The sequence below is a fragment of the Monodelphis domestica genome, chromosome 8, assembly GCF_027887165.1.
Source record: "Monodelphis domestica isolate mMonDom1 chromosome 8, mMonDom1.pri, whole genome shotgun sequence".
Taxonomy (NCBI): Eukaryota; Metazoa; Chordata; class Mammalia; order Didelphimorphia; family Didelphidae; genus Monodelphis; species Monodelphis domestica.
This window is the reverse complement of record NC_077234.1, coordinates 137,428,602-137,572,780: the sequence shown is the minus strand read 5'-3', so window position 1 is coordinate 137,572,780 and position 144,179 is coordinate 137,428,602. Positions and strand designations below refer to the sequence as shown.

Here is a 144,179-nt window from a genome sequence, read left to right as displayed (position 1 = left end):
GGAATGAAGAAAGGAGAGAAAGGCACAGAAAGGAGATTTGGCAGAGAGAAGTGTGTTGGACCTGACCGCATGCTCTGGAATGGCAGGGATTGAATTCTGGAAGGTGGGGAATGGATAAAGATAGACACCAAGAGTGATGGGGGTCTCTTTGACTTCCTGCTGCTGTGATGGTTTGGAGCTGATACTTCTGCAACTCTCGACCTCTATGAGCTGAGGAGAGGTTTTGGTTTCCCTTGAACAATTCTGGGGTCCCTGTGTGAAGAAATCCATCATTCCTTGACATCCAGAAGTGTTTCCTGTCTACAGGGAGAGGGTTCCCTGCCAGCAAGCCTGTAAACTGTCTGTTGTAGGAAGGCCTTCACCCTGACATAAAGGGTTAAACCCAAACCTACTCTGACGAGTTTATATTTTACCAGAAGTAATCTGGGAGGATTAATAGTCCCAGGTAGTGAAATAGCTCAGGCGGATCTAGACAGACAGAGTAAGATTTAGGGAGCTTGGAAGACAACAAAGAAATCACCTCTTGGGGGTTGTAGAAGGTGGGGATTCATCTAGAACCTTAGATTTTGGAAAACCCATTTCTTAGTCCTCCCTGCCATTTTACCTTGTCCTGTTTGAAAATCTGTCTGGGCATCTGAGCAGTGAGCAAGCCTTGTGAGGAGGTGCACAGGCCCTTCACTGTGAGCACCTTGGAATCTCACCATCTACAACAACCATCAAGACTATCCACCTCTTTCAGTGTGAATGTGAATGGGATGAAGTCACACACAGAAAGCAAGCTGATAGCAGAGCGGACTAAACATGAGAATTCTAGCATGTGTTGTCTACAGGAAACACACATGAGGCAGATAGAAATACACAGAGTAAAGGTAAGGAGGTAGAGCAGAATTTACTTGGCTGCAATGGAGACAAAGAAGGCAAGAGTAGCAGTCGTGATCTTAGACAAAGCTAAAGGAAAAGCAAATTCAGTTAAAAGAGACAAGGAAGGAAACTACATCTTGATAAAGGGTAACATAAATATAAAGAAATCTCAGTACTCAACTTATATAAACCAAATGGTACAGCTTCCAGATTTTTAAAGGAGAAATTGCAGGAAATGGATTTTTAAAAAACATATTATAGGAGGGGGGGAGATCTCAACCTTCCCCTATCAAAACTAGACAAATAGATTAAAAATAAACAAAAAAGAAACAAGGGAATAGAACATCACTTCTATGCTCCATAGCTTCTAGGTTAAAAAGAAGATGCTACAAGCAACAACAACAAAGAAATAATAGTAGTGTGGAGTTACAATCAGAATAAAGCAAGACCTAGCAACTTTAAAATGTTATGAACAAAGGACATGGAACATAATACTTTGAAGAGCAAAGTAATTAGGGTTAAAAATAAGAACACTATACCCAGCAAAACATTGCATAATTATTCAAGGAAAAGATAGACATTTAACAAACTAGAGTGCTGTCTATTTTCTGGGAAAAACCCAGAATTAATTGGAAAATTTGATCTATAAGAAACTTGAGAAAGTATGAAAGGCCAATAACAAATGACTTAAAAGGACAAATTGTTTACTTTTATTTATCTATAATATTTAAAAATGACATTATTAATTATGTAAGGGACAATAGTGTAAGTTTTCAGTCTCATTCCTATCTAGAGTGATAAAAATTTCATTTACAGGACAAAATTTAAGACTACAAATTATTAAAGAGTTGAGAGTCTCAAATTGATAGACTTAATTTCTTCACTGGGAGTATGTACCCAAATTAAATTTAATTACCAATTGAGTTCAAACAAAACACAACAAAACCATATGGAACCTATTTAAAAAACGCAAATTCCATAGTAGAAGCATAAAAAATAAGAATTATATCATTAACTTGGTTGTTAGGAAAAAGCATATGTAGGAAGAAGACGTGTCGTCAGGATAAATATAAATAAATCATTTAAAATCATAATAACATAGGGCAGTAATGAATGGAAAAAGTGTCATATAGAAGAGGAAGAGAATTTGGAGGGCTAGTATTATTAGAATCATACTCTCATCAGTGCTAGATTATGGAGAGAAAAAAATCATATAAAAATGAAAGGGTAAAAGTCAAAGTACAGAGAAACTGGAGGATGAGCTATTTTAAGGGAGGAACTAAGAATCACTTTAAGGGACTAAGACTAAGAGACAGAAGGTAGATTAAGAGGAAAGAAGGCATGGGGATAAGAAAATTGAAGGATCCAAAGCAAGGAGTACTTATCAAGAAACAGGTGTGTAAGGGGAGGAGATAAGGGAGAGACTCTTAGGAAAAGGAAAGGGAGGGGGGTTTAGCATCAAATCATTTAAAAAAATTAGAAGGGCAATATTGGGAAGATAAGGAAGAGACTTTGGAAAGGGTATATCAAATAATAACTAAAAAATAAGGGGGAAAGGACAACAGAGGGACTTTTAGAAGGGTAGGCAAATTTAGAACTAGGAGGTTAATGGGAGAAGATAAGGGGCAATTTTTAAGGAGTACAAATTGGAGAGATTTGTACAGAAGGAATTTTATGTCTGAGGAAGAAAAAAGTAGGAAGAGAAAGAGAAGACAAACACTGAGGAAAAATAGAATGGATGGAAATATACATCTATTAATTATGACTTTGAATGTGAAAGTGATAAATTCATCCATAAAATGAAAATAGATAGCAGAATGTATCAAAAACCAAATATTACAATATGTTGTTAACAAGAAACACACTTAAAATGAGAGACAAAGTAAAATCAAGGGGCAGAAAATACTTGTCTCAGTTGGTACAAAAAAAGCATGGGTAGAAATCATGATCCCTATCAAAGTTAAAACTAAAACAGATATAATCAAAAGAGGTAAACAGAGAAACTATATTATATTAAAATTATCATAGATAACGAAGCATTATCGATATTAAATTTATTTTCACAAAATGTAATAGCATCAAGACTTTGAAAAGGGGAAATTAAATTATTTACTGATGGAAATAGATAATGAAACATTATAGTGGAGTATTTCACTTTTCCTCTTTCAGATGAATCTAACAAAAAAGATAAGAAAGCTGTTGATGAGATGAATAGAATCTTAGATAAGTTAAATATTATAGATATCTGGACAGACACAAAGGAACAGAAGAGATTATATTTTCTTCTTAGTGGCATATGGTACCATTATATAAATTGACTACATATTATGGCACAAAACCATCATAGTTATATGTACAAAAGGAGCAATATTAAATATGTCCTTTTCAAATGACATTGCAATGCAAATTCTATGTAATAAGGAACCATATACACAAAGAGTAAAACTATATAGAAATGAAATAGCAATCTTAAAGATGAGTGGGTTAAAGAACAAATCATAGAAATAATAAATAATTTAATTATAGAGAAGTATAATAATGGGAAACATACCAACCTATGGGTATAGCAAAAGCAGTAATTAGAAGAAATTCTATATCTCTGAAAGTTTATATTAATATACAAAGAAAAGATCAATGAATTGGGAGTACAATAATAAATAGGAAAAGAACAAATTAAACACACTCAATTAAAAACTACATTTGAAATACTAAAAATTAAAGTTGAGAAGAATAAAATTGAATATAAGGAAACCATTCAATTAATAATAAATCTAAAAGCTGTTTTTGTGAAAAATAAACAATATAGATAAACCATTGGATAATATGATATACCAATAAGTAAACCAAATAATTCAGTATGTGAAGACTTTTTCACTGTACCACAAAATTAACAATAGATGGGAGAAGAAGCTACTGTTATTATGGATGATTTTTTTTTCCTTTAGGAAAAAACAATCTGAAAGGTCAATTACTCAAAACATTTTTCAGTGGTCAAAATGTATAAGTTTCATGTCTTTGACATGCCTATATAATATTAATGTTTATTTTAGTTTAACTTATCTCTTCACTTTTTTGACAGTATTTTTTTTGTTTTATCCTAAATTAGTTTTATTTGAAGAATCAAATTTACTGAGTTCAGAAAAGTGTTTCTCAATAAAGAATTAAAGTCTTTAAAGCAATAAATAAAACCCCTTAAGCAATAAAAAGAAAAAGAAATTGAAGACATTAGAAAAGGCAAAGAGCTAATAAAACTCTCTTTTTTTGCTGAAGATATGATGGTATAGTTTGGAAAATCCTACAGATTCAGGTATGAAGTAGTTGAAAATATAAATAATTTAAGCAAAGTAGCAGATATAAAACAATCCCCCATAAATCTTAAGGGTTTTTTTATATATTACTGACAAAGTCACATAAAAAGTAATAAGAAGAAATACTTCATTAGAAATAGCCATAGATAGAATAAAATACCTGGCAGTATACCTGCCAAATCCATGAACTAAATGAACATAATTATAAAAGTCTTTACACAAATAAAGTCAGTTCTAAGTAATTGGAGAAATATTAATTGTTCATGGAGTGGCTGAGTCAATCCCATTAAAGTGACAATAATAACTAAATAATCTACTTAAACAATATCCTCCCAATTAAACTTCAAAAATATTCTATTCAAAATCCATTTAGAAGATTAAAAATCAAGATTATTAAACTATCGATGAGAAAATGTAAAGGAAGTTGGTCAGCAGTACCAGATATTAAATTGTATCATAAAGCCCTAATACCAAAACTATCTGGAACTGACTAAGAAATAGAAAGGTAGATTAGTGGAACAGGATGGATATATAACAAATAGCAATAATAATTAGTATTAACCTTGTATTTGACAAAATCATAGATCCAGGTTTTTGTTTGAAGAAACCTCTATTTGATAAAAATTTTAGGGATACCTAGACATTAGTTGTGCAGAAACTAGTTTAAACCAACATATTATAATATTCCTGAAGATAAGATCAAAATGGATATATGATCTAGACAAAAAAGGAGATATCATAAATAAATTAGAACAAAAATATTTCCTAATAGATTTGTAAATAGGCGAATTTATGAGTCATCAAGAAGTCTCATATTTAAAATATATTAGAGAACTTTGTCATTTCTATAGGAATTAGAGCCATTTCCCCCATTATTAATGGGTAAAATATATGAATGGGGAATTTTCAAAGAACACAAAGTAATATATAGTAGTATGAAAATAAATGCTCTAAATTACTATTAATTTGAGAAATGCAAACCAAAATATTTCTTAGATGTCAAGTCACATTTATCAGATTTGCTAAAGTGTCAAAAGGTAAAATGATAAGTGTTGGAGGGAATGTGGAAAAATTGAGATACTAATATGATGTTGATGGAGATCTGAACTTATTCAATCATTTTAGAAGATAATTTGTTATTACATACAAAATATTATAAAACTGCACATTCATTTAGACCCAGAAATATCATTGTTAGGTCTGTGTTCCTGGATGATCAGGTAAAAAGTAGAATAAACTATGTATTTCAAAATATTTATACTTGCTCTCTTTTTGGTGGCAAAGAACTAGAAATTGAGAGTATGTTCATCAATTTGGGGATTGCTAAACAAATTATAGGATATGATTGTGATGTTATACTATTGCAATTAAGAAATGATGAGAAAGTCAACTTTTTTTAACTTAGAAAGGACTACATTACATAATGAATAGCAGATTAAAACCAAGGGAATATCATATACATCTATAGATTTAATACTTAAGAACAAATTGTGAGTTTCATCCAGAGAATGAACTGAATATTAGAAACATGAAAGACATAATATATATATATATATATATATATATATATGTCAGATGATGCCTTCTATGATGTGGCACAGTGATATAGCAGCTAAGAAACTTGTAAATAAATCATATTAAAAAAAGAATAACCCACAAAATATCAATGTCATTGTTTCCCTTCTCTTACTGTTTTCATTTCTTAAAATAAGAACTTTTAAGTAGTTCAGCTGAAGTGAGAGAGACCTAGTTCCAAGTCCAGGCTCTGATTTATACTGGCTATATAACCTTATGATTCATAGTTCTTCTGAGTGTAGAGGCAACTTTCTAATATTTCCAATTATGGGACAATTTTCATACCTGTAGTGATGTTGGGGAGAAGATAGGCCCTGTGATTTCACGATATTAGTGAAAACACAGGACTAACCTCCTCATAAAAATGGCAAAATAAATATTTTAGGAAAAATTTTAACAATATGTTATATTATCCCAACTCCTTTGTTTTGCAGAAGGTAAACTAAGCCATAGAGAGACTTACTGGAAATATTGTATTTTGGATCATGTATTCATACTAATTTGTATGGTTATTATCCAATTGTCTACCTCTCCTTTCTAGAATAATTTGAAACTTCATCTTCTTCTGTTAGTAATTAAGTCTGACAACCCTAAAGTTATTTGGTGAACAGAAAGGCAATTTGGAGACAACTTGATATTTATAGAGCAATTTGTAATTTATGTAATATAAAATGAGAGCCAAGTTTAATACCTTTCTGTTTATACATTTGTAAAAAGAAACACAATTATTATTGTGGACAATTTGAATTGGCTTTAAATTGGATCCTATTAAATATTTCTTACAAAACAAAGGGAATCATCTCAAATATGGTTTATTTAGCTAGTTTTATTCAAAACCATATCCCTGAGGTATTTTGATAAGAAAGAAATGTCCAGAAGGAAAGTTGATAGAAAAGCTCTTTAAAAATAGTTGCAATTAATGAAAAAGTGTTCTAAATCCCTCCTGATGAAAGAAATGCAAATAAAAACAACTCTGAGGTACCAGACTGGCCAATATGGCAGCAAAGGAAAGTGATGAATGTTGGAGAGGATGTGGGAAAGTTGGGACACCAATACAGGGCTGATAGAGTTGTGAGTTAATTCTGGTGGGATTTTGGAATTATGTATAAAGGGCTTTGAAAGAATGCCTGCCCTTGGACCCAGCCATACTTAAATATCTTTATCTCTGTTGTTCCTAACTGGAGAAACCCTTCCTTGCTTTAAAATCCTACATGTTCCTGGATGCTGAAAGTACCAACTTGGAAGATTTGTGGCTGGCCAGCCTGTACAAACTATCTGTGTGGTGAAGGCTAGAAGCCAACTCCAGCTTAACCCACTAGGGTTGAACTCTGCTATAAAGGGTTCACCCTGAACATACCAGAAGACCTGGTTCATCCTACAAAGTAATCTGGGGGAATTAAGTAGAGCCAGGTTAGCCAGTCAGCCAGGTCAGGCCTAAGGAGCATGGAAGAAAAAGAAGGAATCTCCATGAGGAGATTTAAGAGGTGGGAGGTCAGTGAGAACTTCATTAGAGCTAGGAAACCCTTTTCCTTAATCCTGTCTCCTTCATACTAACTTGTTTTCAAAATGAATCCCTGTCCTGTTTTTTACAAACCTGTCTGGGATATTGACAAGGCTCACAGTCCCATCCCTCTGAGGGGTACTAAGGACTACAATCAACCTTGGTATTCCAACATCATCAGCACCATCCCTTCTAGGATGAATATTTTAACATCCAGAGAAAAAGATGGTGGGAAGAAGAAAAATATAGGATTGATCACACAGTTCAACGGGGATATGATTAGGGTTTTGATGTTTAAAAATCACTTTATTGTAAATATGAATAACATGGAAATAGATTTTGAACAATGATACAGTATAAGCCCCTGGAATTGCTTTTCAGATCTGGGACAGGAGAGGGAAAAGGGGAGGGAAAAATCATACATATAAAAATATTCTAAATTAAAAAAAGAAAAAAATAAATAGGTGCAATTATTAGAAAGTGCTTTCACCATCACAGAACTCTCCACATTCTCTAAAAACAGGAGTGACTAAGTATTTTTAAAGTGCTTTACTATGTAATATATATAAGTAACAAGATTTAATTGCATGAATGCAAAAACATCATTATAAACTTTTATAAATTAAAATAAAGAATGCCACAATTATAAAAAGAAGAAAAAATCTTATTGGATCATTCATTTAATTCTGGATTTTTCATTTCCAAAGATATATTTGTACTGCAAATAAATTTGGTGCTATGCAGTGTAAAAAATAGACTCAAATACAGGACTACAATCCCCAGAGCCTTTGCTCCACTTCCCCAGAATGCCTTGTAATCTCACCTGGGCCAAGATCGAGAAGGTATTTAAGCTGATTCAAAGGCTTTTGAGGCTCTCTCGGCTCTTTTTGGACTTCCGTTTTGGAGCAGGCAGTCTCTTGCGTGATGTGAGGTTATTTTGTCTAGGCCTCTGGCCTAGGCATATGTTTCTTACTTGTATATTCTTTAAAATTTAACCTTTAATAAACCTCTAAAAAATATTATACTTCTTGCAGAGAGAATCTAATTTCTACCTGCCTCACCTGCCTCAGTCTCCCCGTCTCCCCTAAATTTTAATATTTACAGCAGACATCAGAATTCCATTATATTAGATTTGGAATATATCATATATAGCATATCAGTCTTAAACATATTTCAATTAATTTATCTCTATTAGGACACTGTCAATGATCCTACAAGTATTTTTAAGTGCTTATTATGTGACAGTAATAGTGCCAAACATTGGGAATCCAACTAAAAAAGAAAAAAGAAACTTTATCTCCTTAAAAAGTTTGTATTCAAAAGAGGAAGATAAAACACAAAAAGGGAAATAAAAGGGGAGGACAGAAAGGAAGTCCAGGGGATTACATCCTTGTGAGAAGTGAAGTTTCTGAGGTACAGAGAATAAATTTAGTGGATCACAACATTACAGTGCACAATACTGAAAGTTTGTATCATATTTGTGTTTAACAAGGGGAATTTTCAGAAAGTCATTAAAGAAAATAGCAGCAAATGAATGCACTGAATAGGAAAAAGAAGAAAGGCAATCATCTCAATATTTCCCAGAGATAAGGAATTCTAGAGTATGTTAGAGCCACCATTTGTCAAGAAAGAAAATGGCTTAATTAGTGTTGAGTTACTAGGCCAGCACAATAAAGATGGAAAGTTATATGAATTTGAGAGGTAGAGTGATAAATTATGCAAAAAACAAGATTTCATTAAGTGCCTACTATACACTAGCCACAAAACTATGTTCTCAGAATAAGAGGAAAAAAAAATAAGTGGCCCTCAGTGAATTTATAGTCTGTTACCTAAATGATTAAAGTAGTACTCAGCACTTACTTTGATCACTTTTTTTAAACCCTTACCTTCCTCTTAGAATCAATACTGTATATTGATTCCAAAGCTAAAGATAAGTAAGGGCTAGACAATGAAGGTTAAATGACTTACCTATGGTCACATGCTAAGAAGTGTGTCAAGTCAAATTTGAACTAGAACCTCCAGTCTTTAGGCCTGGTCCTGAATCCACAAAGTCACCTAACTGTTCTCTGACTCATTTCTTATCTTGTCACCCTATATGTAAGGAGAGATTTAGGAGTGCTAGGATCATAGATATAAAATTGGAAGTGACTATAAAGGTATTTTAGGCCAGTTTCCTCTTTTTACAAATTAGAAATATGGAGACCATAGAAGTAAAATGATTGTCCAAGGGACATAGTAAGTGGCAGAATTTTTGTTTGAATTTATATGACTACAAGACCAGCAGTTTTTCCACTACAACTTGATGCCTTCCATGATTATCTTATTTGGTACTTGCTGGTTGATTTATGGGTGTTACTATAAAATTGCAAACTATCAGAAACTATCAGATTCTATCTGTCTGAATCATGACACTGCTTAGCGTGCTTTTGTTCTTCCGTCTAAAGAAGAATTCCTATGGAGCTACCATGGAATTTAACAGTAAAAATCTAGCCAGTTATTTATTTCACATTTGTATTAGTCATATTTCAAATGTCCTTAATGAGAAAAAACAAAATTATATTGTTTTATTATGATTTCTCATTCATTCTGTATTTTCTTCTATTGTATACATGAGTGCATTTCATTAACATTTACATAGTGTATAAATGGAGATTTTGAACCTTAGACTTCATTCCCCAGAAGTCCTTAATATTTCCCAGAATTCCCTATAATCTCTCCTGTGTGTCTCCACATTGGTGAGATAATGTTATTGGTATTTAACTGGCATTAACACCTCCCACAGTCTCTGTCTCTTCTTGTATGAAGTAGCATCAGCAGTGATGGTGGTAAGGTGGGGAAAAACTGAAAATGACTAACCAGCCTTGGGTGCATGGTTTTTATTTTGTATCCTCTTTATTTCTTGATTTCTAATGATCCTTAATAAATATAATATTTTTAGTATTAGAGATATAATTTAATTTTTTGAGTTTTGGCAACCTCTGGTTGGACAAGAACTTCTCAATTTTTTTTAGATAGCCTAGATAATTTTTTTAAGCCACATTTCTCCTGCCAAGGTTTTTTGCCCACCCCACCCACCTACCCTCACAAAGCCACTTCTGATTCAGCTCACTCCTCCTCCTGCCTCCAGCCATCCACTCCTGACCTTCTTGACCCAGATCATTTACCTGGCCCCGTCCCTGGTCCCAGCCTCAGGTCCCAGCACATCTACTCCTGATCTCTGGCCTCTGATCTGGATTTATCATCCAACCCCAGGCACAGCCCCAGGACCCAGGTTGCTGGTAGCTGTCTTCAGAATCACAAACTAACTGGTAAAATCTGGGCTGATCTTTCCTTAGGCAACAATTAGCCTCCACATGACAGGGGACCCAGGGGAGGAAGGGATGAGGAGAAGGAAGAGACTCTTCCAAACAGGAAGTTGATTGCAAGCATATTCTATGAAAGAGCAGTGCATTACTTATTTCAAACAGCTTCCAGCTTTAGGATATTGTTTTATGAGTGCACTTATCCTTTTACTTATCTTATCTGAGATTCAGAGGAGCAATTCATCTCCCTGCAACTCTTTGCCATTTGGGCCTGCCCATTATGAGATTCCTAAAAAACATGTTCTCCTTCGCTATGAGAGATCCCACAGTGCTGACAAAAGGAATCTCAACAAATTAAAATAAAAAGGAACTGGAGGTGAAATTTTTAAGACGTGTCAGACTCCATTGTTTTATAACAGTCTCTGTATTTTATTGTATTTTGCTGATTGTTTTAAGATTTAACTTTGTAGGTTTTAAGTTCATATATTAATGTATTCAATACTATTCTGTTTCACTAAATCATTTTAATATACTAAGTTTTAACAACTGTTATATTCTGTTGCTTTTCCCCTATAACTACACTGAACAAACATTATTGAATAAGCCCATATAAAAACAGGTTTGTTTTTTTTTTCTATTTTGGCTTTGTAACTTGTCACATAGAGGATGGATAGACTGGATAGATAGGATGCATAATGACCTTTGGAAAATTTAACAAGCTAAATATCTCAAATTGATTTTAAGGGGTCTTCAAACATAAAATTTAGATTTTTTTCTCAACTCTGACTCATAATTTTGCCTGCCTCTTAGTGATTTGTAACAAGAGGTAAGGTCCATTTTAGTATATGAAGTGAAGTACAAATATAATCCCCACCTCATGATGGAACATTTACAATAGGAAGGAAAGAAGGAAGACAGTCCAGAGGAAGTCAGGCATATGGAACAACAGAAAGGCAGGTGGGCAGGAAAGAAGAAAGGTTTTATTGTGTCTAATCTATATTATGCCCTGTGCTAAATACTTCACAAATGTGATCTCAGTTGATCCTCTTGACAAGTAGTTACTATTACTGTCCTTATTTAAAAGTTGAGGAAATTGAGATAGAAGCTAAGTTATTTTCCCAGGGTCACATAGTCAATCAAGTTATCTGAGTCAGGATTTGAACTTGTCTTCTTGAATTTACTTAGTTCTACCCCATGTGCCTATTAGCTATCCCTACATAGCTCAGTAAGTCAGTCAACAAACATTTCTTAAGCATTAACTATAGGTCAACACTCTGCTAAACAATGGAGATAAATTTGAAAAAAGAAAAATGGCAGGCCAAGATGGCAAAGTAAGAAACATCCAAAGCCTGCTAACTACCCTCCAAACAACAGCAGAAGAATGAAAATGCCTCAGAATGAACAATGGAGTGGTAGAGACAACATATGAAGCAATGAAGCAGTGCTCCAACACAGAATGATGTGGAGAGATAGCAACAACAATACAACCAAGATTAAAAGACAAACAACAAACTGGGGGAAAAAATCTTATGAAATGTCCCTGACAAAGACTTCATTTTTAAAATATATAGAGGACTGAATCAAATCTCTAGGAATACAAAACATTTCCCAATTAAAAATGGTCAAAGAAAATGAACAGTACATTTTCGGATAAAGAAATTAAAATTATCTTTAGTCCTATGAAAAAATGTGGCTCATTACAATTGTTTAGATGAATGCACATTAAAACAACTCTGAGGTACCATCTCACACCCATAAGACTGACTAACATGATAAAAAAAATGCTCAATGTTGGGGGAGATGTAGAAAAATAAGGACACTAAAAACTGCTTGTGGAGCTGCAAACTGATAGAACCATTCTGAGGAACAATCTGGAAACATGCCCCTAAAATAGGTCATGCCTTTGGACCCTAAGCCTCTTTCACAAAGATATTAAAGGAGCGAGAAAGAAAATAATTAGACAGAAATGACAAATGTTAGAGAGGATGTGAGAAAATAAACATACACTAAAGAACTATTGTTGGAGATATGAACTGGTTCAAGAGTTCTGGACAACAATTTAAAACTATACCCAAAAGATTATAAAACTATGCATACATCTAAGTAAACAATACAATTACTATCCCTGCATCCAAAATAGAATTTTCAAATTCTTAATATATTCCAGATTACATGTCAGTACTGTTTAAAATATTCATTTTCTGACATTTTAAAATCCATATTCATATGAATCCATTGCCCCCATAAAGGCATGTACTATGACATAAGCTGTACATACATTATCATATAATTTATATTTTGATGTTCTACATGTTGTGAAACAAGACATATTGCTTACACTAAAAAAAATTAATGGAGGAAATAATGTGCAGAATGGTATGTTTCAATATGCATTTTTTTCCTTCTAAGGCAGTGGTTAGCCTTTTTTATCATGAGTCCCTAGGAGATGTCCTGTATCCTGGCCTTGTTGTTAATAATTGTTACTAACAGATGATTATCATAAATTTTCATTGGTACAGCATGGTTGAGCTGATTACAGACTGCATGCATTTCAAGGAATTGTTGAAATAACATCATGCAGAAAGTGAATGGAATTCTGATGTAATCAGGGGATGGGGCTAGAACCTCTAGCCAAGAAAAGCAGATCAGCCATTGGAGAGAGGGTTCTTTCTCTTTTGAACAAGAAGAGAGAAGCAGCATCCTGCTGAGCTCAAACTGTCGTGGTCCCTCAGTTATAGGAAAATCAGTTTAGTCAACATCTTTTCAGTAGGGGATAGAGACTTTCCCTGTAGGGAACAGAAGAGACTATGCACCCAAGAAGATTTTCAATTGGCCCTTATATAACTGTACATCCCTCTAGATCAGGAAAATCCAACAGCCTGACTCGACAATCTCTACAGGGACTCAGATCCCCAGACCTGAGCCCTCAACCCCTGAGGGGAATTTAGGATAAAATAGTAATTAGGGATTTCCTAATTTTCCTCTACCCTAAACCCTACCATTCTTAAATACTCCAAAGAATAAACAGATCTTATTGTTCCAAAAAAGACTGATCATCCTTTCTATCTAATGTTCTAGGGGAGATCAGAACAGCCATATATTAGGGAAGGAAACCAGAAACCAGACATTGAAGGGGATTTTTTTCTTCTTACCTTTCAGCTCTGAACCTTGGACAAAACCTCTCCCCTTCCCTTATGTAGTTTTACCTAAGAGAGAAAGTAGTGCTTTCTTTTATCTGTCCCCCCTCTCTCTTTCTCTCTTAGACCTTTCTAACTTTGGTTCCTGATCCCCCACTAGTACAACAGTGCACAATGTTCTCCGTGTTCTGTTCATTTCACTATGCATCACATCATATAAGACTTTCCAGGTTTGTGTGTGTGGTTCTCTAGTTTGCCATTACTTGTGGCATAATAGTATCCATTACAATCATATATAAAAATATTTTCAGTCTTTCCAAAATGGATGGACATCCCTTCCAATCCTTTGCCACCACAAAAAGGTGCTATAAATAATTTTTGTACGTATAGGTTCTTTTCCCCTATCTTTCATCTCTTTGGGATACAGAGCTACTAGTAGTGTTGCTGCGTGAAAGGATATGAAGAGTATGATGGCCTTTTTGTTCCATGTTCCATATTGCTCTTGAGAGAAGTTGCATCAGTTCACAGTCCCAACAACAGAGTATTATTATTATATATTTTTTATGTATATTATCCCATATATACAATATTTCTTCTTTTGTTCTGTTAACCAGTCTGGTGTATATATAAGGTGATATTAGAATTGTTTTAATTTGCAGTTCTTTAATGGTAATTAAGAGCATTTCTTTTATGTAATTAAAGGTAGTTTTAATTTTTTCATCTGGGAATTGCCTGTTCATGTTCTTTGACCATTTGTCGATTGGTGAGTGTTTTGTATTCTAATAAAATTGACTAAGTTCTATATAAATTTGAGAAAGGAAGTCTTTGTCAGAGATATTTATTGTAAATCCCCCCATTTGTTTTTTGCCTTTAATCTTGGTTGCATTGATTTTGTCCTTGCAAAAAAAAAATAGATGTAGTAAATATCTCATATTGTTCTCACTGTTCACTTTTGACTTAAATTCTTCTCTTATCCATAGACCTGAGAGGTAAAAAATTGTGTGTTTCCCTATTTTTTATGATATAATCCTTTTTTTCTAAATCATATAGCCATTTTGACTTTATCTTGGCATGTGGCATGAGATGCTGATCTATGCTTAATTTACACCATACTGTTTTCCTTTTTCCATAGCTGTTTTTTGTCAAATAGTGAATTCTTCCAAAACATTAGATTTATTTATGAAACATTAGGTTACTAGAGTCATTTATTATGGCTAATTGAGTGTCTAATCTCTTCCATTGGGCCATGATTCTATGACTTAGCTGGTACCAGATTTTTTTGAGAGTTGCTGCTTTTTAATATAATTTGAGATCTAGTACAGCTAAGATACCTCACTTCATGTTTTTCTTTTATTAATTCCCTTAATATTCTAGGTCTTTTGTGCTTCAAGATGAATTATGTTATTATTTCTTCTAGTTTTATCAAATATTTTCTCTGTAGTTTTCTTTATATGACACTGAGTCAGTGATTTAATTTATGTATAACTATCATTTTAATTATATTTGCTTAGCCTATACATGATATTTCTTTTTTTCCAAATGCTGGCGGATGTAATATAGTTTAGATAATATATTTATGTAATTAGATAATATAATTTATGCAATTAGATAATATATTTATATAATCAGGGTCCTCTGAACAAAACATATATCTCACCACCAGATACACACATACACACATACGGACATTGACAAAACCTAGGAGACAGCACATCCTATGTTACCCTAAAATAGGAAAAGTTTGGTTGGAAAATTAGGTAAAAGTTTTGAGTGTAAACATTGCAAGACATGGTAGAAAGTAGGACAAGGTTTTTAAACTAAGATTTTATTGTGAATTTCCAATGTGGGGCTCCTCTCATGCATATTGGCAACTTATCTATAATATATATTCTTTGAGATTTTTCTGAAATAATATAAATTTCTCAGTCACAGTTAGTGTGTATGTTGGTTGGTAGTAGTCTCTTGGTAACCTAGGATGACGATTGTCTTTGTGCGTTTTTGTGCACAAAGACACTTGTGCATGAAGATTTAAGTGGAAAAGTCGATGCACAGAGACAGTCCCACTCTCTCGGCTTTGGAAGCCTGGGTCCAGTGGCACGAAAAGTCATTACACCTGGAGACTTCCTCAGCTGCATTGGATGGCCGTGTTGTCTTTTGTGCTCCAACACGCCCTAAGCACTCCACAGTGCTTTTCTGCGTCGCCCTCTCAGCCTTTGAACCTTCTTATCAGTTTCTTCCATCTGTTGGGCTGAAGCAGTCTTCACATGCTGGGTGAGCAAAGCCCTGGTTCACCAGGGGTCCACGACGACCCAATGGCTACCCTCACAAGGTTTGGCTGGCCTGTTGAAGCCATTGCCTGGGGTGTGGCCGCTGCCACATGCTAGCAGCTACTGGGAGCCACAAGTGAGAGCTGGGTGTCAGGTGGGGGTCAGAGGCTGGAGAGCTGCCCTAGGAGGGCATGACAAGCCCTCCATACCAGAGATACTACCCCTCCCTGAGCACCCCATACACCCCAGAGTGTGTATGTATGAGTGGGTATATGAGTATATTTTACTTGTGTGCACATAGGCATATTACAATTGTATGTGTGCATATTATTTGTATTTGCCAAAAATGGAGGTTTTACTTTTTTTAACATTACCTTATAATTTTAAAGCTTTCCCCTTTTTGACTGTGTACTATCAAAGCAAAGGAAATCTAGTCTGAACACCAGTAATGTCAATGTAGGGGTAAGGGTGGGAAGCTACAAGAGAGTTTTTTTTTTTTACTAGATTTATTCTGGCTAAGTAAATAAAGCAATTTTTCATTTGCACTTTAATCACCTCTTGGTTAAATCTAATTTCTGTAGATAAATATATTTATTTTGTTCCATTGTTATCAGTCACTTTCCTCTACATTGATCTTATAAGAAAATTTACAAAATTATTTAACACTACTGAAAAGTTTGTCTTAAGTCCCTGAATTTTCTAAGAAAGAGAGCCTTTTCCTCCTTAAGTTTATTGTTTTCATTTAAAGTCCTCAGAGATAACATTTTGTTACCACTTTCCAAGTCTGTTGGCATTATTGTTCTTGAGCTTATTATTCTATTCATGGAATTTTAAAAGAGGTTGTAAGAAATATGGATTCCCTTTTGCTACATGTAATATCTTGAAATTGTTTCTTTCTACTTCTCAAACTGATTGAAATTCATGATTATAGAGGAAATCATAAAAAAGAACACCTTTAGGACATGAGTTGGTAAACTCATCCTTGAAAAATTTTGGTTACAAAATATTTAAAATTTACTGATGGTCTATGCACCAAGACAAATTTAGTTTAAAAAGCCTTGAGGTATTCAGGCAGGAATATGAAGCAAATCAGAAAAGTGGCTAACTGATCTTCATATGAAAGTCAGAATCCCCTAAGGTTTCAATAAATGAGCTCACATGTAGCGCTTTTCTATATTCTATTGAAAAAGTGACATATGAATTATTTATATTATAAATATGTCCAACAGAAAAGTATTTTCTACATCTACTCTGAAAATCAATGGGGTCAGTTTGGGATTTGCCACCTTCTGAGAGTCAGTCATGAATGAAGCACTTAGTTTTATGTTAATAATTTCTCATCTAGTGATGAGAATGCTCATCTAGTGATATATTTCTTTCCTTTAACTTTCATTGTAAACTCAAGATATAGATATTTAGAAATTACTACATAATTTGTTTTCTTCCAGGAGTGGCCACTTCATTTTCAATATTAAAAATATATACTTCATTATTATATTTGGTTCCTATCAGTCCCAGTTCTGATCTATCTTGGCAGATAAACTATCTTAGAGACATTATATATGTTTTAGTCCATATTTAATAGACTTTATAGAGGAATAATTGTGTTTTATATCTCAAATTTATTATAGCTCAGAGAATTGAATAGATTATTATAGCTAACTCCAGAGAAGAAAAATATGATTTAAAATAGGGCAAGGACAACAGGGAGATGCAAGGAATATAGTAGCAGCAGTTATACCACTTTCTCATCCTCTTCTTTCTCTTCCTTGAAATTCTTTTCTTTCTGTTCCATCTCTTCCTCGTCCTCTTTCACTTCTCCTCTTCTCAGTAGAAAGAAGAAGAGAAAAAATAATAGTACACTGGTAGTGATAGTGATAAAAATATAAACATACAAAGTGTTTTATTTAGAACATGGTGAAGCATGTATTTGAAGAATTATGTCCATTATAAAGATCAGAAAACTGAAGACCTGAGTTGTAACTGGTCAGTGGTCACATAAGGTAATAATATTTTGTGGTTAAGTTTCAATCCAGTTCTTTTTTCTCTAAATCATATAGTCTCATTTAATTTTTATGTGAAAGTCTTATAAAATAATATCAAAATAATTTGATGACATCTTCCATAAAAAGTATAATATTAAGCATAAGAGATGTACTACCCTACAGCCTTTATGAGAACAGTAAATACACAGGTTGTATTTTACTCTTCTTTAAAGAATTTATTTTGTTTGGTGTTAGTTAAAAAAATAATTGACCTAATGCTATAATTGACTGCATCAGAGCATATAATTAATCTAGGCTAGTGGTAGCCATTAGTAGAAAACAAGTAAACTTAGATAAAATACAACAGGTAGGCTTCTGAATGATGTTTAATTAAAGAGAAAAGTTTTGTTAATTTTCATGCAGAAATTCTACTTTCACGGTCCCAATCCATTACATGGTATAACATTCAAACTTCAGCAAAGGAAAAATACATTTGTTTTGAGATATCAGAGTTTAAAAAAGCATTGCTTTCATTATTGTTGGATTTTGTTGGTTTTGATGGGGTGATTGGCTCTTGGGAAGAATTGTGTGATTTCATTAGTTTCATAAAATGTCTATGTGGAAAATCCTTCCACTAGTGAATGCTATTAATCTGTAATTTACAGTCATAGATAATTACTGGGAAACAGAAACACTGATTTGACCCCTAGTCAAAAGACCAATAAATTCAGATAGAAAAATTGAACCCATGTCTTCCTGACTCTATTACTCACCCTTTAACTACTATGTTTTTGTGTTTTTCAAATAATTGCATCAGATGTGCATTTGTGCATATATTGTATGCTTGAGATAATGTGTGGGAAGAGAGAGAAAAAGGGAGAAGGAGAGAGAGAGAGAGAGAGAGAGAGAGAGAGAGAGAGAGAGAGAGAGAGAGAGAGAGAGAGAGAGAGAGAGAGAGAAAAGAAGAAGAAGAAGAAAGAAGAAGAAGAAGAAGAAGAAGAAGAAGAAGAAGAAGAAGAAGAAGAAGAAGAAGAAGAAGAAGAAGAAGAAGAAGAAGAAGAAGAAGAAGAAGAAGAAGAAGAAGAAGAAGAAGAAGAAGAAGAAGAAGAAGAAGAAGAAGAAGAAGAAGAAGAAGAAGAAGAAGAAGAAGAAGAAGAAGAAGAAGAAAAGAGTCAACATGGTAGTTCTTTATATATATGGAAAAAAAACAAATTACATAAGAAACAATTTGCTATGGCATTCCCATTTCAAATAAGATTTCCCATGATCTCAATGATGAGATTGAATGATACATAATTGCATCTTGTTAGGTTTGACTTTTGAAGTGATTAACCTTTCTCTAGCATTACTGGTTTTATGAATATAACATTTTCATATCACAAAAATGATCTTTTAACTTGAGAGATGTTAAAGAAATGTAATACTTTTCTGCCTTGGAAAATTCTTAGAACATATGATTATACTGATGAATAGGCAAATAGAAATGCTCATCATGATACAGTATTAACCATAAGAACTAACCCTACTGATATAACAGATGCTAGACCAACAGGGGTAATAGCCTGCAGTTTCAACTTACTATATTATAATGAAGTCCATTAACCAAAGGACTTCATGCTTATAAACTGAATGCAGAAAGAGAAATTTGAAAATCATGAAGGCAAAGTTCAGAATTGAAAAATTAGCTGTTATAGTAAAAGCTACCTAGATCCTTATCCAATAATATATGCATATCAGATGCTAGAAATTAACTAGTCATGAGCAATTAACATTTTTTCTATTTTTTTAGATCTTATTTTATTTGTGTGAAAAGGGATTTTTTAATTGTATTAATGTAACTCCTTTCCTTGTTTTGGCAAATAAACAGTGGAATTTCTCTTTCTATCTCTTGCTACTGGAGTTTTTTGGTAATATATAGAAATTCTGATTATTTGTATGAGATCATATTGTATCTTTCAAATTTACAATTACTTCAACAAGTTTTTTTTAGTTGATTCTGTAGGATTCTCTAAGGATTCCATCATATTATCTGCAATGAATGATAGTTTAATTTCTTCATTGCCTACTCTCATCCCTTTTACTTTTCTTCTCTTATTACTATAATAGGTAGTATTTCTCATTCAATATTGAATAATACTGGTAATAATGGGAATACTTTTCCCCCCTAGGGATCTTACTTGGAAGGCTTCTACTTTACCCTTATTGTAGAAAATACTTGCTGGTGATTTTAGATAGATACTACATATTATTTAAGGAAAGTGTTATTTATTCCTATGATCACTAGTGTTTTTAATAGGAATATATGTTTGTTAAAATATGTTCTGCATCTCATGAAATAGTAATGTGAATTTTGTTGTCCTTTTATCGATGCAAAGAGTTCTACAAAGTAGAACAAGCTAGTTCAAGTTAATAGATTCCTCCTCATTGAAAACCATCAAGAAAAGACCAAGTATTTGGCATTTTTTCCACAGGAGATCTTCAGTTATGTGTGACAAGTGATGTCTCTTCCAAATTTTATACTCTCTGATTCTATAGACTCACTAGATATAGTCTTTGAGTTAGATATATAGGGGCTCATATTTCGAAACCTAGTCCTATGGGTTTTCTCTACATCATTCATATTTATATGAAATATTATAATTTAAAATTAGTTGTTGCAATTGCACAGAAATATAGACTTATATGGTTAATTGTTCAATTACATAAAGAAAACAGTTGTTAGTAAAACTAGAAAGCAGGAGAGAGGTTAGGGCAGCATTAATAGATATGGAAATCATCAACATAGAGATGATGATTAAAGCCATGGGATGAGATGAGATTAATAAGCAAAATAGCATAAAGTAAGAAGAGAAGAAAAGCTAGGGAGAAAGCCTTAAAGGGCAATCAAAGGTTATCAGTGGCAATTTGCAAAAAGATCAGGAAAATAAGCCTGAAAAGGAGGGATCAGATAGGTAAGAGGACAACCAGGACAGAGTAATATTGTGAAAAGTTAGAGAGCAGAGAATGCAAAGGCTGCAAATTCAGAAAGAATGAAAATTGAGAAAAGATTTGGCAATTGGGAAATTATTGGTAACTTTGTACAAAGTAGTTTCATTTGAAAGATGAGTTTAAAAGTCACTTGGAAGAGAATTATTAGATTCAATGGAAAGGAAGTGGGTATTATGATTGTTTACATATTTGAATGGAAGCAAAATGGATATGTTTAGACAGGAGACCATCATCCAATAGACAGTAAAAATTAATAAAAGTTAATAATAGAATATGAATCATAAAGCAAGTAATCTGATAAAAATAGGATGGAATGAGATTCTTTGTGCACGTAGATAGCCTTGATTTGTAAAGAAGAAGAATCCCTCCCTCGTAAGAGGGGGCGACGAAAATGATGAAAGCCACAAAGATGAGACATACAGTATTATTTGTGAGGAAAAATAAGAAGGCAAAATCATTTGAGTATAGCACATGAGAAGGGAATAATTTGTAACCAGAACGAAAGAAAGATAACATGCTGATATTTCATAAAGAAATCAGAATGCCAATAGCAATATTTTATTTGATGGTATATATAACTGTGAGCCCCTGGAGTTTATGTACTAGGGAAGCAATATTATTGGACCTATAGTTAGAAACATCACAATGGCAACTGTATAAATTATGGTTTAAAATGGAAAGAGGCTTAAGGCTGGAAGACCAACATGGGGGCATTGGTTATGCTTGAATTACAGGGAATGCTAAAAAGGATGTTATGGAGATAATACAACATTATTTAGTGAAACTAAATGTTCCCTGACATCAAAGAGCTTATATTCTGAGAGAAGAAAACATGCATAGTTACATAATTTAAATATATATATATATATACATATATATATATACATATATGTACAAAGCAATTCTCTGTGTGATATGAGAAAGGTTGTACATAAGGAGATAATCAGATTGAAAGGTGGTATATTCATAGGAGTGCTCCTCCAGCTATCAAAAAAAAAGTTCCTTAATAGTTTTATTGTAGATTCCAGGAACACTTACATAACCCTGATAATGATCGTATAAAACAATAATGAAAAGACACAAATGTGCATTTAATAGTACACTTAGGACACTAAAGTGCATCAGTACACTATGCTAAGAGTTCAGAGTTCAGAAAACAATGGATTGTCTTTTAGGGAAACAGTGATTCTCAATTTTAGACTAGTATGTCGATTCCTAAGATTGAAAAAAAAAGTTAAAAATTATCATGTGTATCACTGTATTTGATTAGTCTGTCCATATGACCCAAGTCATCTCAGAGTGACCTCCTAATTTCTAAACCCTAATGGAAAAAAGTAGTTAGAAATATGCATGACCTTGAACTGTTATTTTACCATGATATTACTGTATTTCAAATAACATGAGTAGAGACTTCTTAGAATGTTGGAATACATAGAGGAACATGGTCTTGTAAGAAAGAGAAATCTGGAAACTTTTGGAATAAGCCTGGAAGAGCTGCAAGAATCCTGCAAGCAGTGAAGGGGGGATGGGCAAAGGAACTTGGAACCTTGGACTGAGAGAAAAAAGCTGATCCAGGCAGACTCCTGGAAGAGTGTACCTGGGCAGAGGTTTTTTTGGTTTTTTGTTTTTGTTTTGTTTTTTTTTTTGGGGGGGGGGGCTCGAACTGAATCTCAAAGTCAGTGATCTTTCTCTCCCTGAATTCCTGATCCCAGATCCTCCCAAACCCCAGCCAGTGGACAAGGACTTTAAGAGACAAGCAGTTCACAAAGAAGATCTGTACAACTCCTTTTGAACCTTGAACTTGGGGACACTTACTGTGCCAGACAAGAAACCAGTTTCTCTACTCTGAACTTCTCAGGAGTTCAGGTTATCAGACCTGAGCTACCTAACTTTGGGAGGAAGGGTGTTAATTAGATAGGAACCCCCTCTCCCTCTTTCCCTTCTGAATATCAATCCTTACCATTCATCAGCCCTGTCCCTTTCCTTCTTCCCTTGAATATACTCAGTCATTAGGACCCAGAACTGACCCCAGCTTTATCAGAAAACAGCCTGAATTGAGAGGGGGAGAGAAGGGGTTTCTCTCTCCCTAAAGGTTCAAAGTTCCTAAACCAGGGATTGTGGGTTTGAGTCCCATCTGGGGTGCCATTTGTAATATAATGGAGAAAAGGGGAGAATGGAAATGGAGCCTCTTCCCTTTGGGAAGAGAGAAACCCCTTCTCTTCCCCCCTCAATTCTAATCAATTCATTAATAAAATATAAGGCCCGAAGTCTTATATGTCTCTCCTACTAGAGAATTGATGTAATTAAAATTAAAAAATGAGAAATAAGTTTGGTATGCAGACAAGGTAAACGCTTGTTTAACTGGACTATGTGTATTTGTTATGAAGCTTTGGTTTTTGTTAAAAAATGTTCAATAAGAGGCCATGAGAAATCATAAATGCTTATTAAATGAATGAATTAACTAAGTTTTTAAATAGCTCACAAAAATTTAACTTTACTATTTTCATATAGTTGATTTATTTTTTATCCACAAAGCAATGAGGGGTCAACTAATGTACCACAGAGGTTTTCCTTATGGGTGACTAACCCTATTCATGGAGGATATTTCCAATATCTCCACAACCTAATGAGTTGCCTAACAATATTACATGACTAAAATATTCATATAAATAGAATTAATGCCAGAGAAAGCAATTAAAATCATAATGTTTTAATCACAGGAAATAAAAATATCCCATAGAATATTTCAAAGAAACATGAAATTACTTTGTTTGTAACATAAAGGGATATAATTACAAGAGAATGCTCATGGGCTGTTTAGGAATGATATTCTGAAGAACACAGCTTTGAGAGCCAGATGTGTTTGTTTTCCAACAGACAAAATTGAATAGAATTGAACAAGTTGACAACTTGAGACTAGAAAGGACTTCTATGTAACTCTCTTCTATCTGCTGAATCATAATAACCTGATGTATGGAATTTTGAATTTCGATGAAGCAGAACACACTTGAGTTTTAATTATGCATTTTTAAATGGTGCTCAGCTGTACTTCAAGTAAAAGTCTTCATTTGGAGCCCTTCATCAGGAGTACTACAAGCTTATTGGTGGTAAAATGTGTCAAAGTCAAATGTGCTTATGGAATCTCTGTGAAGTGCTGGCTTTTGAAACACTGAAGATGATATTTGCAACAGCAATCAGTACATTACAACGTTTAACTATAATATTTATGACTGGAAATATTTTTGAATAGTTACATATGGTAGACAAAATATAATCTTTGCTTCACATTATCTTTTGTCTAATCACATTTTCATTTTACTCAAGTGAAGAACTGATTTGGATGCTATTCACTCTTTCTCTAAGGTTTCAATAAAGTATCATTTACTTCCATGAGTAATGCATTTGATGAATTTCCATTAGGAAATCAAAGAAGATCTGAGTGCTGATGCACAGAGAATTGTTGCATTTCTTACCCCAAACCTTTGTTTGTTTGTTTTTCTTTTTTTTTTTATTTTTTATTTAGAATAATTTTCCATGGTTGAATGTTTTATGTTCACCTACTTTACTCATAATTTCCCTCTTTATATTGAAGCCATTTACCCATTTTTAATTTATATTGGTATAGGATGTGAGATGATGAATTAACTCATACTATTTTCTAATTTTCCCAGCAATTTTTGCCAACTAAAGGGTTCTTGTCCCAAAAGCTAGGGTCTTTGGGTTTATTGAACACTAGCTTAATGAGGTCATTTACCCCAAGTCTATTCCATTGATCCACCCTGCTCTCTTTTAGCCAGTACCAAATGGTTTTCATGACCACTGCTTTATAGTACAATTTAAGATCTGGTACTGTAAGACCCCATGCTTCAATTTTTTTCATTATTTTCCTTGATATCGTTAATCTTTTGTTCTTCTAGATGAACTTTATTATAGTTTTATTCTAACTCTATAAAAAGTTTTTCAGTAATTGGATATGTATGACACTGAATAAGTATATTAATTTAGGTAGGATTGTCAATTTTACTATATTAGCTAATCCTACCAATGCACAATTAATGTATTTCCAATTATTTAGATATTATTTTAATTGTGTGAACAGTGTTTTGTAGGTGTGTTCATATAATTCCTGTGTTTATTTGCAAATATATTCCCAGGTATTTTGTCCTGTCTAGAATGATTTTGAATGGAACTTCTCTAATTCCTGCTGCTGAATTTTCTTGGAAATATATAGAAATGATAATGATTCATGTGGGTTTATTTTATATCCTGCAACTTTACTAAAGTTGTTAATTATTTCAGCTAGCCTTTTAATTGATTTTCTGGACTTCTTTAAGTATACCATTATATAATCTGCAAAGACTGATACTTTAGTCTCCTCATTCCCTTCAATTTCATTTTCTCCTTTAATTGTTACAGCTAGTGTTTCTAGTACAATATTGAATTAACAGAGGTGATAATGGGCATCCTCACTTCACTCCTGATTTTATTGGAAAGGCTTCTAACTTCTCCCCATTGCAGATATTACTTGCTGATGGTTTTAAATATATACTGTTTATTATTTTGAGAAATGATCCATCTATTCCTATACTTTCTAGTATTTTCAATAGGAATGACTGTTGTAGTTTGCCAAAGGCTTTTTCTGCATCTGTTGAGATAATCATGTGATTTTTGTTGGTTTGATTATTGATATGGTCATTATGTGGATGATTTTTATAATATTAACCCATCCTTGCATTCCTGGTATAAATCCCACCTGATCATAATAGATAATCCTCATGATCACTTGCTGGAGTCTTTTTGTTAGTATAGTATTACAAGGGTTAAATGTAGGAGTTTGGCAAAGTGAGGAGAGTAGTTTTAATAAACCCCTTGTTTAATTTAGAAAGAGGAACAGATGGAAACATAAAAAGGAGGAAAAGAGAGATTAATAATATTATACCCTATAAATCTACCTAAACTAAGTCTCACGAATAAATAATTTCTAATAACTACCTAAAATTTCATAATACTCCCTCTAACTGTCTTCTCAGGAGAGGTTCTTCTTCCTGGCACATGAGGCCTAATCTACTCTACTCTATCTCTAAATTATTCTCTAACTAACTAATTCCCTAAAAGAATAGGCAGCCAGTTGTCCCCAGCCAACTGTCAGCAGTCCCTTGCTTGAGAGCCAGACATCCTGCTCTCTAGATGTAGCAGCCCACAACTATGTGTGGACAAGGGAAATAATTAAAATGTAAAGCTTAGGAGAGCGCATACTGTCTTGCACATGGCAAGAAAGACATTAAACTTTGATCCTAGGCTCGAAATCAGGTTTCTTTGTTCTTACCAGGCTGAAAAAGGATTCGCCTTTATTTTGTCATGATTTACATCTGTACCAATGACAATCCACTCTGTCTCCTATTAATATGCATTATGTATCTTTGCATATGAATGTTAATAAAAGATTAGCCACACAGGGCCAGCCCTCTCACTTTCCTTTCTTCCTTTCACTCCTTCCACTTATCTCTCTTGGAGCTCAGCCTCAAGCCATGCTTGGCTTTCTTATGTAGTTTCTTTTGTCTCTCTGAGACACCTTTCCTGCTCTACCCCCTAACCACCAGCTGTGCTGCAAGAGTCCATACTTAAAGCGAGGGTTTATGGGACTGTGCTTTGCTCTTTACCGATCTCTGAACACAGTTCTGATTCCCATGGTGTTGTTTTATAGTCACCTCATGGTCTCCTGTTCTTGGGAAATGAGGGGCTGGCTGAGCTAAATCTGTGCAGCTCGATTATCACATATGATTCAGTGTCTGATTTTTTCTTCCATCCCTCCCAACTTCAGATCCTTTCTCCCAAGTGATAAACTCCTATCTTTCCTTTCTTGGGGGGACTGCTGGCAGTCTTCCTCACTAGAGATTCTAGAGGCAAAAAGATTCCTTCCCTCAGCAGCTGCTTCCTTTATCTGTTCACTAACCAACCCCTGTTTTACCACCTTCCTGGCATAAAACCTTTCCTACTTCCTCTCCTCAGTTTCCTGATCTCTTTGGTAACTGCATCTTCAGCTCTGACTCACTGCTCACTGAACCTGCCAGTTCTCTGATTCACTGAGACACCCTGCTCTCTCCCCTCTTAAACTAGATCAGTGGTTCTCAGCCTTTCTAATACCATAACCCCGAAATACAGTTCCTCATGTTGGTGACCCCAAACCAAAAAATTATTTTGGTGGCTACTTCAAAACTGTAATTTTGCTACAGTTATGGTTCGGAATGTAAATACCTGATATGCATTAAGTATTCTCATTGTTACAAATCAAACATAATTTAAACATAGTGATTAATCACAAAAACAATATTTAATTATATTTTGAGAAATATTAATCCAGAAGGAGGCAGCCTGAGCACTGGGGAGGGAGGTAAGTCCTGCCTGGGGAGGGGGTCCGCAGACATTGCCTTCTTCTTCCTGTTGTCTCCCTCCAGCTCGAGCTGAGGCTTCACCTTGCTGGGGTTACTCGGCTCCATTATCCACTCCAGGAGTTATCCATTCCAGGACTCATTCTTAACCCCTACGAAGCCAGCGCCTGAGTGCTTTCTCTGGGTCTCTGTATAAGTCTGGTCTCCAGGCAACAGGGTAAATCCATTGCCCCTCATAGGAGGAGGGCTGCTGATAGGTAACTAATATTAGTACAATGTGTGGGCAGCAGGGTCCCCGTTCTTTCTGAGATCTTGCTGTAAAGTAGCGCGATTTCTCAGCAGCCAAAGCCACCGGAAATATGTATTTTCCAATGGCTTTAGGCGACCCCTGTGTTTTGGTTGTTTGACCCCTGCCAGGGTCACGACCCACAGGTTGAGAACCGCTGGACTAGATATAGCAAGAGATTAAGAAAATCCATTTAAAATTATTTAAGATTTTTACATATAGATTAATTAGGGAGATTGGTCTGTATAGTTCTTTCTCAGTTTTTGGTCTGCCTGACTTTGGAATCAGTACCATATTTGTGTCATGAAAGGAATTTGGTAAAATTTTTTCTTTGCCTATTTTGTCAAATAATTTCTATAATACTGGGATTAATTGTTCTCTAAATATTTGATAGAATTTACTTGTGAATCCATATCCATCTGTTTTGTGGGGATTTTTTCTTAGGAAATTCCTTGATGGCTTGTTCAATTTCTTTTTTGGAAATGGAATTTTTATAAATGGAGATTTTGAGCCTTTGAACTTAATCTCCCAGAAGTCCCGTAGTTTTTTCCAGGGTTCCATTTTCCTGAGTCCCCACGTTTTGCATGATTGTATTTAAGTAGCTGTAACCCCTCCTTGAGCACTTTTTTGCACTTGTGACCATGCTGAATTCAGATAGTTCTTTTACTTTAGATATTATTAATAAAACTTTATAAAATATAATATTTAGTTATTTATTATTAATTTTAGAACCCACAGATTATTGAAGAATTCTATTTCCTCTTTTGTTAATCTAGACAATTTATATTTGTGTAAATATTCACCCATTTCACCTAGATTGTCAAATTTATTGCCATATAATTGAGCAAAGTAGTTTTTAATAATTGCCTTAATTTCCTCTTCATTAGAGGTGAGATTGACCCTTTCATCTTGGATAATATTAATTTAATTTTTTCTTTATTTTTAAATGAGATTGACTAATGTTTTATCTATTTTATTTGTTTTTTTTCAAAGTACCAGATCCTAATCTACTTTATTAGTTCTAAAGTTCTTTTACTTTAAATTTAATTAATTTATTCTTTATTTTTTAGCATTTCCAATTTAGCTTTTATTTGGGGATTTTTCATTTGTTTTTTTCTAATTTTTTAAGTTGCAAGCTAAACTCATTGATCTCCACCTTCTCTATTTTCTTGGTATAGGCACTCAGCGATATACATTTTCTCTTGTGTAATGCTTTGGCTGTATATCATAGGTTTTGGTATAATGTTTCCTCAGTATCATTCTCTTTAATGAATTCTGTAATTATTTCTGTGATTTTTTTTGACCCACCTGTTTTGAAGAATTAGATTATTTAGTTTCTAATTATTTTTAAATTTGCCTTTCCATGGACACTTGTTAATTATAATTTTTACTGCAATGTGATAAAAAGTGACATTTATTATTTCTGCTTTTCTGCATTTGTTTGCAATATTTCTATGCCCTAGAACAAGTTTGATCTTCGTATATGTGCTATGTACAGCTGAGAAGAAGGTATATTCTTTTTTATCCCTGTTCAATTTTCTTCAGATATCTATTAACTCTAATTTTCCTAGCATTTCATTTTCTTCCCTTACTTCTTTCATATTCATTTTTGGTTCAATATATTATCTAGTTCTGAAAGGGGAAAGTTAAGATCCCTCACTAGAATGGTCTTACTATCTATTTCCTCCTTGAGCTCTTTCAATTTTTCCTTTTAGAAATATATACCATTTGCTGCATAAATGTTTAGTGATTATATTACTTCATTGTTTATAGCATATTTTAGCAAAATGTAATTTCCTTCCTTATCTCTTTTAATCAGATCAATTTCTACTTTGGCTTTGTCTAGTATCCTGATTACTACTACTACTTTTTTTTTTTTACTTTAGAAGATTTATAATATATTCTGCTCCAGTCTTTTCCTTGAATCTGTGTGTACCACCTTGCCTCAAATGTATTTCTTGTAAACAACATACAGTAAAATTCTGGTTTTTAATCCACTCTGCTATCTGCTTCCATTTAATGGCTGAGTTTATCTCATTAACATTAAGTGTTATGATTACTAATTTTGTATTCCGTTTTGCTTTTTGTCACCACCCTCAGTTCCCCCTGCCTTCTATTACCTCCCCCTCCACTTCCCTTGTCTTGTTCCCCATGTACTTTTAGGGTAAGATAGAATGTTATACACCACTAAGTATACTTATTTTTCCCTTTCTGAGCCAGTTACAAAGAGAGTAAAGTTAAAGTATTGCCATTCAACATCCTTCCTATCCTCCCCTCTGTACTGACTTTTCTTGCATCTTTACATTATATAACTTACCCTATTTTTTCTCTCCCTTCCTTTTTCTCTCAGTGCAACCCTGTCTTTCAGCCCTTGATTGATTTTTATGTCATTCATATGCACACATATCATATTATACAAACATATCTTTCCATATCATCACATTTACATGTATATAATATCATATATAGCATATATCATGATATACATCATGTTATCATAATCAGCTTACTTTTCCACTATCTTTCTAAGTAAATTCTTTCTATCTTCTCTACTACTGAGAGTAATTTTTGAGCATAGAAATCCTCTTTCCATGTAGACATATAGACATTTTAACCTTAATAAGTCCCTCAAATTTTCTCATTCTTATTTACCTTTCTAGACTTCCCTTGTGTCTCCTATTTGGCCTTCATTTTTTTTTTAAATTAGATCTGGCTTATTCCTCAGAAATGCTTGAAATCTTCTATCTTATTGAATGATCATTTTTTCCCCTGAAAGATTAAGTCAGTTTTTTTTTTCTGAACAGGTGACTCTGGGTTGTAAAACCAAATCTTTTGGCTTTCTAAATATCAGACTCCATGCCTTCCAATCCTTTAAGGTAGTAGCCACTAGGTCCTGAGTGTTCCTCATTGTAGCTCCATGGTATTTTAATACTTTCTTTCTGATTGCTTGAAGTACCTTTTCCTTGACTTGGTGGCTCTTGAATTTGGCTATTACATTCCTGGAAGATATCAATTGAGGAATTCTTTCTGGAGGCAATCTGTTAATTCTTTCAATTTTAATTTTATTTTCTTATTCAAGGATCTCTGTTTCTTATTCAAGGATCTGATAATTTCTTGAAACATTACATCAAATGTTTTTCTTCTTTCTATTTTCTAGGTCTGTTGTTTTTTTTCAATAAGATATTTCATATTTTCCCCTGTTTTTTCATTCCTTTGATTCCATTTTATTGTTTCTTGATTTCTCATTAAATCATTGGTTTATAGGTGGTCATTTCTGACTTTTAGGACATGGTTTTCCTCTGTCAGTTTTTGTTTCTCCTTTTTCAATTGGCCCATTTCTTCTTGCATCACTTTCATTTGTTCTTGCAATTTTCATTTCTCTTCCCCACTTTTCCTCTAACTTTAATAATTGTGTTTTGAAATATTTTTGAGCTCTTACAGAATCTGTGCCCAATCTATATTTTTCTTTGAGTGTGTTTTCTTTGCTTTCACTGTCCCTTTCTGTGTCTGCACCTTGCTATTTGTCTCCATAAAAAGTCTTTAGAGGTAGGTGCCTTTTTGATTGCTCATTTTTCCTATATAATTATAGGTAGGCTTTGTTTTCTGGGGTTTTAGAGTACCCTCCTAAATTTCAGTCCTTCCTTGATGTTATTATTGGCTTATTTTGGGGATTGCTACTAGTTTACCAGATGGTCCAAGGGCTGAGAGCTCTGAGAATCTCCTCTCCCTGTTGATTCAATTGACTTTTGAGATGTTGATATCTTAAAGACTTTCCTCAGGTTTGGGTGTAAGCTTTTCATCTCAGTCTGAACTTGATTAGGTCAGGTGCTGATCATATTCTAGCCCCAGGTTTTAGTTCACAATTTTGGTCTCAAGGTTTTCTTGATTCAATGAGGCACACCCTTGATTGTCCTGTCCTGGAGCTCCATCCTTAGTTTGGGGCAAAAATATCCCCGTGTGGCTCCTTTTATAAACTGTATCCTCACCCCAAACCCAAAGTGGGATTCTTTGCTTCCCTCTGTGTCTACGTGGATTGACCCACATTGCCCTTCTCCACAGGTTTGCAATTTCAAGGGGTATTAGTTGGCTTGGACTTTTTTTTTTTTTTGCAGGGCAGGATCTCAGGGTCTAGATTAGGTTAGGCTTAACTTCTGAAGCTGTGAGATCAGATGTGTGGGGCAGTGGAGGTGTGGTTTACTCTTGGTTTGCTCTTCACTCCTTGCTTTGCCACCTGCTAGCTCTACTCCCCTCTCACCTAAATTCCCCAGATGATCTCTGCCTACCTTTTGGGTTTTTCTTTTTTTGAAGGTTGTTTCCCTCTGTCTCTGTTGGTTCTTTCACTATATTCTTTTTGTGGTGATATTTTACTCTTGCTCAGAGAGGATTTTCCTGGTGAAATGGCCAGCTGCTGCCCTAGTTACTTCTCCATCTTGGCTCCTATCAAACTTTCGTTTTCTATCAAGGACTGGAAAACAATGAACATATGTAGAAAAAAGGCACAAAATTTAGTATTAGGTAAATACAAATAACCACATTTAATGTACCACATGACTCCACCCTGTTTCCCAGAATTTTTCATTTTCTTAAGAGGGATACATGCTTATTAAAGTGCATAGAGGGGTACACTAACATTCCCTCTGATAAAAATGAGATTCTGTTTTCTGTTTAACCTCAATTTAAATACATTTGAAAAAGAAAGAAAATATCTTTATATTTGAGGGTATCATTTTATGCATAGGAAGTCAGATAATTGGGGATAGAGCCAAGATGGCAGAGAGGGAGGAAGTCATTCAGTGAGCTCTCCTACCCATTCCAAATAATCTCTTCAAAAATAGGTCTAAAAATGCCCCAGAATGAATCTTTAAGGGAAACTCCATCAAAAGGCACAAAGAACAATGTTTCCAGGTCAAGACAGCAAAGGGTAATACACAGGAAACACTGGAGACACTGGAGACAAAAAATGTCAGACCAGAAACATCCTACATCTAAAGCATTTCATTGCATCTTGAAAAACTGATCTTCGAACATTATAGGACCCAGGAGATGACTACAAAACAATGCAAGAGAAGATGTCACAATAGCCATGTAAATAGTGGAGCATTGCCAGACTCATAATGAAAGTGCTAACTGGAAATTTTTATTAAAAAACTTTATTTTTTCCAGATTACCTGTAAATACAATTTTTAAAAATATTCAACTTCTCATATTTTGTCAACATTGTAATCTCTCTCTCTCTCCTTAAGGAAGCAGGTAACTTGATATAGTTTGTACATATATTATCATATAATGCACATTGATCTGTTAGTTGTGAAAGAAGACACATATTGTTGACACTATAGAAAATATGAAGGACAAAATAAAGAATAATGTGTTTCCATTTTCATTCAGATCCTGTCTATTCGTTCTATGGTAGCAGATACCTTTTTTTTTTTCATTAGTTTCTTGGAGTTGTCTTGGATCCTTGCCATGTTAATTGATAATAATTTTCATTCTCAATTGATCATCATATATCATCGTTGTTATTATGTACAATGTTATCCTTTTTCTAGTCACTTCACATTGAATAACTTCATATGTCTCCCTGTTATCTTTTTTGTAGTCTTGTTGGCCATTTCTTATGGCACAATAGTATTCTCCAATATAATGACATTTTCTTCCTTGTTAAAATGTATTTAAATTCTGGACAGAACTCTGAATACTTGCCGAAAGGGAAATAAAACTGTTTATCAGTTCATAACTACACCAGCTATATATTAGAGTCCCAATTTTTCCACATTGCCTCCAGCTTTTATAGTTTTCCTTTTTTCTCATGAGTGTGAATTAATACCTAAAAGTTGTTTTGAGTTGCGTTTCTCTAATCATTACTGATTCAGAGTATTTTCTTATATGACTAATGATAGTTTTAATTTCTTCATCTGAGACATGCCTGTTAATATCCTTTGACAATTTGTCAATTGGAAAATGCTTGATATTCTGATAGATCTGACTCAGTTATCTATATATTTGAGAAATACAGCCTTTGTTGAAGAGACTTTTTATACAGATTTTTCCCCAGCTTGTCATTTGCCCAACTAGTAATTTTGTCACACATTTTACAGTGCCTTTGACAAATCCAGGGGATATTAAGGAGTGAACCTGTACTCAGGGAGATATTTCACAGTGTAACAGAGGAAAGCAGATTCAACATGCTGGAAGACCAACTTAAGCAGGGGAAGGGCAGGAAGGACAGAGAATTCCAGAGAAGGAACAGAGGAAGTGAGAAGATCCAAGCAGTTAACTCATTTCTCTTTGGGGAACCCGCCAGAGAGGTTGGGCTGAGAGAACCTCTGAGTCTTGATCATCCTTCTGTGAATCCAGACCCCTGAATCCAGTGAAAGACAAGAAGAGTGGAGAGGACTTTGATATAAAGCTATCCACCCCAGGAAGATTTCCTCTCCATCCCTCCAAAGCAGTCCTTGAACTTCATATCATAACTAGGACAGATAGAAGTCAGGACAGCTCTCACAATTGACCCCAGAGGGACAGGCAGGCAAAGCCTGAGCCTGTAGGATTTGGGGAGAAGGGGGTCAGTTGTTAATCCTTAGGGACTTCCTATTTCCCACTTTCCCATTACCACATCCAGCCATCTCACTTACCCTACTCTTTCTGTGTTCATCAAGAATAAATAGTTGTTTCTATAGATCAAATGCCTGCTCATAATCTTTAGGGAGGGGGACCTGAAGCTTTGGGGAGAAGAACTGTATTTCCTCCCCAAGAAAGAAGAAGCAGTTCAGTCCTGGATTCTACTTCAACCCAGTCTCTGAAGAAATATTATTTGTAACCCTGAAGACAGTTAGTGTGGGTTTACTGAGGAAAGAGAGGGGGGAACTATATATCCCCCCTCTTTACCCTTTAGCTCCATTCCATCTCTACCACACTCTAGTCCTGAATTAAGTGGTGGGGGACTCCATTTCTCCCCCTCCATTACAATGGGTATAGATATCCTGAAGTATATGCTAGAAAAGGAAGAATTTCAGGAAAAAAAGCAGCACCAATGAAACTGAGATTCCAGAAACACACCTTTGGAATCCCTGAAAACACAATTATTAGCTTAATTCCTGAAATCACAAGGTAACAAAATTCTCAGAAATCTTAAGAAAAGCCACCCAAAACTTCCCTTTGGAAGCTGAGCAGAGACTAAATGTAAAATTGAGTCAGAAAGAGTCAACTGGGGGCAGCTGGGTGGCTCAGTGGATTGAGAGCCAGACCTAGAGATGGGAGGCCCTACGTTTAAATCTGACCTCACATACTTCCTAGCTGTATGACCCTGGGCCAGTCACTTGACCTCCATTGCCCTAACCCTTACCACTCTTCTGCCTTGGAACCAATGCACAGTATTGATTCTAAGATGGAAGGTAAGATTTTTTTTAATCCAGTCAGAATTTAGGAGGGAGACTTAAAGAATGAATAAAGAGACCCATTATAAAAAAGTAATGGGATGTCAAAGTTCTGTTTTTGGTCATGGCTTTAAGACACTCTAGAGATTCTTAATTTTTTAAAAATTTTTTTCCAGGTTAGATATTTTGGCTATATCTTTTAAATTCTACTTCGTCAATCTATTGATTTTAAGATTTCATGTTGTCTCATTGATCATTGTCTTTTTGGGAGGACGATTCTAATTTTCAGGAAGTTTATTTGTTAAGCACAGTTTGGTACTTCATGCCAACCTGGAAACTACATTTCTAACTCTACCATAGTTTAGATTTATTTCCCATTTGTCCTTGGGTACTCTAATTTCATCTATTAAATAGAAGAAAACAAAACAAACAAAATAAATCTACCCATATCTCTTAAAACCAGAAGGGAAAATAAACATAGAAAGAATCTGCCAGTCACCTCTTAAAAGAAACTCAATTTTTTTCAAGTCGCAGAATTATCATGGACAAAATTCAGACTTTTGGGTCAAAGAAGTACTTAAAATAGCCAAAAAAATGAGACTCTTAGGGGCAGAGCTGAAATGGTGGAGTAGAGAAGAGAAGCTACAAATGAAGAGAAGATTCCTCTCCAAGCAATATTAAAATATAATTCATGAGCCACCAAGCCAAGAAGAAAAAATACTTTAAACAGCCAGAAAGAAACCATTAAAATACCATAATGGTACAATCAGGGTCACATAGGAGCTAGCTCCTTTTACATTAAAGGATCAAAAGGCATGGAATATGATATTCAGGAAGGCAAAAGATTTGGGTTTATAACCTATAATCGTCTATCCAGCAAAACTGAGTATATTCTTTAAAGGGAAAAAAATGGATAATCAGAAGATAGAAGATTTTTCAAGCATGCCTAAGGAATAAGTCAGACCTAAACAAAAAATCTGAAGTCAAATACAATAAACAAGAGAAGCCCAAAAAGGAAAATAAGAAAGAGGAAATTTAAGAAACTCATTATAGTCAAAATGTTTATATATCTGGCATGGAAAGAGATTTTCTGTAATTTTCAAAAATTACTCTTAGTAGTAGAGAAGATAGAAGGAATCCACTCAGAAAGAAGGTGGAGAAGTAAGCTGATTATGATGGTGTGATGCATATGATGATATGATGTGCATGTAAATGTGATGATATGAAACACTATGTATAATATAATATGTATGTATATGAATGATATATTTAAAAATCAATCAAGGGCTGAAATAGAGGGTTGCACTGAGAGAAAAGAGAAAGGGTAGATAGAATGGGATAAATTATATAACATAAAGAGGTGTGGAAAATCATTATAGAGAGGGGAGGATAAGGGTGGTGACAAGCAATGCTTACACTTTATTTTCATCATGACTGGCTCAGAGAGGGAAAAGCAAGTATACTCAGAGTGGTGAGGTATATAATTCTATCTTACCCTGTTCAGTGGGATATAGAATTCTATCTTACCCTACAGAGAGGTAGAAGAGGAATAAGACAAGGAAAGGGGAAAGTAATTGAATGGAAAATTGGGATGGGTGAAAAAGAGGAAAACACTGGTGAGGAGGAACAGAGAGAAAGGGAATTGAGCAGGACCCAAAAGGGATAAAATGATGGTGGGCTATATACAATTAATAAGCATAACCCTGAATGTGAATGGGATGAACTCATTCATTAAACAGAAGCAGATAGCAGAGTGGATTAAAAACTAGAATCCTACTATATGTTGTTTACAAGAAAAACATTTGAGGCAGGATGAAGCATGCAGATTACAGGTAAAAGGCTGGAACAAACCTTATTATACATCATCTAAAGCAAAAAAAAAAAGCATGAGTTAAAATTATGATACCATGCAAAGCTAAAGTAGAAGTTGATCTGATTAAAAGAGATAAGGAAGGAAATTACTTTTTGCTAAAAAGGTACTATAAATAATGAAGTAACATCATTACTAAACATTTATGCACCAAATGGTATAGCATCTAGATTTTTAAAGGAGAAATTAAAGGAGCTTAGGTAGGAAATAGATAGTAAGACCATAATAGTGAGGGATCATAACTTTCCCTTTTCAGAAGTAGATAAATTGAACTGAAAAATAAGTAAGAAAGAAGTAAGGAAAGTAAATGAAATGTTAGAAAAATTAGAGTTAAAAGATATCTGGAGAAAATTGAATAGGGACAAAAAAGGAATATACCTTCTTCTCAGAGGTACATGGTACATATACAAAAATTGACCATATACTAGAGTCTTACCAAATTCCTTTTATGACACAAATATAGTATTGATTTCAAAGCTAGGCAGACCACAAAAGAGAGAAATAAAACTAGACTAATATCCTTAATAAACATAGATGCAAAAATCTTAAATAAAATACTAGCAAAAAGATTTCAGCAAGTTATCACAAAGATTATCCACTATCATCAGGTGGGATTTATACTAAGAATATGTGGATGGTTTAATATGAGGAAAACCATCCACATAATTGATCATATCAATAATCAAACCAACAAAAATCACATGGTTCTCACAATAGATGCAGAAAAAAGCCTTTGGCAAAATACAATACCTATTCCTATTGAAAACATTAGAAAGAATAGGAGTAGAAGGGCCCTTTATCAAAATAATAAACAGTATATATTTAAAACCATCAGCAAGTATTATCTATAATGGGAAGAAGTTAAAAGTCTTCATAATAATTTCAGGAATGAAGCAAGATAACTTCTATTATTTAATATTGTACTAGAAATGCTAGCTGTAGCAATTATAGAAGAAAAAGAAATTAAAAGGATTAATGTAGGCAGTGAGGAAACTAAACTATCACTCCTTGCAGATGACATAATAGTATACTTAGAGAACGTGAGAAAATCAACTAAAAAGCTAGAGTAAATAATAATTTTAGTAAAGTTGTAGGATAACAAATAGATCCACATAAATCATCAGAATTTTTATTATTTATTTTGAACAACAATCAGCAACAAGAGTTAGAAAGAAAAAACTCCATTTAAAATAATTCTAGGTAATATAAAATATTTGGGAATCTATCTGCCAAGACAAACTCAGGAATTATAGGAAAACAACCTCAAAACATTATTCACACAAATAAAACTAGATCTAAACATTTGGGGAAAAAACCAACATTTATTGTTCATGGGTAAGATGAGCTAATATAATAAAAATGACAATCTTACCCAAACTTATTTACTTATTTAGTGTCATACCTATAAAACTCCCCCCCAAAAAAAAACTTTTTTATAGAATTAGAAAAAAATAACAAAGTTCATTTTGAAGAACAAAAGATCAAGAATTTCAAAGGAAGTAATGATAAAAAAATGTTAAGAATGAGGGACTAATAGTACCAGATCTTAAAATGTACTATAAAGCACTGATCATCAAAACCATTTGGTACTGGCTAAGAGAGAGAAGGGTGGATCAGTGGAATAGACTTGGGGTAAAGGACCTTATCAAGATAGTGTTTGATAAACCCAGCTTTTGGGACAAGATCCCATTATTTGGCAAAAATTGCTGGGAAAATTAGAAAACAGTATGAGAGATATGAGTTAGATCATCATCTCACACCGTATACCAATATAAATTAAAAATTGGTAAGTGGCTTCACTATAAAGAGGAAAATTATAAGTAAATTAAGTGAACATAGAATAGATTACCTATCAGATGTATGGGAAAGGAAAGAATTTAAGACCAAAAAAGATATAGAGAATATTACTAAATGTAAAATAAATAATTTTGATTACATTAAATTAAAAAGGTTTTGTACAAGCAAAACCAATGCAACCAAAATTAGAAGGGAAGCAAAACAAATTGGAGGAAATTTTTTATAGTAAAAACCTCTAACAAAGATCTAATTTCTCAAACTCAGAAAGAGTCAAGTCAATTCTACAAAAAACCAAGCTATTCCTCAATTGACAAATGATCAAGGGGCATGAATAGTCAGTTTTCAGATAAAGAAAGTAAAACTATCAATAAGTGCATGAAAAAGTATTCTAAATCTCTCATAATTAGAGAAATGTAAATAAAAATACAGATTTGCCAATATGACAGTAAAGGAAAATAATAAATATTGAAGGGGTTGTGGCAAAATTGGGACCCTAATTCATTGGTGGTTGAGTTGTGAATTGATCCAACAATTCTGGGAGGCAATTTGGCACTTTGTCCAAAGGGCTTTAAAAGTGTATACCCTTTTATCTAGCAATATTACTATTAGGTTTGAATACTAAAGTGATAATAAGAAAATGTACAAAAATATTAATATGTGAACTTTTTTGTGGCAAAAAAAATTCAAAAATGAGGGGGTGTCCCTTGATTGGAGAATGGCTGAACAAATTATGATATATGAAGGTGATGGAATACTACTGTGCTATAAAGAATGAACTGTAGGTTTTCTATCTGAACTTTTAAAAACCTCCAAGAATTGATGCAGTGAAGTGAGCAGAATCAAGAGAACACTATACACAGAAAGTGAAACATTGTGGAACAATCCAATGTAATGAATTTTGCTAATACCCAATAATCCCAAGGGACTTATGAGGAAGAATGCTATCCACATAGAGAGAAAGAAATGTGGGAGTAGAAACACAGAAGAAAAACAAATTACTTCATATTTGTTCATATGGATATATGATTCCGATTTTGGTTTTAAAAGATTGCTCTATTGCACAAATGAATAATATGTAAATAAGAATAAGTGATAACATGTGTATAGCCAAATGGAAGTGCTGATTGGATCTGGGAGAGGGAAGAGAGGAAGGGAGGGAATGAAAATGAAATATATAAACTTGAGAAAAAAATTTAAAGAAAATAATAGTCAAAATTAAGCACATAGTAAGATCAACCAGGGTCTAACACAATTTATCAACCATCATTCCAATGAAGCTGAGAACTCAAAATATGATGTTCCAAAAGACCCAGGTTATTGGTTTATAGTCAAGAAAAAATCAATGCAAACTCAGCAAAATTTAGTATAATGCTATGGGGGAAAAGGTTGTTTTTTTTAAATGTAATAGAGTGTGTTCACTCATTTCTGATAAAAATTGTTAAAAAGAACTATTCTAACACCGGAGTTCAAATAAACATAAAAGGTAAACATGAAGGAATAATAATAATAATGAACTAAGAGTAAAAATATACCTACATTGTAAGGATAATTTTAGAGTTGTGACCTAATCTAAATTAATTTGGTCACCCAAATAAAATACTCAAGTCAGTTTGGAAATTTATGGTGATTTTAATTAATATAGAGTGAAGGAATTAAGGAGAAGAGAGAGAAAGAGGGTATAGGATTTCCTCCACCTGTCCTGTGCCAGGGGGAGGTTCAAAGACCTCCAACATGAGGTCTTTGAAGAAGATTAGAGGCTTTTCTAAGAGCAAAGTGTTTGGAAGGTAAAGGAGAAAAGAATCAGCCTAAACTCTGAGAGAGCTCAGTGAAGATACCTCACCTGAACTAGGCTACTAAGCTTCTCCTAGTATAGTATCAAGGAAAACTCACCGCCAAACCCGGACAATAACTGCTACCATGCCAAGATGCCGAAATGCTCAGCAAGCTACCACCAGAGCCACCTCTCCAAGGAAAGAGACTGGAGAGAGGAAGTGACCCAAAATATATAGACAGTTTTTACATCACTTTCCTGCATCTCACATGTACCAATGGTAGCTTAAGCTTTTCTTAGGATAGCCCAGGGATCTGTCAGTTGTTTCTGATTTGTCATTTGCTAGCATATGTCTGTCATAGGCCATCCTCCTAAATAAATAATCCTTAAGTATGGGTGTAGATATTGCTGTTTTTATTAGACCATGTAGGGTGGAGTAATCTAAAGTTCACAACATTCAATTATGGGGAAATGATGCATTATTTTTTGAACCCTCATAGATGTATTTTGACAAACAATACCTCAGAGTGAATATATTATATCTTGATATTAAGGGGACTATAGAAAAAGAGCGAAGAAGAATACGTTGGGTAGAGAAAGGAAGAAGGAAAACAAAGCTAGAGAACATTATCTCACATTATCAGGTTATTCAAGTAGTCATCTAAATAAGACAGGGGAAGAAGGGTAGTGAACAGCTGACACTTCTACCTAATTCTTATCTAAATTACTCAAAGGAGAGAATACACACATACAAATTTTTGTACAGAAATAAATATCAATCAAAAGGGAAGTAGGAGAGGAAAGGGAAAATAACAGGAGTAGAATTGGAGGGAAGCTAGTTTAAGGGAAAGATTACTCCTGATAAAAATAAAATCTAAGTATATTTAACAAAAATAGTTATATTTTATTTTGACATAGCAAAAAAAAACTGTAAGTGGTGGAACTCATGAACTGGGGAGTAGATGAACAAGTTATGGGATATAAATGTGATGAAATACTATTGTGTTGGGAAAAATAATCAAGAAAATTGTTAAAGAGAAATCTGGCAAGACTTATGAATTAAGAAAGAGGGAAGTGAACAGAAGAAAAGTAACAATATAGTAAAGACAACAGTTTAAAGGCAAATGATTTCTTAAAACACCATTTGATTCGCCCCCAATTACATTTAAAACTGTTTCCAACCAACAATTTAAAAACAATTTTGAATCTTGAATTCTTTCCCTCCAGCTCTTTTCTCCCTAACCCCTGCTGAGATGATCAGCAATCATATAGATTTTACATGTGTAATCATGTAAAGCATTTTTCCATATTAATTATATTGTGGAAGAAAACTTAACCAAGTAATTAAGAAATAAGGTAAAAAGAAGTTTGCTTTGGTCTCGATTCAGACTACATAAGTTCTTTGTCTGGAAGCAGATTTTCATCATGAGTCTTTTGGGATTGTTTTATATCATTGTATTACTGAGAATAACTAAGTTATTCATATTTGTTTATGGTATAGTATTCCTGTCACTGTGTACAGTGTTCTCTTGTTTCTATTTATTTCACTGTGATTCAGTTTATGTTAGTCTTTCCAGGTTTTTCTGAGCTCCTCCTGCATTTTATTTCTTGCAGTACAATAGTATTCCATTAAAATCATATACTATAATTTAATCAGTCATACTTCAACTGATAGGTATCCCCTCACTTTTCAATTATTTGTGTCTCTAAAAGAGCTTCTTTAAATATGTCTGTTCATATAAATCCTTATCCAAGACAAGTGACTTTTAAACTATTTGGAACTGTTATCAGCATTATTTATAAGATAATGGGAGCATTATTTGAGAGGATTTATCATGAAGATACCTGCCTACCTTTAGTAATATGAAGGACTCAGAGTACAAAATGAGACCAAAAATGTTTAGAACGTAGCCAATGTGTAATGGATTTTACCTTTCTTTTGTTGTCAATTGGCAGGTATTTTGAGGAAGTTAAATGAGAAAGCATATTTCTTCTACAAATAAACATAATTTACAAAAGAAAGTAAATTGTTTTAGATATTGAAAAGGAGTAACAAATTCCTGGTGTGCCTCATACAAAGGGAGAGATCTCATGCAGAAATGATGAAATTATAAATACTATAATTATCTATCTATCTATCTATCTATCTATCTATCTATCTATCTATCTAATGGACATAGCTTTTCACACCATTATCTAGTCATCATAATTAAAGCACTTACATATTTGGCATGTGTTGACAAGCAGTCATCAATTAAAATTAAAATTTAATTTAAAATTTAAAAGATTAGTGATCTCATTTGATTTTAATTTACATTAATTGTGATTCCTTTCCCCTAGCATTCCATCCCTTATAAGGAAATTATTTCTAAAAATTTCTTTTAAATTTCTGCATAATCAAACAAAATAAAATCAAACAGCATGTGACTTTTTATAATGATAGCTTCTGCCTTCTAAAATAGATGGCAATGGCACATCTCACCTATATTCTTGTCATTGTAATTAATAAATATATTTCCTTCTGTTATTCTTTCCATTAACTAAGGAATTTTACTATATAGTCTTAGTTTGTTCTGATTACCTCACTATGCATTAGTTCATATAAGATCTAGGTTTTACTGGGTTTTCTCATTTTTATTATTCAATATATTGCTTTATTATAATTTATTTAGTTATTTCTCAATTTATGGATACTTATTTTCATTTCTTGGCTATCAAACACAGAAGTACTATAATTAATATTTTGGTATACTTAAGAATTTTCATTCCATATTTGATTTCCAAAAATTTCATTATTACCTCTTTAGGATTATCTTTTTATTCTTAGATTCCTAATTTTAAAATACATGTTCAGCTGATTAATCCTATACATTTCTGTTTTGTTAATGTTATGTTTTCAGGAATATAATTTCTTCCTAATAAATATTTTAACTATATTCTATACATTTTGCCATTTTTATCATTATTACTATCTTTCACATAATTACACATCATTTATATTTCTGTCTTAGATCATCAAGTATATAGGGTTTCATTTTAATATCTCCAAAATGTATGTGCTTTTGATTTGTAGTCCTGAATGGCATATACCTATTAATTATATTTTTGAGTTTATGAGTATGGGCATTTTTGTCATTTTTTCCCATATTTTCTACTAGATTTCCAGAATTTTTTGGGGGGGTGTAAGATAAGAGGAGAGAGATTCTACATTGAAGAGAGTCCAGTCTCTGGGGGAGACCAGCTGAAGAAAGAGTGGAGGGGCAAGGAAAAAAGCTGAACATTCTAAGAAAAAATCAGAAGCTTGAAGATCCAACTGGTAACTCACTTCCAGCTAGGAGCCAGAGGAGGGAGGTGGATTCCCTGAAGCTGAGAAGACGCCTATTTCTTTGGAGATCTACTATTCCTTCTGAAACCCTGAATACCTCCACTAAAACTTACAGTTACATTAGTCTAAAATCCTCAAGTGAGATTGTGGATTTGGACTTTGAATGGAGCCATCCACAGATTCCTTTCCTAAGATTTCTCTCCCTTTCTTTCTCTCCCTTATATGTCCCTAGACTCATACTTTCAAGATCTAGCTAGATGAGAATAGGGACAAGAAAGGAGAGATCAGGGCTGAGAAGCCTGTGACCTTGGGGTGCGGAGTGGGGGGTGGCAACCTGCAAAAGGGAAAAATCTCTAGGGCTTCCCTTTTTTACCCACTTAACTGCCTGACATCCTTGCCATCCCCTTCCTGCTTGAACCCCAATAAATTATTTGATATTTAAGATTTAGGTTTGGGCCAGGCTCTAAACCACATAGTTAAGGGGATTTAAGATTTGGGGAGGGTCACACCTCTTCCCAAAACAGGGTTGACTTCTATATCCCAGTGATTCAAAGATTGTCTGACCAAAGGAACTGACATCTTTCTTTGGCAGTTAACCACTCCTAAGACCCTGAAAGGGGTTGACAGTTAATGTCCCTGGTGGAAGCAGAGGCATAAGAGATCATCTTGCCTCTCAAGGACAGATTTGACCTCAGGAGCCCTGGACTCCTCTGAGAAAGGCACCCTGCCATCTCACTGAGGCAATCCCATTTTATTCTCCTGTCCTCCATCTCTCAGAAAATATCCCTGTGGAGACATGCTCCTTTTCTCCAAGGGGACAGGATCTGGCTTATCTATCCCCAGAAGCAAGGGAGAAGGAAAACAATCTTTTCCCTCTCTCTCACCCCTATTCCCTCTATTTCCCCTTCATCTCTTCGCCTTCATTACACTGCTTAACAGCAATAACAATAGTATATTACTATTTTAATCCAAAAGGATTGTATCTGTCCTTTTGGGGTACAAAGTCATTTCTTTGTAATCTTTCAAACACAGAATATAATGTAGAAATGAGAGATGCTAATAGGATACAGATTTAGATTTAGAAATGAACTCAAATATCAATTCTTAATTTAAGTGTGAAAGATTATAACTGAAGAAGAAAAGAATTTCCTAAGATCATAAGATGAGTATTTTACACAGTCATGGTTCAGAACCATTATCCCTTGACCTTGCTTACGTATCTTTCCCATTAACACAATAGAAATGTTACATGGATCCTAAAAATCAATATAATTTTATGAAAGTATTCCTATACTACTGACAGTTTTGACCTAATAGGGAATTAGCTATTGCAATGTTCCTTTTGAACTTCTTAAAACCAATTTCAACTTTTTTGATTAATTGTTCATTTACCAAGGGAGTCTATGATACCTTGTATGGAACCTTTCTGTGTGTTTATGTACATATGTATGTATACAGATAGATATAGATTTGCAGATGCCTACAAACATAATCACATGCACACATGTAGATATGATAAATATAGATATAAATAGATATAGATAAATAGATACATGTCTTTTGGAGGCTAAAAGGAATTACCTAAAATTATCTAAATTTCCATTATCTTAATGCAGCCTTCTTGAAATATGGGAATTAATTTTTTCTTTTAAAGACTAATTTTTCTTCTCAAAATACCACTCAAAATGAATAAAAAATATGACAGAACCTTTTCTTTTAATTTATACATGAGAAATCTGAACAACATTGGAATGTCAGGAGTAGAGAGTTACAAAACCTATATACACCTCTTGAGCTAACAATACCATTGCTGGGTCTATTTCCCAAAGTAGAAAGAATTATGAGACAATGAACAGTGAAATGAGTAGAAGCAGAAGAATATTATATTCAGCCACAGAACTAAATCTGGTAGAATAAACTGAATGTCACCTCTAAAAAGTGAATAGAAATGTAAAACATGAAAGAATTTATATGACATGTTGGCTTCCCTGATTTTTTTGTCATGTGCAGAGAATGGGAATGGGCTAAAACACTTGGAGATAAGTTTTATTATGTAAATGAAAAGAAAAAGAAGTTAATATGGATAATTTGTGATTTAATTTGTGTACTCTCTTGTTTTTCTATCTATATAGACATGTTTGTATTGTTTAATTTTGTAAACATTTGGAATAATAAAACAATGAAAAATTAATTAAAAAATGAAATGTCAATGACTTCAATAATGAAGTCAAATGTTCTTAAAATCTAACTGACTTTTTTTTGAAAATTTTATTTAATGAGTCATTTTAAAATATTATTCCCTGGTTACAAGAATCATATTCCTTCCCTCAACTCCCCCATCCCCTCCAGCAGCCAAAGCATAATTTCACTGGGTCTCACATATGTCCCTGATCAAAACCTATTTCCATGTGGTTGATGTTTGCACTAGGAAGATCACCTAGAGTCTACATCCCCAACCATATCACCCTCAACCCATGTAATCAAGCAGTAACTTTTCCTCTCTGTTTCCATTCCTACAGTTCTTCCCCTGAATGTGGATAGTGTTCTTTCTCATAAATCCCTCCGAGTTGTTCAGGATCACTGCATTGCCACTAATGGAGAAATCCATTACAATGGATTGTACCTCTGTGTACAATGTTTTGCTAGTTCTGCTCCTTTCACTGTGCATTAATTCCTTTGGAGGTCATTCCAGTTCACATGGAGTTCTTCCAGATCATTGTTCCTTTTAGCACAATAGTATTCAATCACCAACATATACCTAAATTCGTTCAGCCATTCCCCAATCGAAGGGCATACCCTCATTTTTCAATTTTTTGCCACCACAAAGAGCACAGCTATAAATATTTTTGTACATGGCTTTTTCCTTATTATCTCTTTGGGGTACAAACTCAGCAGTGCTTTGGCTGGATCAAAGGGCAGGCAGTCTTTTAGCACCCTTTGGGCATAGTTCCAAATTACCCTCCAGAATGGTTGGATCAGTTCACAACTCCACCAGCAATGCATTAATGTCCCTACTTTGCCACATCCCCTCCAGCATTCATTACTTTCCTTTGCTGTCATGTTAGCCAATCTGCTAAGTGTGAGGTGATACCTCAGAGTTGTTTTGATTTGCATCTCTCTGATTATAAGAGATTTAGAACACTTTTTCATGTGTTATGAATAGTTTTGGTTTCTTTAACTGAAAATTGCCTATTCACTTCCCTTGCCCATTTTGTATCATTGATTAAGCTCTTTATAAATTTGAGTAATTTTGTCAGAGATTTTTGTTATGAAGATTTTTCCCCAATTTATTTTTTCCCTTCTAATTTTGGTTACATTGGTTTTGTTTGTACAAAAACTTTTAATTCAATGTAATCAAAATTATTTATTTTATGTATTGTTGTTTTTTCTAACTCTTGCTTGGTCTTAAAATCTTTCCTTTCCCTAAGATATGATATTTATACTATTCTGTGTTTACCTAATTTACTTATAGTTTCCTTCTTTATATTCAGGTCATTCACCCATTCTGATTTTGATCTTTGTGTAGGGTGTGAGATGTTGATACAGCCCCAATCTCTCCCATATTGTCTCCCAATTTTCCCAGCAGTTTTTATCAAATAGTGGATTTTTGTCCCCAAAGCTGGGATCTTTGGGTTTATCTTAGACTGTCTTGCTGAGGTCACTTACCCCAAGTCTAATCCACTGATCCTCCTTTCTGTCTCTTAGCCAGTTTTAGTATTGTTAGTATTGTTTTGAGGACCAGTACTTTATAGTATAGTTTGAGATCTGGTACTGTAAGGCCCCCTTCCTTTGCTTTTTTTTTTCATTATTTCCTTGGATGAACTTGCTCTTTTTTCTTCCAAATCAACTTTTTTATGTTTTTTTTCTAATTCAGTGAAAAAGTTTTTTGGTAGTTCAGTGGGGATGGGTATGGCACAAAAGAAGTAAATAAGTTTGGGTAGGATGGTCATTTTTTTATGTAAGTTTGTCCTAACCATAAGCAGTTAATGTTTTTCCAATTCTTTAGATCTAGTTTTAATTGTGTGGAAAGTGTTTTCTAGTTGTGTTCATATAGTTCCTGTGTTTGTCTTGGAAGATAGTTCCCTAAGTATTTCATATTGTCTGTGATGATTTTAAATGGAATTTCTCTTTCTAATTCTTTCTACTTAAATGTGTTGGGAATATATAGAAATACTGATGACTTATGTGGGTTTATTTTGTATCCTGTAACTTTGCTAAAGATGTTAATTATTTCCACTAACTTTTTAGTTGATTCCCTAGGATTCTTTAAGTAGACGACATATCATACACAGAGAAAGATAGCTTGGGCTCTTCATTGCCAATTTTATTACCTTGAAGTTCTTTTTCTTCTGTAATTACTACTACTAGTGTTACTAGTACAATGTTAAATAATAGAGGTGATAATGGGCATCCTTGTTTCACTCCTGATCTTATTGGGAATGCATCTAGTTTATCCCCATTGAAGATGATGTTGGCTGATGGTTTTACATATATACTATTTATTATTTTGAGGAAAGGACCTTCTATTCCTATAGTTTCTAGTGTTTTCAATAGGAATGAGTGTTGTATTTTTGTCAAAGGCTTTTTCTGCATCTATTGAGATAATCATATGATTTTTGTTGGTTTGCTTGTTGATATGTTCAATTATGTGAATGGTTTTCCTAATATTGAACCAACCTTGCATTCCTGTTTTAAATCCCACCTAATCATAATGAATAAACCTCGTGATCACTTGCTGGAGTCTTTTGGCTAGTATTCTATTTAAGATTTTTGCATTTATATTCATTATGGAGATTGGTCTATAGTTTTCTTTCTGTTTTTGACTTGCCTGGCTTTGGAATCAGTACCGTATTTGTGTCATAAAAGGAATTTTGTAGAGCTCCCTCTTTGCTTATTATGTCAAATAGTTTGTATAGTATTGGGATTATTTGTTCTTTGAATGTTTGATAGAATTCATTGGTGAACCCATCAGGTCTTGGGGATTTTTTCTCGGGAATTTTTTTAATGGCCTGCTCAACTTCTATTTTTGATATGGGATTATATAAGAATTCTATTTCTTCTTCTTTTAATCTAGAAAATGTATATTTTTGTAAATATTCATATTTGTTGCCATCTAATTGGGCAAAATATTTTTTTAATGCTTGCCTTAATTTTCTCTTCATTAGAGGTGAGGTCTCCCTTTTCATCTATGATACTGTTAATTTGGTTTTTGTCTTTCCTTTTTTATTAGATTTAATTGTACTTTGTCTATTTTGTTTGTTTTTCAAAATGTCAGCTTCTAGTCTTATTTATTAATTCAATAGTTCTTTAATTTTTGATTTTATTAATTTCTCCCTTAATTTTAGTATCTCTAATTTAGTTTTCACCTGTGGATTTGTTCACTTTCACTTGATTCACATGTCCAATTCATTGACCTCTGCACTGCCTAATTTGTTAATGAACTCAAGGATATAAATTTCCCCCTGAGTTCTTCTTTGGCTGCATCCCATAGAGTTTGAAAGGATGTCTCATCATTGTCATTTTCTTCAATGAAATTATTAATTGTTTCTATGATTTGTTCTTTAACTAACCGATTTCATAGAATCATATTATTTAATTTCCAATTAATTTTTGATTTGACTCTCCATGTATCCTTACTGATTATTATTTTTATTGGATTATGATCTGAAAAGGTTGCAGTTATTATTTCTGCTTTTCTTTGTTTGCCATGTTTTTATGCTTCAGTACATGGTCAATCTTTGTGAATGTACTATGTGGTGTTGAAAAGAAGGTGTATTCTTGTTTGTCCCTATTTATTTTTCTCCACATATCTATTAACTCTTTTTTTCCCTAAAATTTCATTCACATCTCATCTCTTTCTCATTTATTTTTTGATTTGATTTATCTAGATTTGCTAGTGGTAAGCTCAGGTCACCCACTAGTATTGTTTTACTATCTATTTCCTCCTTCAGCTCCACTTGTTTCTCCTTTAGAAATTTGGATGCTCTACCTTTTGGTGCATACATGTTGATTACTGATATTTCCTCATTGTCTATACTATATTTTATCAGGATGTAGTTACCTTCCATATCCCTTTTAATCAGATCTATTTTTCCTTTGGGTTTGTCAGATATCATGATTGCAACTACTGCCTTCTTTCCTTCAGTTGAAGCCCAATCGATTTTGCTCCAACCTTTAATTCTAACCTTGTGAGTGTCTACCCATCTTATGTGTGTTTCTTGTAGACAACATATGGTACAATTTTGGTTTCTAATACATTCTACTATTTGTTTTTGTTTCATGGGTGAGTTCATCCCTTTCACATTTAAAGTTATGATTGCCACTTGTGTATTTCCAAGAATTTTGATATCCTCTCCTAGTTCTTTTGCTAAATCCTTTTAAATCTGTGGTTTGCTTTTAATCAGTCCTCCTAATCCCCACCCTTAATATGCTTCCCTTGTGGCCTCTCCCTTTTTGTTCCCTTCTTAATTCTTTTTAAGGTCTGTTAAGTTCCTTCTCCCCTCTCTTTCCTTCCCTTTTTGTACTCCCCGGCACCCTGAGCCCTTTAATCTTCCCCTCTCAATTTTCCTATAGGGTAAGATAGAATGCAATACCCCAGTGGATCTAGATGCTCTTCCCTCTAAGAATTGATTTCACTGAGAGTAAGATTTAAGTATTTCTTATTAACACTCTCTTCCTCTCCTTCTTATAATAGTATTCTTCCCCTCCCCTTCCCATGTGTATCCTTGTGTGATAAAGATGATCATATTTATCTTATTTCTTCAAATTTCTCTTTGTGCCCTTTCTCTTTTTTTGCATATCATCTTATACCACTTATTACCCAAATCTCTTCCTGTGAATGATTCTTCTAATTACTATAATAGTGAATATAATTTTTGACAGTTACAAATAACCTTTTTTCTCATATATTAATATAAACAATTCGATCATATTGAAGCCCTTAAAGAAGAAAGTTTAAATAAAAAACATTTTTCTCCTTTTCCCACTCTTTCTTATTTACCTTTTCATGTTTCTCTTGATTTTTGTATTGGGATATCAAACTTTCTACTTAGTTCTGGTCTTTTCTTTACAAATACTTGGAAATATATTTTGTTGAGTGCCCATACTTTCCCCTGGAAGTATATAGTCAGTTTTGATGGGTAGGTGATCCTTGGTTGAAGAACCAATTCTCTTGCCTTTCTGAACATCATATTCCAAGCCTTGCTGTCGTTTAGTGTGGAAGCTACCAGATCTTATGTAATCCTGATTGGTGCTCCTTAGTTTCTGAATTGTCTCTTTTTGGCTTCTTTTAAAATTTTCTCCTTTGCTTGGACACTCTTGAATTTGGCAATTACATTCTTGGGAGTTGCCTTTTGAGGATTTAGTATAAAGGGTGTTCTATGAACTCTTTCAATGTCTATTTTGCCTCCTTGTTCAAGAACATCAGAGCAGTTTTCTTGAATAATTTCTTGTAGTATGATGTCAAGATTTCTGTTTATTTCTGTGTTATCAGGTAGACCAGTGATTCTCAAATTGTCTCTTAATAATCGGATTTCCTGATTTGTCATCTTGTCAGTGAGATTTTTATGTTTTCTTCTATTTTTTTTCAGTATTTTGACTTTGCTTCATTAATTCTTTCTGTTTAGCAAGATCATTGTCTTCCAATTGCTTAATTCTGGTCCTTAAAGACTGATTTTCCTTTTTGGTTTGGTCTATCCTGCTTTTTGTGGCTTCCAACTGTTTCTCCAATTGGCAGTTCTTGTCCTTTAAACTGTTATTTTATTTTTGAACTATTTCCCACTTTTCTTGCCATAAGGCTTCCATCTTTTTGATAAGCTCCACTTTAAATTCTTCAAGAGCTTGTGGCCAATTTCCATTTTTGGGGGGAAGGTTTGATGCATTTATTTGTATTTCCTCTTCTATTTTCTCTGTAGTCTGCATTATTCCTCTATAAAAATTATACAGGGTCAACCCCTTCTTCTTCTTTTTATTGGTGTTGGAAACTTGTTCCTGGCTACTGTTTGCCGTCACTCTGGTCGTTTATCCTTCCCTTTCCAGTCAGAAATCTTAGTGAGGAGGGCAGGCTCTCTGTGTATGGAGCTAAGGAGTAAGGATTTTGCTTGAGGCCACCTCTCGAGTCTCTGCAGCTTCCACTGTTTGCTGCCCTTCTCTGTGCTATCTCCCCATGGGTGCCCATGGTCTGCAGTTAAAATTTTGGAGAATTAGCTAGAACAGAAAATAAGTGACTTGATAAAATCATGGAGTTAGGGTAAATCAGAGTTAAAACTCATTTTGTCTTCCTTTCTCTGAGGTTCCTCTATGCCAGGTACTTAACTATAACTACCTTCCCCCACCCCCCAAAAAAACCCTATAGATTATGCAAAGCAAAAGAGAAATTCTTCATTTGAGTAGCTGAATAATATGTTTTGTGAAGATTAAATTTAATTATTCCCTGATTGTGAAAATGAAATTAATTAATCTCCCATGATTGTGACGATTAAATTGTAAACCCTGCCTATTTTTTAGATTTAATCACCAAAGTATAAATACCCTACTTAAAGCTGAATGGAAAGATCTGCCCATTTTTAGATTTAATCACCAAAGGTGTAAATACTCCATTCACACTTGAGTGGCAGAGGTCTGTGTCCCACGTGTGTGATAGTGGGTGATGAATCAGAATCAACTGACTGCCTCCTGGTCAGTCCTAAAGCAGGGCTTCAACTGTAATTGGTAGATTTGTAATTAGGGAAATGAACAGGAAGTGATGCAAGAGAAAATGTCTTTATAAGGAAGTGACTACTTCCAGAGTAGAGTTTTTACTTGGAGTTCTTTTGTTCTTTGGAGTGGAGGCTTGAGGAGAATCTGCTGACTGAACCAGAGTCATGGTGAGTGAAAGACTGACTCCTTTCATATTGGATTTTCTGAAGAGACTAGCCTCAGGAGAGACTTCCCCAGGTCCTCAGCTTTGCTGAGACCTAAGGACTAATTCTCCCTGCCCAGGTTGATCCAGGGGCCAGAAGTAAATTCCTTAGTGCTTAGGCTAGATAACTTACCCTATTCTCTCTCTGATTTTCTTACTTCACTCTTTCTATATTTTGTAAATAAATTGTAAATAAATCTCTCTTTGAATAAATTAATTTCCTGGCAACTGTATTTTAAATATAATCCATTCCAACATTTAATTTTTTTTAATAAATCCTTACTTTCTTTCTTGGAATCAATACTGTTTATTGGTTCCAAGGCAGAAGAGTGGTAAGGGCTAGACAATGGGGGTTAAGTGAGTTGTCCAGGGTCACACAGCAGGGAAGTATCTGAGGCCAGATTTGAACCCAGGACATCCCATCTCTAGGCATGGCTCTCAATCCACTGAGCTAGCCAGCTGCCCCCCAGTCCAATCTTTTTATATAATAATCCCTTTTTCCCCCTTAAAGTTTTAACTATTGTTCTTAAGAATCACAATATGTCATTTATTTCAGTTAGAGAAATGTACTATTAAAATGATATATATATTAATTTTGAAGTCATTCAAATTTTTCTATTTTCTAACCCCATGAAATTATAGCCAAAAGTATTAGGTATTTTTAAAGAACAACATCTGCATGAATACAACTGCTTTTTTGTAATAACTACTAAGCTGAATTCAACATCAAATTCCATTGAAAATAAATTTTAAGTGACAGTAAATGAAGCCAGGTGATTACTAAATATTGTATGTTATTCAAGTCAAATTTGAATTAGCAGGTGCAGAGTCATTTCATTGCCCTGTTCTATCTACCACCTTTAGTAACAATTAGTATAAGTAAATTACAAAGGTGAGTGTCTTTTAAGTATTTGCTGATAAAATAAGTAGTATCTGAATTTAAAGGAAAACAAACTTTGTGTAAAAGGTAAAATTGCCCTGAGATCTACTGCTGTTACTCATGTAATTTCTACTGATAGCATGATATAATAAACTTGCTTCTCATATATCTGACTTTCAAAAATTATAAATGAAACTATCAATTAATAATTAAGCACTTATGATGATTAAATTTAAATGTAATAATTTAATTTTCTCAATAATTTTATTAATTAGTAAGTACATATATTCTAGTTTTGTGGGGTTATTTATTTTTGTTATATAATTTTAATGAATTTTTCTTAAAATATGAATAAAACATGGGATGAGAAAATACCTCAAATGTTTCATGAAAATTATAGGAGTGTAACATTAACTTCTATAGAAACTGGAGTCTTCATTACCTAAAATTGGACAGTGCTACACTAATATGAATTATAATGTTTTAGAAGTGTTCTGAAGAACATAAAATTTAGGAGCTAAAGAGATAGCCTATGCTTTATGCAATGACAAAAGTATAAAGTTGTCTGACAATTGGAAAGAACAAGTCAGTTAGAAATAACATGAATTTTCTTTTTTGCTAAGATGTTGCCCCAGTAAATGAAATTCCTAGGGTCAGTAGAGAAACTTTCAAAATCATCTAATGAAAACTTTTCCTTTTATAGATGAAGGAACTGGGGCCTGAGAAATTTAATATTGGCCATATATTTTCAGAGCTGGTCTTCAAATCCTCCCCATTTGATTTTAAGATTTTCACATATCGAGTTTTTATTACTAAAATTAAATTTAACTTTATCTCATTAATCCATGCTTTGCTTCTGTCCATATTGCCATGGGAATATTATGGCAATGACAGACCATGAGACATTTTACTTAGAATTCCTAAATTGAATTTATATAGAACTTGAACTTGCATAAAGGAGAGGATAGACAGAGAACAGCAAGAGAAACACAGAAATTGTAGGAGTGAAAATGAAGAAGGTGGGGTCAAAAATCCTTTGTGTAATCTAATCAGTAACTCAAGATCTGGAACTTCTAGACAGCTTGTTTGTCTCTTGGCTTTCTAGAAACCAGCATGAATTCACTGAATATCATCTACTCCTCAGAAAAGTATCACAATCAATTGAAAGAAGTGCCTTCTGCTTGGAGTCAGCTCCAAGTGACTCTTAATCTCTGAAACTCATGAGGTAGCCCCTGAGAATGGCAATATCCATCTCTCAGAATCACTGCTTAGTTATTGCTTAAGGAAAAAAATAGAAACATAAAGTGGAAGCTACTTGAGTTCAATCTCATGCCCATATCATCTCTTATATGAATAACAAAGTTACTACTGAGAAGGAAGAGCAGAGAGAAATTTACTGTTCTTACTAAAGTGAAAAGGAATGATGCTATTGGATAAGCTTTTATAAAAAGTATCTCAAAGAGGCCATAATCTGATTCATGACCCATGGAATAATGGACTCATCAATGACTAATCAATAATGACCTTACACAAGGTCTTTATCTGCCATCTGAACCAAAGCCAAACCCCTCATCATGCAAGCCCTCTAGCAAAAGCCACGAGATATGCCCCTTCCAATGGATCTAAGAAAGCCATGTTGAAATGGGTAGGAGGTTTTCTAATGCATCCATATCTTAAACACACATAATAGATAACTAAGTGAAAACATGCTGGATTGTCTAGAAGGTCTGTGTTTTATTTATTTATTTAGGGTAAAGGAAGTAAAGTAATGATCTATATGGCAACTTATACTGAGAATGTTAAATTAGCTATTGCCTAAATATAAAGGAAAAGACTTTTGTCTCACTTTAAGTCCATTTTTTGCTCCATTTGATGTAGTATCACACAAAACCATTTGACTCCTTTTTGACTCAATTTATTATGCTTACATAAAATTGGAATTAAGTAGAGGAATCTGAGAGGAATAATAATGATATATCATAACAAACCTATCCACTAAATGAAAACGATACTTCAAATTTAATTGAGTATAAACAAAGCAGAGATTTGTAAAATTCATAAAGTAACAATATAAGATATTTGTAAAATGTTTCACAATTAATTTTAAATTATTTTTCTTTATAGCTCCACAGAGAATCAGTTTAGTTAAGGAAACTGGGAAAAGGTAGAAGTTTCTAAGGCTACCTGGCAATTCAATAGTGGGTTTAAGATTAAAGTCCTGATCTGTTGCTTAATTAATTCAGTGAGTCATGCTGCCTTCTTAAGACTACATAATTAGTTTACTGGAAGCCAAGGGAACATTGACATTTTGTTCTTCTGTCAATTACAACAAAACAGGCTGGAATGCATTCAAATATTTACAAGAATATTAACCCCACAGACTTCTATTTCTATATTATACACCAAGGTATGGTTGTTTTCTGGGAGTATATTAAGTAAAGGAAAAAAAACAATGTGGACATGAAATAAAGTTTCAGTGATGAATGAATCAATTAAATTAAATGATTATAGTTCTTTCCTCTTACCTTTTTTCCTTCCTTTTTTTCTTTCTTTCCTTCCTTCCTTCCTTCCTTCCTTCCTTCCTTCCTTCCTTCCTTCCCTTCTCACCTTCTCTTTCTTTCTTTCATCCTTCCTTCCCATTTCTTCTTTCCCTTATCTCCAGCCCATCCTTCCTTTCTTCCTCCCTCTTTCCCATTCTCTCTCTTTCTTCCTCTCTCCATTCCTTTGCGCTTGTTTCCTTGTTTCTTTTTTCCTTTTTTTTCTTTCTTCCTTTCTTCATTCATTCATTCCTTTCTTTCTTTCTCATATTGCAATTGGGGTCATAACATTAATAGCAACAATCTGAATGCAAGATATAGATTATAGAAATGGTAAGAAGTCTAGGTGGAAAAGCACTAGCAATGTCAAAAACAATAAATGCTTCTTGCTGAATATGGGAATTGAATTAAGTTTTGAAAAGAGACTGGAAGCCAGGAGGTTGAGTTGAGGATGAACAGTTCTGACAATAGGTAAAGCTAGAGCAAAAAGCATGGAATCCAGGAAAGGAAGATATCCCAAAATGCCTTTTAGTGGGAGAAACAATAAGAAAAATCAATGTTTCTGGATCAGATAGTATGCAGAGAAGAATAAAAGGGAAGAAGGTTTGTAAGAGATAGAATGGGAAAATTTGTAGAGTGCTTTAAAAGAGAGATTATTTTTATAATTAATTCCTGGATATAATAATGAGCCACTAGAGATTGTTGAATTGTGACAGAAAATTGATGACATGGCCTGATCATAGTTTTGGAAAATAATTTTGGTATCTCAGTGTAGGATGACCTGGAATAGTGAAATTTGTGACAAAGAATCTGCTCAGAAGATTATTGCAATAACCTAGGCATGAGATGATGAGGGAATGTGACTGAGTTATGAAAATTGAAGAAGAGGGAAAGACTTAATGTTTAATGCTTAAGAGATATTATGTAAGAAGCAATGGCAAGACTATTAGCAGATTGAATAGGAAGGGTGAGTGTGGGTAAAAGATTGAGAACAACATTAAATATTTGATATAACAAATAACTGGGAGGATAAGGATGCTCTCGATATTATTAGAGATGTGTGGTAAAATGGAGGATTTGAGGAAAAGGTATTAAATTCTGTTTCATACATACTGAGTTTGAGAAATATAGAAGATATTCAGTTTGAGGTGTTCAAAAGACAGTTAATGATGTGCAATAGGAGAAAGGTTAGCATCAGATGAATAGATCTGAAAATACTATAAAAATTAAAATTTATACATGATAACTCCAAATATTATATTTTATAAGATTTATTAATAATCACTAGAAGTAACAAAATAAAACCATGTGCCCATGGCTAATCTACCTTCTCAAAATGCCTGCTCCATCAAAACTGTGACACAAGGAGAAAAGAGAGCTAACCAGGGAACTCTACCCAATTTATCTTCTGTCTATGTCAGCATGTAAGGACAGGATTTGAGTGGGATCTTAGGTAATGTAATTCAAAGGTACAATATTTCTAATTACACATTCCTCAATATAGAGAAAATAACTGAATACCTTGGAGTTAACGTGTTTGCTAAGTGGGATACCATAGAGCAATTAACAGAGGAATATTGGGGTACACAATTGCTTGTGCATTACTTAGATAATGATCCCACAAAACAGACAGAGGAATGATCAGACAGGTGCATAGAACAAGGAAGGAAGAGTGTCCCAAAAATCAAGAGGGGAGAGTCCAGTAAAAGAGGGCAATCAACAATATTCAAAGCTTTGGAGAATTTAAGAAGGAAAACATTTGATTAAAGATCATTAGAGTTGTGAAGTTAGAAATCATTCAGAATGTGGTAATGAACAATTTCAGTTGAATGGTAAGATAGTGATCCATACTGCATTGAGTTTAGAGTTGAATGAGGGGAGAGTAAATGGAGAAATCTTGTATAGAGAGATTTCTTAGAAAATGTAATCAGAAAATGGAGAAGAGAAAAAACTGTAGAAAATAATCAGATTCAATGAGTTTTGTTGTTTTGCTTATTTTTAGAAAAGAGGAATCACTGATATGTTTATTTGTAGCAGTGAACAGACTGTAGAGAGGAAGAATAAATATTATTGAGAGATTGGTGATCATAGAGAAAGAAATCTGAAGGAGAAACAATGTTGGAAGGAGATCAACTGTTTAGAAATTTAGTTAACTTGACAAAGAAAATAGTGAATTTGTTGTCTATTTTCATTTTTTGCTCTCTATTTTGGGGTTACTTTCTTTTGAAGAAAGTGGTTCTCCAAACCAATTTTTTCTCCAATCATATCTATGGTTTGGGTACATGAAAATGAATCTACCTTTAAGGAAATGATAATTAAAACAGGCATATAAAGTGAAAAGATATTGTACAACCATGGTATATATTTTCATGTGAGATATTTTCTCTTGCTTTCAGGATTCAGAAGAAGATAAATGATGGTCATGCCCCTCCCCCAACAAAAATAAATAAATAAAGCAGAGAATCTGGACTAATGACCCTAGGCAAAGCCCCAAACATTTAGAGCTATAAAGCACCTTAGAATCCTTAACGTTCTACTTTCTCATTTTACACACAAGAGAACACATACAGAGAGGGTGACACTTATTTTTTTCAAGGCCACAGAAGCACAAAATGAAATAAAAGTTTCACAATTATACCTTCTTTCTCTAAAATCATCTTTTGCCATACTACATTATTTCACCATGATTAAATAGTTTTAAACATTAAAAAGAGATTATATTAGTAGAAAGAAGAGAGAAGCTACTTGACAGAACAGGTCTTCAGATAAATTTTCTATATATAAGTTTCCCAATTCAGCCACTTTAAAAGTTTTAATCTCTACCTGCTCAAAGAAAAGGTCACATCCACTAGAAACCTGAATGTAGGAGGTAGAAGAAATGGTGTATGATTGTCTAAATAGAAGGATAGTGTTCACAGTTAGTTGTTCTCCTTAATGTTCATTCCTAACCAATTGATAAATTAATATAACTGAGGAAATTTATACATTTTAACTATAATTTAGAGATGTTTGAAGAGAGTAGACATAATAAATCTCTATGCCTTCTTTTGTTCAGATTATATATATTTGAAAATTTGATAAACTTGTTTGTGATCTTGGAAATATAGAGCCTATTATTAAATACACTCTTGCCATTTACAAAGCTTTCATTCTGGACATTTTTTTGAAGTAATTGAGTATCAATGAGTAACTTTTATGAGAACTTCATTTTAAAATGTGCCAGTGCTGTAAAACTATAAATTATTGATTTAATAAACATGGAAGTAAAAAAAAAAAGCCAAACATTTTGTTATATAAACTAAAAGGATTTTTATGGGAAATGTTTAATTTCTATTGCATTGTTTTAAAAAAGATTTTGTGTATAATATACATATATGTATATGCATATATGTAACTATATACACAGAGTTATATAATATAAATATTTTGTTAATGATTCAGTTCAAAATCATGCATGTATATTTTATAAATATATACTTTAAAACTGTAATGACAAACAATTGAAATAACATATAGTTTCAGAACTTAAAATAGTATCAAGCACATAGTAATTATTTAATAAATGCTTATTGATTGATCAATATATAAAATTAATCAACAAAATTATAAAAATTCCCTACATGATTTAGTATACTTTTATCTTTTATCCTTTTGATCTTTTGTGCATTTTTTTCCAGATTACATGTCAATACAATTTTAAATTACATGTCAATACAATTTTCTGACATTTTGCAATCAGTATTATTTCCCTTCAACCAAACCTAACTCCCTCCCCAAGACAGGAGACAATATTATATAGATTGTTGCGAGGAATAAATGAATAAATTTGGGGGAAATGCAAGTTTGCAGAGTAAAGATACAGGAGGTTGAATGGATTACAGAAGACAGAATGTACAAGAAAGAGTCTCAGAATTCTAAGAGAGGATTCAGAGGTATTTGGAAAATTTCCAGATCCAAGAAAATTTCCAGGAGAAGATCTTGGAGAAGCAGGGGGAGACTATATGGAGCCTGCCTCTTCTCTGATCCTACTTTAGTTTGTCCTACATACTTGGTTGGATCCTGTCCAATCTAATATTGTTCCTGCCAGCATCTCTTGATCTAGAAGCCATCTATTTAACTACTTGGAAGATAAAACACCATCTTGAATAATTTGATCTGCAAATTACCTCTGTCACCTGACTCCTGATCCAGCTACTAGATCTGCAGTCTCACCAAAGACTAATTTGGATGGGCTCAGATTAGTGCAGTTAGACAGAATTTGGGGACATTAGATAGAGAGGGAGATAGGGTAGCTCCAACTTTGTTGGAGGCTGAAGACATCATTGCGGGTCAGTGGGTGCTGGGATAGATATAGTTTATTATCCTAGGGAAATTCCTTAGCCCTCCATTCCTTACCCAATCCTAATTATTAACTTTAATAAACCCGCAATGATTGTTAAGATCAAGAAGTCAGATCTGCGTTTCTCAGAGATCCAGGTGTGAGGATAGCCATCTTGCCCTTAGGACAGTGAGAAGCAGCTAAAACAACCTGCACTTTGCTAACCTTATTTGAAAGTCAATATACCATCTTACATTGTATAGATATGATCTCACAAAATATATTTACATGTCTGTCACATTGTAAACTAAAACACTTTAGCAGGGTAGAGAAAAAATTCATGGAGGAAATAAAATGAAAACTGGTTTGCCTCAATCTGCATTTAGACTGTCAATTTTTTCTCTGGCAATGGATAACCATTTTCATCGTGAGTCCCTAGGATCTGTATATTTCTGATAACAGTTAAATCATTCACAGTTTATTATTGTACTTATTGATGTTACTATACTATGTATTTTAAAATATGAAATTTTGGTGTTAGATTTCATTTTCAATTCCTGACTCCACTTTGTTGTTGTTTACAAAAGAGATGTTTCTGGGGGCAGCTGGATAACTCAGTAGATTGAGAGCCAGGACTAGAGATGGAAGGTCTTAGGTTCAACTCTGACCTTAGCTACTTCCTAGCTGTGTGACCCTGGGTAAGTCACTTAAACCCATTTGCCCAAGTCTTACCACTCTTCTGCCTTGGAACCAATACATAGTATTGATTCTAAGGTGGAAGGTAAGGGTTAGGGTTTTAAAAAAAAGATCTAACAGAGGAGGGGTTTGCAAGTTATTTGCTATAGTTGAATAAACAAATAAAAAGAACACCAATATATTTTCCTGCATTCCTTATGTGAATAAAAGAAAAAAGAAAAAAAATTCCCCCATTTTGATAATAGAGAAAACATGACAAATTTCTGTTTCTATTAGTGAAAAAAAAGATATCCAAAAGATTAATTTAATCTGAAATTTATTGGTATAAATTAGACCTTTTTGGATAGTTCACTACATCATGAAAGTAAAATGTGTACTTATGTAGAAGCAGAATTTAAAAGCTTGTCCTCCCCTCTTCCCTACTTCCTGAAGCCCTGGATCTCCAGATTCCCCATCTCTGATTCCCTCCCTCCTCATTGCCCTGTCCTTGGTGCTGTCTTCTCACAGACTCCCTGTCTCTGAAACACCACCCCCCCCTTCCTGCATGCCTTCCCCTCCTCTTTTTGTCTGTGTCCTGGCCTTGAGTATGTCTGGTTGCTTATCACCACAGCTAGCTACTACTCCCTGCCTCCCTACCCCCTTTCTTTATCCATTGCATCAATTCCTATGCTTACCCAACTCCTGTATCTGTTCTGGCCTTCTTCAGTGAGATAGGACTCTGCTAAGCCCAAGCATTAAATGAATTGACATTCCTACAATGTGTTTCCTCTGCCATACCACCTGCTTTTTTTTCTTTTATACAATCTATAATTTTCAAAAGGACGTAGGGAAACTTTAGAGTCAAAATATCATCCCTGAACAGAACCAGGAGAACAATGTACACAGGGACAGATACACTTTGGTACAATCAAATGTAATAGACTTATCTACTAGCAGCAATGCAATGATCCAGGGCAATCCAGAGGAATTTATGAGAAAGAATGCTATCCACATCCAAAGGAAGAACCGTGGGAGCAGAAATGCAAAAGAACATATGATTGATCAAGTAGTTTGATAGGGGTATGATTAGGGTTTTGATGTTAAAAGATCATTCTACTGCAAATCTGAATAACATAGAAATAGGTTTTGAACAATGATACATGTATAACCCAGTAGATCAGCTATACAAGGGGGGTGGAAAAGAGAGGGGAATCATGAATCACGTAACCATGGGAAATGATTCTAAATAAAAAGGGGAAAATTATTATCCCTGACCATATTATACAAATCTTTTCATAAGTAAAGTTGCCAAGACTTTTAAAAATACCAAGATTAAAGCCATATCCCATGTACTGAACTAAATCAAAGGCAAGGATTATAACAGAAGGATTTTGAAGATTTTAATTTAAATCTTGCTTCTTTCTGTGTCTTTGTACAACTCTGAACACAGTGAAGTAAGTGAAATGGTTCCTTTAGCATGACTCTCCAAAGATGAACATTTTCCCCTTATATACAGTGTTTTGCATGGAGTAGATTATCAATAACTGAAAAAAAATTGAATTTAAAACATTTTAAAACATACAAATATCAGGAAACACTATAGTTTTGAGGCCACAACACAACCAGATGAAAATCTAAGAATGGAACTTAGACTACCATTTGACTTATAACCTTTCATATTAACCTGCAGACAGCTCAAATCAATATTTTGGCCTAGTCAGCTTGGTAAAGTAGTTTAGAAAGTGTTTTCTAAGGGGAATTGTCAAAATTCCTTCAACAGTAAGAACTGATGCTGAATGCTTTTAATATTTGCCTAAAGGGAACTCATTCATCACCTTATTAGTTTAAAACTTGCTTTTTGCAATGAGCTTTAATCTAATAAGGTTCTTGATGTTCCCTTTAGTTTTGCTAATAGGAGAATTCAAGACACATTTTGCTACAGTTGAGAGAATTTTAACAATTCCCCAGTCCCTTACCTTTAAAGGTTACTGGGTACTGCCATTATAAACTCCAGGTTTTAAAGGGTTTCTCTAGTTGCTATTATTTATTTCATAAAAAGGGACATTTATTTGAAGAAAAGAAATCACACAACTTGTACTTGAAAGTTATAATATTTTAGTATACTTTTTAGGAACAGCTGGGACATTTGGCTTAGGGAAAACAGGTTTCTTTAAACATATTTTCAAGAATGTCAGGACATTCCAATATCATTAGCAGATTCCCACATTAAGGTCTTGTCAGATTTTTTATTATAAATCATTATTAAATTCCAGCTATTTCCAATCACCAGTAGCAGCAGCTAGTTACAATCTGTCACTAGGGTTAAATTTTGTTTGAGAAAATGCTATAAAGTATTCACTCCAGCAGGAAAGCAAGTGTATCTGAATAAGATGACTGGCAGGCCTTTAGGAAAGTAAACAGAAACAGTAAATCAAGGAGCATTATTATACCTCCAAAACTCATGCACATGTTAAAGACACTTCACAGTGGGGGAAGAGAAGAGAGAGAGAGAGAGAGAGAGAGAGAGAGAGAGAGAGAGAGAGAGAGAGAGAGAGAGAGAGAGAGAGAGAGAGTGATTGACATAAAAATAGAGAGACTCAGAAATAGAAACATACTGTCATGAATAAAGGGACACGGGGAAAGAAAAAATAAAGATACTAAGCAACAGATAGTTAACAAGAAACAGAAAGGCAAAGATAGAGGAACAGACTATAACAAAGAGAGAAGTAAATGGAGAAAAAAGCAAGAGAGAGCAGGGAAGCCAAGTGTCTCTGAGGAATGCTAATTTTTTATGTGAAAAATTACATCTCAGAATCAGAAAATAATAGAAATATGGTCTTTATGTATTGTTTTAATTGACTAGACTTTAGAAGGTGAAAAGTAAAATGTTAATAAAGCAAATTAAATTTAAATGATTTTCAGACATTTTTGTCCCTTTGTGCAATACTTATCTCAATATGTATGTATGTATGAAAAGTAATAGTAAAGTTATATTGAACAAATCTTAAACTAAAATTCCATATACATCTAATATCTATCATTAAGCTTATTTCTGATATTGATATTTGAGACTTTATGCATTATCTGGAGGATAGTTAAAAAATGAGATGGTCATCTGTTAACCCAAGTTGCTGCTGCTGCTGATGGTGAAACTAGAGTTGTAAGTTCACCTTGCTAGTCAATTTTTATTCAATGGAGTCTCTTTACCAATGTGTTTTTGCACCTATATGAAATGTATATTTATAGAAATTTGAGAGGGATTTAAAGATAGTACAGGAAGAATATAATCACATTAATCAAATCAAAGTATATGTCAGTCTTCCCCCTGTGGATTCACTCACTCTCACTACATCTTTCCAAACTAAAGAACTTCTCTCTGGCCAACATTCAAGAATACTTTTTGTGTCTCTAATTTAAATATAATGTAAGTTCCTTGAGGTCACGACTCTCTTAAATTTGGAATAATATTGCCAATGCATAATGCAGTACTCAGAGCAAAGTAAGCATTTAAGAGATGTTTTCCATTTTGATTCTTGAGTATACTTTCATTCCTTCTTTAACTAGAACATTGCACATCCAGAAGATGATCAAGATCATGTAGGGTATAAAATTATATCATGTTAGAAAAACTTGACTGAGTTTTGAGTGAGAAGGGGGAATATAGATTGGAGCTGTGGAGTTGAAGTGGAGGTGGAAGGAAATAAGATATATTCACTTTATTCAAATGGTATCACCTATTAAGTACAAGAACAATTGGATTTATGTCATATACATATAAGACTCTAAATGAGGACTGCAATGTTATGTTTCACCAAAGCTTCTATGGCCAGAATTAATTTAAATGAGCATTAAATAGAGACAAAATTTCTCAAAATAAATGGAGAAATCCCTAACTACTAGAGCTGTCAAAAAGTGTATGTATTTGAACAGCAATTTGTTGAGCATGTCAAGGATCTTGCAAAGGAAATTCCTTCATTGAGAAGGAACATAAAATATTCTCATAATTATACAAATATTTCCATTCAAAGAAATTTCCCTTTGATTGCTTCTTCATTAAGTTGCTCAGAAGAAAAAGGCCTGCTAAGTAGAGTCACTTAAATATGGAAAGAAAAATGTTTGTTTTTGTCCAATTCTTTGAGTCATGCATGACTCTTCTTGATCCTATTTGAGGTTTTCTTGACAAAGAATCTGGAATGGTTTACCATTTCCTTCTCCAGCTTATCCTACAGGTAAGGAAACTAAACAACTAGGCTTAAGTTGCCCAAGATCAATGAGAAAGTAAATATCTGAACAGACTTGAATTCAGGTTTCCTGAGTCTAGTCAGAATTCTCTATCCACTGCACCATCTAGCTCCTCAGGAAAAAATACCCAGTAAAAATGCAATTTTGCTATAGTCTCATTTAACTGTGCTCTCAAAGTTTGAATCCAAATAATATAAACCCTAATAATTGCCAGTAAACTGGAGAAGAATCTATTAAAGAAACTGTCCAAGACTCATATAATGGAATAGAATATAAATGCAGGGGGATTTTACTGTACTGTGGAAAAAAAATGAGATTTCAGAAAATCATGGAAGGAGCTACATGAACTGAAATAAACAAAACTAGAAACCTGATATACAAAATGACTACAAATAAATGGACAAAAGACTAAAAAAACCTGAACTTCCTATAATGTTAATATTCAAATTTGGCCCTATTCATGTTCCTTCTATCTAGGGAAAAGCGAAGGACCATAAATATGGAATGTCACATATGCTTTCTCTTGTGATCAACAAATTTGTTAATTTTACCTAACATTGTTTTTCAATCTTCTTAATATTTGAGGGAGTGACATCTATATTATATATGTCAAATAGCATAGGAAATATAATTATTATATCATGATATAGCATATAATATAGATATCTGTAATTAATGTGGATTTTTAAAGCTATCAATAAAAAGGACAAAAATAAATATAAAAATAAACTACTTAGAAACATGTTAAATTATGATAAAAAAAACTCCCTAACTTAACTATCTTGTTAATTTCCCCAAATTTTAGAGTACTCTTTTCCTTTCATTAAAGAATTTATTAAAAATAAAAAACAGAATTCCATTTGCTTCTCCTGCTAGAATTAGGTTTACCAGTTTGAGTGAAATAGGTTCAGTTATTTATAACTCAAAGGTTCTTACGCTTTTTCTAATTTAAATATTTTAATGGGCTTCTAGTGATTTATAAACATGATTCAGTTATGAAATTAGATTGGCAAGACAAGGAAGATATTTTCAGATTCAAAAAGATTCTTAAGGATTGTGTTTAGATTTTTGAAACAAGATATCTGCCTAGGTTTTACTGCTTTTGCACAGATGGAATCTTTTGTGAGTGTATGAAAAATCTCCCAAACAATCCTTGATCCTCTGTCATATTTTCATCCCTTTTGCTACAAGTGAATGTCTAAGACTGTAAAGTCAGAGAGGCAAAAGTCCAGTGATTTTTCATAAAGCAATCAGCTATCATTTTCTTACCCACCTACCATCATAACAGATTCTTGGCAACGAATACTTTGGGAAAAGATAGAGAATTCAAATGCTGATTATTGTTTTCATTTTTTCCTTCTCTGATCCCAACAATGTCAGTATACCCACTGGGGTAAGAAGAGAACTCTTGTGCTCCTAGAAAAACAACTGTTTTTCTTGGAGTTGCCACAGATTATACTGATGGTCTTATAATAAAGATCAATGGAACTTTTCTACCTCTGTCCCTATGCTTTTTGTTTATGACTAGAACTTTCTGAACATTAGCAATGGAAAAGATTAAGAAATATGATGGAGTTTTCCCTATGGAAATTTGTCAGAAGATGCATGTCAATGGTATATGGGGTGGTAGTTATTTGCTTTGCCTTTTAATTTGTTTTGTTTTTAAATGAAACTACTTTTCTGGGTTAGTCTTAGCATGGGTTTGTCAACTGTCAATATTACTTCTAAAGATTAATACTGACTAATAAGTACATGCATCATTTTTAGTAATTTATCATCCAGTCAGCAATGTGAAAGTGTATCAGTGATGGTGAACCTTTTAGAGATAGAGTACCATACCCCACCCCCACCCCATCCTCCTGACCAAGTGCCGTGCCCACTGCCAAAAACTGCCCCCCAAATCCCCCTTACTCCAGATGGGGAGAGAGGAAGCACTCCCATTGGACCTCTAGGCAGAAGGGTGGATGATGAGATCTGTGTCTAGAGAAGGTGTTGGGAGTGGCCCAAGCACTTTCTGCTCCCCTCTAGATCCACTCCCATCCAGCTACGTGCCACACTTTGAGCTATGCTCCCTCAAAACTAGCTCCTTTCCAACTCCACCAGAGGAATCACCTTTACCACAGGCTCAACAGAATACCATCTGCAGAGTACCCTTACCCAGCATGAAAGCTGCCCCATCACCTCTCCCAGCACCTTATTCTAGATAGGGGAGGGGCTGCTGGGTAGAGGGGCAAATTAAGTGACAAATATCCTCAGGTGCATGGAGAAGGGGGAAGGGAACAGCTCTGTCCTGAGTTCCTCTGGATTTCTAGTAACAAACTCTGGCATGTGACTGTAGGCATGACCACAGAGGTGGTTCTTTGTGCCCTTTTTGGTATGTGTGCCATAGATTTGACATCATGGGTATAGACTATTTGTTAGCAACTGTAATAGATTTATTTACTTCTGACTTTATCTTTGTTGTATTTATACTGGTGGACTTTGAATTTACATAACTATACTATGACTAATCTTGAAACTAAATAATTTTTAAAGTAGGTTTTAGAATAAATATCATTTCTTCATTTTGTATGAAGTATAAAATTCATATAAACATGTTAAAGAGCAATATTCTAAGTAAAATATAATATATAGTTAGATTCGGAACTATATTCTTAGAGTCTACCATATCCAATATCGTTTTTTAACAGTTAAAAATAGAGTTTTAAAGAAATAGAAATGACTTTCCATTAATCATACAACTAGTCAATATAAGAAGTTGGAGTGGAATCATCTTTTTTCTTATTCCAAAGTAATCTCTCTATCTACTATACTAAATTGAATTTTATATATAATCTGGCTAACATAATTTTTAAAAAATCCTTCAGTTGATCAAAATGTCTTTTTATTCTTATAATAATAGCAAGACTAAAGTAGACATTTTCTAACATTAATTAAAGAAATAGTTCCATATAATAATGTGAAATATTCATTTTTTCATCCATTGAAGTTAGGTACAAGGAATCAAACAAGAATCATAGAATCAGAAGTAGGATCCAATTACCCTAAATCTCAGTGTTTTTCTATAGGTACTATGGTCATAAGAGAGTTAAGCAAAACTATTTAGTTTCCTGTGAAACTAAAGATATTATATTACTTATGGACTGATGGAATTTTTTGTATTTTCATCTCAACATGTATTCTTGACTAGTTTACTATGAAAAATTATTCATTTTTCTGAAATTTCAAAATTAGGTATTAAAATTATTGTATTTTATTTTTAAATGTTTTAGAAGCTCTAAATCCTCATGCCTCTATGTCCTTTCCCAGACTGCTATTGTAATTCATACTGTGTGTATTTGTGTTGTAAAGATTGCTATGGTAATTACCCTGTTTAGTGAACAGGATAATGTTAAATCCTGTGTAAAGAGACAGAAGGCAAATTAAACTCCTTTCACCTTTCCAATTCAAGTTCAACCTATGCAACAATAGTTTTCAAAATGTCTCTACAAATTGCATTCCACAAACAAGCAATAGTTGTTCTTTGATTGTCTTCAAACCATATTTGGGGATTGTGTGTTTGTTTGGTAAAGTCCAAACAGTAATAAAACAGAAAAAAAAAAACTTACCTATTCTTTTCCTTACATTGTGTATCAGAACAAGGTTAAAACATCTTGTGGAAAAATGGGAAAAACATTTCTCTTTGAAGGTAGAAATTTAATTAAATCTGATCCCTAATCAACGGATCTAAAAAAAAAAAGAATGCTGAAACCACTGTCCATTTCATTTTCCATGTTGTACTGCTTGAAAAGAAATGCTCAAATATAATAAAAGACACATGTAACTAGCATGGAATTATATTTGAAGGATGCGAATTGAAAAAGAATTATAAAAGCCAGATTTCCCCAATGCCTTTTAATACTAAATGTTGATGAAGCATGTAATCAGATTCTTCATTCCTTCCCTGACTTACAATTAATACTCTAATGATGCCACTCAAGTGAATAATTGAATGTCAGATTCATAGAATTACAGATTTGGAAAGCACCTGAAAAGTCCGCTCCTCTAATTCCCATGCAGAACATTAATACAAACTATAATATCTGATCAAATTAAGACAAGACTTATTAAATCCTTACTATATACTAGACATTATGTTAAATGCTGTGAATACAAATAAAGCTAAATTAAGGACAGCCACTGGCTTCAATATGCTTACATTTTAATAAGGGGGGATGAAGAAAAGGTTAAAAATTTCAGTCTCCCACTGAGATATAGAAGCAATAGAAGAATATAAAATATGGAAGTTCAGGCCAGAGATGCCTAAACAGAGACAGTCTACAGCATAAAGTTCAAAATCAAAACATAGAAGAAAAAAATAAGCAAAAAAAAAGACAACAAAAATTATCATAAAAGCTTTTATGATGATGGGGAAACAAAAGACAACTCAGAAGACAAAGGCTTGAAAATATCTGCCAGAAAATGCTCAAATAAAATAAATTTTTTTAAACAATCCCAACAAAATTCCTAGAAGAACTTAAGAAAAAGGCTTTGAATGGAGAAAAATGAATTTAAATCAAAGTAAAAAATGCTGGAAAGGGGGCAGCTGGGTAGGTCAGGGAACTGAGAGCCAGGCCTAGAGACGGGAGGTCATGGGTTTAAATCTGACTTCAGACATTTCCCAGCTGTATGACACTGGGCAAGTTATGTGACCACCATTGTCTAGCCCTTACCATTCTTCTGCCTTGATACCAATACATAGTACTGATTCCAAGAAGGAAGGTAAGGGTTAAAAAAAAAAAGAAAAGAAAAAATGCTGGAAAAAAAACAGAAAATAGTATTACAGAAATTAGGCACAAACCAATACCCTCATTTCATATACCAATGTAAAGCTAAAATGGATACATGATTTAGAAATAAAAGATGAAAACTAAATTAGAAGATCCATGGATAAGGGAAGAATTTGTGTATAAACAAGACATAGAGGACATTATAAAATATAAAATAAATAACTTTGATTATATTAAAGTAATTTTTTCTACACAAAAACAGTGTAACAAAAATTAGATGGCAAACACCCTGGGAACTTTCTTACAGCAAGTATCTGATAAAGGCCTCATTTTTCAAATAAATAGATAACAATTTCAAACTTAGCAGAAAATAGAGCATTTCCTAATTGGCAAGTGCTTTAAGGATATGAACAGACAATTCTCAGATGAAGAAATTAAAACTATTTTTAGTTAAACAAAAATGCTCTAAATCACTATTAATTAAAGAAATGTAAATTAAAACAACTTTAAAGTATACACATCACACTTCTCAGTCTGGCTAATATGACAAAGAGGAAAATGATATATTTTAGAAGGGATGTGGGAAAATTGGGCTGTAATATTCCACTGATGGAGCTGTGAAGTGATATAATCATTCTAGGGAGCTGTTTTGAATCATGGCCAAAAGGCCATTCAAATCTGACCCAGAAATCTTTGGCACAACAAAGCCACTAGTAGGTGTGTATCCCAAAGAGATTAAAGTTAGAGAAAAAGCAGCTACTTGTACAAAAATATTAATAGCATCTCTTTGTGGTCACAAAGAACTGGAAAGTGAAGGAATATTGAAACATGCCATTCTTTACTTTATTCTGTTGCTTTTTCAATAGTCTGATGTATATTCTGCCATATGATCAACATGGAAAATGTGTTATATCACAAGTATAACATATCATATTATCTGCTATATTGGAGAAGTGGGAGACTGGGAGGGAGGGAGAGAGCATGGATCCCTAAATTCCAGAAAATAATAGAACATATGAAACATCTTGTCAAGAAAACAAGTGTTCTGGAAAATAGATGAAGGAGAGATAGTATATGAATAGCTAGACTCCCAGAAACCTATGATCAAAAATGTGTTTAGACACCATGCCCTAGGAAACTGCTCAGAAATCCTAGAATCAGAGGGTGAAATATTTGAAAGAATCTACCAATCACTACCGTGAAGTAAACTAAAGATGAGAATGCACAAGAACATGATTAAGTTCTGTGAATTTTAGTTTTACTCCACCCTGCTTAGTCTTTAGACTTCTAGCAACCAGAAATGCATACACCCTCTTTTAAGTGGTTCAATAGTTCCCATATGAAAGAAAAAAAAATACCTCAAAGCAACAAGATGAGTAAAAAATGTAAAATTTTAAAAATTAAATACTATGGAGCTACAGTCAGAATAACATAATATTTAGCAGCCTCAGCATTAAAAGAAGTCAGGACATGGAACACAGCATTTTATAAAGCAAAAGAACTGGGCTTATAAGCAAAAATAACATATCCAGCAAAATTGAGCATAACTATAAAAGGGGGGAAAACTATTTAGTGAACTAAAGGAATTCCAACTATTCCTGGAGAAAAATCTGGAACTCAGTGGAAAATTTGATCTACCAAAACATACAAAGGTAATGATGAAAGATTACTCATAAGCAAACTGAAAGGTTAGATTCTTGTAAGGGAAAACATTATTAGGGACCCTTGCCTAGGTATTTTGAAGGTGTCTGTAAAGAGGAAAACATGAAGTCAAGGTGAATGCAATAGAATGAACCAGAATGACAGTAGAGTAGATCAGGAGGAGTTCCTGTGAAATAGCTATCTCATATGGAGGAGGAATGAGTGGAGGAAGTAACACAGAAAGGGGGGTGGGGGGGTGGAGGGCAGGTGGTCTGAAAATCCTACTCTTCAGATTTGGGATAAAGAAAGAACATACAAAATACATAGAGTAAAAAAAAAAAATCTTAAGTTATAGAGAAACAAGAGGGAAAGAAGAGGGGATAAGAATGTCCCTGGGATAGAATAAGGAAGGGACCAAACAAAGGCAAGCCCCTTAAGGTACTAAAGGACCAAGATAAGAAAGAATAGATTAAGAGAAGAGGGCAAAGGGATAATAAAAGGAATGAATAATGGAAAATGCATACAATCAAGAAATAGGAGGGAGAGGTAAGAGATAAAGGAGGAACTCAGCTTATGGTAAATCAGAGGAAGAATACAGCAAAAAGAAAGAAATAGAACAAACATTGAGGAAAAACAAAAGGAAGGGTAATACACAACTATTAATTATGATATTGAATAAAATGGGATATATTCATCCATAAGATGAAAATATATTCCATAATGAATGAAAAATCACTACTTGAAAATGTGTTATTTTCAGGGAACACATTTAAAAATGAGAGACACATAAAGAATAAAAATAAAAGGCTGGAGTAAAATACACTATGCCTTAGCTGTGAAAGAAGTGAATTGGAACACTTATAAAGGTAAGTTGTAAATTCAGGTTTCTCTCTTTGGATCAGGCTGACAGGCTAAGATGGCAGGCTTCAAACCTGGATCTCTGAATAAATCTGACTGATATATAACAAAAGGGTTTAATATATTATTTTAAACAAGGGAAAGGGAAGGGAAGGAGGCCCAAGGGAATTCCATGTTCTAATGCTCTATTTATCTACCCTCTAAGCTAAAGACTCTCACAAGTCTGTCTTCTGGACTTGCTGACCTTTCTGTCTGTTAAACCCAAATTCCCTAAAACTAGCTTTCCTGACTATGGCCACTTCCAAAACTGTCTTTGTTAAAGTAATTATAGTTCAGGTTTGCGGGATAAGGTGGTGACCATATGGTAGAGTCACCCAAGGCCCTAGAGCCCAGATGCTACAGGTTTCCTTGATCACAAACAGGAATAGCCTTTGTTCAGGTTGGCTTTTCTCTGGGGAACACAGATATATCTTAAACTGCAGATCAGTAACAAAGAAGTAGAAGTAGATGGAAGTCTAGATCTGGAAGCTGGAAAGCTCATCAGAGGGCCTAAACTGTTAGGTCCTCTAAGGGAAGTCAGTTAACTCCTCACAGGAAGTGCTCTCTTCAAGTTCCAAAGAAAAAGGAACTCAGATCCCAGCTCCACACTTCAAGTCCTCTTTTTATTTTGTCCCGCCATTCCTTTTGGAACCCTTTCCTTGAGTTCCATCTGTGAGCAACTTGATTTTCAACAACTGTCTTTTAAAACCTTACCTTCTTATTTCTCTATTTTAATAGCTGATACAAAGAAAGCAGAGGTAGCAATTATAATCTCTTACAAGTTAAACATAAACTAGATATAATCAAAAGGTATAAAGAAGGAAATTATGTTAAAAGTGTCCTAGATAACAAAGTATTATCAGTTTTAAAACTATATACATCAAATATTATAGCATCCAAAATTTTTTTTAGGAAAAATGATGAGTTACAGACAAAAACAGATAACAAAATAATAGGTGAAATTAACTTCCCCCTGTCAGAACTCTATAAATCTAACCAAAAATGAAAGATAAGAAAGAAGTCAAGGAGATAAATAGGATCTTAGATAAATTAAATATGATAAGATATCTGGAGAGAATTGAATAGGAACAGAAAAGTTTACCTTCTCAACAGAACCAATATAATTTTAGTGACAATCCTCTCTAAACAAATCTACTTATTTAAAACAATCTCAATTAATTTCTCCAAAACTTATTGTTATAAAAGTAGTAATAAAATTTATGTGGAAAAATAAAAGGTCAAAATATCAAAGGAATTAACTTTTAAAAATGACTAGTCTAGCAGCACCAGATTTTAAATTGAATGAATAGGGAGTCATTATCAAAACTATCTGTTATTGGCTAATAAATTGAAAGGGAGAGAAGTGGAACAGAATATAACAAATAATAGTAAAAGATTATAGTTATCTGGCATTTGACAAAACCATAGATCCAGGATTTTGTAATGGCAGATCACTGCTTAGAAAAAAAATGCTGGGATAACTGAAAACTAGTTTGGCAGAAACTAGGTGTAGAAAGATAAAAATGGATACATGAACTAGACATAAAAGGAGATACCCTAGAAGAATAGGGAATATGGAATATACTATTGTTATAAACAAAAATTTATCATGGACACTTTATATTAAATTATAAATATTTATTAAAAGTAAGGAGAAAGAAATAAAGAAGATATTACCAGCCTTAACTTCCAAATGTCTCCAGTTGCTTACTTCATCAGGTCCTAAATTCCTCAAAGGCCCTCGTCCATTTCATATACTGGGGCCAAAGGACCACTGATCCACATGGTACGCCAAATAAATTAAGGTCCTCCAAAAGTGAACTTGTGTCCTGTAAGGGACTTGAGCCAAGGAGCCTGAGTTCCTGGATTCCCAGTTGAGCATGGTCAATGGCGTGCCAGTGAGCCCCTGCTGCAGTTTGCCAAAGATGACTTACATAGATAAGTATCCAGAGGGCTCTCAGGAGAGAGAGGACCTTTCAGAAGCCCCCCCCCAAAAAAAATGGCAGAGGGCTTACCTGCCTGTCAAAGCTCTTATATCTTGTCCATGACATTACACCTACTCCTCTTTAGATTGGATAATCTGAACATGTGTTCTGAGGTCCAGGCACAAAATTATGCCAAACCAGCAGTTCAGAGGCCACATAGGGGGCTTCTGCCCACCCATTCCAGATGACAAAAAGCACACTGTCACTATGTGTCCTACCTTAAAGGGCATTTACCAACTATGAGTTATACTTTTATGTTAATTTTACATAGTACCTATCAGATTTATGGATGAGAGAAGAATTTATGAGTCAGCAAGAGATAGAGCATTGTGAAACGAAAAATAAATAATTTTGAATACATTAAATTAAAATTATTCATGAAAATAAAATAAATGCTACCAATATAAGAAGGAAAGCAGAAGACTTAGGGGGAATTGTAGAATGCTCCTCAGATAGAGGTATCATTTCTAAAAAATATAGTGAACTTTGTCAAATTTACAAGAATCATAGCCATTCCCAAATTGATAAATGGGTGTAAGATATGAACATTTTTCAAATGAAATCAAAACAATATATAAATATGAAAAATGCTCCAAATAACCACTGATTAGAGTAATGAAAACCAAAACAATTCTGATATATTACTTCATACTCACCAAACTGTCTAAAATGACAAAAGGGCAAAGTGAAAAAATGTTGGAAGGAACATGAGAAAATCAGGGAAATTAATGTACTATTGGAAGAACTGTGATCTGATCCAATTATTTTGGATAGCAATTTATTATTACACCCAGAATTATACAATTTGTGTATACTCTTAAACCCAACATTTTTTCTAGTTTGGTTTCCCAATGAGATTAAGGAAGGAGTAAAAGAATGCATATGTTCTAAAACATTTAGAGCAGCTTTCTTTTTGGTGACAAAGAATTGGAAACAGGAGATTATCATCAATTGGAGAATGGCTAAACACATTGTGGCACATTGTTGTGATGGAATACTGCACTGATATACTGATGATTATCAGAATATCATCATGAACATCAAAATGCTGATGAACTACTGCACCATAAGAAATGATGAATGAACTGATTTTTTTTAAAAACCTGGAAAGAACTATGTAAGAATGAACAGTGAAATGAGGAGAATATTATATACAGCTACAAAAGTAATAGTAGAAAAACATAGAAGTTTCCTCCTGAAAGTGAAGAGAAAGATATAACAGGAAAGAAAATGGATATGAACATCTTGGCCTCATGACAATATCCTGTCTGATGTGGAGAGGGTAGTGAGGTGTTGCGACATTTGTAGATGGGATATCTTATGTAGATATGGATGTAAATAAGTTAAACTTATAGGAGATCTGTGATTTCACTGGTGTAAAATCTTTTTCTTCAAATATGAAAATGCTTATTTTATTTGGATTTGTAAACATTTGAAATAAAAATAATACTAAAGTAGTAGATTTTCAAATATCCTTGATAAAACCATCTGAGCTGAATAGGAAATCTGAGAATCAAACACAGAACTCAATTGAAACTTAACAATGAAAACATGAGTGAGAAATCACCAGATAAAGCAAGATTGAAGAAATTTATCACCATTAGGGTAATTAGAAAGAATTGATATACAGAGATAGAGATGTGGGTTTAATTTATCTAGAAGATCTCAAAAGAGAAACAGAAGGATGAGAAGGAAGGATATATTAGGAAAAGGAGAGAGGAAGAAAAGGAAATATTCTCTCATAAATATTTCCATAAAAAGGAAGATATTTTACAAGCAGAGGGAAAATTGAAAGGTCTTGAACAGGAAATGTTTTGAACTCAATCTCATTTGAATGGGTAGAATATAGATATACAGTGATCCCTCACCTATTGTGGGAGTTATGTTTCAGAGACCCCCGTGATTGGTGAAAATCTGCAAAGTAGCAGTATTATATTTATTTATTATTTATATATATTTTAAGGTTTTATAAACCCTTCCCACTCTATTATAAACCTTTTCCAGACTCTTTTTAACCTTTCTCACACACATATAAACACTGAGCCGATCAGCGCTCAGGATACAGAACAAAAGGTTATGGTTGGTTCGATGATATAGTGAAGACTCTGCAATACAGAATTAGATTTTTTTTTAAACTGATACAGTGAAGCTGGGATAAATGAACTGAGATATAGTCAGGGAGGACTGTATACAGATAAACAGACACATGTATATATATATATATATATATGTATATGTACACCCTAGTATATATGGGTTCCCATATATGTACACATGTGTATGTGTAAAAATAAATCAATTTCAGGTTATATTCATTATTTTATGCTTAATAAAATTGTGTATTCTCTGCATGGAAATCTGTTAGGTAGTCAATATTCTACTAATAAGTTTTTCTGGGATAAATTCAATTATATACTGATTGAATAGTTGTGCATAAGAATCAGCAATCCATAATTGTATTGTGCGTAAACAAAGAAAATCTCTGAAATGGCAATCTTGCCAAGAAGAGTGTGCATGCCTTCAGCTTGCTGAAAGTTCCCAGATGCTCTTAAGATGAGAAATTTATAACATCTCAGTTGGCTTTGAACTTACAAAGTGATCTTTACTTTTTACCATACATGGAATACAGATGTAATTGGCCCCAAGACAGGAAAACTTTATTTCTTTGACATAGACCTTCTAGAAGACCAAAACACTGTTTGCCTCCCCACTCTCCTGAGAAGGAATATTCTGACCCCTCCTCTTTCCTGGCAGGAGTTTTAGAAGCTTGCATAATTCAAATCTTGGGTCTTTAGCTGAGCTGGAGTCAGTCAGATCCCTGACATTTTGTAAATTTACAACTACTACAATAAAAGGTCCCTTTGAACTAGAAATTTGATTCCCAACAGTATTTATTTATTGCTTACAATGTGTGTGCATGTATGTGTATATATGCATTTATACAAATAAACAAACATAATTATGGTATGCATTCATGTCTATATTTATGTATATATGTGTCTGTGTATTCTGCCTTCCTTGAAGCTGTTCAAAGGACAGTGAGTTACAAGCATTGTGTGCTCCCTCTCCTATTTTACATAGATTGATGATAGATAGGTAGATAGATAGATAAATACAAAGATAGATAAATAGATAGATATGCATAGAGCTATACATATTTTGGTAGATAAATGCATCTTATTCACAAAGGAAATAGGCTCCATAGAAAGGGGATGGGGAATAAGAGGGAGGGTAGATTAAAGGAGACAATAGTTATAAGCAAAGTAGAATTTTGCATAGGGAATAGGGTAAAAAAGAGAAAAATAAAAAGAAGACAATAAATGAAAGAAGTATAGTTAATAATAACTCTGAATGAGAATGGGATGAACCCATCCATAAAATAGAAGAGAAGAGTAGAATGGATTTAAAGCAAAAATCCAACAAATGTTTAAATAAAGACAATTGAAACAAACAAAAAATGTCACCCATAGTTAAAATATAGGATCTATAGGACTGAAGCAGAAGCTATTATACTTCAGCTTAAGTGAACAAAGCAGATATAGTAATTGTGATCTTGAAGGAAATGCTTAAAATATATAATTAAAAGAGATAATTAAGAAAATTGTTTTTTAAAAGGAACCATAGAGAATTAATATTAATACTGAATATATATGCAATGAGTGGCACAGAAACCACTTTATTGAAGGAATAATTAAATAAATTACAGGAAGCAATAGATAGTAAAATTATTTCTAGTTTTTCTAGTTACTTCTAGTAATTACTTCTAGTAAGGGACATCAATTTATCTTTCTGACAATTTGGTAGATTCAATAAAAAAATAAAGAAGAAAGAAGGTAAAGAGATGAATAAAACTTAAGACAATTTGGTTAGGAGCGATTTTTGGAGAATACTAAATGGGGATAAACAGTTTAAAATTCCTGGGCTGTGCATTCTGACTTCACAATAAATGGCCATATGTTAAGGCATAAACAAATGCAGATAACATGATATGTTAAGTTTAAACAATAAGACAATTACATTTAATAAATGACCTTTAAAGCATAGATTAAAATAATTAAAAATAACCCAATCATATGTATTTTTCTTAGGGAATTCTTTGATTTCAATTTATTTTTTTTTCTGTGATAAGATTGTTTAAGCATTCCATTTTGTTAAATTGGGAAGTTCATTTTTTTGTAAATATTCATCTATTTCACTTAGACTGTCAGATGTGTTGGCATATAGTTGAGCAAAATTACTCCTAATAATGTCTTTAATTTCTTCTTCATTGTGATTTCTTCTTTTTTTTAAATTTTGCTATTGATAATTTGGTGTTGTTCCTTCCTTTTAAAAGTCAAATTAACCAATAGCTTATATTTTTATTTATTTTTTGTGAATGGTTCAATGGTCATTCAATTTTATTTCTTTTTCCTTTGATTTTTAGGATTTTCAATTTGTATTTAACTGAATATATTTAATTTGTTCTTTTTCTAGTTTCCTTCATTTGCAAGGCCAGTTTGTCTATCCACTCTTTCTCTATTTTACTGATGTAAGCATCTATAGATATGTTTTCCCCTAATTATTGCTTTGTCTGCATCCTACATAGAAGCAAGTACGGCTGGTATTGATCCACTCCACTCTATGTTGGTTTTATTGCCTTAGACCATGAATAGGGTTGCTCTTAGCTCTGAAATTTTCTCACCTCACTGTCTGACATCACTTGTCAATGAGTAGGGATATTTCCCTACCACCTTCTTGGTTGTTTCAGGCCACATTGAAGTACTCTGGGGTGGTATGTTCTCTTCAAGATCCCTGCAGTTTGTGCTCTGGAATCTGCCCCCATTGCAGCATTCGTTTCCCCTTTACCCCAGTGAGACATTTCCTTCCTGCTTTCCTTTTTATTGAGGTGCTTTGCTTTATATTTTTGAGTGTTTGGCCAAGCCAAAGTTAGATGACTCTACCATCTTCACTTCCAGCATACAACTGCCTACCTGCTTTCCAGTTTAATGAAAATATTTTTTTATTAAACAGTTAAGTTCTCATCCCAAAAACTAAGATTTCTATGTTTATTAAATAATAGTTTACTATATTCATGTATTAATCTCTATTACATACATACTTTATTCCACTGATCCATAATTTTATTTATTAGTTGGTACAAGATAGCCTTGTGTGATGATGGGATTAACTATCCCTCACCCACTTTTAGATTTAATCACCAGAAATGTATACACCCCACTTATCCTTAAGTATGGGACGGTATGTGACCCACTTGTGCTATAGTGGGTGACAAATCAGAAATGACTGATTGCCCCCTGGGCAGTTCTAAGCAAAGCTAAAACTACATTTGGTCTATATAAAGTGGAAGGAATGCCCAGGAAGTGACACAAGAAGTGTCTTTAAAAGCAGTGGCAACATCCTGTGAAATGAGTTCTTTGGGAGTTCTGAGTTTGATTTGGAGTTCAAGTTGGAGGCTGGTGAAGGATTTGTTTTGTGAACCTGAGACTTTGAAATTTGATGAGACTATCTTAAATCTCTCCCTTTGAACTACCACTTGGGTGAGTAAAAAGACAGACTCTTTTTCCTGGCTTTTCTGGAGGTACCAGTCTCCAGAGAGGCCCCTCATCTTAGAGGAGGCCTTGTGGCTAGAACCCTTGTTTAATTTACCTCTGAGCCCCTCTTTGCTGGGACCTCTGAAGCCCTGCCTGGTTTGGACCAAGCCAGAGTAATTATATACTCTCTCTCTCTCTCTCTCTCTCTCTCTCTCTCTCTCATTTCCTTATGTATAAATGGAAATTTTGAACATTTATTATTAATTTAAAAACCCACACTTACTTTCACTCATTCTCCGTTTGTAAATAAACTACCATAAAAAGTCATGTGGACTTGAGTAATATTCTTTTAGTGACCACATTTCTATGCAATTAGTGCAACACTTAGTTTTTAACCCTTATGCATGATAATTACCAGTTTATATTTGTGAAGATTGGATTTAGCTCTCCCCTGATTGTAACAATGAAGGTACTTAGCAATTCCTTTGTTTTAAAAATTAAACTGTAAACCCCTGTCTATTTTTAGATTTTAATCCTCAAAGTGTAAACCCAGTATTTAAAGTAGATTTACCCATTTTAACCACAAACAGTAGGAGCCAACCACAAATAGGTGTGAACCAACCAAAAAAGGTATGAACACCCATTTCATACATTGAGTGGGAGGGCTGTGACCCACATGTGAAAGAATGGGCAATCATGGAGAGGAGCTTCTGCTATGATTGGTAGACATAAAATTTAGGGTAGGTGAGACAAGAGAAAAAGTTCTTTAAATATGGAAACAGAGACACATAGAGATCATCAGTCACTCAGATTTGGACTGGAAGAATGGTCACCTGAGGAGAGACTGGAAGACAGACACTCAGACTTGTAGTGAAGACCCTTGACTGTGGAACTGGACCCCTGGAGGAGCTTGTGCAGGAGATCTCAGACTGCTTTCCTTTTAGACAGTCACCATGTTGAGTGTAAAGGCTGACTTTTTTCCTTGCCCTTTCTGGAGATGTGAACCTCTGAGAAAGGCCCATTGCCTTAAGACTCCTTTCCCCATACTGGTGCCTTAGAATTTCTACCTGGCTCAGAGGAAGCTGGAGCTTTCTCCCTCTCTCCCTTTTTCTTTCTTTCTTAATATCTTCCTCTATTGTAAAAATAAACTGCCATAAATTCCATTTACTTAAGTAATTCATTTGGGGATTTAGAAATGTAATCCCTGGTGACCACCAATTAAATTTATTCAGTCCAACAAATAAATTTTAATACTTTCCATCTTAAGATATGGTAGGTCTAGGCTGTCCTTTACATTTTTGCATTAATTACTTTAATATGATTCACATTTTAGTCTTTCAAGTGAATTTTATGGCATATGAATAAGATTAAATACTATGGGGCTATAAGAAATGTTAAAGGAGATTGTTTCAGGAAGAAAAAAAACATGATCTGATGCAAAGTGGAATGAGCAGAATCAGGAAAATAATGTATGTAGTTAAAGTAATGTTGTAAAGATAAATATTAGTGAAATCCTAAATAACTGAGATCAATGAAATAATCCACTACAACTCCAAAGACAAATGATATAAAATGATGTAAAATACTTCTACTTCCAGATAATGAACTGTTTGCTTCAGAATTTTGTAGTATATTGAAGATTATTTTTCTTTCTTTTATTTTTTCTCCTTTTTTCTAGAATGGGGCCATTGCAGATATACAAGTATTATTTTTTGCCCTCTACCAATGGGTGAAGTAGGCAAAGAGGGAAGCAGAAAATTTGGAATCTAAAATGGCTGCATTGTAGAGGGAAGAGGATTCCCCTCCTCATTACTAGCAATATAAAAAGCTTCAAAAGGAAAAAAAAAAACAAAATCAGATGAGAGAAGGGGCTGCTCCATATGGTTCAGACCTGAAGGTAGGCAAGCTTTGGGCATTTCAATGCTATAAGGGGGTAAAATTACTCCTAACAAAGTGTGAGCTGATAACCCCTCCCCCACTACAATTACAGCAACAGAGTCAGTACAGAGTCAAAGTGAGCCTGGGGTAATTTCTAGGTTCTCAGGGGGGCTGACTGAGGACACAAGAGACTCCTCCCCGAGAGCAGTGAGATTTGGAACCCCAGGAGGCTGAGGAACACAGAGCTTGGGCTCAGAGATAGGGCAGAGAGGGGATGTCCACAGAAGACACAGAGCCTGAAAAATAGAATCATTGCAAAAATCACTATGTTCTTTGTTACACAGCAACCTGCCTATCTTGATCACTCAGACTTCTGGCTGAAAAGGGAAGAAAAAACTAACATAGCAAGGGCCACCAACACCCAAGAACTACAAACTATAACTGCCAGAAAAAAAAATAAGAAAAAAGCTTTTGTCCCAGTAAAATTTCTATGCAGAAAAACAACATATACAGAGGAAATATCTGAGAATGACAGGCAAACAAACATATCCAAACTAAAAAAAAAAACAGAAACAGAAACTGATCCCAAGGTCTCAAGGAAATCAGGCTAGAATTTGAGAACAAAGTTAAAAAATAGAAGAAACTTGGCAAAAAAGAAAGTTGGAAATAGCTCAAAAAGAAAATAACAGTTTAAGAGACAAGAATATCCCACTTGGAAAAAGAAGCCCAGAAATCAAATGAAATGATAAGCAAATTGAAGACTAGAACTGACCTGCTGGAAGCCATCAAAAAGCAGGATAGACCAAACCAAAAAGGGAAATCAAAATATCATAGCTGAAAAGCAGTCTTTAAGGTCTAGAATTGGGCAAGAAGAAGCTAATGATCTTACTAGAGAGCAAGAATTAATAAAGCAAAGTCAAAAGAATTACAAATTAGAAGGAAACATTAACTATCTCACTGAGAAGATGGTTGACTTGAAAAACAGGTCCAGGAGAGACTATTTGAGAATCATTGGTCTACCTGAAAACCTAGAAATAAACAGAAACATAGACATCCTACTACAAGAAATTATCGAAGAAAACTGCCCCAATGTTGTTCAACAAGAGAGCAAAATGAACATTGAAAGAATCCATAGATCACCTGGTATATTAAATACTCAAAAGAAAACACCCAGGAATGTAATTGTCAAATTCAAGAACTTCCAAGCTAAGGAGAAAATGTTACAAGAGGCCAGATAGAGACAATTCCGATATCAAGGAACACTAATCAGTATTACACAGGATCTGACAGCCTCCACACTAAAGGACTTCAAGGCTTAGAATATGATATTCAGAAAGGCAAAAGAATTGGGTCTAAAACCAAGGATCACCTACTCTCAAAACTGACTATAGGAGGGGCGGAGTCAAGATGGCTGCTTAGCAAGCAGCAAAAGTTCAGACTTCAGAAGACCCTTCCTTATCGATTACAGACTGAATGCTCCTAGGGCACCGAAATTCAAGCTGAGCAAAGGGACAGAGGAGGGGAACCCTCCTTCTGGACTCAAATCAAAAGGTACGACCCCCAAAAGCTGGAATCCAAGAATACTCGGGTCTAAGGGGAAGGCAGAGGGAAGGTCCCAGGACCCCTTGCTCCTAAACAAGAGGGCTGAGCCCCCAGTGGCAGCGGGAACCTCTAAGCGGGCAAATGTGCTGGTTTGGAGGGTATACCTTGTGATCAGTGGGGCACCGGGCACTGAGTGTCCAGTGTGGACAGTGGGGAGGAAGCCAGGGAGAGACCAGGGCCATGGATGGGTCCCTCCATCAGGCTCCAGTCTCACCATTGCCTCGGGGCACATCCAGACCAATCCAGTTGAACCTAATCCCATCAGGACACCTCAGAGCTCAGGGAAGCAGGCAAAGGCAATGGGGAACCTTGCAAACAGCGGAGAAGCAGCTGGAGAGAACTGGAGAGAACCTGGATGGCCCAGCCTTCCAGGAGTCTTTGGCCTCAGAGCACATACAGCACAATCCAGTTGAATTTAATCAGATCAAAATCCTCCAGAGGACAAGGAAGCTAACATTCCTCCCCTAGAGTTGGTACCAAGAGATCTGACAAAGCTCCAAGAGGGGAGACTGACAGCCCCAAAACAAAAAAAAAATGAGAGGAGCAAGAGCACAGACAAATATGGGGAGCAAAGAAGGGGTAAACCCAAGCAAACAACAGAAAAAGAAGAAAGAAATTACAATAGACAGCTTTTGCATAGGTAATGAGCAAAGAGTGAACGAAACAGAGGGGGAGGGATCAACAAAGGAAAAATCAGAAATCCCAGCAAATTGGATACAGGTTTTGGAAGAACTCAAAATTCAATTCAAAACAGAATTAAGAGAGCCTGAAGACAATTGGGAAAATAATTTAAAAACTATGATAAGTCATTTGGAAACAAAGGCACTTGAACTAAAACAAGAAAATGGTGTCTTGAAAGGCAAAATCAACCAGCTGGAAAATGAGGCAAGGGAAATGAAAGAAAGATGAGAAAAGGGAGATGAAAGACAAAGTAAAGAGGATGAAAGATGACCTCCAAAGAAAATCAGACCAAAAGGAAAAGGACGACCAAAAAACTAAGGATGAAATCCAGTCTTTAAGAACCAGAATACAACAACTAGAATCAAGTGACCTCACAAGGCAGCAGGACACTATAAAACAAAACCAAAATAATGAAAAAATTGAGGAAAATATCAAGGATCTCATTCAAAAAACAGAAGATTTAGAAAATCGTTCAAGGAGAGACAATTTAAGAATCATTGGCCTACCAGAAAACCATGACAAAAGAAATAGCCTGAACATTATTTTACAGGAAATTATTAAATAAAACTGCCCTCATATCCTAGAACAAGAGGGGAAAGTTGAGATTGATAGAATCCATGGATCACCTCCTGTACTTAATCCCCAACTGACAATACCCAGGAACATTATAGCCAAACTCAAGAACTATCAGACCAAAGAAAAGATATTACAAGCTGACAAGAAGAAGTCATTCAGATACCAAGGAACCACAGTGAGGATAACTCAGGATCTGGCTGCATCCACACTGAGAAAAAGAAAGGCATGGAATATGATATTCCAGAAAGCAAGGGAACTAGGTCTACAACCAAGAATCAACTACCCAGAAAAACTGACTATATTCTTACAGGGGAAAGTATGGTCATTCAACAAAAATAGAAGAATTTCAAGAATTAGTAAAGAAAAGACCAGACCTGAACAGAAAATTTGATGTCCAAGCACAGAACTCAAAAGAATCATCAAAAGGTAATTAAAAAAGAGGCGAAAAAAGAAAAACAAAACAAAACAATTTTAAGAGACTCAATAAGTTAAAATGATATGTATCCCTATAAGAAAAGAGGTAATTGGTAACTCTTAAAAAAAACTGTTGTTATTACCTGGGCAGCAAAAAGAAGTACACTTAGAGGGAACAGTGACAAACTATATAGGATGAAAGGACAAGACATAAATAGGTATATAGATATATGCATGCAAAAATACATACACATGAGTATGTATATATATATATATATATATATATATATATATATATAAAACTAGAGCTTAAAAATAAGTTAATATTAAAAGAAATGTGAAAAGAAACAAATGTGGGTAAATTTATACATCATAAAGAAACTCATGGTGGGAGGGGGGAGAACAGCAATATACATGAAGGGTAAAGAGGTTGGAGATAGGAAATACTCAACTTTTACATGCTTTGAAATTGACTCAAAGAGGGAAAACAATCCAATCCATTGGGGGAAGAGAATAGATTTCCACCCAATAGGGGAGTAGAAGGGTAACAAATGGTCTGGTGGGGAGGGAAGCAGTACAAGAGAGGGAGAGGGCAGGGGGTTAATTTTAGAAAGACTACAGGGAAAATAAGGTGGGGATAAGAATGGAGGAGGGTAGAAAGGGAAGTAAAATAAGGGTGGGAACAAGGGGGACTGTTTAAAAGCAAACATTGGTGTAGAAGGAAATAGTAAAAGAAGAAAAGGCAGGAACTGGAGCAGAAATCAATATGCTGGGAAATACACAACTAGTAATCATAACTCTGAATATGAATGGAATGAACTCACCCATAAAACTCAAGTGAATAGCACAGTGGATTAGAATCCAAAACCCTACCATATGCTATCTACAAGAAAAGCACATGAGGAAGGTTGATACACATAGGGTGAAAGTAAGAGGATAAAGCCAAATCTATTAGGCATCAACTGACAAAAAGAAGGCAGGAGTTGCAATCATGATATCTGACAAAGCCAAAGTAAAAATAAATCTAGTTAAAAGAGATGGGAAGGTAATTACATCCTGATAAAAGGCATTATAGACAGTGAGGAAATATCTGTACTCAACATGTATGCACCAAATGGCATAGCATCCAAATTTCTAAAGGAGAAACTAGAGGAACTCAAGGACGAAATAGATAGAAAAACTATACTAGTGGGAGACCTGAACCTTCCTCTATCTGAACTAGATAAACCAAACCAAAAAATAAATAAGAAAGAGGTAAGAGAAGTGAATGAAATCTTAGAAAAATTAGAGTTAGTAGACGTGGAGAAAAATAAGTAGGGACAAAAAGGAATATACCTACTGTTCTGCAGCACATGGTACATTCACAAAAATTGACCATGTATTAGGGCATAAAAACATTGCAAACAAGTGCAAAAGAGCAGAAATAATAAATGCAACTTTCTCAGATCACAATGCAATGAAAATAATAATTAGTAAGGGAGCATGGAGAGGTAAATCGAAAATTAATTGGAAATTAAACAATATGATTCTCCAAAACCAGTTAGTTAAAGAACAAATCATAGAAACAATTAACTTCATTGAAGAAAATGACAATGATGAGACATCCTTTCAAAACCTATGGGATGCAGCCAAAGCAGTACTCAGGGGGAAATTTATATCCTTGAGTTCATATATAAACAAATTAAGAAGGGCAGAGGTCAATGAATTGGGCATGCAATTTAAAAATTAGAAAGCGAACAAATCAAAAATCCTCAGATGAAGACTAAATTAGAGATCCTAATAATCAAAGGAGAAATTAATAAAATTGAAAGTCAAAGAACTATTGATTTAATAAATAAGACTAGAAGCTGGTTGACAAAGTACTAGTCAATCTAAAAAAAGAAAAGAAATAAAACCAAATTTACAGTATCCAAGATGAAAAAGGAGACCTCACCTTTAATGAAGAGGAAATTAAGGCAATCATTAAAAACTACTATGCCCAATTATATGGCAACAAATATGGTAATCTAGGTGATATGGATGAATACTTACAAAAATATAAATTGCCTAGACTAAAAGAGGAAGAAATAAATTACCTTAACAACCCCATATCAGAAAAAGAAATTGAACAAGCCATCAAATAACTCCCTAAGAAAAAATCCCCAGTTCCAATGAATTTTATCAAACATATAAAGAACAACTAATCCCAATATTAAACAAACTATTTGTAGAATAAACCAAGAAGGAGTTCTACCAAATTCATTTTACAACACAAACATGGTACTGATCCCAAAGCCAGGCAGGTTAAAAACAGAAAGAAAACTATAAACCAATCTCCCTAATGAATATAGACACAAAAATCTTAAATAGGATACTAGCAAAAAGACTCCAGCAAGTCATCACAAGGGTCATTCACTATGACCAGGCAGGATTCATACCAGGAATGCAAGGATGGTGCAATATTAGGAAAACCATCCACATAATTGACCATATTAACAAGCAAACTGACAAAAATTGCATGATTATCTCATTAGATGCAGAAAAAGCTTTTGATAAAATACAACTCCCATTCCTATTGAAAACACTAGAAGGCATAGTAATAGAAGGGCCTTTCCTAAAAATAATAAACAGTATATATCTAAAACCATCAGCAAACATTATCTGCCATGGGGATAAACTAGAAGCCTTCCCAATATGATCAGGAGTCAAACAAGGATGCCCATTATCATCTCTATTATTTAACATTATATTAGAAACACTAGCAGTAGCAATTAGAGAAGAAAAAGAAATTCAAGGTATTAAAATTGGCAATGAGGAAACCAAGCTATCACTCTTTGCAGATGAGAATCAACCAAAAAGTTGCTCGAAATAATCAACAACTTTAGCAAAGTTTCAGGATACAAAATAAACCCTCATAAGTCATCAGCATTTCTATATATCTCTAACCCATTTCAGCAGCAAGAATTAGAAAGAGAAATACCATTTAAAATCGCCCTAGACAACATAAAATACTTAGGAATCTATCTGCCGAGACAAACACAGGAACTATATGAACACAACTACAAAACACTTACCACACAGTTAAAACTAGATCTAAACATTTGGAAAAACATTGATTGCTCATGGGTAGGATGAGCTAACATAATAAAAATGACAATCCTACCCAAATTAATTTACTTATTTAGTGCCATACCCATTGAACTACCAAAAAACTTCTTTACTGAATTAGAAAAAAAAAATATAACTAAGTTCATTTGGAAGAACAAAAGATCAAGGATATCCAGGGAAATCATGAAAAAAAAATGCAAAGGAAGGAGGACTTGCAGTCCTAGATCTCAAACTATACTATAAAGCAGTGGTTATCAAAGCAATTTGGTACTGGCTAAGAGACAGAAAGGAGGATCAGTGTAATAGACTTGCCATAAATGATCTCAGCAAGATGGTTTGACAAACCCATAGACCACAGCTTTTGGGACAAAAATCCATTATTTGATAAAAACTGCTGGAAGACAGTGTGGGAGAGATTAGGTTTGGATCAACACCTCACACCCTACACCAAGATAAATTCAAAATGGGTGAATGACTTGAACATAAAGAAGGAAAATATCAGTAAATTTGGTGAAAACAGAATAGTATACATGTCAGACCTTTGTGAAGGGAAAGATTTTAAAACCAAGCAAGACTTAGAAAGAGTCACAAAATGTAAAATAAATAATTTTGACTACATCAAATTAAAAAGTTTTTGTACAAACAAATGCAATGAAACTAAAATCAGAAGGGAAGCAACAAATTGGGAAACAATCTTCATAAAAACCTCTGACAAAAGTTTAATTACTCAAATTTACAAAGAGCTAAATCAATTGTACAAAAAATCAAGCCATTCTCCAACTGATAAATGGGCAAGGGACATGAACAGGCAGTTCTCAGCCAAAGAAATCAAAACTATTAATAAGCACATGAAAAAGTGCTCTATATCTCTTATAATCAGAGAGATGCAAATCAAAACAACTCTGAGGTATCACCTCACAACTAGCAGATTGGCTAACATGACAGCTATGGAAAGTAAAGAATGCTGGAGGGGATGTGGCAAAGTAGGGACAATAATTCATTGCTGGTGGAGTTGTAAATTGATCCAACCATTCTTGAGGACAATTTGGAACTATGCCCAAAGGGTGATAAAAGACTGTCTGCCCTTTGATCCGGCCATAGCACTGCTGGGTTTGTACCCCAAAGGGATAATAAGGAAAAAAATTGTACAAGAATATTCATAGCTGCACTCTTTGTGGTAGCCAAAAATTGGAAAATGAGGGGATGCCCTTCAATTGGAGAATGGCTGAACAAATTGTGGAATATGTTGGTGATGGAATACTATTGTGCTAAAAGCAATAATAAAGTGGAGGAATTCCATGGAGACTGGAACAACCTCCAGGAAGTGATTCAGAGCAAAAGGAGCAGAACCAGGAAAACATTGTACACAGAGACTGACACACTGTGGTACAATCGAAGGTAATGGACTTCTCCATTGGTGTCAATGCAATGTCCCTGAAAAATCTGCAGGGATCTAAAAAACACTATCCACAAGCAGAGGATAAACTGTGGGAGTAAAAACACTGATAAAATGCAACTGCTTGACTGCAGAGATGGCCGGGATATGACTGAGAAGAGACTCTAAATGAACACTCTAATGCAGATACCAAAAACATGGAAATGGGTTCAAATCAAGAACACATGTGATACCAAGTGAAATCACGCGTCAGCTATGGGAGAGGTGGGGGGGTGGGGGAGAAAAGAAAATGATCTTTGTTTCCAATGTGTAATGTTTGGAAATGACCAAATAAACAATGTTTAAAAAAATAAAATTAAAGAAAAAAGATCTACCATAATTTCAAAGACTTCCAGATTTAAAAAAACAAAAACAAAAACTGACTATATAGTTCAAGAGGAAAATATGGGCATTCAACAAAATGGAAGATTTCCAAATGCTTGTAAAGAAAAGACCAGAACTAAATGAAAATTTTGACATCCAAATACAAAAACCAAGAGAAACATGAAAAAATAAATAAGAAAGAGAACAATTTTTTCTTTTCTTTTTTTTTCTTTAAGAGCTTCTATAAGGTCAAACTATTTATATTCCTATATGGAAAAATGTTATTTGTAGCTCTAAAAATTTTATCAAGTATCATAGTAGTTAGAAGAATTATTCATAGTGAACTAGAGAGGGAAATTGGTGAGATATAATTGAGGAAATCAAAAAAAGTTACACCAGGAAGTAAGCAATGTAAGAGGCTGAATCTTTGGCCCCTCCCCTCTCCACTTCCTGTCCTTCCTTCACCAATCAACTAATGGAGGGTTTTATTCACAGATCGTAAGTTAATTCTTCTATCTAGTAACAACAATCCTTCAAACTGATTTTCTTAGTTAAAGGAACTTTTTTTTCTTTGGGGGAGAAGGGAATAGTAATGAGGTTAGGAAAAAGGGGATAAAAGGCTCCCTATTCTTTTGAGTTATAAGATTGATTGAAGGCTTTGAATAAGTCTTTTAAAAGAAAGAAATGAAAATATTGAAAAGATGGCAATAACTCTACCAGGGCTTCTTCTGGGCAAGCCTGACTATTCCTTCAGTTCACAGTAGAAGTAGTAAGTTAATGGCCAGAGAGGAGATGAAGGGGTCACCTTCAGGCAGAAGTAGAATGAACTCCCAGGCAGCTGGGTATCCAACTGCCTCTCCTTCAAACTTTCATGGAACTCTCTCTCCCTTCCCCCAATGATCTGTGTGTTCCTATGTGATTTCTTCCTCTTTGCTCTACAGATCATGTCTTCTGTCTATGCTGAAATTCCTTCAATCACATAGGTAATGGTTGGGGTACCAAATGTTTTAAAATGATTTGTAAAAAATGAAAATGGGGGGAATAGAAGTCTTCACCAAGATAAACTTGAAGAAATAAGAAAAATAGAATAAATTGTACTACATAAAGAGGCTCATGAATGAAGGAGGGGAAGAATACTATTATAAGAAGGAGAAGAAGAATAAGTGTTAATAGGTAATACTTGAACCTTACTCTCAGTGGAATCAACTCTGAAAAGGAAGAGCATCTAGATCCACTGGAGTATCAAATTCTATCTTACCCTACAGGGAAGTTGAGAGGGGGAAAACAAGGGGGAGCAGGAGTGGGTCAGGGAATACCAAAAAAGAGGGAAAGAGGGGGAGGTTGGAATTTAATAGACCCTAAAGAAAAATAAGATGGGAATAAAAAGGGAGGATGGGAGAAGGGAAGTAAAATAAGGGTGGAGATTAGGGGGACTGATTAAAAGGAAAATACTGGTGTAGAAGGAAATAGAAAAAGAAGGAAGGGAAGAACTAAAAGAGGAAATCAAAATGATGTATAATACACAGATGATAATCATAACTCTGAATGTGAATGGGATGACCTCACCCATAAAATGGAAGTAAATAGCAGAGTGGATTAGAAAGAAAAATCCTACCATGTTGTCTATAAGAAACACACATGAAATAGGTAGACACACAGAGGGTAAAGGTAAGAGACTGAATCAAAATCAATTGGTCATCAACTGATGTTGATGAGTCACAATCATGAAATCTGACAAAGCTAAAGTAAAAATAAATCTGATTAAAGGTGATAGAAAAGGTAATGACATCCTGATAAAAGGCAATATAGATAATTAAGAAATATCAGTACTCAACATGAATGCACCAAATGGTATAGGTTTCGAATTCTTAAAGAGAAACTATTAGAGCTGAAGGAGGAAATAAATATTAAAACTATACTAGTGGGAGACCTGAACCTTCCTCTATCAGACCTATATAAATCAAAACAAAAAATGAATAAGAAAGAGGCAAGAGATGTGAATGGAATCTTTGAAAAATTAGAGTTAATAGATAGGTAGAGAAAAATAAATAGGGATAAAAAGGAACATACCTTCTTTTCATTAGCAAATGGTACATTCACAAAAATTGACCATGTACTAGGGTATAAAAACAATGAAAAGAAATGCAAAAGAGCAGAAATAATAAATGTAACCTTTTTAGATCATAAGGCAATGAAAATAATAATTAGTAAGTGTACAAGGAGAAGCAAATCAAAAATTAATTGGAAATTAAATAATACGATTCTCCAAAATCAGTTGGTCAAAGAACAAATCATAGAAACAATTAATAATTTAATGGAAGAGAATGACGATGAGAAGACATCCTATCAAAATCTGTTAGATGGATCCAAGGCTGTACTCAGGGGGGAAATCTATATCCAGGATTATATATATTAACATCAGAGAGGACAGAGGTCAATGAATTGGGCATGCAAATTAAAAAAAAAATAGAAAGAATTAATTAAAAATACCCATATAAAAACTGAATTAGAAATCCTAAAAATTAAAGGATAAATTAATAGAATTGAAGTTGAAAGAACTTTTGAATCAATAAATAAGACTAGAAGCTGGTACTTTGAAAAAACAAATAGATAAAATACTGGTTAAACTAATAAAAAAAGGAAAGAAGAAAACCAAATTAACAGTATGAAAGGTAAAAAGGCAATGTCACTTCTAATGAAAGATAAATTAAAGTAATTATTAAAAATTAGTTTGCCCAATTATATGGCAGTTAATATGGCAATCTAGGTGATATGGATAATTATTTACAAAAATCTTAATTGCCTAGATTAATAGAAGAAGGAATAAAATACTTAAATAATCCCATATCAGAAAAAGAAATTGTACAAGCCATGAAAAAACTCCCTAAGATAAAATCCCCAGGGCCAGATGGATTCACTAATGAATTCTATCAAACATTTAAAGAACAACTAACCCCAATACTATGCAAACTATTTGACAAAATAAGCAAAGTAGGAGTTCTATGAAATTCCTTTCATGAAACAAATATGGTACTTATTCCAAAGCCAGGCAGATCAAAACAGAGAAAGAAAACTACAGACCAATCTCCTTAATGATCTACACCCAAAAAATGTTAAATAGAATGCCAACAAAAAGACTCCAGAAAGTATTCATGAGGATTATTCACTATGATCGTGTAGAATTTATATCAGGAATGCAAGGATGTTTTAATATTAGGAAAACCATCACATAATTGACCATATCAACAATCAAAACAAAAAAAAATCACATGACTTTCTCAATGGATGCAGAAAAAGCCTTTGACATTTATAACACTCATTCATATTGAAAACACTAAAATGTATAGGAATAGAAGGGCCTTTCCTAAAAATAATAAACAGCATATATTTAAAACTATCAGCAATTATCATCTGCAATGGGGATAAATTAGAAGCCTTCCCAATAAGATCAGGAGTGAAACAAGGATGCTCATTCTCACCTCTATTATTTAGCATTGTACTAGCAACAGTAGCTGTGAGCAATTAGAGAAGAAAAAGAAATTGAAGGTATTAAAATAGGCAATGAGGAGACCAAGCTATCATTATTTGCAGTTGATATGATGGTCTACTTAAGGAATCCTAGAGAATCAATGGGACAGAAAAAGCAGGTAGTTTGGGATCACTGAGTTTCTAAGTTTCTGATCCATTAATTCTTAGAAGAATCAAAATTTGTATTAGACAATGAGTATTTATGTAGATGAAATTAAATTCTTGGATGCATCCCTAGTAGATATTGTTAGGTGTATTAGGTGGTTGTTCTTAAGGATTAGGGTAATGAGGAATCATATCTGCCACCCTCCTTCCTTTGTCTCCCTTCTCCCTTCCCCCTCCCTCTTCAGTTAGTCTCTTCAATTGGTGAAGAACTGGAAGTTAGTTCTGAGTAAGTTTCCTGATATAGCTAATAGATAATTCACTCTTTGAATGGTTAGAACAAGGGGTTTATTTAAGGAAAGGGGGAAGAAAAGGAAATAGGATGGGAGAGAGAGTTTAGGGTTTCCCTGATCTTAAATAATCCTATATTGAGAATAATATTGTAGAGTCTTGAATGAGGGATATGGCTAACAGGGTTGAGGATCTTTGAGTCACTTCCTAATATAATAGAGAGAAATCATTAAGAAGATGATCTTCTCAGTCCTTATTCCTTCCTATCTCAGGAGAAAGAGAGAGACCTCCAACAGTTTGGGTGTTTCCTTTTTAAAGTCTCCTTCTGGTCACATTCTCTTCTGGAATGCTCCTTGCTTGACAGCTTCTGTAAACCTTCATCCATTGCTTCTGTTTGCAGGTTTTCTTCAATTTACTGATCCACATAAGGAAAAATATTTTTTCCAAATAAGAAAAAAATATTTCTTATGAAACAAGCACTACTGATGTGTCAGCAAGCTCCCTACAAATACGTAAACATGCAATATAATAAACAGAGAAACTTTCTTTGAATTCAATTTTATTAGATTTCAAAATCCTTGCACTCAGCAGGGTAAGAATAAAGTTACTTTATTGAGTGTCTGCCAAACCCCTTTGATAGTTTTCATTATTTTAAACAGCCAAACGTTTCCCTTCAAAACAATTAAAAACATTCTTCAGTATCATCAGGGAAGTATGTGTGCATATGTTATCAAATATTAATGCCTCATTGGTTTTACAACAATGAATTTAATTTTCCTGCTGCCTTTTCCAATGACTTTCTTAACTGCTAGAAACTCATGATAGTTTACTCACCAAAAATGAAAGTTAAAATAAAGAATTATGAAAAGAATATAGGAAACTCACTAATGGTTTATATGGAAACTGACACTACTCATTTCCGTTTTTCTTTCCCTCCAAAAAAGAATACATTTGGAAGCAATGCCTTTTCTGTATAAATTCCACAAACCATATTTCATTTTCAATATCCTGGGAGTTAAATGTTCAAATGGATAAAGTTGTGCAGCCTGAATCAAATCAGATTAGGAAGTGAAGATTGGGTGCTTTCAGTAGAGAATTAGGATATTTCTGTCTTATTCCTTTTTTTCCTTACCATTTTCAACTACTTGTCTTCTAATCAAGAAATAAGGTATCAGAAATGTAAGTGCAATTTTGGGAGACATACAAGTAATGAAATGGCATTTTCTTACATAATTTCTAAAAGCTAGGAAATGAGTTCTATCAATCTATTTTTGTCCTGGTATCTTAAATGCATGTGTCACAAAATGCTATGGTTCCATTTCCTTATGTTAAAATAATATAATGCCATTGCTTTGACTTAGGTAAATATCGATTAAGTAAGGGAATGTTAACTTTATTTTCTCTGACATTAAATGTCTGAAGAGGTAAAGATTAATTTATGAAAAATTTGTGAAAAATACAAATTTATCTACACAGAAAAAAACACAACTAACTAAAAATCTAAATGTAGGTTATTTGAAAGGAAAAAAAATTCTAATTCTGATCAGTATTTGGCCAAACTACATCTAATTCAAGCATTTCCCCACATCAAAATTATTTGTTTGTTTTAGTGACTAAAAGGCATTCATTAATTGTATATAATAGTTGTCACCTTTATCTCAAAGCACATCATTTGAATTGATCAATACATTTACATAACTTCCTTAAATGTGTTTCAAGTATCTCCCTCATTAATTAATTATAAAATTAAATTAATTAATAATCATCTAGTTATTACTGAGACAAATTTATACTATTCAACTTTGTTGAGTTGCTCAGATATAAAGATTATCTTTCTTTTTTTTAGTTAAAACAAAACTGAAAAGAAGGGAACAAAGAAAACAGAAGCTTTATAAAACATGCATGATAAAACATAACAAATTCCCAACTTTACCAGTTAAAATATAGGTCTAATTATGTATCATATAATCATTCTCTCCATGTGAGTATATGGATAACATTTATTATCATTAGCCTTCAGAACTAATTGCACAGGTCTGGATTCTTAAATCTTGAAAAGCTGTCATAATATTCTTATTATTTTTGGTATTATTCTTTTTTCTATTCTCTTCACTCTGTATCAATTCAAGTAGATATTCCCAGATTTCTTTGAAAACAATGCATTAGTCATTTCTTAAAACAATAATTACATTAATATTCCATCCATTAACATAATATAATATTCAGCTATTCCCCATTTGATATATGTCCTTATTTTTCAACATTTTCCAATGACCAAAAGTACCATTATAATAATTTTTGTACATATGGAAGTCTTTTCCTTTTTGATTGTTGGTGACACTCAAATCTTTCCTTCCTGCTGCATTGTCTCTCATTATTTCTTACTTTCCATTCTCAGGCTGTTGCAAGGCCTCTTGATTTTACTTTTGTAATATCTCTTGAATACTTTCCCTTTTCTCCTCTGACACTGACATAACTCTAGTGCAGGCTCCCATCAGCTCACACCTGTTCTATTGCAGTAGCCTGCTAGGGGAGCTGCCTGCCTTCAATCTGTTTCCATTTAGTAAAAAAAAAATGATTTTTATAAAGTGATTGCCAGCATCCTACTCAAAAAATTCCAGTAGCTTTATTTTGATGCTAGGAACAAATATGAAGTTCTGTTCTAATTTACATTCTATGTCCTTACTACTTTTCTCAGTATTCTTACACCTTATACCATTCTATGCCCTCTTTGATCCAACAACATTGGTCTCCTGTCTATTCCTTGAACAAATCACTTTTCACTAGTCATTTTCTCTCCCTTCTTCCATGACTTCCTTCAAGTCCCAACTAAAATCCCATCTTTTCCAGGAAGTATTCCCTAAACTTTTAGTTCCAGTTTTTTTCATCCCCATAGTAGTTTCCTATTTATCTTTTATATAGCTTATTTGGTATACATTTTCATGTTTTCTCCCTCATTAGAATTCAGGCTCTTTGTTTTTCCTGTCTTCTTCATATTTTAGAGCTTCTATGATGTTCTGGATGGTTTATTAGGAATATGCAGACAACCTTTATTTTATTAAGGTTCCATTCCCCACCTTAAATCTGCTGTAAGCATATTCAGTTTTGCCAGGTAAGTTATAATTATATTTAGCATTTATATATAATTATAATTTTATAATGCTTTAAGGTTATAAAACTCTTTAGAAATACTATTTCATCCTCACAAAACTTTGATAGGTGCTATGTCTCTCATTTTAGAGATAAGGAAACAGAGGCATGAAGAAATTAAATGACTTGCCCAGGATCACACAGCTAGTAAGGACTGGAAGCTAAATTTGAACTCAAGTCTTCCTGACTTCAAGATCTGTGTATTATCACTTAGCTGCTCTGATATCCAACTCATTCTTGTTTGAAGCTGAGATTTGTGGTTTTCAGGAATATAATAACCCAAGCTTTATGCTTTTTTGAAATGGTGTCTGGTATAGCTTGTATAATCCTTACTTTGGCTCTTCTACTTGAATAGCTGCATTCTTTCTTCTTGGCATTTTGCAACCTTATTTTTTTTACTTGTGAATATCTGTATTTTGACTGTAATATTCTGAATTTTTGTTTGTTTTCTTTTCCATGAAATTACCAGTAGGTTCTTTCCATTTTTATGTCATGCTCAGGTTCTGAGAAATCTAAGCAATTTTATTTTACAATTTCTAGAAATGTGATGTTTATGATTTTATTGATATTTTTAGGTAATCCAATGATTATGAAATTATCATTCCTTGATTTTTCTAGGTTAACCATTTTAGCTATGAGATACTTTATTTTTCCTACTTGTTAAGTCTTTCCCCTTTGTTTTACTATCCATTGCTTTGTTCAATTATTCTATTCAACTGCCCCCATTTAATTTTCAAGGTTTGTTGCTTGTTAGAGTATATAAAAAATGTCTGGCTGTAATTTTCATTCTAGTCCTTTATACTATAACTTTCTTTCTTTCTTCTTTTTTTTAAACCAGCACTCTAGTTTCTTTTTCCAAATGTAAATCAAACTCTCCCATTTCCATTATAAAATACATTTTTAACTTTTTTTTACATCTTCATAACTTTCTGGAATTATAGTTAAGCTTTTATGCAAACTTGGGCTTTTTAAAAAGCTATTCTTGTAGACACATTTGAAGATGCTTAGTTTATATTTGTATCTTAAAGCATCTTGATTACCATAAGGTTTATTTTTCTTTTTGAGTGTAGGATGGATTTTTTTTTTGTTAGTTCAGAGCTTATTATTATACCCTTACTTACTGAATTTCAGACTTTGTGTTAGGTTCAGTCTCTTAATAATTCTAAAAGGAATATCCAGAGTATATCTGATCATTTGTTATGCCCTTTCTGATACAGATGCTATTTTCAGGAGTGTTATTCCAAGACCTGAGGAACAGCATAGGCAAGTTACATATACATTGTCTATGTGCTTAAAGAGATGTGATACCAATAGAATTCTGATTACTGCCCTAAAATTAGCTCTAAAATTTCCTGACCTGATTTTAATTAAGAGCAATAATTTATAGTAGTTTTGCCCTTGACCAATTAGTCACTATTAGTTAGCTACAAAGCTTTACAAGCTTGAAGAATTATTGGCTCCTCTTTGGTCTAGGCTTCCTATAATGGTTATTATAATGAAATTTTCAGACAGTTCTTGGATATGCAACTTCACTCTTTATTTGCTCCTAGCTCACTGCACAATTTAGAGATTGTAATTGTTATTTGTCCTGGACTATTAATTTCTCTAGATAAGGACTAATAAATAAAATATAATTTTTGTCTAAAATAACTTTTCTTGTAGCCCAACTTAATTAAAAGAGAAACTTTCCGGAATAGAGTTCAAATGAGAAAACAATTGAGAAAAGAGGCAAAATAATTCACAGGTGCTACTGATACACAAGTAAAAATATGTAATGAAAAAAATCACCAATTAAAGGATCTACTTACACATAAGAGGTATAAATATTTTCCTTTATAATCCACAAATAGAAATATCTTTTTTTTCATTTAAATGATGTGTGATTATCATTATCTAATTAAATTGTCCTATATTTATATCTTTTTTACAATTATACAAACTGATTAGAATAGATAGATACTTATAGAATTCAGAGTCCCTGAGACTTTGAAAGATTAAATAACATTTACAGTCATAAAGCCAATATTTATCAGAGGTAGAATTTGTATTCACATCTTTCTAATAGACACAATTCCCTCTCTACTATTTCATATTGCCTCTCATTAATGGTAAACATTGTTACATTGAATTTTACTCATATAATACTTGCTTCAGAATTACTAAAGGATTGTACAAGAATTTCTGGATTTGAAAATTTGTCTTGGACAGGGCTAAAAAATTTAAAGCCATAATAGCCTCTTTATTCTCAGCATTTATTATTTTTTTCTGTGCCTGGGTAGAGGTATTGCCATTCTAAATAGTACAGACTAGAAGTTCAACCACTTAACAGATAAGTCTACCAGTTAATTACTTCCCCTAATTTTCACTTAGGATATAATGGCTAGATTGTTCCTCGTCTCTAGGAAATATGTGTAAAACATCACTGCCTTAGGAGGGAATTTAAGCATCCTATTTTTGAAGAACTCTTTTATGAATCCTATTCTTCCTCAATTGGTTTCAGTGAAGCAGGGTCATGCCAATGCCTGTATATCAAAGTTATAGTGTTCCCCATTTATGTTATTTATGCTACTCACAAAGTGCATTACTAAAAAATAGATACATGAGTTAAGATGAATATTACTTGCAGTAAATTCACAAAAGTTGTTACTGCTGAAATCAAATTCACAGACTTCATTTCAAATCCTCTATCTGTTTTCATATTATTCATTCCATTGCACAAGAGATTATAGTTTAAGCAGAACAGTTTCATGTTTTAAAAAATGAAGATGTTCAACATTCTTTATGTTTAGAAGATACTGAAGCATTTTCAATAATTTGGCCTATAACATTGATGGCATTGTCTGACCATGTTCTCAAGGGTAACCTATGTTCCTTTCTGTAGCTTTAAATTGAAATTATCAAGAGTGCATTGTTTTCATACATTGAAATATGAGAATATCAAATGTAAACACAAATCATTTAAAATGAATGATGATTTATAAGTGAAACTTTTCTCTATCTTTGCTTTAAAATCCTTACTTTTAAGTTAGAAGAGACTATAAAAAGAAAAAAATAAAGAAAAGAGAATCATTAATCTTCCTTTCAAATCTAAAATCTAAGTTTCAATGAAATTTTTATTGGTGGTTGCTCTTCAAAACCCTTAACTCTGTCTTAATCTTTGGTCATACATTTTCTCCCTTTTAAATTTATTTGTTTATTGCATTTAAATAACCATTTAACTCCTTCTCCCTTCCCTTCCTCCATTAGAGAAGGTATCATCTGACAAATACATTTGTGTATATCTAAAACTATGTTTTATCCACTATCACCTCCATTATTTAATATTGTATTAGAAATGCTAGCTGTAACAATTAGAGAAGAAAAAGAAATTGAAGGTATTAAAGTAGGCAGTGAGGAAAGAAAACTATCACTCTTTGCAGATGATATGATGATCTACTTAAAGAATCTAGAAAATAAACTAAAATACTAGTGGAAATTATTTACTTCTTTAGCAAAGTTGCAGAGTACAAAATGAAACCACATTAATCATCAGCATTTCTATATATTTATAACAAAACTCAACAGCAAGGGTTAGAAAGAGAAACTCCATTCAATATCATTCTAGACAATATAAAATGTTCAGGAATTTACCTGCAAGACAAACACAGAAATTATATGAACACAACTACAAAACACTTTCCACATAATTAAAACTAGTTCTAAATTATTGGAAAATGTTAATTGTTCATGGGTAGGATAAGCTAATATAATAAAAATGACCATCCTACCCAAACTTATTTATTTATTCAGTGCCATACCTATCAAACTACCAAAAAACTTTTTTTTAATAGAATCAGAAACGATTATTACAAAGTTCTTTGGGAAGAACAAAAGATCAAGAATACCAAGGGAAATAATGGAAAAGTAATGTGAAGGATGGGGGTCTAGCAATACCAGATCTTAAACTGAACTATAAGGTAGTGGTAATTAAAAAAATATGGTACAGAGTCAGAAGGGTAGATCATTGAAATAGACTATGGGGAAATGACATCAGCAAGCAAGTGTTCAATAAACCCTAAGATCCCAGCTTTTGGGACAAAGACTCACTATTTGACAAAACCTGCTGGAAAAATTGGAAAACAATATGGGAAAAATTAGGGCTAGATCAGCATCTCACACTCTATACCAAGATAAATCTCAAAATGGGTAAATGACTTAAAAATAGGGAATGAAATAATGAATAAATTAGATTAACATAGAATAGTCTAAATATCAGATCTGTTTGAAAGGAAGGAATTTAAGACCAAGCAAGACATAGAGAAAATTACAAAATATAAAATGAATAATTTTGATTACATCAAATTAAAAAGGTTTTATAAAAACAAAACAAATGTAACCAAATTTAGAAGGAAATTTAAAAGGAAAACAATAAATGGTAAAATATGTTTTCTGGTTGTTTTTTTCTTTCATTCCTTTTTCTTAAATCATCATCTTTTGAATTGCATCACTGAATATTTCCTAATTATTCTCTCTTTGTAGTCTATACTTTTATAAACAGCAAATTTTCTAATACTTTCTCTATCCAAATGATACCATAATTAAATTCCATGTGTACCTGATGGTATTGCCATGTATTGAAGTGAACTAAGTATGGTGCCTCTCTACAAAGTAATTTTCCCAAGTAGGTTATAAGAAAAATATTTTGTCAATTTCTTCTTGATAAATAATTCTGTTAATTAAATGATAAAAATATTCACATTCCTAACTCCAATGTTCATTGAGCATTTGACTTCTTATTCCCTTAGTTTTATCATATTTCCCAACATATTTTTTGACGATTTAAACAAAAGGAATGAAAGAAAATAAAACAGAAAATACATAGAGGTATCTGCTTTACTTCTAAGAGTAAAATAAGATAAAATGAAGTGGAAAATAAAAATCAAGAGAAAATCTCATATTGGTTACCAAATAAATTTAGATATGTAAGAGGGTCTATTAAAACTTGATAGGTCTCCTCAATGAGTAGTGTTAAGTCATTTTATTTTCTTTCTGCCAAGTACCATATTCTGTCATAAGAAAGAAAAAACATTATTTGAGTATGATCTACAGAAGAAAACTGAAAATAGAAAGTTTTATTTAAATATCCAAGTCAGTCCTAAAAGAAAGTGAGAAAAAATATTCTCACTGATAAACAAAAATACTCTCACTCAAGCCCATAGTTAGCTGAGCATCTAAATTACACAAGAACTATGGGAGATATTTTCTTCCTTGACATTCCCATCTGGATACAGAAACTTTAGAAACATATCACAAGTATGAAAACTATAATAAATGCAAGATACTTTCAAGCTTTCCAGGAAGATGACCAGATATAGCCTTGTGGGAAAGGATAAAGGAGTCCTTGGGTTTTTGATGACAAAAAAATGATTACAAATATTTTCCTTGTAAAACATCCATTTCATCAAAAATTCTCCAACACAATCACTTGTCAGAGAGAATTTTAAAAATGTTTCACCTTCTTCCTTTGTTCCCTGTGAAAGTAGTGGTGAATAATACAGTGTGCTCCCCCTGTAAAAAATGAACTGAAATAAAATGCATGAGAAATATTAAAATATTTCCATAATGAATGATCTTACATAAGGAGAAGATATTTCTGGGCAAGTTGCCAGAAAATAATGGAGATTCGAGCCATATTGGGAGATCATAGATTTTCCACAAAAGTAGAACTCTAGCATCATCAACAATATATGAAAAATAAGTAAACCAAACTATTTGAATAAGGAGACATCACTTTTATTGAGTGATAGGAAAGTTTGATGATAGGTATACATTATTATATTTGTAATATGTAATTAGTAGCAGTTCCATATGAAGTCTATGAAATGGCTAATATTTGTTATTTTGATTAAATGACCATTCATATGAATGAATTCATTCATATAAATGAACTCAGCAAAGAGGATACAAGAAATCACCAAATATATTATTTTGTTTTGTAAATTGAGGCATTTTTTGATGGCAATTCAAAACAAGATCACTGGCACCAGAACTTACTGTGTAATTAGAATTTTCTCCCAAGAACTCTCTTACCCAGAATCCTATTTACTTGCTCATGCTAAGTGCCTACACCTGGAAGATAAAGTTTTAGTCTTACCCTCAACCTCCCCCCCACCTCTTCTTCCCAGAACAGGGCTATGTAGTCTAGGGAGAGAGCTTGGCAGGATAGTTTACTCACGTGGTCACACTTAAGTTTTGTGCTTCTATTTTTTTCTTCTACTTCAAGTGATTACAAATACATCTTATAAAATATACTTGGAGTTATTAATAATAATTTAATCTTACATTTTAGAAGGCTTATCCTTAAGGAGCCTTGATCCAGTGATCAATCATTCATCTACTATGTTAAAGGCACAGTAGATGTTTAATAAATGAAAAGATCTCTGCATCCAGTATGTTTATGTTCAAAAAGGAGAAGCAATAAGTAAATATGAACTATATATCCCATCAATACCTTTTAAGAGGTACTTGCAATAATCTAGGTGAGAGATGATAAAGTTCTGAAATATTATAGTAACTTTGTGACTGGACAGGAAAGTGGGATACAATAGCTATTGTGAAGGTATAAATGTCAAGATTTAAGAACTACTTGTATATATATGTAGGGAGAGTGAGGAGTCAGAGATAATTATAAATCTGAGACTTTCAAAACATGGCAATACTTCCAGTAAAAACAGGAATTTTTGGATAAGTGGAAGATTTCAGGGAAAAGATCTGAATTCAGTTTTTGACATGTGAATTTAAGATATCTCCGGTATATTATATATGAAAAATATAATAGTTAAACCAGTAGTGAAGCTCAGTGGAAACTTTGGAGCTGTAAATTTGGAGTTCTCTGCATGGTGGTGATAGTTTAACTCTTAAGTGCTGATGAAGTTGCCAACAAAGAAGGTAAAGAGACATAAAAGAAGAGGGTTCAGGATATAACGTTGGGAGATAACAAGAGTTCGGACAGATGACATGCATGATGAATCAGAAAAGGAGACTGAGGAAAAAACAGCTAGATTTATATGAGGATAACAAGGAGAAAGTAATATCATGAAAACTCCAAAAGAAAAAAAGTATCCAGGAGGAGATAGTATACAATAATGTTAATTTTTGCAGATAGATTGAGGAAGAGTAGGATTGGTAATACACTATCAAATATTACTGTTAAGAAATCATGGATACCTTTGGTGAGAACAGTTCAATTACACGATTATGTCTAAAGCCAAATTACAATGCTTTGAGAAGTAAAGATAAGGAGAAGCAATACAGGCAATGAATGTAGAAAACTTTTTCAAGGGGATTGACTTCAAAATAAAAGGAGTAATATAAGATGATAGCTCAAGAATGGTAAAATCTAAGGAAATTCCTCCAGCCCCAAATATGAGAGACTTGGGAACATTTAAAGGGAGTAGAGAAGAAACAAGCTGATAGGAAAGGTGGATGGATTATTTGATAAAGGTGGTGATTAAGGACATAATCTTCTGCATAAGACAGGAGGAAGTAGAAGTGCATATTAAAAAAGGAGGACTTTGGCAAAAAGAAGCACCTCTGTATACCCATTCAGCCTCAGATTCTTAAATTATCTCTTTTGAGTCCCAGTGTAGGTTCCTCTAGCTACTAGTGCCTTCTAACTGAATCTTACTATGTGTAACAAATAGGCCTGACTCAGCTTGATCATTTTAACTTAATTTCCACAATGAAATAAAATTAAACACGTATAGGTCACCTAACATAAAAAGGAGGTTTACTTAATTAGAAAGGATAATCAACATTTGCCCTAAAGGATTTAGCTTGCATTGATTCATTTTTCTTCATCACCATAGGAATCATGCCTCTTCATCAGTTCAGGGTCACATAGCTGTGGGACATTTGCAAAATTTAAAGGGCCATGAATCCATTGAAATAGGATGCCTTTGTGCCATTAGGTGAATAGGAAACTATTCAAATAAATTCTGAAGGCTCTGAATGGAGTCAGGATTAAACCTGTGTCTTTTAGTGGATCATATCCAGGGAAAGAAAGCATAACACCTTTAAAAGAATGATCTAACCATAATCCACATGGCATGAGAGGGAAGTAAGCAGGGCAAACTCTGTACATAATTAGATTAGATCTCCTCATATTAAGAGAGGAAACGTTTCTTTTGTTCTGAAAACAATGAAAACTTGAACACATGCTCATATTCTAGAGCCTTATTCTTTGAACAGGCATCCATTAGATAATGATAACAACAACAGCACACATTTATATAGTATTTACTATGTACCAGGTACTCTGTTAAGCCCTTTATAATCTCTATCTCATTTGATCCTCACAGCAACCCTGCGAGGTGGATGCTATTATTTTCTCTATTTTGCAGGTGAGAAAACTGATGTAAACAGAGGTGAATCGATTTGCCAAAGGTCACACAACCAGTAAATGTTTGAGGCTAAATTTGTACTTAAGTTTTTCTGACTTCAGACAGTGTTCTATCTACTCTTTCATTTAGCTGTCTCAACATCTCATAAATCTTCATATAAGACCAATAAACAATGGTAGCATTGAATTTCTTTATGATTTTAATTTCTGTGTATTATAGCCAACCTTGACTCTTATTGTCTAAAGGCCAACTAAGTCACATTTCACAATTCCACCAGGATTCTCTGGTACCCTTAAAGAGGAATGAGGATTTGTAGGTTTTCTGAAAATAGCTCCAACCTCCACCAGTGGAGTTTCTTCAAATTATGGTGGAAAATACCCTAATTTCATTTAAGTACCAACAATTAGATTAGATGTCATGCAAATATATTCACTTCAAAAGATACAATCACAGATATATTAGCTTACTCTTTCAACATGTGGGAAGCATTATTCCCCCACCTACTTTGTCTTACTTCAGTCTCAAAGGGAAGGGAAGAGAATTAGATTCATAGAAAATCTCAGCAGGTATTTTAGAGCACAGACCCAGTTAAAAATCCAAGTTACCTCAGACTAGGGTCTCAGGCACCCTGGCTTCTCAGGACTCTCATATGTATTTCCAACATCATCCAGTCTCATGAAGATCATATAACTGAAATTGAGGAGAACTAAAATAATAATAAAACATTTTCCTCAGAGTTTATTTCTCAGAGTTATTTTTAAAACTAAGACAATAGGGGCAGGAAATTCTTACCTTTTCACTGGCTTATTTCACTGGAGGAGAGAAGGGTAGTTTTAAAAGGTTAATGTGTAACAAGAAACAACTCACAGGAACAAGATACTAAAATGAGAATGTTCTCAGTCTCATTAGTTTTAAAGATGCAAGTATCCAATCTAAAGCAATCTGGATGAAATCTGAAATTCTCTCAGAGTCTCCATATTATGAGTATTTGGTGATTCAATACAATCCCAAATTACAGGTAATTTAATTTTTGACTCTCCTGAACAATTATCTAGTTTCTATTTTATGGGTAGAATGTGTAAGCTAATATTCTTTCTGGATATTTTGTTCAGTATGTCACCTATTAGAGAATCTTAGATATACTACATAGGTTATCAGTCAATGAATAAATAAATGCATTTAGTAGCAAGTTATATGAGTCTGTTTACATAGACTAAGAAAGATGGCTCTTTCAGTTACAAAATGTAGAAGAAAATATGGGGAAATGCATGTATATATTAATTATGGGGAGGGTTGAATCAACTACAAACAATTAAATGGAACAAAAATGTTGCTAACCATTATCCTGTGATAATCATAGCTTACTTGGCTTCATGGCAAGACTGGAAAAGTGGGTAGAAGCTAATTTGTGGAAAGTCTCAAATCTTGGTAGAAACAACTTAGAAGCAAATAACAAATAATAGTTATATTAACTCTTACACATTGGATTAACATGACATCTTAATAAAGGAGGGGAAAGATTCCTCTGAAAGAAAAAAGATGATATATTGATGCTAAATCTATTTCCAAATAAAAGGAAGAACCAATGGTAGGTCAAAAAATATGAGAGATTCCTATGCAGTTAGAAAAATGGCTATCTAGAACCCATTATCACCTTATCCCTGGGTATTATCCCTGATTTTGATCTGTGCATCCAAAATATATGGACAGTTTAAAAAATTGCTTTCCTCTAGTGTTTGTAGGTGGGTCACTGGTTTAGCAATTATGCATTGAGAGATTTAAATAAAGCACACTCCCATACTCTCTGACTGGAGTTATATTTTTCTTTTACTTATGATGTTTATGAAATACTTTATTTATAAGATTAAGAGTATTTGCATTATTGTATCATAAAAATTTATAGTTGTTTGTCCTCATCTCCCTTAAAAATTCATTTTCTATAATGGAGAGTTTCACATCATAAAAGTTTCTAAAACAACTAAAAATGTGCAGAGCCAAAAATATCTGTAGTAAGTAGTGAAGCCAAAAGCACTAATTTTTTCTAAGACACTTTCTAGGTTCCCGTTGGTATTCACAATTATTTGCTGGCATGCAATTATGCTTGGGAATAATTGTGCCTATAATGAGCTAATTGTAGATGTAATTAGCCATTTTGTGCCTTCAAATAAGATTAAAAATGGCTGATTTTCCTAGTCATTAACAGGTGTTTCCATTTAATGTATATTGTTAAATCATTGTAGTTGCCAAAAACAGATGCAAAATTTTAGAGAGAGGTTTTTAAACATTTCCTCCATCTATTGTTTTTTAATCCTTTGGTAGCAAACAATACTGGAATGTTATGATTAATATACTAGTCTAGTAGTTAACAATATAAGTAATTCTTCTATTTTTTTAACTGCAGAATATTACATATAACTGAAGTTTTTTTTCCACTTATTTAAAGATTACATGTGAATACACATTCTGGGAAAATATTCTATTTGCCATAATAAATAGCACAATTTTAGTTGATGTTTTTTTTTAAGTGTGCTACTTTCAAGTATCTCATATCTTCCTTAATGTATACATTTAATTTTAGCTACATGTACTATTATTCATAATTGAAAATGAATGAACCTTATAATTTTTTTTCAAAAAAGACTATAGGATGATTTCTGTTCAGCATTAGGTCTTTCATGTCTTGTGATTTTAAAGTAAGAGAAATATGAAAAAAAATTTGGACTTCTATTCAACATTTCCTGTGAGATTTACTTAAATGCTACTGAGTATTCAGTGAACTTTTGCCTAATGTCTGTCAAAAAGAGGTTGGAGTTGCCTCTTCTTAGACAACCTTTCATAATTGCATATAGTGTTTGATTTTCAGGACACTGGGATCTCAGTACATAAAAAAGGAATTTGCTCATTTGATTTTTTTATGCCAATGAAATAATAGTCATTAAGTCACAAGGAAAAGCCTGAGTCAACTCGGTGGAAGTAGAATAGCTTTGACTTGTAAATAGAATAATTGAGTTGCTCTAGACATATAGCATCTTGTTCTATATTTTGCCAATGGAAACACCTTCCAGGTGGTCAGGAAGTAAAACAATATGGTACCACTGAGACCTTTATCAGAGAAATTTATTATAATTTTTCATAAGTTTATTATTTCCCTTTTATCTTAGTTGCTTTGGTTTGGTTTGTGGCAAAATTGGGACACTAATGCATTGCTGGTGGAGTTGTGAACTAATTCAACCACTCTGGATGGTAATTTAGAATTATGCCCAAAGGTCTATAAAACAATACATATCCTTTAATCCATTAATGCCACTGCTAAATCTGTACCCCTTAAGAGATTAAAAAAAAATTATAAAGGCCCTCTTGTGCTGCAAAGAATTGGAAATTTAGAGAAAATTAGGAAATGGCTGAACAAAATATGGTTTCGGATGGTGATGAAATATAATTGTGCTCTAAGGAAAAATGGACAGGATAAGTTCTGAAAGAGCTAGAAACATCATCATAAACTGATGCAAAGTGAAATAAGCAGAACCAGAAAACGATGAACACAGTAATAGCAATAATGGGGAATGATCAACTGTGATATATCCAGATACTATCAGCAACATAATGATCTAGGACAATTTTGAGGGACTTATGACAAAGAATAATATCTACCTTCAGAGAAAGAAGTGTTGGAGTCAGCATGCAAATGAAAGCATACAGTTTTTCACTTGATTTTTAGGTTTTATATTTTGGAGGTTGGGTTTTATAAGATTACTCACAAAAATGAATAGTGTTAACTTGGAAATAACACAGAACTATGAAAGTAGTCAGAAAAACCAAGTCTTTAATCAGTAAAGGGATAGGTCCAATATTTGACCCTTTACTCAGAGCCTGACACCAAAACTTTTATAGGGTTTATACACCCTGGGACTTTGGGGACATTATACCAGGGAGTAACATTGTGCTAGATGATGATTGGGAAGGACAAAAGAATTTGGGTTACTTATATACCTTTTGGGAACCAGAGGACCAGGGAAATATAATTGATTGACATTACTCTCTCTCTCTCTCACACACACACACACACACACACACACACACACACACACACACCACACACACTATTTCTTTCTCACCTTTAATTCGCTTACTTTCTTCTCTCTATTTATAAATAAACTAAAATAAAAGCCATTCTGACTTGAGTAATTCTTTGGAATTTAGTAATTAAAATCCTGGTGACCAAATTCTCGAATATTCAGTCCAAACATAATTTTTACCCTTAACCATAGGAATTTTGGTCATATCACTCCTTGGAAATTGTGGAACACTGCAAATTTTTGACTCATGCTTTAAGCTCTTTTTGAATAGAAGAGCAATTTTCTATATGTAAGTAAGTATAAGGATGGGCTAGTGAATCTGAAGCTCTCTAAATTCCTTTTTCATGGGTCATGCAGAAGATTTTAATATGTTATAAAATGAATAACATATAAAGTATTTGAGATGTTATAAGGAAAAATAAAAATAAAAATGGTAAATTTATTCAATTTTTAAATTCATGAAATATTATTAATATATGGTTTAATGATTCTTAAAACACCAGATTCCAGATTCCAAGAAAAAGCAAAAGAACTGGAAAAATAAGAAAGAAAAATACTTAGAGAAGAAATATAATATTCTGCAAGAAAATGTTTCCACTATTTTGGGGGAAAACTGTTGCCCATACATAGTAAGGTATAAATGTTTTTTTTTTTTAAAGGAAAGTTCTGTGACACTTAGAGGAAATAAGCAAATCTAAATAGACTAGAAGCTGATAAATATTTAATTCACGTAAAACTTCTTGAGTCATCTATAGAGTGCAGAACTGTGGTTTCTATATATTAACTTGTAGTACAAGTAAACCATGATGATAGCACTGTCTTCGAGAATCACAGTATTGAATGTTCACAGAACATTTTTCATTGAGAGATTTTTTTTTCAATGTAAATATGTGAATGGTCTTTTATTGTCAGAATGGGGAGCTCTTGATATGGAAATTCCTTCCAGTGATACAGATCTCAAATCCATTTTTAATAAGTAATAGGCAATTGTTCATAGCATATAGTAAATGATATGTCTCAGAAAATGCAGTTAATAAGAATGAGAAAATAATCAGTAAAAGGATTTTAAAGGTCAGCATTAGATTCACTATTAAATGCTTCCTATTATAGACATATGCCTTTTTAAGACCATATATAAACTCATTTCACCATATGAGAAATAGTTTGGTGCTATATGGGAGGCAGATAGCTGGCTACATTTAATAAAAACAACAAAAACCAAAACAGCCAACTGGCTTAAATACCATTTATTTTAGTTAGCTATTGTATGACCATGCAGAAATCAATTAATATCTCTAAATTTCATTTTAATCTAACTATTAAAAATATAGGCTGCTGAATAACCATAGTAATGTCATGGAAAAGTTCATCTCAAGTCAGAGGATCTACATTCAAATCTTCATAGCACTATGTGCTACCTGTTGAAGCCTTCATTGAGTCTTTTAACTTATATGAACCTCAGTTTTCTCATCTGCAAAAAAAAACGGGGGAGTTTGACAGGATGAACTTTAGGTACCTTCTAGCTCTATATCTCTGATGTTCTGATCTCATTTTATTGATTCTTAACAATTGAGCAATTGTTTTTAAATAGCTAACATCTTTGAATCATTATGCTGAACCCATGTTTTTTATTCCATCTTAGTATTCTCTGTGAACTATTTTTCTAACTGTAACAAACTATTTGATCAATTTTAACTTGAAATAAATCAGAAAAAATATCATTCTGATTTAACTATTATAATCTTAAAAATTAAAGCAATAATATTGACTACATTTTCCTTAACTGTTGTTATTGTTAAGGTGATACAGGGCAGGTCCCTCTAGGTAAATAAGAAAAAATCATTAAAACTCTATTGTTTTAATCTTTTAAATTAAAGAAATAATTTTTGCTTCTTTTCCCTTAACTGTTGTTGTTGACATTATACAAGACAAAACTTTTCATGACAAACTGTGGTGTACATACTATTTTTGCCATGTTAGTATGTATTAAAATAATTTATAATAAAGCATTACTATTTCTATAGCACTTTAAGATTCCCAAAGCATTTTTCTAATAACAGCCATAACATGGATATTAGAAAAGAATATAAGCATCATTATTTTTGTTTTACAGATGGAGAAACCAAGATTTTTAGAACTAAAGTAATGTACTCAAAATCACACAGCTAATAATTAAAAGTGATGGTAATGGAATCCAAGCCCTCACATTTATGTGTGTTTTATTTTATAACAATATGAAGGAGTTATTGTCATCATCTCATATCTCCTGATGTAAGTTCTTTTTGAAGGGAGGTAGAGGAGACATAGGATTATAAATTTATAGATTAAAAATTAAGAAATGCCTTAAAAGCAAATATATAATATTAAAAATGACCCAATCACAGCTTAGAGTAGATAATTCACTTATCTAAGGTATCACAGTTAATATGTGATTTGAATTTGGATTTGAGCTCATGTTCTCTGGTTCCAAATTCAGTGATCTCCATAGAATACAAATAAATACCTTTCATGTAGACATAGAGGTAGAGAAGAGCTTGGTATTATGAAACAGAATTTCTTTATCTTAGCATAATCAAATATTTTGGAGTGATCCATTCTTTAACTCAATCAGTCAGGAACTTGCAGATTCTTTTGATAATAGTTCACATCCTTAGAAATTCAATCATTCAGGAGCTTGTGGATTTTTAATAAGAGTTTATACTCTTAGAGGACCGAAGGCAGATCCCACAGATACTGCCCCTTGCACAGTGCTAGGCAATTTGGAAGCTGTAGTTGGTTCCCATGAAGTGGGAAAGAGACAGGAAGTGATGTGGGAAAAGGACTATAAAAGGCAAGACATATAAGAAGACTCATTCATTCATTCCTTTGCTCTTCAAGGAGGAGACTCTCCTTGGTAAGGAGGATTCTGCATGATTCTCCATTGGAGGCTTTCTGGGTAGATGACCAGAACTGAAGGAAGAGGCTAAAATTGGTGAGGCCCATATTGAAAAGGTTATCAAACTTCCATGTGGAATTTGGGACCTGAGGAAGCTTTTGTTGGATTAAGCTGAATTGCTTTGGATAGGCAATTATAGAATATTTAACTAGGAAATGTTTTCTACTTTGCTCTTACATTTCTCTCTTTGCTGTATTTATATTATGTTAAATTATTGAGCTAATAACAGATAGTTTTGACTTAAGAAGATAATTATTTAATCTTACTTTTATAACCCTCAAATTTAGTCAAACCTAATTTTAAATATTACAGTATGATAAACAGGTTAGCCTTCAAGAATGGAAGCATTGGAATTCAGGTTCTGCCTAACATCTTGACAATCTGTATAATAATTGCTTCATCACCTGTGTCCTCGGGCAAGTCTTCAACTTTATACATTTTAAATGAGCTGCCTATCTGCTTTGGTATAGGCATTTCCATTCTAATAGTTTCTTAGCTGAAATCATTGGTCAGGACCAGAACTGGTAAATGAAGACCTGAATAGGAGCAAAACTTCATCCTTTAATGTCACATCAGCATAACTAATTGAAAATCTCTGCAATCACAAATACAATGATTGCATGCAATGTTGCGCTGAACACTACTGCATGTAACAAAAAAAGCTTGCATTTTCAAATGCTGGCATTACTTAGCACAATGAATGGCAATTAGCACGTGTTTAATAAATACTGGCTGACTGGCTGAAGATATTAGTTAAAAATTGCTTGTTATTTATTTTGTCTACTGTTTATATTTAGAGGCAATATATACAATGGACAATGGATAAAGAGTCAAGAATTCAGACTGAAATGATGCAGTATGATGCAGTAAAAAAAATGTCAGCTGACTGTTGAGAGTCATTTAACTATTCTTTAATAAAATGAGAGAACTGTACTCTTTGATTCCTTCCAGATACTTTCTGTGTGTGATATAGTAGTTACTCAGATAATTATATGGATCTAAGATCTCATCACTGTAAATACTCCTCCTAAGGTCACCATCTCTCCTTAACTTGATATATTTATACATTTCCTCTATGTTCCTTTGCACAATTCTTCTGTAGGAAATGTACTCAACCTTGTAGAGATTGTGTTTTTATGTCCCTTTAATTTATGATTGCTGTCATTATCATTACTAGCACCACTACTAATTTCTCTACATTGTGGCCCTCTGGATATCTTGTTCATCTTCATCTTTTCTATGTGACTACTCCAATTATTATATATTCCTTAAAGAGATCTTTTACTCTACTTTTCATTTGCACATCTTCACCAGTAATACATTCTAGCTTTTTGGTTTCACTAGGGATTTTTTTTCTCTTAGCCTTCAGATAACCTGCAATTTGAATCCTCTGAGATCACAGTATAGATGATCCACAATAATATAGTTAGAGAATAGCAGTGTAAAAGAAATAGGTTTTTGAAGCAATAAACAACTTAGGATCATTGAACTCATTGTACTAACTACAGACCCACTGAGCCTACTTTCCTATCTCTATAAAATCTCTTTCAATGAACTATGCACCACATTCATCAGCTGTGAAAACATGAGAAGAGACCAAGTATTTTTTCCAGACAGTTTTCTACAAGAGAACTCATATTAAAAATCACAAAAATAGAAAGCACAATGTTCTACTGAGTGTTACTCTTTGTTGGTTTTGAAATAATATTTGTATCAAAGGAACAAAATGGAAACTTCAAAGCTCTTCTCAATTTGTCACTTATATGTATTTTAGGATGATACAAGTTACTGTGATCACTGTAACAATGTGGATATCTATTCAAAATTCCTTTTGTATTAATATAAAGAGAGGTATAAATCTTGATTAGTTGTACTCAACGAAGGTAATGTCACCACTGTAATTATATTATTTCATATAATTACTCTATTCCCTTAAGTATTGGGATTCTATTACAGAAATCCTAAATAATACATAAAATATGCACATATATGCACTTGCATATTTTCCTATAATCTCAGCCAGGTCATGGGCAGTTGTTTTATTGGCAAAAGAAAATTCTGGTCCATCCTATCCTAATTATGATTGCTATCATTTCATGAGCTGAGCAAAGTCTGAAAATTTTTCATGAATTATCCTTAAATGTTTTACTTTGATAATAGATACAATGATGAATCTCTCAGCATTTAAATGTAGAGATGTATGATATCCTGAGTTAATTCTCTATACTTAAATAACTGAATATTTCTAATGAGTATAGCAGGTTAATGAGTTAGAACAATTAGATACCTTCTCCATCTCAAAAAGAAAGCAGTCTTGATCCTAGAGCAAACCAGATATGCTATGTAACTGAAGTATAGGATTAATATTCTTGGAAACGACCTCTATGCCAATAGGCTTATGATTCTTGAAGAAAATCTCATTCTGTTAACTTTCAGTTCAGATATTATCAGGTTAATCTTGTCAGAACAATTCACTGTAGTCTATTTGTGATATTTTTTGAGAAATATATTTCTCTATCCAGGTCAGGATCTGCTTATCCATATCTAAATGATCCTCAAGATCTTGGTGATCATTTTCCTCATCTCTGCATACATGAATATAGAAGGTAAAACTCTTTCTAGACTCTCTGTTTCATAATTTCAACTGAATTTTAGATATCTTACTGAATATCCTAAAAACATCTTAGATTTAGCATGTCATAAATTACATTCATTTGATTGCCCCATAAACCTGCTATCTTCCCAACCTCACTAAAACTGGTGAGAATACAAGTCTTTTCATGATCAGTTTCTTTTTGTTGATTTCTTTCTGCACTGATCATAGTGTCTGCTATAAGTTAAGTGCTTAATAAATGCTTGTGACCTTGGCCTGACTTCTCCTTCTGCAGTAGTGAGGGGTATAAAAAATTGTATTTTGAGATATATCAAATTTTAACATACTTTTATTATTTCCATCTCTCTATTTATTAATTCTCTAAGCTTCTAAATAATCAGAAGACATTTGGTTAGCTGCAGAAAACAGAAGCAATTCAATATAAAACATTTATCAATGTTTTTAATTTTTTCAATTTTTAAAAAATTTTATCATTAAAAAAAAACATTTAGCAAGTTCTGGGTACTACACTAAGCTCGGGATAAAAATGAAAGAAAAAAAAAGAAATTGTCTCAGCCCTTAAAGAGCTATGACCTAAAAACAGAAAACTGAAAAGTGGGATGAGAAATCACTAGGGAGTATATATCCCCAGAAAGTAAAGGATCCATAAAGGTCATCTAGTCATTTTAAATCTCTTTCCATGCTTTGTTTCTCTCTTAGAGGCAGTTATGTGACACAAGGAATAGTGTGCTGGTCTGGATTCAAGAACAACTAAAATCAAATCCAGACTCGGATACTTACTACCTGTGTCATCCTAGGCAAGTCCCTAACCTTCTGTCTGACTTAAATGAGTTTCCTCAACTGTAAAACAGATAATACTTGTACTTGCCTCACAGAGCTATTATAAGGATCAAACAAGATAATATTTACAAATCATTTAGCACAATTCTTGAAACATAGTAAATGATTAATTAATGTTTATTTCATTCTTCATTTCTTTCTTGCTCATCTTCCTAATCTTGTAAATACCTGATTTTTCTTCTCTTAATCCACTCTTCAAATACCACATATCTCCATCAGTCATGAATCCCTTTATTTGCATATCTATCCTACTATAATAAGTTTTGAGATTTCAAGTTAAGGACTCAGATCTAGTCCAACAGTCTTATTTTGCAAATGAAGAAAATTAGGTCCCTAGAATAAGTCTGATTCCATACCCAGTGTTCTTCTCACTATACCATTAAACTCCACTAATTAATTAATAATTAATTAATAGTTTCTTGACTATCAATTAATGTACTTCATATCTCTCAATCTCATTATTTTATTTCTTCCCTTATGAAGTAAACTAAATGGTGTACAAAATATGATTAAGGAACAGACATCTAATCAAGGATCAAGACTGACCACATAAAAAAATAGGAACCCTATAACAGTTCTGAGTCAGATCAAAATATCAATGTGTTTTGTGTTCTAGTTTATTTTAAGTCCCTTTAAAACTGATTATAATCTTGTCTAACAGTTTTAGCTTGTAGGCCTCTATAAGTATATGATAAAAAAATAGCTAAAATGGCAAAATGCAGTATAAGAAGTTATCCATTCTATATTCCTCATGAACAAAATATGTAAGGTATTATATACAAAGGGTAATATACAAAAGGTAAATTTCATTTGTTGGATTTTGATTTTCTTTGTCCTAACCACTGAATTCTTACAAGTCTTCCCACTGTGTTTATAGTCCACTGTCTCTAACAGTGATACATTGAGTAAATTTCAATTTAGATGCATCTACATTGGAATTTTTGGTATTATGGCCCAAATCATTTGAAGAAGGATAAGAAAGCATTTATTTCCTATCTTGCACAAAGACTCATGGCAATCAAATGATTCCTTCACATTAACTATATTTTAAGGAGATAGAAATTTGTCTTGCCTAGGCAAGCATCTGCTATTTCTTTAACCTCAAGCATTGCAAAGTCTGAACAATTCTAGACTATGCACAACTGAAAATTCATTATTAAAAGAGTCCTGAAGTTTTTATTACAATTCTGATTTGGGTTTTGGAATGGATTTTCAAGTTGAGAAATTTTAAGAAAATGTAAAGGCTTTGCAGAAAAGAGGCATTTTATTTTATTGCTCCCATCTCTTGGCAGAAGTTGAAAACTAAGTGCCTAACACCTGGTTACCAGCTATAAGCACTATTACAATTCTTGCTTCTATGGAAATAAATTCTAGATCAGTACAATCAAAGTAAAATGGGAGCTTTATAGCTTTGACTTGCTTTCCCTGATAAAATAGCTCTTTCCAGGGCAAAAGAACAAACATAAACAACCAGATGAGAAAATGAAAAAAAAATCCAACTTGAATGTTTATATTTTTTTAAGAAGCTGAATAAAACTTTTTAAACTTTTAATTTCATTAGGCATGAAAATGATCTTTGGCTAACATTTATTTAGTAGACAGATTTCTTCCAACAAGATTAATTAACACCATTCCTTATGCATATCATACATTGTTAATATTTAATAAGAAGTTTTCTTGTTAAATGTCCTGGAGCAAGAGCATGATCAATATTTCATTTCATATTGCTTTACGGAAGAAACAACATTTGATAATTGGGCTGCCTAACAGACATTAGAACACCAGGACATTCTTGGATTATGAATAAATGGTCCACCTATAAAACCCAGTATAAATACCACAGTGCTTTATTCTCAAGAACAAATGCATGTTAGTGACTTACAAAAGAGGTAGTATAAATATTGCCCCCATTTTTCAGATGAGAGGATTGATGCTCAGAGACTTTTTTTGGTCTGAAAGTATCATATTCAGGACTTGAAACAAATATTCTGACCATATAATCGATTATCTTTCTATTATATCACATTCTACCATTCTAAAAACATACTTTAAAATTTACAAAAGACTTTCTTCCTAGCAAAGCTATAATTTAAGTTGTAGAAGCATTATGCTAATTTTACATATAGTGAAATGGAAGCTTATAGAAGTTAAGAAATTTGTCCAGTGTTATAGAATGAATAAGTAGTGCTGAGAATCCAACCTAGGACATTTTTATCTAAGACTAGTGTTATTTCCCCTAAACTGTTCAAATCAGGTCAAGATATTTGCATATCACAAAACATTTTAATCCTTAGAAATCTGATGATGTAGCAAAATATATGCATCTCATATATTAAATATAAATGATCAGGTAGAAGTATAAGGTCTTCCAAAAGTTTCAGTAGCTATGAAAGTTAAAAATGCCCCAGGAACTTTGAAAGTTGTCAAAATATTTGAATAATACAAGGAAATGGGTACAAATAATTTATATTGTGATTTAATATTTCCAAGACCCTTTCCTCCAAACTAATAGGAATATGCATTATTTTCCTTTTTTCTTTTTTCTTTTTTTTCATTTCAGGAAACTAACTACCATGGATATTGAGTGATATATTTTTAGGGTAATTATAGAGCCATCTATCTGTGTAGTATTTCTCCCCATCTCACTGCTGCCTCTAAGTGCTTAAATATAAAAGTGAAAAGATTCTCAGAGCATAAGAGAAAAGCTCTCTCAATGTAAAACTTCTCCCTTTAATTTCTGGATGTACATTTTCTTTTAAAGGGGACTTCAGAACTGCATAGCATAGTGCATTCTAATTTTGAATAGGTATTTAAAATTTAAAAATTGTTTTTATATTGAGAAGAAACTATATGACAAAGTTTTAGTTTTATTTATCTGTGTTGTCTCTTGCTTTTTTGTATAACCTCTAATTTTCCCATTGTCCTCTAAAAATGTGACAGCTGGATGTATTTCATTTAATTTGGCATCACTAAGATGAAAACTAAAGGAAATAAAGGAAGAGGAGAGGAGAGAAAAGGAAAGGAGGGGAAGCACAGATGTATTAGATGAAGATTCATTTTCTTCTCTGAAAAGTATGGCATGAATCTAAATAATAGAGACAGATAATAGAACCTTGTTAGCCAGTTCTTCCAATAATATTGTTGTCAGGAAAGGAGTTTATAACATTCTAGGAATAGTTCTATATCATTGGAGAAAGATGAATGGAAGGGTCAAAATAATAGGAGGTACTTTCGGTAAAAAATTTTTAACTTTTAACTAAATGATAGAACTCCTACAATTTTACTTTATTGTTTTGTTTTGTTTTCATTTTTGAGGAGTGTATGGAAGGAATAATTGTATGAGCACCAAAAAAGAGATGTTACTTTAGGCTCTAATGATATCATTGTTAAAAAAAATGAACACAAAATCAATGATAGGCTTCCAGAATGCACTTCAAGAGGTCTCTCTTGACTTGCCATAATTGTAAAGGGTCCTGACTGTTAGCTTATGATCATTTATCTCTGGCCAGTCTCTTTTTTCCTCTCATATTTTATGTTTTTTATTTTAAGATTCTAAAAACCTGAAGGAATTCCATGTGAGCTGGAAACACCTCCAGGAATTGATGTAGAGTGAAAGGACCAGAACCAGGAGAATATCATACACAGAGACTGATACACTGTGGCACAATCAAATGTAACTGACTTTTCTACCAGCAACAATGCATTTTTTTTTACTGAGGAGGGATTTAGAACATTTTCATGTGATTATAGTTTTGATTTCTTCAACTGAGAACTGCCTATTCATATCTCTTTACTATTTGGCAATTGTGGAATGGCTTGGTTTTTTTAATTTTTTGTTTGTTTGTAAATTTTATTTAATTCCTTATATATTAGGGAAATTAAAGTCTGGTCAGAGGGATTTTTCCCAGTTTGTTGTTTTCCTTCTAATTTTGGTTACATTGATTTTGTTTGTAAAAAACTAATTGATGTAATCAAAATCATTCATCTTACATTTTGTAATGTTCCCTATTTCTTGCTTGGTCTTAAATTCCTTCTTTTCTCATAGATCTGATGGTTATACTATTCTATGTTCTCCTAATTTATTCATGATTTCATTCCCTATATTTAAGTCATTTACCCATTTTGAATTCATCTTGGTATAGGAGTTAATAATGTTAATCCTAAACTTCTCTTAAGAATGTTAACAGAAAGAATGATCTTGTCACTCTGTGTAATAATGATTTTTATTTAATGAGACAATTTCCCCACAAGGTCTTTTACAAGTGATTACAAAAGTACTAAACAAATTTGTTGCATCCAAAATGAATGGTAATGTACTGACTCTTATAGAAAACAGAAATTCCAAAATTAAATCCTACCTTCAAGAATTTTAAAGTCTAATTAGGAAGAAACATCATGAAAAAATATCTCAGCATGTAATTGCAATCCATGAAGATACTTGCCAAATAAATAAATAAACACATTTCTTATTTTTCTAGACCTGAAAAATTCTGCTAGGTGTAATCCTTTCTAAACAACGATTGAAAAATTTTCAAAGTTAATGGACAATAAAACAGACACAGTCACAATGAAGCAAACAAAGATGGAAGAAAAAATACTGCCTGAAATAGATTTTCTTTGTTTCTCTGTTCTTTTTCTTTTTTGTCTCTCCCTGTATCTTTCCATCTGCCACATACACATAGCTCACATACTCAGACTTGGCTTCTTTTCTTGTCCCAAAGCCATTCATTTCAATCCTTCTTTAAATCCTTTCTTAGCATTATTTCCTCCTTCACCCATCTTTGCAAAGCCATTGCTGATCATCAGAGAATTAAAAAGTACTTCTTTTGAGTCATTCCTCTTATAAACTGAATTCTAAAATATTTTGGCCATATGCAAACATATAACCCTCCTCTTATCCCCATACAAAATTAGATGTTTTTACTCCATGCTTCAATGCTATTTTTTATCAATTACATAATCATGGCCTAAACCAATATCAATATATATATATATATATGTGTGTGTGTGTGTGTGTGTGTGTGTGTGTGTGTGTGTGTGTGTATAAAGAAAGAGAGACTTAGAGTCTTTCCACACACAAAAATACATTCCTTTGTTTTAAAATACAGAATTAAACAAAAAGCAAATATGTGGATAAAAGCCTTGCTTTTATAATCACCAGCCACACATGTCCCTAACTCTATAAATATTTCCAGAACTTGGGATAAAAAAATTTCAGTATAGATTTCATTAAGTTGAAAAAAAATAGAATTAAATAGAATCTTGTTTTGATTAAAAATTAATAGGATGGGTGAGTCATTTGTCAAAGAGGTGATTCTTTTATCTACAAATAACCTATAAAAATCTTTATAGGTTATCCTCATCCTCTAACCTCATTCAAGGGGTTAATTGTTTTTGAATTGTGGACATGAGTAAAATATGAGGAGTGATGAAAATGAACTTTACAAATTCATTATTTTAAGTACTATAATAAGTGCAAATTCCCAAACTGTCAGTTCTAAAAGTTCAAAGTAAGATCTGAGTCTTCTATCTCCCTTTAATAGAATAACACTTCTTGCATTTGGAAGTCATTCCAAATATACTGCAATCATTTTTATTCATTAATCTTCAGGGTCATATTAAATAAGTCAGTATTATTATTCCCATTTTAAGAATGTCAAGGAGGCACAGATACATTAAATTACTTGACCAACCTAGGTCACATATCTAGTCAGCATTAGAGGAAGGATTAACTATTAAAGGTTATATTTCTCTTCTAGTTACTAAGATGAAACAAATCTCAAAGCATCTCATAAATGGCAGTATAAACAGAATATAGTAGAAAAGAACTAGAAACTGGAGTTTCAGTGGCATTTATAACACTTACTAATCATATCACTTAGGGCCAATCCTTTCTTTTTCCTGGGGCTCTGTTTTCTCTTAAATGAAATGAGCATATTGGAAAAGATGATTCCTAAGCATTACCTTTTAAAGTAGTAAAAACTAGAAATAGATTTCTTATCGATAATGGCTCTTTATAATAAATTTTAATGTATATTGTTCTCTTTAATATAAATCATACTTTCATCATGGTTTTCTTTTTGACTCACTATTTTTATGAATTTTTAATATTCAATTATATCCACATATTTGTCCATATTTTCATTCTTTATTACAATTATGGCCAATTACTTGGTAAATATAATTTGATCATCATTTTTTTGACCTAATAATGTCACCATGTGTAGGAGAGAATTTGCAAGGCAAGCATGCAAGACAAAGCTGAGGACAGAAGAGCTGTCAATCAAAAGGTAACATTCCATTTGGAATATTCCTTGGAAAGACAGTTGGAGCCAAGCCAGCAGCTGAACTAGGCTGAACTTACTTCTGACCTAAGCGGAGAGACCCTTTTGGTTTCTGGAGCAGGGGGAGAAGCTTTTGGACTAAGTTTTAGCTGTTTGTGGCTGATAGTGAAGACCCTGAAGCTTTTGCTGACTGACTGATATTTGTCTGGATGGTTAAAAGAAGAAAGAAGAAAAATATTTGTCCTCCAAACTCTATGACTGTCCCTGCTAGTGATTGATTACCATTTCCCCAATATCCTCCTAACCCTCATTGTATAGACTAGAGAAAACCGCATCCCTCTTACCTTATCCTCCATCCTTTCCTGTCTTCCTCAAATAAACCCCTTACATGAGAATTCAAGAGAAAAGAGTTTCTTCTCTAAATCTCATAGTTCACTCTGAGTGACTTGAAGAAGGGGGAGGGAGAGGTAGGAAAATGGGAGGTGAAGGGTGGAGGGTAGGAAAAATCTTGATCCATTAGCCATCTAGTAATAATCAATACAAACCCTCTAGTATCCCTCTATCACAACAGACACCGGGAGTATCACTTTATTACAACCAGGAATAGGATTATTTGGCTTTGTAATTTTCTTATTGCTTACTTGTCTTCAATAATTATCATGTTCTTCAATTCACAGATAATTTAAATCTTTTTAAGCCCATTGGCCATTTTTATTTATTTATTTTTTATAGAAAATTTCCACTTAAGTTTTCCAAAGTTATATGATCCATATGGTCTCCCTTTCTTATTCCCTCCCCCACCACTTACAGAGCTGACAAGCAATTTAGTCTGGGTTATATATGTATTATCACACAAAGTATTTTTCCTTATTATTCATTTTTATAAGTGAATAATCTTATAAAACTAAAAACCCCCAAATATACCCAAATAAATAAGTTATAAATCATATGATTTTATCTTCTTTTCTATTCCAACAGTTCTTTCCCTGGATGTGGATAACATTCTTTTTCATTAGTCCCTTAGAATTGCCCTGGATTATTATAATGCTATTAGTAAAAATGATAGCAAAATGTAAAAGCAAACTCTATCACATTAGATCATTCCATAATATTATAATTACTCTGTATAATGTGCTCGTGGCCCTGCTTATTTCACTCTGCATCAGTTCACATAAGCTTTTTTAGCTTTTTCTGAAATCATCTTGTTCATCATTCCTTACAGCACAATACTATTCCATCATCATCATATACTACAAGTTCAGTCACAGCTATTTTAAAGGAATAATTTAATTAATTAAAGCTATATCAAAGAACCAATAAATCTACTTCACTTTGCACATATAAATTGTAGTATATACCAAGATGCTCAAATTAAACAAATGCAGGTTCCACTGTTTAAAAATAAGACAATGAATTGATTATTGATTATAAACTGATTTGATACTCTTCTTGTTGTGCTTACAAAGTATCTTCAGTTTATATCGTGAAGTGAGGCTCATAAGTGAACTTCTCTTCAGGGCCAGATGCAAGGACACTAAGGAGACTCTTGTTAAATAAAAATAAACTATTTACTGAAAATATAAAGATAAAAAAGGATTTCTAATTTAAGGGATTTTACCTCCACCCAAATAAAACTCTTTGGTTCAAAAGGAACCATTTCTCCTGTTTCCACAGGCTACACTGATCCCTCCTGATCTGACTAACCCAAATTTTCTCTATTTCTATAATAAACTAAACACTATTATCCTTATAATTTTTAACTTTTGTCTCCAAATTATAAAAATAACAAAGCCTAGCTGGCTGAGCCTCAGCAAGAACCAAGTTAGGATTCTGAGCCTTAGCAGACACAGAGTCCAAACCAAAGACAAGGTCTTTCTTTGGTCTTCTCAGATATAAAAACAATTTATTAGAAAGCAATAGAAAAGGAAAATCACTTAGCTCTTTCAGATTTTTTCCTCCTTTCCTTCTATTGCAGACAGTGAGAAGAGAGAAAAAAGAAGATGTCACCTGCTCCCAACACCATGAGAAAGAGCCACTGCCCACTACCTCCCAGAGAGTAATTGTCAACTCTCTCAGAGTAACAGCCACCCCAGAGAGTAACTGCCACTCCCAGAGACCAACCGCAACAGAAAAAAAAAATATTATACTGTCAACATTTGAAACTGATATTGTCTCATATGAACTTTAAACTCCAATTTTTTCTCAAGCCAGCTTCTCTACTTCTTATCTCTAAACTAATATAATAAAACTTAATTTCTAATATCAACCTTATAACTGTCAATTATTATAATATCTGCAATTATCATTCTTTTTGGTTATCTGCTGATTACTTTGAAACTTGTGACTTTTGACATAACATGAGCACCAAGCATATATTAAATATTAATACAATTCAATTTATTTTTAAGATAAAAAATAGAAGTAGAATTTTTAATACTTTAGCACAGAACTATGAAGAGAGAATTGAACTTTCTTTGTTTGTGTTTAATGTAATCAATCAGCAACCTTTTAATTTAATCAATCAAGAATTTGAAATGCCTCTACTTAGTACTTGGTAGGTCACTAGGTAAAAGAGCTCACAAGTCATTTACTAGGAAGGACACAAACACTGCCCCACCTTGGGCAATGCAAGGCAAATTGAAAGACTGTGATTGGTTCCTGTGAATAGAGGGAGAGACAACAAGTGATGTGGAAAAGGGAGAATAAAAAGTGAGATCCAGAAAAGGAGATTCATTCATTCCTGGTCTTTTGGGGGAGAACTTTCTTGTGGGTTTGTTATGGTTTGGAGATTCCTGAATTGGAGAGTCTTGCTGGATAAATGACTAGAGTTGAAGGAAAAAGATCTGCAGTGTTGGAACCCTTGCTGAAGACACCAGGACTTGAGGATCAGGACTTGAGGGAGCCCTTGCTCGGTGGTGAGCCAAATTTCTTTGGTCAGCAATTATAAGGTATCTAGATAGGCAGTATTTTCAACATCTTTCCTACATTTCTCTTCTTTTACTATATTTACATTATATTAAATTGTTAAAAGCTACTAACATATATTTTGATTTGAGGGCTAATTATTTTATAAACAATGACCACAATTCAATTATTTTAATATATTTAGTCAAACCAATTCAAAATCTTACACTATGCAACTAATTCTTTTTGCACATGTATTGAAAGATCTAAACCAAAGGTGTGTTGAGAATTTTTTTTTAAAAAAACAGCTTTCCAAAGGGGAAAAAAAATATGTACTTTAATTCTTAGATGTAAATGCTCACAGTGAAATTTTAACAGCCAGCTCTCAGAAGTGTTTAAGTTTATGAATATACCATATAATGCAGGACAGAGGCCCTTCTGCCCAGGCAAGAAAAATTCTGATTCATTTCTTTCTTATTTTTCTAGATCTGACCAATTAGCAGAAACGATGAGAAAATCTTGATCCCTACAGTTCTATGTTTTATATTATTTTTTTTAATCTCTCATCATTACATTCCATGGAAAACCTCTATATTATATATTTATAGTCTCCAACTTCACTCCCACCCCCTTAATGTGAGAAAAGTAGAGTGACTATGCATATCTATTGTCTTTGGCACACAAAAGAAGTTGAATGACCTTTAAGGAGTCTACAGTCTAACTGAGGAACAAAACACACACCTAAAAGAGGTTTAAGATCCTGTACAGAGATAAAGAGTAGTCAATACAGTATCACAGATCTAGAGATTGAAAAGATCTTAAAAGCCAGTTAGCACAACTCCCTCATTTTACAGATGAGATAACAGAGACTCAAAGAGGTTCAATGGCTTACCTAAAGTTATACAGGTGACAGCTTACCCGACTATAAAATATATACACAGCTATAGATCAACAAATGCACATTAAATTAACAAATAAATGTCAAGAAGACAAAGAACAAGACAACTAAACCTGTTTGTTCTATTTAATATACTAATGGCTCATATTGATTTGCCTAACTCTTTCAGGCTTTCAATACACTTTTTACATGTTGCCTTATTTTATTCTTCACAAAACCTTTTGTGATATCTTTTCCTTCTTAACAGAGATATTTAGAAAGGATAGTATTTTTTTTCTACCTCATACTATGTCTAATAAGTTTTGGTGTGTTTCATTATTAATTTCCTTAATCTAAATTTCTATTGTACTTTTGATTTTCTCTTAGGCTTATTCATACTATTCAATTCCAGGTGTTTTTTTTTTTTATTTTTAAGTCACTAATTAAATTTGTCATTTCCTATTTTGTAATTTTTATTACTTTTTTCTATAATGGTATTTTTGATGCCCACTTTTCTGAATTCATTTAGACATTTTTTTGACCTAACACAATTAGTTTTTAAGTTATTGGGAACATCTGAAATAGAAAAAAATATTATTCTGCAATTCTTTCAAACCATATTACAACATGACAGTATTAATGTAGTGTAATGTAAAGAGCACTAAAGCTTGGACTTTGTACCATTTCTGACCCATAGTGCTCATATCATTTTAGTTGAAATGAGAGAATTGGACAAGAAGTTTTTCAAGCAGCACTTTTGGGGGTAGCCAAAAGTTGTAGTCCATCAGTTTGGAAATGGAAGAACTAAATTTGTGGAATAACAATAACTATAGTAATAACAACTAACATTAACAAAATATTTTACTACTTAAAAAGTACTTACCACATAGTATCTCATTGGATCTTCATAATAACACTGTGGTATTGTTATTTTTATTATCCTTACTTTACAAATAAGAAAAGATAGCCTAAAAGAAATTGCGTGACTTGCCCAGGTTGCACAGCCAACAATTGTCTGTGATAGAATTTGAAGTCAGGACTTCCAAAGACCAAGTTCAATAATAATCTATCGACTATATCTCCTATCTACCACTAGTATAAAAATCTTATTTTGATATAAAAATGATGGAATAAGGAAAATATAAGGAATGAGAACTGAAAGAAATTAGGAACAGTTTTATGACCTCATGCAGAACAAAGAAAAATAGCATATATGCCATGATCAAAATAATATAAATAAAAACAATAATAAAATGAAGCTGAATTCAGATTAAATTTGATGACCAATATTGGTACTGGAGGAAAAAAAATGATTGTTCAAACCTTTTTGGGAGAGAGTGTGACAAAAGGTTTCAAATGTTGTATATGGTAACAGATGTTGCCTCTAGGTTGGCTGGTTTTGCTTGGGTGTTTTTCTTATATTTTAAGAAAGGATTCTAAATAGATGAAGATAACAAAGAAATTATTACAGTTTAAACAAACAAAAAAAAACATCATTAATGAGCCTCACACATAACATAAAATTCTGTGATTTTGAAAATAAATCAATGAATTTTAGTAATTATTGTTCTTATCTTTATGTTGACATCTTCATCGAAGACTGGCAGAGAAGGTTTTTGTAGAAAAAATGTGAACTGGAATTTGAAAACAATTATCTCTATAATTCAGAATAAAATAAAATAAGCATCCTAACACCACAACCTCTCCTTCCCTAATCTACTGAATAAAAATTATTTTGTAAAATTAAGTCATATTGAATAAATATGATTAGTTATATCACCCCCCTCCCATTTTGGTTGTTTTAGGAATAATAATTAAACCTATTTGAACCTTACATTGAACCTTAAAATATTTTCCCTGAAAACTACTGACTTCTCCTCAGTAGTATATAGAATGTTCATTCAGAACATTCTTAATATTTTTTCCTCTCTATAAGAACTTGTGTCTAACCTTTTCACAGAGAAAACCACAGTAAAATTACAGTATACTAATCAAGAAAATGGATTGTGTCTTTCCCAACCTATCAATCACTTGATGAGAAAAACAAAAAGAAGATTAAATTACAGGCTGCTCAAATGTATTATCGTGGAAGTGAATACATTTTACATTTCCTTAGAGCCCATTATGCACTGTTTTGGCTTTGATTAGCCAGGAAAGTTTCATGATATATAAAATAACAATACATTCTTTGAAAGACAACAAACACACACACACACACACATCTGGGCTGGTGGTTTTTTCAGTCAGCATAAACAGCTCTTAAAGAGAATTCCATTTCAATTCTGATCAGTATCTTTTCTACAGATTGTGTCATCTAAATTTTACTGAATCTGGATCTGACTCACTATCCAATTGGTCTGAGATATAGTTGAAACCCTCTTGATACAGTTAAACAACTGAATCACCCAATGCAAAGGATATCTATAATGCTGTGAAAAATAAGAATGTGTTAGACAACTAAATACATTTATTTTCCTGTAAAGGAGGACTACCTAAAAAAGGCAATGCCTTAACAAACAGGAATATGATCGTAGAAAATAATAGGAGGATATCACAGCATTGAGAAATGAGATGAGCACAAGAGATGAAGTCAAAATATCAAAGTTTCAGGCCTGGCTTTGTCACTACTCTGAGTGTTTTGGGGAGAACCACTTAAAGTCTATGGTTTTCAGTTTCTTCATCTGTAAAAATGAGAGGAGTAGACTAGATAGCATTTTTAGGGACCATCCTAGTTCCATTGTAGGATCCTGTGTTTATACTGGCACTTCACCTGGAACTAATCCAGAATTAATCTTTTATTACAGTCCTTCCTGGCAAATCTGAAATTACCATCTATTTTCCCTTGATTCTCCTATGACCATTCCACTTACTTTTCAAAATTATTTCAATCTTTTGATTACTTTAGTAGATGTACTTTGATCTGCACTCAGTTTAATTAAATTCCATTAAGCAACTGACAAAAAAGGTAAGGCAATAATGATAGTCATTGCGATTTGATTACAACATTTATGTTTCTCAATACATATAAAAGACATATCAGAAGGCATTTAAAATCATAAAAGCCAAAGTTCCAAAATTTCAGATGTGATAGTGAATAATATATACTATACCATACCACCTGCTTTCCCCTAATAGGTATATTGCTAGTGAGGGGGAGGGGGAAACCCAGCTGTTAGGGGTTTTTTTTTTTTGTTTCCATAAGAGTTAAATATATTAGATCATAAAACCATAATTCAGTTTTACCAAAGAGTAATAAATTTTATTTATTATTTGAGAAATATTATTTTGGTTATTATTTAGTTTTTAAAACATTCTAAAACTTTAACTTACCATAATAGAATATATATGTATATGTGCATACATATACACACACACACACACACACACACACACACACATATATATATATATATATAAATACATACACACTCCACTTTCAGACTAAAAATTGAATGTAAGAATAGTTTGGATGTCTAACAGATTTTATTAAATAAATATTTCTTCTTTAGCAGTTATCTTCCTTAGACTCTGCTTAGAAGTACCTATTCAGCACAGTCTGAAAAACTTTGGTTTGGGCCACACTGCATTGTGCGTAAGATAGACATTCTGCCAATTTACATATACTATTATTGGTTTAGTAAAATAGGCTAAGTATCCACAAAATACCAGATAAATTCTGCCAGACGATTTACTATTTATTTCACACTTCTCTTGGTCTATGAGTGCACAGCAAGCAATCCGTGACACTCAAAGGCAATCAGAAATTTAAGTCATTACTCATATCTTTGGAAAACAAATATAGCTTCATCTTATTAATTATGTTAACATTTAAAGCATCAAAGACCACCTCCCAATTGAAGGCTAAAAGGACAGAAAGGAAGAAAAAATATCTCAATGTTGAAAATTGTGGTGGCAAATGAAATAGCAGCAAGAAACAGGATACCTTTAAGTAGTCAACATATATATAGTTATAGAAAATGTTTTAGACTTGGTTTGAAGCAATCAAGGCTAGCTAACCATTTTACTCTAGTAGTGAATAAAGATTGATTGTGGCAAAACAAGGTCTTTGTCAGCTTCCACTATTTGGGAAGGTTCAATTGTATGATTCCTGAGAAAGTCTAGAGTAAAAGGAGGATATTGTTTGCTAAGCAGCACTACCATCTACTGGTCAGATTGTACTACTCCACTACATTCCAGAAGATGGAAAGTTCTCCTCTATCCTGCAGGCACAGACCATTTACTCACCAGACCATTTTTGGTATGTATGTTTCAGTTTTGAACACACAGAGTTAAAATAAAATGCACTGCTATAAATTTCAAGACAATTCTGGAGTCACCATTTTTTAATAAATCATTTTTCAAAGTTGCTCTGAACAGGTAAAATTAGGTAACATATGACAGATGTACAAAAATGCATTACTCATAATGCAAAGTCAAATATGTATTCATTCATACAGCAAATGCGTGCTGGACACCCATTAAATGTATAATGCTGTGTGTTAGTGACTGTGAAAGATAGTGAACACAAGAAATCTTCCATCCCTCCCAAATCAAGGTAAAATTGAAAAGTTCACAAATGAAGCCAGTATATGATTAAATTTTCATATGACTTATAAAAGTCAGCACAGCAAAAATTGAGAAATGCTGTAGGATACCTTCTGAGGGAATGAGTTATGTGGAAGAGGAGACCTGGATTGGATTCCGAAGTATATATAGACTTTGGGTGATGGAAGGGACCCTCTCAGGGATAAAGGGAGTTCTGAAAAGCGGGAGAATAAAGCAGATTCTAGGGACAGAAAACAACTTAAAAGAACATGATGGAGTTTGCATGTGTCTATTTAGTTTACTTTAATTTTGCACAGTGGACAAAAATGTTTCTTCCATTCACAGGACTTTTCTTTATTATTGCTTCAAATACCAGCAATGTTTGACAACTTCAAAGATATTAAGTTTAGTATTTATTCTAGTCATGCAATAAAATGGTGCTTTAGCTAGATAAAGGCATTTATTTGAAAGAATGTATTATGGATAGAAGTAATCTTTCTCCCGTACGTCAGTACCTAAAGGATTTGTGATTTTGTCAGAGTGTTTCATTTAAGTAGAACAAAATCTATCCATAATTTAGTTGATGGCATTCCAAAAGTTCCATGATCAATTTTTTTCCACTCTTTGGCCAATCTGATGAAAAACTTCTTCAAATATGTCTTTGCTCATCTTCAGCTGGCAAACAAAGAAATTCACCCCCAGGGCTTTCTGGTTTGGCAAAATTTGCCCCAAGTTCACTTCCATAGTGACCTTCTTGCAGTGGCCAAATCTTAGTGAATGCTTCAGTATGCTTGGCTAATACAAATTTCTATTACTGATAGTTGAGGATCTCCTTCCAAAAGCATGCATAGCATACAATGAAAATGTTTTAGAGAAAGACATGCATGAATATCCTTTTTTCTGTATGTTCCCCCTCATTTGGAGGAGCTTTCTTTGTAAACCCCTACTTTCCATCTTAGAATCAATACTATGTATTGGTTCCAAGGCAGAATAATGGTAAGACTTAGACAATGGGGTTTAGTGACATGGTCATCCAGCTAGGAAGTTTCCTCATCTAAAATTGACCCCAGTACCTTCTAGCTCCATACCTGACTCTCTAGCCACCTCCTGTCCCCAGAGAAGCTTTTTTATTGATTTTGTAGCTGGAACTAGATTAATATTAATAATCCTAATAATATAGTACTCTGAATAAAGTAAATAACATTCTACTTTGGCATACAAACATAGATATACACATTATCTCATTACTGAAATAAAGTTGGGAAATGAGAATTTGCAGACTTGACATTCAATGATTAAGGAACGAAAATAACATTTCACTTTCTCTCCAAGGAGACAGTTTTTTCAGGCACAGGGACAGGACTTTTTAAGTACCCTATCTATTGTGTCCTTAGTCATTCCCCTTGGTAGTGAATTAAATTGGAGCAATTTAGTTTGTGTGTGATCTTTAAAAAAGGTGAAGGATTCTAGAAAGGCTACATGTAGCAGTCAATTTCTTCCTTTTATCCCACCCCCTAGTGCAAGTGGGACAATTATAATGAACCATAATATAAGGCAATAAGAGTATATATTCTTAGTACATTATTGTATGATAAAAGCCAGGAACACCAGATTTTCATATCTACTGGGCACAGAACCACATGCAAATAGAGGCAAATAGAGAGATGCCCAAATCTGATGTGAAATTCTTAAAGCACAAGGTGAATATATATCTCAAAAATAAGGTAAAATTGTTGCTGACATCTTCTGTTTATCTACTAGAATGACTTTAGGTAACCCAGCTTCTCAGCCTTTAACATCCTTATGTATTTTTTATTAAATGACCTTTTGATTTTTATTTCTAATCCTAGTTATTTTTAGGGACATACTTCTTTCCCATATTGACCTTCTGTGAGTGTTATCTCATGTCATTTCATGAAAGCTGAATTTGAAAATTAGGGTAACCTTGAGCTGGGAATAGGGCCAAAAGCAGTTGCAATGAGATAGCATCACATTAAAAAGCTCAAGGCGGTGACATTTAGTTTGAGGTCAGACTCTTGTTTTCTGCATCATAGACCATATACCAAGAGCACAGAAATGTTTTTCACCTATCTATTAATTCTACAGCTGCATCAGGATGGATAAAAGTATCAAGGATAGGATGTTGTTCATTCAAAAGCTTACCAAGCCAGGAGTTTAACCTAGTAGCACAGGAATAACACAGGAGTTAGGAGATATAGTGTCTAATCCTGGCTCTGTGTCTAACAAAACTGGAGTCTTGGTGAGAAATTCAATGTTGCTTCCATTTTTCAATATTTAAAGTGAGGCAAATAAATGCTTTGATGCTACCATTGCTATAGTGTTAAAGAAATATCTTATATGAATCTCAAGGGAAATAGTTTTACCATATCCATTGGCACATTTATTTGAAAGACTGAAACAGACATTATTTCACTATAAAACATTTTGTCCTATAACAAGCTTCATGTCATATCTCAAAGGGCGCTGAGCCTGATATCAGGAAAAAAATACACTTACTATTGGTGTGATCCTGGGCAAGTCTCTTTAACCTCTGTTTGCCTCAGTTTCCTAAACTATAAAGTAGGGATCATTTTTAGCACTAAACATTTAAGGTCTTATAAAGATTGAATGATTTGTAAAGAGCTTGGGTAGGTATGTAATAAATGGGTATTCTTTCTTCCATTCTATTGGCTACCCCAGTATTAATCTGGATTTTTATATATCACTTCTTTAGGATGGTTTTATTGATATGCTTAGAAACAGAAATCATTATTAACATAAGTAAAAATTAATAATAATAAAAGTAATAGTAATAATAATGATAATTATAAATGACAGTTCTATAATGCCTTTTATTTGCAAATAGTTTTATAACCACAATATTAGTTTAACCTCACTATAATCATGTGAGATAGGTGCTTTAGAAAATATATCTCTGAAAGGCTAAATGACCTGAAATTAGTTATCTGAAACAAAATTTAAGCCTGTCTTCCTTGCTAGATATAACACTAAGCATGCAATTTCTTTTTAAAAATTTTTTTTAAACTCTTACTTTCCATCTTAGAATCAATACAGTGTATTGGCTCTAGGCAGAAGAGTGGTAAGAGCTAGGCAATAGGGATTAAGTGACTTGCCCAGGGTCTCACAGATAGAAATCATCTAAGGTCAGATTTGCACCTTGGACTTCCCATCTCCAAGTCTGGTTCTCTATCCACTTAGCCACCCAGCTGTCCCTCCCCATTTCTATTTTTGAAGAGTTTTTGAAATTCTGTATCAAACAGAAATTACCTGTCCATGGTCAAACTACTGTTAAGTGTCTGAGGTTATATTTAAACTAATGTCTCCCTAAATATAAGCCCAGCACACTCTTAACTATATCACCAACTGCCTCAGAAATTTACAGATTTTTTATAAAATGCTTTTTTTGCTCCCTATGTTGAAATGTTTGTTGAAGATTAAGTTTATAAGGAGAGAAAATAAATTAAGTATTAATATCAGTTGATATCTATTTGACTTGAAAAGGAGAAAATAAACACTTTTTAAAGATTATTTTACCATGGGCTCTAACTTATTGGGCAGATTTCTCCCACACTTAAAAATGGGATTTATTTAATGAGCAGAAGAAACCATGCCAGGCTACTACCCATGGACTTACATAAAGTGTGCCCAAAAGGGGTAGAAAGAAACATCTGGAGAAGTTCATAAAGAGAAAAGATGCTTCCCCACCACATGTATACAGAATGAATCTATACATCCTTGCTTTACAAGTGTTTTCCACTGATCCAACCATTCTGGAGAGCAATTTGGAAATATACACAAAGGGCTATAAAACTGTGCATACCCTTTGATCTGGTAATACCATTACTGGGTCTATATCCCAAAGAGATACTAAAAAAGCATAAGGGACCTACGTGTACAAAAATATTTATAGTAGCTCTTTTTGTGGGACAAAAAATTACAAATTGAGGGGATATCCATTAAATGGCTGAACAAATTGTGGTACATGTTGGTAATGAGATGCTATTATGCTATGAGAAATGATAGGGAAGGTGCTGGAAAAACTGCAGGAACTGATGCAAAGTGAAATAAGAAGAACCAGGAGAACACTGTACACAGTAACAACCATATTGGGCAATGATAACCTGTGAAAATTTGGCCACTCTCAGCAATGCAATGATCTGGGACAATCCTGAAAGGTTTAATATAAGGGATGCTATCCATATCCAGAGAAAGAAAAGTTGGAGTCATCTTTCAAATCAATGTATTTTTGGTTTTATCTTGGGGTTTTGGTTATGTATAGATTTGCTTTTACAACAATTGCAGATCTGGAGGTGTATTTTGCATGACACAATAAAAAGGGAATACAAAAGAAAAAGAGAATCAGGTACTTTGGCCATTCAAGTAGTAATAAGTACAATGGTTCATTCTTATTCAAGCATGGGGAAAAGGTGACACGTGAGTTTAAAAGGAGACAAAGTCATACTAGGGAGTAGGAAAAGAAAAGCTGAAAATGAATAACCAGTGGACAAAAGTCCTCAACTGGGCAATAGGGAGACTTTATTTAATCTTAGCTAGTAGAATGAAGTTTGAAATTCATGCTTACATAATATTAATCTGGTATAGTATGCCAGGTTGACTGGGATGAGGGGAAAATAGAGTCTAGGTGGAAAACAAGGAAGCTAATTCAATAACACAGGTATGAGATAGGAATCGGCAACACAAGTGACAAACATAATAGAGTAAGAAACTTACCCTAGTGATATTATTAAGGAAAAACTGAAAGAACTTGTGAATAATTGGCAATGAAGGATAAGGAGAAGTATAATTTTTCAGTTGGAGAATTCTTTACAAATAACTTGACTTATAGTTATAAACTTCATTCTCAAAGAAGATGGTAGACAAGCAATTCATGTTGAATCATCATCAAAAGCGCTTCTTTAAAAGTGTTTTATTGAAATGATTGTTGTACATTTTCTTCTGTATGAAAAAAAGATTATTACAGAGGAGTCATTTTCAAAGGGCTCACCACTATGTATTCAGATAATATGAATGCAGTATTAAAATAAATTCAAGATCATTTTCAAATTTTCTTGAAAATGCTAATTTTTAATGCTCACAATGTAAAATCTAAGTTGTCATATATTTTTTTTATCTTTCAAGATGTTTAATTTGTATTATTTTCCACTTTGGTTTTCATGTCACAACTTCTTTACTGTTCAATAAGTAGTTAAATGGAAACCCTGGCACTAATTCTAAATAGGATATTAACATCACTCTTTATAAATAAGTATGCTAAAGTCACTATATGTTAACATATTTTCTAAATGTTAAAATATTTTCTTTCTGTCTAACCATAGAATGTTAAAGAATGAATGCCATTTTTGAGTGCATATTTTCTATTTGCATTTAATTAGCATGAGCAAGTTATTCAGTACAAAATTTGCAAATCAGATGTGGTCATCTTCCCTGTTCATATAAACATATTACTCTTCTTCACATATTTTCTCTTTATGGACAAACCATCTTTAAAAAAAGAGAGAAATATATTATCCTGGGTAATTACATTATTGAAAACACAAATATTAAAATCTTTTTATTCAAATGTATGGAATAGCATAAATAGAAAATCCAGTTTAATAAATTAATGCTTATAAGCACAGTGTCTAGAACTAAGTAGGCACTTAGTAAATATTTGTTGATTCAATTTTATACTCTTATCTGAATATGTTTTGGGGTAGTGTGGAGCTACTCATTCGAAAAAGCACAAAACAGAAAGTACTCTGGTCTTAGTCTGCTTAATTTTCTTTGAGGAGGTTTAGAATAGATTACAGATAAAATGTACATTGTTACTTATGTTTTCCTGTCTCTGAGTCCCTCAGAAACCTATATTTTCTATCATACAACATCCTTCACTGGTGACAAAAAGTATCATCTGAATATATATTGGTATGGGTAGAAGTAATGGACTGAAAAGGGAGAATAAGAGTTTAGGAAAAGACCCTGGTTTACATCATGACACAAATAGGTGTAGAAGAGCCTGAACTTGCCAAAATTATATCCTTAAAGGATCAGAATTATGAGATACTCAACTCTTTCAAAGTCAAATTTGACTAATGTGGCATAAATTTTAAAATACAATAATCATTTTGGATAATATAGGGAAGTAGATCAGAGATAATTAATAATGAATTCAGACTATCCAAAATAAAACAAAATATTTTGATACATCAGAAAAAATTATATGCCAGGATAATGAAATAACATTTTAATGTAATTTCTAGATCACTGTTTTGAAAAATTACATACAAGAAAGAAAAGTTTGATCTGGAGAAACAAAAATGTGGATTGCATCAAATAGGGGAAGATGATAGCTTCTTCTTTAGAAATAATCTTGTTTTCCTGTTTTGTTGTACTTCTAGAAATTGACATTATTGAAAAGGACTATGGAAAATGATCTTTCAATGGAAAACTTTGAGAGGACCCATTTAACTTACTCTAACCATATCCTATTAATAGCTTGCTAGTTTCCACAATGTTTCAGTCACAGTAGGGTTATTATGCCCCATTGACCCAGATCTACATTTTACTTTGTTTTCTAAATCCAGTGGAAAGTATTTAAAACTATCAACTTTTATTCAGTTCAGTGAATAACCTGATTATGCCAAACATTATGGTGCCATTCTCTTCCCTTTGTAGATAATAAAAAAGGAAGTCTTGTTAAGATGGATAAATATGACAAAAACTCCTAGGGAAACTGGAAAATATTATGGCAGAAACTAGATGCATACCAACATTTCAAGTCATATACCAAGATAAAATCAAAATGGATATATGATTTAGAAATAAAGCATGAAACCATAAACAGATTAGAGGAGCAAATAATAGTGTACCTGTCAGACCAATGGATAAGGAAAGAATTTGTTAGCAAATAAGACACAGCAAATGTTACACCTATAACTTTAGCAATGTTAAATTAAAAAGGTTTTACACAAACAAAACCAATGCAACCAAGTTTAGAAGGGAAACAAAAAAAAACACAGGGAATTGATAGGAAGTGACTCTGACAAGGGTCTCATAGCTCAAATACATAAAGAACTGAGTTAAAATTTTAATGCCATTACCTAACTGAAAAACATTCAAAAGATATAGGCAATTTCCAAATGAAGAAATTAAAATTATCTTAGTCATATAAAAAATACTCCAAATCTATTAATTAGAAAAATGGAAATTAAAACATGTCTTAGATGCCACTTCATATACATTAGGCTGACTAATATGAAAATAAAAGAAAATGATAAATGTTGGAGCAGATGTGGTAAAACTGGGACACTAATACCCTGTTAGTTGAGCTGTGAATGGATGCAACTATTCTGGAGAACAATCTGGAACCGAAAACACTATATAAAACTGTGCATACCTTTTAAACCAGCAATAATACTACTAGGTCTTTCTACATGAAAAAGAGATCAAAGATACAGGAAAAGGACCTATTGTACAAGAATATTGAAAGAAGTTATTTTTGTGTAGACAATGAATTGGAAACTGAAAGGATGTCCATCAGTTGTGGGTGGCTGAACAAGCTGTAGAATTGTAATGGAATACTATTGTGCCATAAGAAATGAACAGGATGACCATAAAACAACCCAGAAATACTTATAGGAGGTAATGAAAAGTAAAGTGAGCAAAACAAGAAAAACGTAACAGTAATCATAATAATGTACAATGACTAACCATGAATGACTTAGCTGTTTCCAGACAAGTAAGGATCCAATACAAGTTCAAGGGACTAATGATGAAAATGACTATCCACTACTATAGAGGGAATTTGTGGAATCTAAATACTGGTTGAATCATGGCATTTTTCACTTTATTTTCTTCATAAGCTTTTTTTTTCTTGTGTAAGCAATATCAGTTTTTTTTCACATGATGAATATGAAAATTTCTATTGCATACTAGTACATATATAAACTATATCCTATTACCTGACTTTTTGAGAAATGGGTGGGGAGCAAGAGAGCATGAATTGCAAAATAATTATTAAAAGTTTTATCAACATATTTTCTGTAAAAGAAAAATAGATAGAGAGATAGACAGAACACATCTTTATTAAGTCCTTCCAATATGCCAGGATTAAATAACAAACACCATACTTGGGAAATTATCTGGTACATATCACTATAGAGCAATATATTTAACATTGATTTTTGATGCAATTTCAAACAAAATATGGGGATAATTCATGGGTATCTGAAAAGGGAAGGAGCATTACCTATAAGATAAATCAAAACAAAATTTGCTTTATTGTCTCTCCTATTATTTTCTTACTAATCCTTCCCTATCTCTTTTTCTGGCTCTTCATCTTGTTCCTGACTACATAATTTGCATATTCCACAAAGATTTGGAACTCTTCTTAATTTTGGCAATACCAAAATGTATGATAGTCTGATAATCAAAAGAAACACAATCTAAGTCACCTGTAAGCTATTCCATTGCTTAGAATTCTTTCCTTCTGTTTTTTCCTTTGTTGAAAATCTGTCTATTCTTTGAAGATCAAAGTAATCTCTCATCTTTACATTTTTAGTGGTCCATTTTCTCAGAATTCACATAGCACTTTATTTCAAAATTATATCATGAACTTATCATACTTTATTTTATATTGTGGCTTTCTGTGTATTTTCCTTATCTTTCCATGAGTCTGTAAATCATACAATGAGAAAAATTTTTGAATTTAAATTTTTACCTTCTCTAGTGCCTAACATAATGTATTGCATATTGAAGGAAGTTAAACCATATCTATATGTGAATGAATGAATCAATGAATAAATGGTAAGGCAGAGAAACTGTTTTTCCTTTGTTGACATGGTTATTGGACTTGTACATCAGGAGAATACTTTTGACATTTTAATTCATAGATTTCAACAAAGAATTGCACAGTCTTTCACTTTTGTGTATAAAATAAAAAGATACTAAATTCATTGTTATGGAATTAGTTCAACTGAGAATTGGTTGAACAAATTGGCTGAAAAAATTGTGGTTAATTCACTGAGGTCTCATTTGATCATGTTTAATGATAATAATGAATGCAGAAATGGAATGCTTACCTGCTTTGCAGAAGACATAGGGCCCACGGGAATAGATAGTATATTGGATTAAAAAAGTAGAAACCTAAAATTTTTCAAAAGAATACTTTACTCAATATAGAAAAAGTGAAATTTAATATTTTAAGGGTCAAAGAGTTCCTACATATAATTTGATAGTTTTTTTAATCAAATCAAAGTAGATCCTTCTTTCATTGAAACCAATTATCAACTCCCCATGCCATTCTGTAAAACACATATCCATTGCTTGCCACAGATCTTCATGAGAAGTTGTGTCCTTGCTGACTTTTCATGGATTCCAAAAACCTTTTCTTCTGACGAGACTACCTTTTCTATTGTCATTTATCTCAGTTATACTTCATGGCAACATTTTTCATATAATTCTTCCCACAGGATATGTCTAAGCCTATGAATATCCAACATTTTTTTCTTTTTTGTTTTTGGTTATTTTATTACTTTATTTAGAATGGTATTATATAACTCAGCCATTGAGAATTATTGGAAGAACATTAATGTTTAAAGGATACAGTTTTGTTTCAGGAAGAAGCATAAAGCTCAACTCTTTCCTCTACTTGCTAAATCCCCCCACTCATCCACTTAGTTAATTCTGTGGCTACAAATACTGAAGCCCTAGAAAAGAAAGCTCTTACCAAAGTCTTTGGCATCATTAAATGGTTCTGCCTCCACAAGATTATTACTCCTACTCTTATTTTCCCTTATGCTGTAAAAATCTCTATATCAGAAACAAAATGTGATTTTTTTAGTGAAAATGGCATTAAAGAAGAGTTATTAATATACTTTGTTTATACTCTTAGGGAGATTGTTTTTTTCATCTGCTTTGAAGTTAAACTTTTCCCTATGCATTTTTTAGGCTGTGAGCTCCTTAAGAAAGTGGACTATTTCATTTTTTCTATTCTAGTATTTAGTACTGTCTTTTGAGCATATAATAAATCATTCATTATTGGTTTTAAGTCCACCACATCCTCACATCCTCTTATTCTCTTCACTGACACTGTCAAAACCTTTTTGACTACTACGCTAATTGTCACTTTTAAGTAATCTATTTGATTACATCCTTTACACTTCCCATTTGATCCTCCATGCAGTTTACAAATTTATATTCTTGAAGCACAGATCTCAACAAAGTTCTCATTCACTCTGAAGATTCTATGGTTTCATATTGTCTGTAGGATAAAACATAAAAATCTGCAAGTATTTAAACCTTTCCAAGTCTGACTTTGATATACCTTTGCCATATTTATTTCAGAACACTGACTTTTTATACAATCTACCTTAAAACTAAAATGTCTTATTTATTGTCTGTGTTACCTGGAACTCCTCCTCTCCCCTTATGAGTTCTGTTTTCCATTCAAATATTTGCCTATTGGAAACCCTAGCTTACCTTCAAGATTCAGATCCAATCAAACTTCCTAGAGAAGACCTTTCTTGTCTCCTTAGTTTTCAATGTTTCTTCTCTTTCAGAAATTAATCATATACATATTTTCTATGTATTTTTCTGTGAACATATCTTTTTCCTGTCAAGTAGAATGCAATTTGCTTGAAAGTAGGGATTATTTGGTTCTTGACTTTGGGTCTCCAGTATCTAGCACAGTACCCAACATACAATGCATTCAATAAATGATTTTCAAATAAAATTGCATGAAAAGAGTTCCCCCAAGGTATCCCTGCATAATCTTTCTTCATATGATTCCAGGCATCACCAATCATCAATTTAGTAGTGTTTGGTCAAGATATGCTTCTTAAGTAATCAGTTGTCTACATTTAAATTTGAAAATTCAGCTATTAAGGAATCTGGAGGAGACATGACCAAAGTTAACATAAAATACATATTTCCCCTTCTCCACACTGACCTATTTACTACAAGCTCAGTATGAGTCGTTAGTATGATGGAGCAATCCAAAGACATAGGAACAAGGGTTCCATCAATAGAAATAAAATGTCCAAAATGAAGTCTGGTATAAGTCATTAAGTATTATCTTTTAGTCAGGCCATAGATGGAGTGTTTTGTTTGGTTCTGTCATGTTTTATGCCACTAAAAAAGGGACCTCTGGGTTGGTGATTAAACCCAATTGGCAGGAAACTTAATCAAATATGCCTGAATTTAAATGTGCTGAAATTATGAAAGAAAGGGGAATAACAATATAGCTATTATAGAACAGAACCAAATAATTGACTGAGGTAACTAAATCCAATCATGGAGCAAAGAATCATGAAATAGATGTCTGCTAGTTGTGAAAAACTCAGAAGTAGAGAAGAATGGTAGGACAGAATGATAAAGGTCTATTGACACTATAGACAGAGACTTCAAAAATGAATTGAAGTTTATCTTCTACAATTCTTTAGTCAACATAATCTTATTTACAAACCAACCAGAGTATACATATATATCCCCTGACCAAGAAGAAGAGAGAACTTACATGTAAGGATCACTCAAAGAAACTGGGAAGATTTAGACTGAGAATAGGACTTAGGGTGGATATAATACTTGACTTCAAAATTTAAAGATCTTTCACATGGAAGAGTAATACTTTTTTTTTCTTTTTGAGTCCAGAAAACAGAATAAGAACAATGCTTTGAATTTTCTTAGACGTTTTTAGTGCTTTGGACTTGGAAACTAACCATCAGAGTTCACTTAAATTGAAAGTGGCAGTCTCCAAAATATGAGTTCCCCTTCTCTGGAGATATGCAATCAGACATCTAAGATTTTTTTTTTAATTTCTCAATTCAGATATGTGTTGAAAGACCCAACTTCCATTTCTGTACTAAAATTCTATGATTTTGTGACAAACTAAATAAAAAATAAACTCTTAGTTTGATAAATAAACCCTATATACACTTTTATTCATAAAAATAAGTTTTTATCCTTTTCTTTCAAAGACAGTAGTCTTTCAATAAAGTCTCACATGTAGGATATAGATTCCTATAATATTTTTTAATTTTTCAACTATTTTCTATTAACAGTTGAAAACAAAAAAACAAAACTTCATAGGTTCATATATGTGGACCAATTATTGGAAGGAATTATAGAAGTATATACCTCCCAGATCATAACATATTGCTAAAATCATTTCATCTTGTCTTTTAACATAAGTTTCCTCATTTTCTCTTGTATATAAGGAAACTTTCTACTTTTGTGTTTAAGGTAACCATAACTCTTAAATAAAATATGCTAATAGAGACTGTATAAATGAAATCCACAGGTAATTCTAAACCTTATTTTGGCCAATCATTCTAATCCTTTTTTAAGCTTGACCTTTTTAGCATCTTCAAAGATGCAACAAACTTGACTAATTTGTGTTCTTCTTCTATTTGATGGAAGTGCTAATGACCTGCTAAATAGACAGAAGATAGATAGTCTAGGGGGGGAAAGTTAATGAGGGATAAAGATAATTCAATAAATGAATGAGTCAATGATGAGTAGCAATGTTAAATATTATATCCATTAATATTCAGGAGAAGCCTATGAGAAGATTATATATTAGTGATTTGATCTTGAAATGGGAAAGACTAGACATATTATATTATTCATTTCTATTCTGCTTCACATTTTTGATAAGGACAAATCGTAAAACCCTTTGGCCTTTAGCCTATAGAAGAAGAAATATAAAATTCCCTTAAGGACATCAATAAGTCGATATCTTATAATCCCTGATTGTGAAACCACTTTTGTCCTTCCTTCTCACTCCTAGTTTGGATTCCAAACATTATATTTTGAAAGAGCTTTGCCTTTATTACCACAGCCACATTTCCCCCAGATCTCCTCCAAACCTCCAAATGGATCTTAGTTCTTATAAAAATGTTTATCTCATAGAATGATAGTTTGCAAATCATTGATGCCTGCCTGTCCTTTGCAATTCTTGTCTATGTATTCATACATTTTTGTTACTTAACTAGCTGTCAAAATCCCTTCCTTTCTCTTGATATTATGAGCACATGACTGTAATAAACTGTTCATCTAATGTCTTTTATAATGGCATTTCTTAAAATTATGTATTTTTATGATAAACTATAATTAAACTCTACAATTATAACTTATAACTACCATGTGTTTCTCCATCATTATGTAGTTGATATTCACATTATTCCATTTTTCATGAAACCAAATGTTTCTATGATACACATAAATATAGCAGCAAAGGTAAAAAAATAGTATTAAAGTATGATTCTTTAATTTTTTTAATTTTGTAGTCATTAAAATAAATTACCATTTTTTAAAAAAGCAGTGTAGCTAATTTTCCTTGTTCTCAGTAAAAAATTACAGACAATATTATGAAATAATGAAAAATAAAAGTTATTGACAGAAAAGTAACTTGTTAGGATTCAGCTGACAACATTTATAGGTTATTCTATTTGTGGCACAGCATGGATGTTTTTTCTTAGAAACAAAAAGGTTGAAAATTTTCTCAATATAACTGACAATCGTA

The 144,179-nt window shown here is 33.2% G+C and overlaps 2 long non-coding RNA genes across 3 annotated transcripts; one reads left to right on the top strand and one right to left on the bottom strand.

Annotated features, from left to right (window-relative positions):
* Positions 1–30,709: 30,709 nt before the first annotated feature.
* On the bottom strand, positions 30,710–91,110 carry LOC130455978 (uncharacterized). Its single transcript, XR_008914260.1, has 2 exons — positions 90,827–91,110; positions 30,710–32,064 (listed from the first exon to the last, which is right to left on the bottom strand). It is a non-coding gene; the product is annotated as an uncharacterized LOC130455978 (long non-coding RNA).
* On the top strand, positions 90,424–124,576 carry LOC103104608 (uncharacterized). 2 transcript variants are annotated; one of them, XR_008914259.1, is made up of 3 exons: positions 90,424–90,607; positions 97,033–97,142; positions 124,286–124,576. It is a non-coding gene; the product is annotated as an uncharacterized LOC103104608 (long non-coding RNA). The 2 variants fall into 2 exon arrangements; XR_008914258.1 differs by lacking the exon at positions 97,033–97,142.
* The last annotated feature ends 19,603 nt before the right edge of the window (positions 124,577–144,179 follow it).